The sequence below is a fragment of the Corvus moneduloides genome, chromosome 8 (genome assembly GCF_009650955.1).
Source record: "Corvus moneduloides isolate bCorMon1 chromosome 8, bCorMon1.pri, whole genome shotgun sequence".
NCBI classification, from domain to species: domain Eukaryota; kingdom Metazoa; phylum Chordata; class Aves; order Passeriformes; family Corvidae; genus Corvus; species Corvus moneduloides.
The window spans coordinates 6,755,030-6,899,208 of record NC_045483.1 but is presented as its reverse complement, the minus strand read 5'-3'; the positions used below and the strand labels follow the sequence as shown (position 1 = coordinate 6,899,208).

The following is a 144,179-nucleotide window of genomic DNA, read 5'->3' as shown; positions in this document are numbered from 1 at the left end:
TCAGACCAAACCCTCTTTGTCCCAAGGCCTGAATTTTACAATAAATTTTTATCCTTAGGTTACCTTTTCTTCTCAGGCATAAATGAAGGAGCCTGGAGGTTTCATTCAGTGCTCTCTACAAAACCTGTAAACACTCAACCACTGACAAAAATACTTATGCCTTTTCAGTGTTATTGTCACTGTACCTGCTTTTAGGCATCCCTCTGCATGGCAGACAACATACCAAAAAATGTGTTATGAAAGGAGCTCCAGAAACACAGAGCCAGGGTTTTCTTAATAGCCAATGATACTGTTCCTGCTGATTAATCTGTGCCCTTTGATGTGATCTTTTTCCTTCAGCCAAGTTGATATGCAAGCTTAACTTTGTGGAGGAAATCAATCAAGTTCTGCTTACAATTCCAGCAGTGTAAACCTGAAGCCAGTTCACTGTTGTATTCCCAATGTTGCAGAAGCACAAAGACAGCACTTTATTCCTACAGCACTGTGAAAGGTGATGCATATCTAGAATCAGACACTGGTAATGCTGAAAGATTACATTTTAGATAAGCACCAATGTCCCAATGGTGCATAAGGAAAAGAAATGCAAGGAAGCTTCAGGAAGAACCATTTGAATATCCTGTACATGCTGTAAATTCCAAATAAGAGGTGTTGAACTCTTCTACCACCTGCAAACTCTGACCAGTCAGAGTTGGTGAGCAAGGAGTTCTCTAACTACTGTAGTGAACAGCTTCCAGCTGCACATCAGTGGGAAAAATCTGACCTTTCCTTTCCCAAACTGACCCAAAAGATCTCATGTATCTAATACATAAATATGTGCATAAACATACATCATTTAAGAACTGTGTTGATTGTTCCTTGTCATCTTTTCATGTAGAAAAGATTTTCAGAAACAAAAGGACAGAGAAGACCCAAATTTTCACCTTCTTTTGGAAAACCTCTGCTGAAATATAACCATGGGAAAGTCCTTACTTATATCACGTTTGTTTTGCGTATCTTATTAACTACCCTGCACACTTAGCTTGTTGAAAATTCTTAATGTCATTTTGATCCTGTGAAACACATTAGCACCGGCATTTTCTCTGGATGGCTCCTTTAATCCTTTCCTAGTGGTCCTTCAGTTTTACTTTTTTAAAAAAAAAAAGTTTACAGCTTATTCAGAAACGTGCTGCTCTTTCAATCTCTTGCTGAACCTGCTGTTCTCTTTGTGATAACTATGTTATGTCTTGAGCTACATTAAGATGACTTGGAAACTGAGAAACAGGATTAAATCTTTGTTGTTAATCTTTATGACCGTAACAAAGCCTAATGGGAAATTGGAAGGGATTCAGAGAAGAGTGAAATTATTAAGATGCTTGGGTAGTACATATTTAATTACCTTCAGAAGTGAGCAGCTCACTAACATGGGTGTAACCAGTGTTACCCAACCTACATGAATCCGAGGAATATGGGGTCAGACTCGCAGCAATGGGAGATCATTTGTTACTGTTAAAAAAACTGTAATGGGATAAAATTATGAAAATTGTTTATACTAAATACCAGAAAGTATTTTAAAACTTTAAATATGGTATTATGAACAGATGATGTCACCTAGGAAATAGTTTGGAGATAGAAGTGGGCGGCTGCTGTCAACTGCCCACCCAGGCTGCAGCCTGTCCCTAAGGCACTCTCAAGAAAGGCACGGCCCAAGCAGCTCCCGGACTTTGTGACCTGCTCTGCTGCACAGCTGGTATCCCACTGGCTGGAAATCAGCCCTCATGTTCACTGTAAGATGCTGCACATACTGGCTGCACCTGTGCAAGTTCTTGTTAATGCCTCTGGTAGCAGGATTGCCTGTAAACCCACAGAGCTGGGATTTTTCTACAGCTCCTAAAGAAAGCTGTTCTACACAAGCCAGCAGAGTTTAAAGCTCAAACATTTTACCCACCTTTGAAAATCTCAGCCAAAATGACTGGTTTGGTTTCCCCAAAACCAGCCCCTCTCACCAATGTGTGTAACAGCCAAGATTCATCAGGCCTTAAGCTACAACAGTTCTCCATTCAGAACTGTTTAGGGGGAGGGAAGGAGCCTTAATTCTGGAGTGTGCTTTGCCTCTAATCTAGCAGAACTCAGCTATCAAACCACACTGTGGCACTCCTTCATTACACGTTGGAAGAAAGTTAAATTTCAACAAATGTGAGAGAAGGGAGGGATGGGCTCTCCCCCATTGAAACCCCTGTCACACTTTTGCATACCGTATTTTGCAATTGTTTTAAAACTATGCTGAGATAAGATATATATATAGATATATATATATATATATAAGAATATTTTAGGCCAAATAAATAAATAGGACAGAGCAATTTTGCAGTATCATTCTCCCTCCTGTCCTTTTTTTTTGCTTTGAACAGCTAAGACCATTGCAGAGAATATTTGACTTGGCAGTTAATCACCAAGGCAAAAGGTCATGTACAAAATCTTAGCTTCCAAGAAACACTCAGTTTAGCAGTTGCCACTAATTGCCACCAAGAAAAGATCAGACTCCAAGCACTCAGATACTCCATTTCTCCCTATCTGTCAGTGAGTTAATTGCTGCCTCTTTCTCCATCTCAGGAGAGGCACTGGCCACTGATGAAACCAGAGTGCCCAGCTTTTGAAGGGAGTCACACACATTGACCCAGTTTTGCAAGGGACCCTTCAAAGGCCGTTCTGTGGTGTTTCTTACAAAACACATTAAAATTGTGATCTTTCTTTCCTGTCCCTTATTATAAGGCTAATCCAATTCTCACTAAATGCTACAACAGTTTTAATATTGGCTCCAGCAGGAGTGGGAACATGGAGTTATATTTAGCATCCAAAGATGATCTGCTGTTCACAAGGTCACGGAGTCTGGAGCCGAGGAGAAGCTGCCACTTCTTCAAATTACTCTCATACTCCACGGTTTATTGGAAAGAAGCTTCTGTTGTTTTTCAAAGAGCAGATATATTTAACCAGGTCCTTGGGAAAATCCTCCTGGTGCTAAAATTAGGATTCGATGAGCCTAAAAGACAAAAGTTTCTGTAACTCTTGGTATTCAACGAGGTTGGTGTTCAGCCCAATTCAGCAGAGTCCTTGTCTTTAGCCAACAGCACGCTGCCATCGTGTGGCTCAGGCTGTCACCGGCAACTGGTGGAATACCGGGATGTTTTCACAGAGCTTGCCTAGTTTTGATTTCTACTATGCTAATAATGTACCAACTTTATATTTTCAGGGTATTTATTGAAAGGTGGGGTTTTCCTTTAAATGAATCAATTGATTTGATTCCCTCTTCAGACTAGAAGAGTTAAAAATGTTCAATGACATTATTCAAAATGAACATTATGTTGTTTACTTTATTTTAATACTGGGCTATTTCTAATGTAGGCCACTGGCATCCTTCCATTTCCTTCAATTAAATGTCTGAGTTCTTTGAATAATTATGTTATTTTTTAAGTATGTGTCTTCATGCTCATAACTTTAGTGATCTGTTCAGTTGCTTCTCTAAATTGAGAAAGAACAAATGGCTTTCCAGTTATTCCCTCAATCCTGTGTCTTATAATAACTTGCCACTCCTCTCCCAATTTATATTTGTGCCTGGTTTTACTCCATCCTAAATGAAGAACCCAGCATTTGGGCTTGTCCAGTTTCATCCAATTAATCATTGCCCAACACTCCAATTTATCAAGATCCATCTTAAAGGTGTCTTGTCCCTCAAGAGAGTCAAGAGCACCTCTGAGTTTGGTATCAGCAAATGTGCTCATGGTGCATTACATTCCTACATCCAGATTGTTGATAAATATATTGAACAGAAATGGCCCTAAAATTGAGCTCTTAGGAGCACTGATGATATTCTGGTGTGGTATTTTTTAGGAATTTGACTTTGAGAGGGTAGGCTGTCACCAGTTGTCACTCATAGCTGTTACTGCACAGTGAACAAGCAACAGCTCACTTTAAAAGGCTGTCTTTATTTTTATTCACAAGGATTGCAGCAGCACCACCATTGGACACTTGGTTGTTATTATCAAATAAACAACTTGCCTGGAGAAGACAGCATTCAAAGCTCACACCAGGTATTTGTTATCCATGGAAAAAGGGCTTCCTGACTCAATCATTGCCACAATTACATGACATCCTGGAATGTATTAACAAATATTTTTCTGATCTAAAATTAACAAAAAGTCAAATTTGCTTTCCTTCTGGCACTTCTATATTCAAACATGTAAAATTAATTTACGTTCATACAATTATGTATACATAAACATAAACATTTTCATTACTTTCATATATTCAGTTTCCTTTTGTTTATAGTGCAGCCCTTCGCTGTGGTACTGGGAGGACAGATACACTGCAACATTCCACAGGCTGTTCGATATGTTATGCCATACACTGTATTACATCATCTTCCGTTATGTTCCAGAAAACAGAGTTTATAAAGAAGTCTTTCCCAGACCCTCACCCAGCGCTGCTCTGTTCCCTGGGCGTGTGAAGGACGTGCCGCTGGACACAGCGATCCAGAGGAGGGCGTCCGGCTGCTTTGGAAAGTGACCGTGTCCCCGATGGCCAGCCCAGACCTGGCAAAGATCCAGGGTAAACAGCCCGAAATCAGCAGCGGGAGCAGCACATCCGTGTAAGGGGAGGCAGGTGAGTGCAGGAAGCCAGGACAGTGCATCCCCTCCTCCTGGCACTCCGGGTGCTCGCTGTTCCCCCGGGCTCTGGGGGGATGGCTGCCCTCCCGCATCCCTGCGCTCCCCGGCATCTGGGAGCTCTCCGACTGCCGGCACTCCCAGCCTTTCCCTGCTCTTCCTTGGACTTCTTCAAGCAAATGATCACACAACGCTTAGATTTCAAGAAGTTTTGCAGCGTGAGAGTCTGGACTGAAAGGTGAAGATTTTAAACCTGGTCAGTTGTCTGAGCTGCTAAACACCAATTGCTTCTCAGAATTTTAGGCTGAACTCACTGAAAACCCGTATTTAATATTGAACCTGAGCTAGTTCCTACCAGAAAAGAGCTCCCATATCCCTTTATGAAAAAGACTGTTCAAAATTGGACACTCAGCAGGTCAGACAGTCATTGAAAATATCTCTTTTGTAAACAGGCACCAGGAGAGACATCCCAAAGATGAGCTCAGGTGGTCAGAGCATGGTGCTGATAACACCAGGGTTGTGAGTTCAATCTCTGTAGGGACCATTCACTTAGGAGTTGGACTTGATAATCCTTGTGGGTTGTTTCCAACTCAGAATATTTTCTGTAAAATATTATGAAATTTTGGGACAGGAACCAACATAAAAAGCTTATCAGAGGATTTGGATGTCTGAATTCCAAAGGAAATACCTGCAAACTCTGTCCTCCCAAATAATTTGTGAGTCTTACTTTATCAATCCTATGCCTTGGGAAACCCTTAAGAATCATGAAGGAAGGAAATCCTGCCTCTGAATAAAAGTTCTCTTTGAAGTTTAACATCTTTTCTACAGTTAAAGAATATTTTTAAATGGGAGAAGCTAGACTTGTTTAAAAAGCTTCACTAACAGCTGTCAGGAGCCTTTTGCTTAAAACATCAAATATATTTCAAATCATTCAGTGATGAAAATAAAACGTAGAGGAATGGTATATCTAAGGAAAATTATAATGTAGATGAATGTTGCACTATTTAAAGTTTGAAGTACTTTTAACATTATCAACTTCCATATAACTATATTATGCAGAAATAAATATTATAGGCATTTTTAACTTTTAAATTCTATTACTTTTCAGTGACTTGATTTGGTAAGGATTTTTATTAAGTGAAAGCTAGAATAGCTTTCATGTTTTCTAATGCATTCTGCTGCTGTATTACTGAAGTCAATGGGAGCTTTTTCATTGACTTGAGTAAAAATTGAACTTTACAGTTCCAGTCAGAGGGAGGGATCGTAGTTCATCTTGATGAAAGGTGGGTACTTTGAATTGCTAAACATAGTTTTTGATAACTTCTTGGCAAATTATTATCTTGAGGCACTTATCAAAAGAGTAGACAATATCATACTCTGCTGCCCTGAAAATATGCTCTTTTACCTTTTCAAGGTTTTTTAAACCTGAATTTCCTGTCTCGACCTGTGCGCTCTTATGATACCTAGTTAAACAGTACAACCTTTTTATTTCTGTGATGTTTCATTCCACAGGACCTGCATTTCAACACTGCACATGCTGGTGCTGTGTCTGCAGCACAGTTTGCAAAATGCTCTGGGTTCCTTTCAAATGAAATACATCCTGAATTTAAGATGGTCAGGCTGACCACTAACACATCAGAGAGCTGGCATAGTCAGTTATATCTGACCAATGAAAAATCCTCATTCTCTCCACAATATTCAGCAGGTCCTGCAATTTTTCTCTCAACAGGAGACGAAATGTTAGGTTACAGAACCCTTAAAATTCCCTGCTGGATCTCACAGAATCTGCAAGTCCCACCCCATGGAGAATGCCACTTTGCGGCAGTCTCTGCACATTCCCTGAAAGAGTTCAAATTCTTTACACCAATTGAACGCATTTCTGTCTCCTTTGAATGGCAGAGTGAATGGAGACACTTGAGAGTTCTTGGTCGCAGACATTCTAATTGATCCCTTGGCTGCAGTATACTGTAATTTGTATGGAAATATGCATTTCTCTCTGGAGGCTGTCCTGCAGTGGACTAAGCATAGCCATGTCACCTAACAAGAGCACTTTATGAACCATAATTTTCTCTGTTCAAATTATATCTCTCAACTTAGGACATGCATGAAGAACCTTTCCATATACACACACACACAGGAGAGAACCTGTCAAAACATGTAGCTTTGATAACATTGACTCAAAACCTGAATGCTTAACAAGAGCTCTCTATGAAATAAATGGAGAAGAGGTGAAAAATCATGTTCTCTTAGGCTAAAGTGCTTTCCACACTATCTACAAGACAGCCTTAGCTGTAGTGTCCGTAGTGCAAATCTCATTAGGTAGGCTGGTAAGTTATGCACGCAGAAACAGACTTCTAAGGATTGCTCTGCAAAGAGGGGGAATTGGCAGCACACAGAGCACTTCCCTTCCCACTCCCCATGCTGTGGGATCTGGTGAATCCCCAGCTGTGCTCTAAAGCAGACCTGTCAAGTCTCATGCACTGACTCACTCTTTTGTATCACACTGTGTCACCGCCGGCAGTGCACATTTCCACACGGCGGTACCGCGGCTTCTCTCCCACTTTTGGATCCCACACATCAGATGCAGCTGGTCAGTGGGCTCAGTGATTATCTGACCAGCTGCAATCTGATGTGAGGGTCAAGGAGCAGAAGAAAGGTCACAGTCCTGGCACTGCAGCTGGGGAATGTGCTCTTTAGCAGGACCCAGTGCTGACAGGAGCCCTGCTAGAAGGCATGCTCCCCTCTCAGGGCTGTGTGCTGCAGGATTCGGCTCTTTAATGACTGGACAGATGCTTATCACCTAACCTGGCACTGAATTCTGTGCCCCAGCACATGGAAACTCATGTCTGAAGACCAGAGACTTAAGAGGTTTGTTTCATAGGTTTACCTTTCCCATGAAATTTCTGCAGGAGACACGATGAGACCTCAGAGATCTGGGTGATATTTCCACAACAGACCTTTTGTTGACCTTACCTTTACCCTTGTGCTATTACTGATCAGCTATTGGAGACATAGAAACAACAATATGAATTCTGGTTTGGTTTTGGTTTTTTTTTATTTACAGAATAAAAGGGCAGTAAACTAGTACTTATGGTGAAGGTAACAGTTGTGAACTGATTTATGCCTACTTCTGAGTCTCTCTTGGTGGCAATCAAAAATTTCGTAAATACATGTTTGTATACAGTTGCTTAAAATGAAAAAGGCAAGTTTCTCATTCCTGAGATTTTAAATGTCATCCACCCAAAAAAAGAACTGTTAACATTTTAGCTGCCCTCAGTAGAGGAGGCCAGTGACTGACATATTAAAAGCCTCAAGGCTGTAGTTATTTACAAACTTTGGTTTTCTAGATTCTTCCACATGTTTAATTCTGCTCCTTACCATGAACCTTCCCACTGTATTTCATTGACTGGCATTTTAACAATAATTTTATTTATTCCTAACATTTCTTTTTCTGGCCTGATTTTTCATCACCTTCAGTACTATGCCAAGGAAGAACAAGAACTGGGAAATACCTTTATGCAGAAAACTTCCATTTGGTCTTGTGTACCATTTATTCCACACTGATGGATGCAGCAGGTTTTCACTGATGCACATGACCCTCTGTGGTATTTCCATAAAAACAGGAGTAGCACTGCCTAAACAGAGGCATAATAAATTAGCAGAATTTAACAATTTTCCTCACAAATGTAGCCCCAAAATCCAGTAAAATATGACTGAGGAAAAAATTAGATGGGCTGTGCTTTTACATTAATTAGAATCTTATGGTTTATTAGTCAGAAGAACTCCCTTTGTCAGAACCTTCACTTACAACCACAATTTGTTTAGGGCATCATATTTGTGGGAACATAGATATCTGTTCATTAAGGCATTTAATCTTTCATTATATATGAAAACCACAGTCCTCACATGTAAGGAGAACTTCTGACCTTAAAGATTAATCATTTCTGTTACATTGCCTGAATCTCAATTAGTAATCACTTATTTTTTATGTACTGAGCCCTAAACATCTGCTAGGCTGGAAAATCTTAGTGAGTTTTTCGAATTTCATTTCATCTAGAGGTGCAAACACAAAAAAGCCCCATAAGAAAAAATATACAGGCCACCCTATCCCAAATTATCAAATCCTATTAAAATAATAATATTATTTTGTTTGTGGGAGTGGATAAATCCCAAGCAGACAATCTGTTTGAAACTTTAAATAGCAATTAATGGTAAAAACACTTTGAAATGGAATGTGTAAGTTTGCTATCCATCATATAAGGTAGTAAGCAGTGGCAAAGCAACATAGAAAAGATAAAAAAACTAAGTGTCAAATACTTCAAGAATTCAGAGTATGTTTCAAAGATAGGTGTATTAATAACCCCCTCAGTGTGTGACAAAACTGTATCTGTATTCAGAGGAGTCATTAATTATGCTTAACCTTCAATAGCAGTCTGTCCACAATACCATTCTGCAGAACATAATGGGTATCTGCTTTCTCTAAGCATTTGCCTCTCTAGTTGTAGCATTTTCAGCTACTGCTGCTGACTGCTATTTCTGATAAAAGTGAAATAAATATTAGCCCCTGAAGATATTGTTCACCCTCCTTCTTCCTATGGTCAAATGAATCCAGATATTTGGAAGAAAATTAGCTTTCAGAATTCCACACAACATCTGAATCCTCAGTTGTCAGGTTCCACCCAAGAACTGGAGCCTTCCTGTTCCCATAACTTCATTTGCCATATTTCACTCATTACATTCCACTTGCTGCCTTTCCATGTGCTACCACCAGCTACAAGTGGGTTTGCCATTGTTATTTCACTAACCCTGAAGAAACTTTTTCTTCAAAGTGATTGTACTGGTGGAGTCTGAGGCACTTCCCACAATGTGGCTTCACTAAAACAAAGCAGAAGCAGATGGGAAATTGCCTGGCATTTTTCTGTGTGTAAAGTTGTAACCTCCATGCAAGAAGAGCTTAGAAAACCTTAAGTTCTCCACAGCAAAGCACCCCTTCTAAAAAAATTCCCACCAGTTCACTTCTTCTTTCTTAATTTTGCTCACAGTTCTGATAGTTGATCTTAAACATCTACTTTGACATCAGTGGAAGAAAGAATGGGATCTACGTTTCCTGGGCATTACTCAGCTTTGAGTAATGCATCCCCATGCCTCCACTTAGAAGGGAAAATGTTATTGGAAGGGGTTGGCAGATGAGCCACCTTGTGCAAAAGTCAAAGTTTTAAATATCTGGTTGCCTTTGTGTTCCCTGCTCTGCACACATGGGAGCTAAGCCCAAAGGAACAGCCTCACTTCCCAGTCCTCAGCAACCTTCTCTCCCCTTCTTCCCTTCTCCCCCCAGTACTCCTATTGGGTTAATCAGTCCTTCCACACCTGCACAAAGGGCAGCCTCTAAAAAAATCTCATTATTACACCGTGCAGTCCATTACAATGGTGATAAAAGGGGCATCTCTATTTAGCCTTACCTGGCTTCTAGATTTTCAGTCAAAAACAGCTTAATTTTAAGGATGACTTTTGCTACCTTCTCATAATTACACAGCATTCAGATATTACATTTCTGTCTTTATTAACTGATAATCTATTTTATTCTGGATGTCCAGTACATTATTTACTTAGTTTCCCGCAGAGAGAATAAACAATTTAGTTCCTGAAAGCTTTCTGATTTTTCCCTCCCAAATTTTTTTTTTGTTTCATTCTGCTATTGACCATAAAACAGATGGACAAGAAAAAACAAGGATGGAAAGGGTGTTCTAATGGCCAGGATTAATTAATCAAAGAAAGATGAGATGAATGTCTCCTACTGGCAGGTTTGCAGCTCTGTATTTTGCTTCAGTGGATCCTTAGCAAAATCTAGAAATAAACACAGGACAGGGAAATGAAAAGGATGCAGAGGCTGGGTTGAAACTACTTCCTCCTATTAATTTTCTCCACTCCTTCAAAATAAAGAAAGAAAAGATACACACCCCACGACTTTATATTTATTTCCAGTTAAAAGAAGATTCACACTTTATTTTTCTTAAATACTGTAAAGGCCGAACACTCAACCAACCCACTGTATTTAGGTTTCCCTGAGTGCTTCACAGAGATTTGTTAAAGATATAAAATAGCATGCCAAACAATGAAAGAGCTTGTTTCCCCAACCATTTCTGTTGAAAGCTATTTTGTATTTGTTCCTATGCAACAAAAATTTAGTTTATGTGTAGGTGTTCCATGTTTTTACAAACTCTACACTCCTTAGTTGTTATAAGATTAAAACAATTTTCTCCCTCAGTAAATGCTTCCCTTGAAAACCACTGGAAGCACATAATTCATCTGTCCATTTATAGCTTCTATTTTCTTCTAGGCACTGAGAAACTACTGATTGTGATTGTTGTTTTCCCTTTTAAGAAGCTGATGTTGAACAAGTGACAGATAAGACAATTTAATGTTTCGGTGACCATACAGATCGATTTTTCATTTATTCTGAAGTTTAAAAGATAAAAAAGACAAGCAACTAAGGTATGATTGCAGAGATTTTGTTTAGCAAATTACTCTTCTATACCCAGAAAATTTAACAGGCACTCTCATTAAACCTGCAGGGAGTTTTAAGGTAGCTTTATGTCTCAGTTTTTGAGACAAAACTTCAGGAGGAAACACTCTGGAGTCCATCTTAAAGGCACAGCGTCCTTGGACATTAAGTGGATAGTTAAGGAATAAAGAGGCTTCATAACATCACCCTAGGACACTTTAGTAACAATATTTTTCAAAAAATGCATTCAAAGATTTTTTCCCTGAACCATTTTCTTCTCTATGGAATCTATCAGAGAGGTTTGGAGATACAGTACGAGTCTTTAGGTGTGAATAATAGAAAAAGAAGGAAAAAAAAGAAATTTGTTACCACGGGTTGCAGAAGGTCTCAATGAAAAGATAAGTGCAAAGGGAACGTTGTGGGGTTTCTGGAATGGACAGAGAAATGAAAAACCGTACAAATTTGGGAAAGTGTTTGTATGGAAAAGGTAAGGGTTGGTATCACACTTCACATGTCTTCAAACATGAACACTGCTGAAATCTGCTGTTCTGCATGAAGAAATCCTTCTGAGAGAGCAGGGGGCCTTGGGTATCTGACCTGGCTGTCCTCAAGAAGTTTAAGGATGAACAACTAAGTCAGAATCTCCTTCTTTCCATTTATTCTCCAGGAGACTAAATTTGGATGCCAGAACTGTTTATCTGTACCCAGGGTTTATCTGTACCCATCTGTACCCTGATGTCAGGTAAGGTGGCACTTGCAGGAATTTATGCAGTTTTCATGTTATTACACAAAAATAAAAACTGAGATGACTAATCAACAGTCAGTAGTCAATGGAGACATCTAAATTGCTTTCAGTCATATTTCACTAATATCCACTGTTTTCAGCTTACTGGATATTTGCAAGAAATTGAAAAATTATGTCAAGGATTTGACAGTGATATCCTAAGCAATCTTAGAAAAGTCCTGGAGATACAATGTTGTTTTATATTCACAAGTCTTATTACCTTTGCAGTGTTAAACACCAGGGAAGCACTAAAAAAACCCCAGAATTTTAGATTCAGAAATCACAGAAGTAATCCTAGAGATAAGCCTGGTTCCATAGATAGATAAATAGATAGATAGATAGATAGATAGATAGACAGAAAAAACATGAAGCTGCTAAAAATAGCAGAAAATTCCCATCTTTGCTCTTATGAAGCAATTTTTTTCTGCCTGCTCATTTTACTGATGGGAAGTAGAATTTTACATCCCAAGGATCACCATCTGTGAGAATAATTTAGAACATTACATAGATAGTAATTTTGCCCAAGTATTCACTAGGAGACTTTTCCATGGGCTTAACTGTTATTCACATGATTAAAAATATTACAAATCTTGAGCCATATTAATGAACATGTTTCTATGCAAGTTTTGCAGTACAATAGAATTACATCACTATCAGTGCCCTATAAATAACCATTGGCTCTGCTAAATGCTAGAAGCAGATTTTATTGCCTCATATACTACTCTTGACCACTTAATTAGCTACCACAAAAGCTAATTAATTAGATGTCACAGTCTCTAATCATTCTGGAATTTGCTCTATTATGTTCAGCTCAAATATCCTCTTTCCTCAACAGACCCCCTAAAGTTTAGATGAACACAATAAAGCACTATGGGTTTTTTATTTTCATCTTTCCAGATACGATCAGGGTGAGAATATTTAGACTGGGTTGTTTTTTTTTTTAATTTTCATATTTAACTCTGTCTTTATTACAGTGGATGTTTTTGTGAGCTTGAAAGGCTTCAGCCTGTTTTGGTGTTAGTGTTCCAACTTTTTAACCTAACATTGCCAAAAAATCATTCTTAAGAAGTCAAGAATTCCATCAGCTTAACTCAGTGACTGCCTACTGCTGCTGTACCACAACATACATGTCACATGCACAGGTATTTTATCAAGTGACTTCTCAATTAAACTCAAAAGCTGTACCTCCAAGATTCTAAATTGTTTTGTCAACAAGATGCAGCCACTCTGTAAAGTCAGCCAGTGTATTGTGGTGGAATGAAAGTACCAATGAGAAACAAGCTGATAAATTGGTTTGACTAATCATTAAAACCCATCCAGTATAATCGTTTTAGCTGATCTTGTTTAAGTCATTCCGTGGAGCTGCCAAGAGAGTTCAGGGACAGGTCGATCTTCTATTCGCATCAGGCAAGGATCAGGCAGATAAAATCCGATCAGTTACCTGACCATTCTTGCATTTATATGTAATTATTCCCTGTTGTTGTTTTAAAGCTTCCATCTGGAGGAAAGAAATCTGTTCTGCTCCTGACCTTTTCAGACCTCATGTCACTGTATTTAGCTTTAACAGATGGATTCTACTGATCTGATATGAAAATAGAAATAAAAGATTGAAAACATGAAAAGAGCGGAAAAATATAGAATCATTAAAGCCCTGATTCACTGCTAAGTGCAGGTCAGTGGGTGAATCTTCACTGGATTCATGGGTCATTGGTCAGGCCTCACAGCTTGTTCCTGCCCTAAACTGCAAAAGAATTAAAGAGAGTCTATTAAGAAGGTGACTGGCACTACCTTCCTCTGAGTGGGAGAGAGAAGGAAGGACTGCTAACACACACTGTATCCCCAAGGTCATGACTACTCTGAACACACAGCTCCAGTCTAAAGTTCCACTTCTGAACAACACTCAGATCTACCTTGTGGCAGCAAGAGCAATTGCTCTGAGCAGATTTCTGCACAAGAGCATAATTCTTCCTGTCTGTACATGTCTTTTTGTCAGTTCCTTCAATTTCTTATTCAATTTTGCTGAATGCAACAGAAGAGTATTTGTTGTCTCCAGAGTGGACTGTTTTTTGAATTGTCTCTTGGATCAGAGATAAGGGCAAAAAAAAAAAAATTAAAGAAAAAAAAAAAGGAAGTGTTTAACATCATTAATAAGATGGGATGCAACTGTTTCCTATTTTAGTCTTCCTGTTTAAAAAAACCCTACACGCCCTATCATTACATTATGGCTAAAACTATCAAGTGATATAATTTCCTTTATTGTTTCCTGCCCTTAATATTACTGAGGATTATTAACCAGTTGTCTGTTATTATCCAGCTGCTGCCTTTGACTGCAACAGTGGTTTCATTCCACAGAGGCCAAAGCAATTCCTGCACGTAGTGACTTTTATGTAAATGGGGAATGGTTAAATTAATCAGCCTAATTTTAAGAGTAACAAGTCTTAGTTGTAAGATCTGTAAACCAGACACTTTCTGGAAATTATTATTTCCTTACATTAAGGAAATACATTAAATTATTTTACCCTTCATCAGTCTAATGTTTTGTGCCATTTCTGGGTAAACCAGTTTGAAAATCTTGACTTATTTTTACAATAGTCAGCAATGTGTTTATGTTTTAAGGGCTATTTTCTCAGTTAACATAAATTAACATAACTCAACTGAAGTCAAAGTGCTATTGACTAACTAAGTGGGGATTTACATTTTAAAAAGCCAATTCTCCAATAAGTTTGTGATCCAATTTTTAAGACTCCTAAAACTGGCCAACTGTTCCAAAGCATGTGGACACACATGAAAATGGTCAGTGTGCTACTAAGAAACAGGTGAAGTCAAAGGAAAACTTTATTTATTCTACTTTCCTTGCTATTTTTAAGAAACTATTTTTTCTACAGTAGTGATGAAATAAAATTTTAAACATGTTCTAGGCTTTTAATTGTGACTGTAGAAGCATTTTATGTTTTTGAGGGTTACTCAGAGTGTTTATTCATTGATAATAAGGAACAGGTTTGCAATGAAGAAGTAGAAAGGATATTATTTATGGAAAGATCTGCTTTTATTCCTTTTCCTTTCCATATCTGGACTGCCCAGTGCCTGGCTTCTGGAACCTGTGCTGTTTCTGCACCAGTGCCTAAGGTTTATTTGGGGAGGGGAGGGAGAAGGGCTGCTAATGATCTCCCAGAGATAAATGAAATTGCTGATTTAGTCAAGCTCATTCTTGACCTTGACACAAGATGGGACAGGCAAAGGGAAGAGCTCAAAATAGAGCAAGTGAAAGAAAGGAAGATCAAACGAATGCTCAGGTCTGGCCAAGACCCCCCCTACATTCAGCTAACACCTGGCTGAGTTAGAAAACATGACCAGTCCAACCTTCCTGTAGGAGCCGATTGAAGCTGTCAGCTCCCGGCTTGTCACCCACTGCATCAGGAGGCCCCTGGGCTGCCACAAGAGCCCTAATTAGGCAGAAATGGCACTTCGGCAACTGACCCGCCAGGACCTTTGGCAAAGCATTTAACATCATTAGTTAACATTTTTATTAAAAAAAGTGTGAATGTAAATGAACAGCCAATGCATTTCAATAGGGTTTGTCGGTGGCACTGCACGCCCCCCACTCTCCCAACCACACACACACTTTTTTGCATGAATAGTTCACTTGTTTTCTCTAAAGGGGGATGGGGAGGTAGGGACTGTTTTTCGAAGGGAACGAGACATGTTCAAAGCAGAAGCAAGGTCTTAAACAATCAGACACAAACTCTTCTCTTTTGGGCAGCGTGTTGGTGAGTGAACAAACAGTAAATGCAATCCTACCTGCAACGTGCCTAAGGGGACGTCTGAAAGGGAAAGCAGGCATAACCCACCCCAGAGCACAGAGATACAAATCACATGTTCATCTGATTGTTTGAAGTGTATTCATTGTGTTCTTTTTCTTTTCTGTTACATCCAAGAATAGGTGCCTAATCCAGTAAGCCTGCAACCCTTTGCCACAGCTATCAAATACTACAGCAGTGTAAAAGAATGAACAGCTAAGAATATACTGTCTTCCTCTTTCTTTGTAATTTCTTTAGTCATTGCACATTACCTTTGACAGAAGATTACCAAAAAATACCACTCAAGCATAGTAGCAACCTACCTTAATTAAGTCCCCACTAGCAGCACTTTATCTGTGAAAAGTTATTTATTCATACAGAAAAGCAAGCAGCCTTGAGGCAGTTTATTAGTACTCCATTTTTTCTGCAGGTTATTTAACTAAAGAGTTTCCATAATTTATCAATATCTGCCCAAAAAACTGGCACAGATTTGGGAGATAAGAGATATATGAAAATTAAATTATTACAAACATACTTCCTAATAAAGAACTGGACAGAACTCGGAAAGGTGTACAGCCCTCTGCTATTTTATGTCTGTTTCCTATGAACATGCCCCAGTGCAGGCTACTTTATTTTCTTTGAGCCCATTCTCTTCTTCTTCCTCCAATGGAAGCTACGAAATTCAGCACTAGGGCTAATTCCTTAGGCTAGATAAAGACCACAGTACCCCAGATATTGGAATTTTCTCCCTCAGTCTATAGCAGCCATATGTTACCAGAAACACTTTTGTTCCACCAAAGAAGTTTTCATTTGTTAAGAAATCATTCCATTACATTCTAGCTACACAGCCTATCATTTATGCCTTCTCAATAAAGCACAAATGTAAGAAGAGATTAAAATAGATCTCCCATGATTTGGGATTCAGATACTGAAGATGTTGGTTCAAAACCCAACTCATCAGTCTTGCTCTGAAACCCACGGAAGTTTATCCTTTTTCTCAGAACCACATTTTTAAAAATGAAATAACAATGTTGTCATTTTATCACACATTGGCCTACCCAGAAATTCTGGTCCCTGACTGTTTCCAAGCCACATACACACCATATCAGGAAAAAAAACAAACTCAAAACTTAGTTATGCATCTCTCCTGGTCTGGGCTGGGATAAAGCTCATTTTCTTCCTAGTAGCTGGCACAGTGCTGTATTTTGGATTTAGCAGGAGACTAATGTTGATAACACACTGATGTTGTTAGTTGTTGCTAAGTGGTGCTTACCCTAAGTCAAGGACTTTCAGTTTCTCATGCTCTGCCAGTAAAGAGGTGATACAGAAGTTGTGAGGAACCATGGCCAGGATATGACCCCAACTTGCCAAAGGGAAATTCCACACCAAGGAACTGGGGGAAGTTGGCCAGGAGCACCGGTCACTGCTGGAAGATGGGCTGGGTATGGGTCAATGGGTGGCAAGCAATTGTATTGTGTATCACTTGTTTCTCTTTTGTAAATGCTTTGGGATCTATAGATTATGTCATGTAAATTCTTACTCTCTTTGTGTACGTATCTATGCACAAATGAGTGTTTGCATTCTCTTTTTAAACAAGTGTGCGTAGCCTTTGGAACAACATGGAATTCTAGATATAGATCTTTAAAGCACAAGTTTAAAAATGCATGTAAGAAGCCTGGCTTGATCTTTTGACTCAGCTGTGACAGCAAGTGAGCAGGTCATTTTGTCAGCATTGAAATAATTTTTACCAGTGAATTAACAAAAACAAAATGCATGTCTTTCTTTCTAGAGCAGAAATAAGAAGAGATAGATATTTTACAAATTTATTTGCTAATGATATGCATCCAGTGACTTGTCTATCCCCATGATGCAGGTTTTTAGTTTAAAAGCAGTATAGCAAAAAAAAAAAAACAGAGTTTTTCAGGAATTGCCCAGAAAGCTGAATCATACAAGGCTCAGAAAGTTGGAAACTGTAAAGTGTCTATATGTGACCCCTTTTCCCATCACATGACTGTTTTCCAGTCTAGTTCTTCAGTATGGCTTCTCCTCTCCCGCTGGGAACTTGAGGGGTGGGTGAAGGGAGAGAGAGGTGACAGCTTATTGAAAAGCCAGTGCTCCCTGCCTAGTTTTGGCACATTTTCTGCAGGTGCCTCGCACTATAGCCACAATAGCCTCTGGAAGAGAGGATTCAGACCTGTCAATAGCTACAGGAGGCAACTGCACAGCTTTGTCTTACAGGCTAACTTCATTGTCTGCTGTTCTGAGCCCTGCAGCACAGGCACCCGTTAATGAGATGAGCCCCTTTTCCCTCCATTTGTTCCTCCCTCTGTTTCTCTTGCCTTTCTGTAATGATTTAACTTGATCGCATTGGTTCCTTTCTAGTGGGGATTGCTCCAACAATCAGATAAGATAATTGCCTGTAGAATACTGCTCAGCAACAACTATTACTTCCTTTGCTGAAAATGTCAGAGCAATTTAAAGCTCTTAGTGAAGTTCAAGAACAAGGAGGCGAAAAAGAGGCAGCTCCTATATATGTACCTATCTGTGGGTATATTTAGCAAGTTTGCAGTGGCCAGATCCCCTGGTTGATCTTACTTTATAAGCAACATTTTGAGCATACTTTATATTTTCATGACTTTTAAAACAACCTAAACGATGTAAACATACACACCTCAATTCACGTAAGGAAGCATTTCTCACAATTACTTCAGCTTTGGAAGACAATATTACAGAATTGCCTGGTCATTTTCCCCAATTCCTATTCCATTTCTAGAAACCAAACTAATGCAATTCCTTTTTAACCTTAAAATTTAATCTTAAAGTATTGAGTGCATACAAAAGTTTCTGAGGTGAAGTGACAGCTGATAGAAAAGTAACATACCAAGAGAAGGTCATTTAAATATTGCACACCAAATTTAAGTACAATTAAAATGCCAGAAATAGTTTGGGCCGCTGTTTAATTCACTTCTTCACCTGAAACACACACTGTCACTGCCAAAAGCCACGTGACGTTACTCCCTGATGAACAATTCAAGAGCACACCCACAGACACATGCTTTTGATAATGCATGATAATGCTTTTTATCACTAAAGTATACAGGCTCTAGAGATTTTGTACAACATCAAGATCTGCATTTATTTGACTGACAGTGCAAATAAGCAAGAAAGAATCCACACATACAAAAATTTACTCAGAGCACAATTGAAAAAACTGCACAAAACCTCATCCTTTATCCTTTTCCATTTCCCATTTTTCCTATGCTGCATGTGCACTGTCAACAATAATACACCATCACATAGCCATAGCCATCAATTCTTTTTACTGTAAATTTCATAAAGAATAAACAGCATTGGAAAGCTTCTTAGAGTTCTGTGAAAAGAGTAGAGAGCTGAATCAGCAGCTGGATCATTACAGGCTATTCATAAGCTGAGTTGCTGAGGAACCAACATAGGGAAATTCCTTATTCTTCGGAGAGGAACTCCAACACAGGCAACTATGATGCCTTTTCTTTGGTCTTAAAATCAAGAGTCAAACACGGTTAGAAGGGAAAAAGGGATCCCACCTTGGTATCCACTTCAAGGATCCCCAGGTGCACCACGTCCAGGTCGAATGCACCAAAATGCACACCACAATGCCCACCCCAAAAGATCTGGTATAATATTAGAGGTCTTACTAATTAGCATATCTATCAAAGATTCCCCAATGAGAGGCTCGAGTGAGCCCCCCTCCCCAAGGAACCTTCCCCTGGATGGTTCTATCTTAGGTTACAGAATGTGTTCTGGAGAGGACCTTGCGGTCTGGGGCACACTAATCCCCTAACTATGAAGCTTCTAAAATGTTTAGTCTCTCAGCTTGACAAGCAAGTCCACGAATGTAGGCAAAAAGCACTAAGAATACAGAAGTTGTGAAAAGGTATAACAGGGGTATAAAAGAAAAGGCAAAAAGTCTTCATGGCATCAACTATATGACAGTTGTTTTTTGTAGCATCACTGGATTATGAGCACCCAAATCAGTGGCTGATATCTGGAGAGATGCAGGCCCCAATCTTGCAATATTATTCAACCAAATTTACACTAGTTTAACTATGTAGAGAGCCAGATGTACAACTTGTTTATACACTGGATATTTCAGAAACTGAACAGTATTTTAGAGCTAATTTCATGGTTACATGTTGCTATATAAAGCTACATGCAGTAGGACTTGCTCCATGAAAATCTGAATTAATTATAGTGTAGGTATCTAATTAAACTAAGCACTGATTTCTGACGTCCATTTTATAACTTATTCTGAATTACTTTGAAGCTTTTGCTGGATGATAAGTTTTGTAGCAGTGAAGTAAAAGGATTCATCAGACATATAAAACAGAATTTCCTCTTACTCTTTTCATGAGTATGGTTTGAAAACTTGATCATTGCAAGAGGCACAATTTTTTTAAATAGTGCCATGACTTGTTTGTAAAAATGAAAGTTGAAATTCTACCCAAAATTTTAACATGAAGAACTATGATACAGGAAACTGAGAGTAACTGATCTCTCTTTGTGTCTGAAGCTTAGGCTAGCAGTCTGACTCTGGAGCCCTTGACAAAAACTCACACTTCTAGAGAAAAGCTCGAAGTGGTAATTGCTACTGATGCTTGTCCTGAAACAACTTGGCCTTTGAATGAACTCCCATTACAGGGCAGACTAGTGCAGTAGCTTCACAAACACTTCATGACAGTCCTGAAAAAATGACCATTCAGAAGCAGGAAACAAAAAAGAAAAGCTCTGCTCTCTTCTGACAAGGAGCCAGGGAATTGAAGATGTTCCTGTGCTCTTTTTCTTGCTTCTTACTGCCAATGCTCACAGAATATGGGTAGAATTAAAACACAATAGAGAGCTATGCTGTCTATTAAGATATTTTGCTGCAAGCAGGCAGTAATCCATCTCAGATTTAAGCCTAAAAGCCTTTCAACTTGTAGATCATATGCTTGATATACACAGGAGATGAAGAGTAGATGATCCAATAGCCCTTTGTGGATTTAAGCTTGTAAGTGCCAGGATACCATTTAACTTTTAGTAAGCACTTCTCAAAATAATTTCATTGTGTCACCTACTTCTACACAGAACGTTCTAGTCTGTGTATGATGGACTGCTTCTCTCCCCATGCATGGAGCAGGTAACTGGGAATTAACAAACCAGCACAGTCAAAAAACCTAAAGGTTTTACACTCTGACGAAGACAACTGTGTACATTTCGTACTACTCTTGGCTTAATCACTAAACATCAGTAATTGACAAAAAACATACCCTCTTTCTTTGCTGAGGAACGTGATGATTTTTATGATGGATATTTGGGCACATTAGGTGTAGTGATTGTTTTCTGGTTGAAACCTGATGAGTTTTACACACTGTGCTTCTCATTGCTTTAGGTACATTTCAGAAAACATACAAATGCAAATTTACTATCTTATTCCTGATCAACAGGGTCTTCTGTCAAAAACCTCTTTTTATCACTCCTCCTCTCATGCTTTTTCATTAGCTCTTTGTAAGAAATGGAGATTAGAAAGCAGCAGATCTGTATAAAGGTACATTCCTATCAGAATGCGAGTAGGCAATATTTTCACTGGATAACCTGCATATTTTCTAATAAACAATACAACCTGACAGAAATCTGACACTGAATTCTATTCCTCAGCACAACTCCCATTACGCTCCATTGAACCATAACTTTTCCTACACTAACATAATGAAATACACCATATCAATACACCATAACCAAACAGGGTTGTGCAATTCCATCAGCGCAATTAATGCAAGAAAGACAAGGACTTACTGGAGTGAGCCCTGTGCTGGGCACAAAGATGATTAAAAGGCTGCAGTGTCCTTCCTAATGGGAGAAGCTGAGACAGCTGGAACTCTTCAGTCGGGAAAGAGAAGGCTCTGGGCGCTCCCATCAGTGTGTATAAATACTTGACGGGACGGAATGAAGAGGAGAAAGCTGGACTCCTCTCAGTAGATCCCACTGGCAAAACAAGAAGCAATGGGCACAAATTTTAAAATAGCACATTCAGTGTAAGACAAGAATATAATTTTTGCCATGAGTGCAGCGAAACACTGGAGCAGGTGGCCCAGAGAGGTTATGGAGTCTCCCTCTGGGGACATATTCCAAACCTGACTGCACAGGGTCCTGGGCAACCTGCTTGAGTGGACCTGGCCTGAGCAGGTGAGATGGAGTAGATAATCTCAGAAGGACTCTTCCAACCTAAATGCTTGTGATTCTGTAATTTACATCATAGGATAGCTTCAGAAAAGAAATATCAAGTTTTGTGAAAATTCATTTGAATTGTGCTCTAGGAGTCTGAAATACTATGTTAGTATTAAACAGCATTTTCTTCTAAAAGTCATAATGTTAATTACCCTATTTATTTCAAAGAGTGTGGTGATGTGATGTTTTTATTGTCATTTTTGTATGTTCTTTGTACCCTAATGGTTCGTCCCGACCTTCCCCACTTCTTTTCCCAGTTGGTCTGCCCCAGATCCAAGCCGCTCCCCCGGTGCTCCCAAAAATGGTTATCCCCTCCCCTTGTTCTGGCTCCTTCCCTATCAGTCATCCAAAAACCCCTCCCGGAGTTCCGGACTGTTCTGTGTCTGTCACCCAAGCCCTCCCTAATTACCCTTATGTGGACCCCGTCAATCCCCCGAGACGCTGCCCCCTCGGAGACCTCCCCTCTTGGAAATCCCCTAAATCTCGACGCCCCATTGGGGCATGTGACCCCTCTCCCTCCACCCGCCAAGACCATTGGGCCAGATGCGAGTCCTTCCACCCAGCGTCCCTCCCTCCTGATCCGCCTATTGGTCCCTAGTTGGGGTACGCCCCTTGTGCAACCCTCCTTTATAGGGCATGGTCACTCTGCGGCTGTTTTGTGTGGATATTCTCCTGTGAGCTTGGAGTGCTTGTCGTGGCAAGCCTCCCCACCACTTTTTATCCTCTCCCTCGTCGGGGCTGCTGACAGCTACAGCACCTGGACCTTCAGCTCCCCGGGGCAGAGCTGAGCTCCAGAGGAGCAGCTTTAAAGCCGAGAGTCTTCGGCTGCTCCCCGCTCCTGCCGCACACCGCAGGTGCTGGCCGGGCTGGAGCGAGCGGTCAGTGCGACAAAAGAGTTTTTAATTGTTCCTTTGAACCAAAAAATACTTTACAAAATCGAGTCGCATTCAGAAGTAGAATATTTCTACTTTTGTCCATATGTGTTTGAATCTTGAAGCAGGTTTATCAGCGTTTGAAGATAATGCAGGTTTTGCATTGGAAACACTCACTATCTTTATGTTTGTATCAGCCAGTGCTCAATTTTAGAAAACAGGTATATATGAAATCTGAACTAATCCCTTCTGTGCAAATGCACCATGCCTGGTTATTGCTCCAGGGGTCACATCTCTTCCAAAGCACTACAAACCCACCAGACTGACCTCATGGTCGCAGAACTCTTTAATTTCCAGGCTTCCTGTCAGAAATGCTATGGATTTACAAGTGTCACCGATTTTCAGTGGAAGTCAAAGGTGCACAGGCTCACTCAAAACCTTCTGCTTTGAGACAAGCCACACAAGAAGCTTCTAATAGGATTCTGTCAGTACAAAAAAAATTATAAAAACAGTATTTTGCAGATGAGTAAGCTCCAAGCACTAATGCTAATCAATGGATTCTTTTCCTACAAAGTCAGGTATATTTCATTGCATCAGCTGGATGTCATATAAACATATATCTGAATGTCTTACGTGGAGCAGTTAAGATTATGTGTTGTTCAGAAGTCACACTGAAAAGCTTTCACTTTACAGTCACAGAATGTGCTTTTTTTTTTTAAGAATTACATAAGATCACTATTTTTTTTTTTTTTTTGAAATTAACTAAATGAGTATTGAAGTGAAAAAAACAAAGATAACAGAAAAAGGGGAAAATAGGGAATTTTACCTCTATGGCTCATGCAGCATTTCCCCAGCCCCAGGGGAATTATTTAAACCTTGTTTATAGCAAAAAGAAGATCAAAAGGGCTATAAACGTCATACGATTTTCATAAAAGACCTGAAAATTTTTCTGAGTTGTGAAAAAATACCACAACAGAAGGCAAGTTTTTTGGAAAAAAACCCCTGTAATTTTGAATTAAAGAAATCTAAATTAGTGAAATGGAAGAAATGAAGTCAGTTATAAGTTCCTATGATCTTATGGGCTTATCATGAAATGATAGTCAAGCTTTTGCTCCAGATGGTGCAATAGTGCTTGTGACATCCACTTTGAACTGCAATCTAGTTATGTGTCAAGCAGGAGAGTCCATTATTCACTGCATCAGTGCTGGGGAAAGAAGGTTAAAAGTTCAAGACATGCCCCAAGTGATTAAGGTTGTAAAAATCAGGAGATATACCATGGGGAAAAATATGCCACTCTTCCTTTTCTTTCATACTCAAGTTTGTTCCCCAAAAAAATGTGTTTAAGGAAAAAAAAGAAAAACCAAACAAAACACCAAAACCCTAAACCAAAACAACAAGAAAATAAGAGGATGCAGGAATGCCCCAATTCCCTTTAGTAATGTAAAAAATATCTTTTTATTTGAATTCAAACCAAAACAACAAGAAAATAAGAGGATGCAGGAATGCCCCAATTCCCTTTAGTAATGTAAAACATATCTTTTTATTTGAATTCCTTAAACTGTTCTGCCTCTAGCTTCACTTTACCTAGAAAGAAACGTAAAGGCTTCTCTTAAAATCTGGCCACAAGTTACAGAACTTGAGAACTCAGTTAACACTTTCTCACTCGTTGTGATATTTTCTTCAATTATTACATACTTCTAAGTAACTCAGATCTCAAACTTTATTTTTGATGTACCTCACAGATCACCAGTTCACCTGCACTAGTCAGGCTTCACTCCTCAGTCATGTAAAACTTTGTTCTGCTGACCAGTAACACAACCTACAAATTGCTTCCCACCACCCCAAAAATTTCTGCTTTTGGAACTGCAAGTGCTGCTTCTCCAATACTTGAGCAAATTTAGATTTCTAATTCAATACAGAAAGAAGATGCAAAACCTGAAGGGTGAAGCTAAAAAAATTTTAATTAAAAAAATATCCTCGGCAAAACTCTTTATACTGAGAGTAATGAATGGAGAGTATTACAAAAAAAAAAGGTGCTTTAGTGCTCAGAACCTTTGAAAAAGTATGAAGTAATTATTTTCAGAACGGTCTCTTTTTTCAACTAATGGGTCGAAAAGAGTAATTCCATTGTAATAAATGTTCTGTCTGCCATTTTCTATTTCTGAGTTTGATTGCAAGTTTATATAAATTGTATTACGTATTATGTATTATAAATGTATTATGGCCACATTGTCACATGCTCTTTGAAATTAAGTCAATTCCTCATATGCAGTAACTGATGTATGAGCACACATTTTCATGTAATGGAAGATCACTGAATATGAATTTCACAGAGCCTGATAAGATTCAGACTCTTTATATATTTGTGTGTTAACATTTCAGAGTAGGATATCGACATTGCACAGACAAAAATGCCTGTAATCCATCATATCAGGGTTCTTGAGCTGCGTAGGATTTAATAATGCCCTAAAGTTCACAACAGTTACTTCAAATTGCATGCACAAAGAAATCCTGTAGCAAATTCCAAGACTAAACCTAGCTGTTATCAATAACCTGTGCACTATGTTAAAAAAACCTACACACTACAAAACCCATCACACAAATTTGAGGATAATGTTCTGTAAACTCAAAGCTCAGCTCGAAAACTTGTCTTTAAATCCTGTGTGTTCTGAATCACCTTGGGAGTTAGAATGATAAATCAAAGCCTATGAGCTCTCACCCTGCAGTTCAGCAGGCTCCTTTGGACCCTCTCACAGCGGGAGCTGAACAGACCCACAGGAAGGATCCTCAAACTTTAGAAAGAAATTAGTACTAAAACCCACTCAACTTGAAGTAACCACTGGAGCGGAGAATCATTACTCAAGGCAAATGAACTCTTATATGAGTACTGGGGAAATTAAAATAATAGTGCTGGGGGAGTGGGGGGAAGGCTTAAATAATTACTAGAAATTTCCAAATACGCAGTATATATATTACTTAAGTTCTTGCAAGTTTTTATCTAGACTAAAACTGTAATCTAAATGTTGTGTTCAGCCATGTCCAAGAACTGAATCTTTTGTTTAATCTTATACATAAAGTTATATTTAGCTTTGTTGCTGGAGTTTATTCTTTAGAGAATACAGAATATTAAGAATGAAGAAGAAACACTACAGAAGCATTTTAGGTGTAAAAAGAAAAATCATTAAAAAAAATTAAAATGCCTCAAAAGCAATAATATATCTGTAGAAGAGAATTTGTATCACCAAGCTAAAAAGATAGTCCTGATTTTATTGGAAATGTCATGCAGTTTTTATGTACTAAGAGCTGACTCAAAAGAAGCCCTTATCAGCGGAATGAGCACGTATTACTCTTCTGTGAAATCCTACAAGAACACAGATGGCAGTGAGACCATGATCTTAATTGATTTAAGGGTCAAGTTTATATCTTTAAGGCAGCATTTTAGAACAGCAAAAAGCAAATCCTTCATGCGACCCTTAAGCACGCGGTATTACACTTGGGTTTAGAGCATGCCTGATTAGCACCACGTATTTATACTCGAAGGAGATGCATGTGAAAAAGGGAACACACACAACATGGTATCATAAATGAGGAAAAGCTGATCATAATTTGTTTCCCAGCACAAGAATTATAATAAAGGCACAAGGTGAAAAAAATTCCGAACAGTTGCTCTCAAAAGAAACACGACCCCTTTCTGCCCTCAAAATAAGAGGCAGTCCAAAAGATTCAGGGGGAAAAAAATCTGTTGAGAAGACATCAAAATATGATGTCGCCCCTAGGAATGTCTTGACTGCAATTGTACAGATGGGGTTTTAATGTACATGTTGATCTAAGTGTCTTGACTGTTTAAAAACAAAAAAAAAAGAACTACTACAGGGTGTCATTTGTACCCAGTTATTTTTCAAAGGCCAGAGTTACACCAATCACAGGCTTTTCCTCACTGGGTTTGTTCCTTGGCTCTTGCTACATATAGTTTGATTAGAGAGTTTTTAATTACACTTTAGCCTGTTAGCACCATGGGGCCAATAAAACTAAGAGAAATAGAACTAAATCCTTTTCATTCAACACAACTGGTAACTAAACACCAATTAATTACACCCACACAAGCCTAATGAAGATAATGGGGTTGCAGAGAGTTCACGGATGGTATGAAGTGGCTTGTGGTATCCTAACCTTAATCAGTTAACTACTTCATAATGGGGAGGATCACAGGATAAGCCACCCTATTTTCTACATGCTTACAATTACTATTACTGTTAATGGAAATTACATGGCCATATAGGTAATTCATGTAACATTCACTGATCAGAAAACACAACTGATAAATACTTTATCCCTGCTAGTATCTCCAACACTTTATTAAAAACAAGAGTGCAGGGTTATTAAATGAGTATCACTCTGCTTCATCTCATTGTTTCATTTCAGGCAAACCTGACAAATATATCTCTTCCAGAGAGGGGCCATCCACAGAGCTTCTAGGAAACCTATGCCAATGCCTCACCAGCCTCACAAAAGAATTTCTTCCTGATATTTAATCCATATCTGTTTCAGTTAAAGGCCATTGCCCGCCCTTCTATCCCTGCATATCCCTGTGAAAAGTCTCTCTCCATCATTCTTGTAGGGGGCCCTTTTAGGTACTGGCAAGGGCTCTAAGGTTTCCCTGGGGTCTTCTCTTCTCTAGGCTAAACAACGCTAACGCTCCCAGCCTGTCTTCAAAGCAGAGGTTCTCCAACCCTGTTAGGAACCCTCAGTCGCTCTCCTCTGAACTCATTCTAACAGGCCCGCATCCCTTATCCAGGGGCCCCCAGACAAAGATGTAGTGGTCCAGTTGAGATCTCAAAAAATGGATTAGAGGGCCACAATTACCTCCCTTGACCTGCAACTCTTTGCTCCTTTCCATGCAGCTCAGCCCATGGGTCCCTTTTTGGGCTGGCTCACGCTGAGCTTCTCCTCTATCAGCATCCCCAAGTCCTTCTCCTCAGCCCCTGCCCCACTCAGCTTCCTGTCCCCTGCAAACCCCGTGCTGAGGGGGAGCTCCGTCCACTCTCTGTGTCACTGGCGAAGCCATTCAAGAGCCCTAGGGCCAAGGCCAGAGCCCTGATGGACACCCCTCGTCCCCAGCCTCCACCTGGACATGGAGCCACTGCACGTGGCAGGAGAGGCAGCCCGTGAGCTGCCCAGCGCCTCTCCTGCCCCGCCGAGTCCCACAGAGGATGAGCTGGCAGCCGCTGCTGCTCCAGCTGGAGCTGCTGAGGAGGAGCAGCCCCCCGAGCCTCTGCCTGCCGAGGTGGAAAAGGCACCAGGTTCTCCTGGCCTCAGGGAGGAGGTGCCATCGGCAGCAACAGAGAGCCCAGTCCCTGCTCCACACAGCCCCCCAGGCTACAGCCAGGCTCTGCTGGACTTGGCGTGGCACATCAGCCATGAGGTGGTGCGAGAGGCTGTGCTTGAGGTCCAGGCAGCAGGCCAGCAGCCACAGCAACAGAGGGACCTGGAGCGAAGCACGGCTGCAGAACTAGAAGCAGCAGCTCCAGAACAAAAGCAAGAGAGCCCCATCTCTGCCCTGCACAGCCCCTGCTGCACCCCCAGCCCCTCGCCCAGCCCACTGAGAGCCCAAGCCCTCAGTGAGCAGCAGGAGGAGGCAGCCAGCAGCTGGGTCCCCGCAAGAAACGCCCCTCCTGCCTCGGGCGGGCGCTGCGGATGCTGCGCAGCCTGTTCCGCTGCCCCTGCCTGGCGCCACAGCCCGAGGATTAGGGCTGGACGGCAGCTGGCCGGCAGCCTGCCCTACGTCCTGGGGGAGCCACACGGGCTGCCTTTGCCTGGACATATCCCTGCAGCCTCAGCAATCCCCGGCTGCTTGGGAGCATCCCCAAGCCACTCTCCCCAAGAGCAAATATTACCCGTGTGGCCAGCCTCCAACCAGTACCCATGCGGGACACTTGGTGCCAGGTGGCTCAGCGGTGAACGCCAGAGAAACCAGTAGCCGCCAGGAAGGGTCCCAAGGGGAAGCCTGCATTGAGCAGGAACTGTCACTGGAAGAAGCCAGAAACGACCAGGAAGAGCTCCAAGGGGAAGCTTGCATTGAGCAGGAGCTCTCCCCAGAAGAAGCCGGTAGCTACCACGAGCTCTCCGATTGGGATGAATCCATTGCGGACGAGCTGTTCCTAGGAGAAGCCAGCAGCTACATAGAAGTTTCTGACTGGGAAGAAGGCATGGAGCAAGGCCTTTCTCAGGGACAAGTTGGTAGATCCCAGAATCTGACTGGGAGGAATACAGCGAGCATGAGCTGTCCCACGGAGATGTCTGTAGCTACCAAGTGTAGGTACAAAAATGCTGTTAGTGAGGATCTTCTTGTTATTTTCTAAGTCCGTGAGAGACTTCTCTCTCACAGAAGAGGTAGCAGGGAAAGTAAACAACCAAGCCACCTGCAACCTTGGAAAGTCTTGTTTATGGTATAGTAGAAAATATTTTGATAATGGATGTTTTAGGATTTTGGCCAATCACCCCCAAGGGGTGGCTGGTCCTTTGTCCAATTAGACTATGAAGAAAAAAGTCTATAAAAGAGTTTGAAAAATAATTAAATAAATCAATCTTGCTGCACAATTCCTGCCTGCTGGATCTTCTCCTCCTCCTCCCTATGGCTGCGGGACACGGTGATATACCCTAGGGCCCAGGCCGGCGGTAATAACCAAGAAGTGTCTGATTGGGAAGAGTCCGTTGGCCAGGAGCTTTCTGAAGAGGAAGTCTCCGTTGGCCAGGAGGTTTCCAAAGGGAATGGCAAGAGACCTTCAGCTCAGTCTAGCTGGGAAAATGACAGTGACCGAGACCTGATGCAGGACAGCTGGGAACAGAACATGGGGGACAAGCCCTTGCCGCGGGAGGAGGACGAGTGGGATGGAGTGAGCCTCCTCGAGCTCCGTGAAGAAGACAGAGAGCTGGGAGGTTTGGCAGGAGGCAGGCTCCCAGTGCCTGCCCCTCGCGAGGCTTGGGTTGAGCACGGGCCATCTGAGCCGTGCCCCCAAGTGCCGCTCTGTGCCGCGCCTCCCCACCTGGGAGCGCAGGCCCTCAGCCAGCAGCTGGGTCCCCGCAAGAAACGCCCCTCCCGCCTCGGGCGGGCGCTGCGGATGCTGCGCAGCCTGTTCCGCTGCCCCTGCCTGGCGCCACAGCCCGAGGATTAGGGCTGCGGCCGGCGCCAGCCCGGGCCTCCTGGACGGCAGCTGGCCGGCAGCCTGCCCCACGTCCTGGGGGAGCCACACGGGCTGCCTTTGCCTGGACATGTCCCTGCAGCCTCAGCAGTCCCCGGCTGCTTGGGAGCATCTCAAGCCACTCTCCCCAAGAGCAAATATTACCCATGTGGCCAGTCTCCAACCAGTATCCATGCGGGACACTTGGTGCCAGGTGGCTCAGCGGTGAACGCCAGAGACTCTGCAGGGTGGGAAGAGACCTTGAAAGTCATCCAATCCAGTCCCACCCTCACCCTGGCACCACCATCATCACCCTGAAATCATGTCCCCAAGTGCCACATCCAGACAAATACTTGAACACTTCCAGAGACAGTGACTCTACCACCTCCCTGAGCAACTTCTCGCAATCAATTCCTGACCACTCTGTCAGGGAAAAGTTGTTTGGAATATTTAATCTGAACCTTCCCTGCTGGAATCCAAGGCCATTTCCTCTCATCCTGAAAGAACTACGTGCTGATCCTTTGGGATTTTATCCATGAGGAATGGGCACAGACAGGAGGCATTGCTCCCAGGACTCCACTGCACGACTTTGCCAAACAATTCTTCCAAAACAGAGAGCAGTTGGCTTTAAGAAATAGTAGCAGTAGTGAAAAAAAAGACCACACACAAAAAACACAAAATCCACAAAAAGAATAGGAATAGGACTAATAATAATACAAAGATGAAGAAAATTAAGAAATTGTAGTAAATAAGAAGAGTAAGAATGAGAATTAGGATTAAGAATAAGAACAAGAAAAAAAAGTAATAAGAATTGAGAGTAAGAATAAAGACAGGGATAAGAAAAGAAAGAAAACAAAGAAAAAAGAATATAAGTTGATGTAGCAGAAGAAAGAGGAGTAAAAGTAAACACTAGGAAGAAGGAGAAGAATAATGCGGATCAGAAGAAGAATAAGAAGAAGCTAAAGAAGAAGATTAAATAGTGTTAGTAACTGTGAGAAATGAGACAACTCTTAAAAAGATTAATTTATTGAAAAATGTGAGGAACGAGACAACTCTTAGAAAAACTAAAATATTAAGAACAGAAAAATTGAAAAATTACAAAAATTGGAAAAATATAAAAATTTGGGATCCTAGTGGCTCAAGAGGTATGCCCCAGGAGCACAGGGATGAGAGATCTTTAGGCTTAAACAGCACTGGACCTCTAGTGGAAAACTTGCAGTGCTGGGCTGACTTTTAGCTAATCCAAAAGTCAAAGGAAAATTATTAAAGGTTCCTAAATAGGAGTAAGGCTTAAGTGCCCAGCACTGCCACCCACGAGAGCTGAAATCTGCAGTGTTCTGTGCCTGCTCGGAGGCTGACTCACTATTTTATAGTACCTTTGCTCCGCCCCAGTCCGCCCACAGACCGCCCATGGCACACCCCTTTGGTCCTAAGTGATTGGAGCTTCCCTTTTGACAGATCATCTCTGTCTACCAATAGCTCGTCGTTGCCAGGGGGGTAGTAGCACCTGGAGTAAGAGTGGTAACATGCCCTCATTAAGATTCAGGTTGCCACGGAGCTTACTTACAGACCAACGGCTAAAGGTCTAAAATTAGCTGTTGGCTGTTAGCTGGTTTGGAGCTGGTTCTGAGACTAAGGAGCAAAGTAGAAACCCCTAAAAAAAAAATTAAAATACATCTAGTACATCTTAACACATTTGTAAAAGTATACAGAGAACATGAGAAAAACAACTCTTACAGTGTACAAGTGGTTTAAAGTTGAAAAGGGATTTTTAACTGGGACACTTTTAACTGGGGGATTTTAACTGGAGCTGGTGCAGATAAACTGCTTTGAACAAGTGAAAACACTAATAGCAGAACTTGGTATTTGTACCTGGACTGATGGGTGAACATTAACACTCAGTTAAAAATTGTTTAACCCAAAATTAACTAATTAAAACACTTAACATGCAAAGACCAAGCTAATTAGGGATTTCATGTATGACAAAAAATTACAGAAATCAGAAAAATATAAAAATTTGGGATCCTATGGCTCAGTAGATGGTATGACCCAGGAGCACAGGGATATGAGATCTTCTGGCTGAGACAGCACTAGACCTCAGGTAGAGAAAAAGAACTTGCAGTGCTGGGCTGACTTTAAAAAAAATTACTAAAAGCCCCTTAAAAGGGGTAAGGCTTGGAATGCCCCAGCACCGATGTCTCCCACAGCTAGTCTGGAGAGAGCAAGAGGGGAAAAGAGAAGAGGGCCCGCCGCTCTGCTTCGTCCTTTTTATAGTTTTTGCTCCGCCCCCAGTCTGCCCACAGCCCGCCCACAGCCCGCCCCTTCGGTCCAAAGCGATTGGTGCTTTCCCTTTGATGGATCATCTCTGTCCACCAATGGCTCATCATTGTCACGGAGGGGTGGTATTGGTCGAGATAAGGGAATACAATACCTTCATTAAAATTCAGGTATTCAGGTTGCCGCGGAACTTGCCTGAAGAGTAATGGCCGTGGCTAAAAATAGCTGCTGGCTATTAAGACTGGGTGGGGTTTTGGCCTTGGAATCAAAATGCAAGTGAAACACCTACAAAAAGTATTAAAATACATCCAACACACCTCAAAACACTTGTAAAAGTATACAGTAAACACAGGAAAGGTAACTCTTACGGTGTACCAGTGGTTTGAAGTTTGAAAAGGGCAAGTTTGTGATTTTTTACTGGGAAAATTTTAACTGGGTGCAACTCTATTAATAAACTACTTTAAACAAATGAAAAGACTAATAATGGAACTTGATTTTTGTACCTGGGCTGATGGGTTAATTGTAAAATTCAATTTAAAAATAATTAACTCAAAATTAATTAATTAAAGCACTTAATATGCAAAGACCAAGCACAAATAGGGATTTCATGTATGACAGTAACGAAGTATTATTATTATAACAATAATATCAAGTTAAAATACACATCCACACATCCTCTAGCATCTCATGAAGGTTTCATTTGGGAAGGACCTCAAAGATCGATCATCTAGTTCCAACAGATTCTCTTCTGCTCTCTTTCTCTGAGACCTAGTTCGTATTTCTTTCTATCTCTCTCCTTCACATTTCTCGTTAAATAAAATCCATATTAAATAAAATCTGTATGTTGCCATCATATGGTCTCATTTGCGCCTGAATTCAGGCAGAGGCATCTCTCCCTAATCCAGTCATAACACATTCTCTGCCCAGCCTGTGTTTGTGCTTGGGATTGCCCTGGCCCAGTTGCAGGACCTTGCACTTGCCTTTTGGAACTTCATGAGGGTTATACGGGTCCACTTCTCAAGCGTGTCCAGGTCCCTCTGGAGGACATCCCTTCCCTCCAGCATGTTGACTGCACCAGTCAGCTCAGGATGATTGGCAAACTTGCTGGGGGTGCCTCAGTTCCACTGTCACTGTCGCCAACAAAGATGTGTAATAGCACCAACCCCAGCACTGACCCCTGAGGATGCCTCGTGCCACTGCTCTCCCCTTGGACATTGAGCCATTGACACAAAACTTTCCATGTGACCATTCAGCCAATTCCTTATCTGTAGATACAAAAATGCTGTTAGTGAGGATCTTCTTGTTATTTTTTAAGTCCGTGAGAGACTTCTCTCTCACAGAAGAGGTAGCAGGGAAAGTAAACAATCAAGCCACCTGCAACCTTGGAAAGTCTTGTTTATGGTATAGTAGAAAATATTTTGATAATGGATGTTTTAGGATTTTGGCCAATCACCCCCAAGGGGTGGCTGATCCCTTGTCCAATTAGACTATGAAGAAAAAAGTCTATAAAAGAGTTTGTAAAATAATTAAATAAATCAATCTTGCTGCACAATTCCTGCCTGCTGGATCTTCTCTCCTCCTCCTCCCTATGGCTGCGGGACACGGTGATATACCCTAGGGCCCAGGCCTGCGGTAATACCTATCTACGAAGTGGTCCATCCATCAAATCCATCTCTCCAATTTAGAGAAAAGGATGTTGTGCTGGCAGTTGCAAATGCTTTGCATAAGTCCAGGCAGATGACATCAGTTACTCTTCTCTCACCCACCAAGACTCTTATCCCTTTGTCCTCTCAGTCCTTCACTTTTTCTTTTGTGACTTGGGTGGTGTAGCTAGAGCAGTTCAAGTGAACAGAAGCACAAGAGTCATTCAGTATATCAGCCTTCTTCATATCCTAGGTAATCAGTTCTCCCATTTCCTTCCAGAGAAGTCTTATATTTTCCCTAGTCTCCCTGTTATCTCCAACATGTTCCTTCATGATGCATTTTGTTTAGAGGCTGTTAAAGGCCAGAAGGTGGGAAGCTGATACAGAGGCACTTAAATAGATCAGAAGGCACAGCTCTCACATTGGGTGGGATCACCCAGCATACGATCGTGCTCAGAGACCACCACACCAGTACCATTACCTCCAGAAGCCTGTTCTTCCAGGAATATTTAGCTGAACTGGAGCTTTCTGGGGCAAGCCTGTGCATGTGACAAAGATCTGGCACTACCTAACTACTGCCACCCAGCCCTCTGACTGCACAAGCCCCTCATGAAGCAGTTATGTGCCCAAAGGAGCAGCCACCCACCACATCAACTCCTCCTGAAGTAAAAAAATTTAATGAGGCACTCGCTACCCACTCTCCTCAGGGAACACGTAGTGTCAGTTTAGAAACTTTTTCAGAGGAAACAGCTTTTTAAAAAGAGGATTTAACTCTCTGGAGAGTTAGCATAGTATTTCTAAAGGATGTGAAAGGAAAAGAAAATGATTTCTTAAGGGTTTTTCTTCATTATCACCCCACCTGGAGAAGTGAGCACACAATGAGCAAAGGTCCACACATACTGATTTTAGAGCTGGGGAAGTGTGCACCTAACAGCTTTTAAGTATCTCCATTTTCAGTTACTTCAACAAAATTACCCGTGAACAGTGTAACAAAGTGAAAGTTTTTGTAGGAAATTGCACACTAAAAATGATCATTTCGGTTGAGAAATGTTTCTCTTCATTGAAAGCGGAGGGCTTTAAAATGCAGGAGTTACTGTGGGCGTTTTACAGCGTCGTCTCCACCAGACATTTCCCAAACCACATCCTGTCCCTCTTTCAGGACCATAATCTTGCACAGTTTTGTTGCTCGGAGACTTTTAAAACCGAGGAGCGCTTGCTCGGGCCGTCCTGACTTGGAAGGCCATGACCAGCCTCCGAGAGAAGCGCCAGCACCCCGCGGCATTGAGGAGAAAACCGGGCCAAACCGAACCACTCCGGCTCCCAGCCCGGGGTGTTCCTGAGGGAGCAGAGCCCCGGGAACGTGGGGCCCAGGCAAAGGGCCCCGAAGCGCCGCTGTCCCGCCGCGGGGCTGGCAGGGAGCGGGGGAAGGGGCGGGCCCTCCCTGGCTCCGTTGCCCGGCAGCGGCCGCGGCTCCGCCATGCAGGCGGGCGAGCGGCGGGGGCGGCTGCGGCGGGAGGCGGCTGAGTATTACCGAGGGCACCGGGTGCCGGAGCGGATGGAGGAGGCGCTGAACACCCTGTTCCCGCTGCGCCCCGGGGATCTCTACGGGGAGCTGGTAGCGCGGGGCGGGGAAGCAGCCGGACGGGGCTGGAGACGCCTGTTCTGGCCTCGCGTCCCGGCGGGTGGCGGCGCGAGGGGCCGTGTGAGTGACCCGCCGTGCTCGCTGCCAGCCCTTGCCCTCAGGCCAGGGGGTGCAGCGAGGAGCTCGGCGTCTCAGTGGTGACAATTCAGTGGTTTCCCCCCTGGCCCGCGCAAGGATTGCGGTGATTCTGTGTTTGTGGCCAGTGGCACTTGGACGCTGTGCCAAGTACATGTCCGCAGCTGCCGGGCTTCGTGTCCCTGCTGGTTGCTTGTCTCGACACAAAAAACAAAGTAGTCCACAGATGGACTGCTGTTTGTCCTTAACAAAACCGCTGCTCAGCAGTGATGGCTCTCGGGCCAGCAAGAGACCGGGTGCTGTTCACACTGCAACTGCTCATGAAAGGCTAGTGGGCCGCACTGGAAGGGTCAAGAGTCAGACCAATTTTACCTATTCCCACTTGGCAAAATATTGTTTACAGTAGTCCTAATGCAACCTCAATTAGTGGCAGTACTGGAATTGCCAGCAACTCTTAGAAAAAAATGATTTCTAGTATGATCTTTGATGGGAGAGTGGCTGTGGAATTGAAATATTTCATTCCGTCTTATACTGTTTCCCATCTCCAAGTGTTTTGCCATCATCAGTGGAAGGGACTGGAGCTGGTAACAGCTTTTCTTGCTTTGCTTGGTAGTTGGCATGTTCCTCTTCTTTGTAGCTCTAAGTGTTTCGCAGTTTTCCCATTTGGCAAGCTGTGGTTTGATGACTCTCTGATACCAGATTAAATAATGAAACTAGTAGGGAAGTACGTAGAAAGCTCAGGTAAAAATGTAATCCTTTTTTTAAACCAACCATTGGTGTTTATTAACTACAAACAGAGACCCAAATATATTGAATTATGATAGTTCATCAGGCCCATTAAAGACCATGTTGGAAGAAGAAAGAGAACTCCACTTACCAGAAGTCTTGGTTTCCACCTTTCTCACAGGGCTCAAAGGTTGCTGGAACATATAAAACGTAGAATGATAGAATATGCTGAGTTGGAAGGGACCCATAATGGATTTGTTCAGTGGTGGATTTGATTGAAAGATATTTCGTGGAATAAAAGCCTCTTTGCCTGGAAATTGACTTTTAATGGACTTCTTTCTCCTTCATTTAAGGCTAACTACTTTTCTAAATTTTCAAAAGCACCAGTAATATGCAAATTGGTTGGAAGAAAAGTTCTTGATGGAGTTGGTCAGCCAACATTAGAAGTGGAAATATACTGCACAGTTAAAAACTATGAGAAGGTATGAGCTGCTTCTTCTCTTTTTATTTATTTCACTAGGACAATATCTGGGAGAGGTACTGTTCTTCTCACATCTCAAGGAATGTTTTATTTTCCATTTCTATGATAAGATATAAATCGTTGTGACTCAACAGTTGAGTGTTGTAACTTGGGAAAAAAAAAGGTGCTGTGAAAAGTTAGTGGCAGCAACTATGGCAACTTTATTTTCTGTGAATTAGACAATATTTTATGAGTGGGATCTGATAGTCTATCTTTGTATATTAATTCTTTTTTCTGTCTTAGTGATCATATAGGTTTTCCTTTCACCCCATACTAACCTTATACATTCACTTTCATTTCACCTTTTTCTTTAATTTTCAGACCCTTATATTTCTCTTTGTGTGACACTTTCAGAAAAATACAGTACAGGTGAAAAACAGTATAGGTGAAGGCATTTCTTTTACACTGAGCTAATAGGTTGATGTGGGTGATAGTAAAGTCAAACATAGCCATTTAGCACCTGCAGTGCAGAATTGATGGCTCATCTCTTCCCCAGCCTGAAATATTCAAGTTACATCTTTGCAGCTCTAGCTATTGTGGAGTAATTATTTCTACTTTCCCTCGGTTAAACTCTGGTTCACTTAATTCTTGAATTACGTGTAACCTCATAGATATTCACAGGATGTAAAGTTAATGCTGTTAGTGCAGGCAGCTGTGGGAAATTTGTAAATGATGTCTTCCTTAAGTGAATTTACTTAATACCATTTATTCCTCATCAGTACAGAAAGATAGGTTCAAATTATCTAAGTAAGACAGAAGTAACTGATCATGAGGGATGGCATTAAGCATGAATGCTGATGAATCATGGTGCAACAGGCTACCAACAGCTGCAATAAAAGGTGTCCTAATGACTGTATGGTCCTTAAAATAACTCCATTCTATTGTGGTAGCATAATATATGTATAAGGAAGATCTGCCAGAGGGTTTTTGCCTCTTTATGTAGTTATAATTTTGGTCAAAAAACTTGAATAATGTCTACAATTACCAAAGTATAAGAGTCTCAGAAGAAGGTGCTGGATGAGAAAAGACAAGTGGAGCAAATAGATTTGGAGATAGGTACTTGTAGAGTTGGTAAGGACATACTTCTCAGTCTTTCAAATGACATTTCCAAGTTAGAAACTGAATAGTGTTTTAAACCTTTTTACATTGTTTTGTTGCTTGGGGGTTTTTATTTTTTTTCAGAGGATTTGTTCCACTATAATGGCTTCTCATTCTCAAATACCTGAAAATGCTTTACCTGAAACAATTGAAGCTGATGAGAAAGAAAGAAAGGACTCTGTTCATACTGCTGTGGAATGGGTCAATGAATCACTGAACACAATGTTGAGAGACTTGGAGTCTACTGACCAGTGTCAAGCTGATAAGATGCTTGGGTAGGTCCTGCATATTATAAAAATTACTGCATTCAAAATATTTACCATTAATTTACATTGTTAATGAAAGACATATAGAATATTCAGTGTTTTCTACTATTTTAAAAAAATATTCTTCGGATGTCATGTCTGTCTCAGATCCATTGCACTACATTATTGACTGCTTTTCTTAATTATGATATAAAAATCATGCTGGTTTGGGCTGCCACACTGAACACAGACTGTAGCAAACACACCTAATTGCCTTCCACATAGGCTAGATTTGAGAAAACCTTGGTAAAGGGAATAAGGACTTGGTTGGAAAGTGAGTCTAAATAAGATTTCAATGCGTTGTTTACACTACTTTATGCATCTTACATACTCAGTTTGCCTGAATTGGCTTTCTGTGACCCATGGGTGAAGATTTCACTTCATGCATATAATTGAAATTCAGCCAGCCCTGAGTTTGCAGCCACACAATAACCAGTGTACAGCTCACCTCTGCTGGCTTAGCAACCTGGGCTAGACTGGTGGATGGCATGAAGTTACAACAGGATCTGTTACTACCCATGCAAAGGAAATAAACCCTTCATGCTCAGATTGTCTTCTCAGAACTGACTTTAAAACCAGAGTGATTTACAAAGCATGTGGTAAGGTCTGGGATACTTGCTTTTGGTTCTTTTTCTTTAATCAGTGCTGCAGATGACTACCAAAAAATAATTATATGATAAATTTATGGATTTTCCAGCTTCACACAGTGAATCTGTGGTAGAAGCTCAAATACATGCACTTTATCTACCTCCTAGCATGTTCTTTAGCCTGTATCACATGTCTACTTATCACATCTAACAGTATTTTGACCCAGTAATTTTTATGCCTCTTCCTTCAGTGAATACTTTGCAAAAAAGGTGGAAGAGAAAAAGGAAATTCAAAAGCGAGAGGAAGAAGAAGCAGCAGAAGTTACTCCTGCCCCTGCTTCATGCCCTCCAACCCCAATACCTAAGCAAAAAAAAGGAGGAAAACCAGGTTTACTTAATTTAATTTTGATATTTTCTGCAATACAGATACTGATTAAAGTCCTAAAACACATCCTGTCTCATGTTCAGAGGGTTTGGTTACTCTCTCCTGACCTTTTTGATCACAGCAGTTTCAGCAGCAGAATGAGGGAGGGGAAAATACAGTTTCCTCATCATTCACATGTATTGGTTGAACAGAGTTTCTGCCTTTGTTTTACAGTTGGTTTAGACAGGAGGTTATTATTCTTCAGAGTGAGGAATAAGAATGGAGGAGGATGTAAATGAAGAATAAAAATGAGAATGATAAGGAAAGAAAAGGAAATCACAGAACTGAGCAGGAAAATGGAAATTGAATTGAGATAGAAGTTGAAAACAGTTGAAAGAAGGAGGAAGGAAAGTTTCCTTCTAACACTGAGAAAAGGAGGAAATACAGAGAAAAGCAAAAGAGAAAGAAAGAAGGGGATGAGATGGGAATGAAGGGTACTATAGAGTAAAAGGAAGTAAGCAAACATTCTACTAGAGGAAAAAGGAAAAAGTAGTGTGAGACTAGAAAAACAAGGTAAGAAAACATGGCCAAAACCAAACAACCCAAAGGGAAAAAAAGCCCATATGTTATCTCCATCTATACACTAAACTGAGAGAAAAAAGGGTTGTTGTCATTTGTTGGACGGGCAGAAAATTTTGGCAAATTATTATTATCAGTTTAGTTGCAATTATCATACGCTGTCAGTAAAAAACCTCCCACTTCATATGCTGAATGTGTGCACAGTAAATTCACCTTTGACCTGAAATTTAACTTCTGCAGTTGTCAGGTCCATCCAGATATCACTGTGGTGTATATGATACTTCAGTCAAGCTTCTGCTGATACATCTATTACATGTTTTCACTAATTGTGACATCAACTGTGATATTACTGTTAGACTCAGTGCCTGACTGTTTGGAGCCAATATAAAACAGTCCCCAGTGCAGTGATTTTTGGGAATCAGACCACTTATTGCAGCTTCAGTAGGTGCTCCCTGTAAGTGCTATTGGGAACTGCTTGGTTTACAGCATTTTGGAAAAAGTTATTTTATCTGAAAGGGAAATAAATTCTTATGAAAATTTAATGTGTAATATTTAAAAGACCTGTTTTCTCTTTGGGAATTCCAGTTGTAATGGACCTGAACTTTTTTCACAGTAATTATTAGAAGAATTCAAGTGTTTGTACTCCCAATCAGGTTATAATGTAATCTTCCATTTTTTAATGCAAAATCCTAGCATTTAAGGAGCACAATAAAGGAAACTGAAAACATGCTTTTGAAAGGAACCTGAAAATGATACAATGTTATTTGATTCAAACACAGATAAATAAAAATACATATTTCAGCGGCTGAAAGATCTCCAAAAGAAACAAACTTGAAATGCATTTGAAACAAAGTGAGGACAGATACTGTGCTTACTTGTAAGGTCATTCCATATAAAATGGCTGACAAAATGAAGTTTTTAAAAAATTAATTATTGGTTTTTAATACATTGAGTACACACTGAAATGACAGTATCATATTTACTCACATGACTGTGATCCACAAGCATATGTTTAGAACCAAGGAAATATTTAACTACTACTCTCTCTTGTAGTAAAGAAGGTGTTAGTGAAAGAGAATCCCATCCCACCTGCAGAACCTGCTGAACCCGTGCTGTGTGGCAGCTTGGCCATTGGGGGAACATCACTTGCCATAGCAAAGGCTGGGGCCACCATTAGCCGTGTCCCATTGTACTTATATATTGCACTGCTGAAACATGATCAGGTACATGTGGCTTTGTAATTTTGTTTATTTTATCCCAGTTATCATAATTATCGTAGCCAGTTGTGACAGTGTTATTAAATTTGCCTCATAGAATACACCCTTAACACCATTGCCTGTAGCAGTTTTGAACCCTGTACCATAACTAAAATATATTAGAAATTATTCTGAGTTTTACGTTTTTATTTTCACCTGGCACTCCCAATTACAGGAGTCACCTAAAGAAATGATTCTACCACTCCCAATGGTTACTCTGTTGAACTGTGAAAAAAATTTACCTACGAAACTGAAATTAGTGAAAGAAGTTATGCTTATACCACCAGTTGAGTTATCACTCAAACAGGTACTGTTTCCTTTTTTTTTGTAAATGTATTCTGTAGACATCATACTAACTACATATGTACATAAGTATACAGGTCTTTTCAATATAGTCCTTACAAACTATATTTTTCATCTTTTTGTTAGCTTGCAAGGCCAAAGTTTTAACAGATGTTAGTCAGTGCAGAACTCTAACACTAATAACATTAAATTAAGTGAAAAGATGATTTAAAAGGAGAACCATGAAGATTTAATTTGAAAATGTATGTTTATATAGAGGAAAAAAATCAGTGCATTGAAGATGTCAAGGGATTGTGTTATACAATAATAGGTTTTGCATTAGTAGATTATAAATATTAGCAGTTGTTTGATACAGCATACAAAACAACAAAAGCTGTAACAAATTCACAGGAAGGCATAAAATATTTGGGAATAAGTTGCTCTAAAATGATATTGTGACACTAGAAGGGAATACAAAGAACAAGAAGGATGTGTGAGACAGATGGGATCAGCCCTCTCTCTTTTTGTTTAGCCATGTGTTGCATTAAAGAATGTATCTGCACAAGATGCCTTCATTAGGGCTGTGATTTCTACTTTGTGTGCTGGTGACCTGAAAAAATAGCTGAGCTCGATTCTCTTTCTTTTTGCTTTTCCTTTAACTTTTCTGGATTGTCCCCCAGAGCTGTTAATAAGGTCACTTATTCTGCCCCATTCAAAGGATGCCTCCCAGTGCCCATGGGAGAGGAGGAAGGTGTTTGCTGCAGTGCAGAACACGAAGCTGTTTGTCCTGTAGTGTTGCCAGCTGTGACTGACTTCTGCCCCCTTCAGTATTCCTTTACTGGCACAGTTTGAGAAAATCTGAAATGTCCTTTACAAAGTTAGCACTCAACATTTACCAGCTCAGCTGAAAAGAAAAAAGAGTCTTGCATTAAAAGCAATGAATTAATTTAATTGGAGTGTTCCCCAATGTTTAAAATCAAGACAGTGATTTTTTTTTTTCCTGCTTCCTGGAAGTATTCTGAAGGTAAATGCACTCAGTCTTGTCAGATCTTAGGAAGTCTTAGGCAGAGTCACAACTGGGAACAGGGATTATCACCTTTGCACTTCTCAGATATAAATGCAGACCCATATATTTTTCACTTGTTAGATTTGTGAAGAGATACTTTTGGGGAAGAGACTGCTTTCCTTGACATCCCACAGTCAAATATTCCTTCTCATTCCACTGCTACTAACTGTTTGTTGTTGGACACTTGTCTGCATTTTGTGGGTGGAGAGATTGAGTTAAAGGTTTGGGCTTTTTTTAAGACCTTATATTAAAATTTGCCTTTAGAATAAATGTTATATCTCTTCTTATTTAAGTTGCTAATATGAATTAATAGAACTTCCTTTTGAAGATTACTGTTGTTTAATTTCAGGGCATAGAAAGAATTCAGGATATTCAGAAAGAATTGACAAGACTGTTGGAGCCTTCAGGCAAAATGGTACAATAAAAATGTGTTCTAACAGTGAGATGTACTTAATTTAATCTTTTTACTACCATTGTCCTTTTAAACATACACATGGAACACTTAGCCTGTTACAGGCTCATGACACAGAACAGAAGATGTTGTTTTCTGACAGATGAATAAAACATTGGCCATTTGGTGATAATAAATTAGAACATTTAGAACAAAATATTGTCCTAAGCATAAGGCTTTCTGTTTACCTGAAGGAATATACTGGGAGTGAATAGTATGAGGGGGAATATACAATATATATTCTGATCTTGGTACACCTCTCACAGGCAACAAGTTTTATTCAAGGTATTACTATTACTGTAGTAGTAAATAAGTCTTGGTGTGTCATGGGCTTTTTGGAAGGCAAGGTAGTTGGGTTTCTCCAAGTACAGAGTCTAGATTCTCATTTCTAAGATCCCCTGTATTTTTGATGGGCTGGGTGAGAATGTCTTGAAAACCAAATGATGGTTGGACAGATGTCCACATAGAAATAAACATTTTAAATGAGTAACCACCACAACATAAAACTATTAAACTATTAAGTAAAGCTATTTCCTAACTTACATATTTACAATCTCTTTTGACCAAAATTCTGTCAATCTTTTTATCTTATCTTTTCTTTCTGAGATGTCTCTGTCATCTTTTTATTTTTCCATGGAATTGATTTCTTTCTTCTTTCACTCCAACAGCCTGGTCCACAAGCAGACAGTAAGAAAGGAAAAGCACAAAGTTTGGGGAAGAAAGCTCCGGTAAGAAAAGAGATTTTAACTCTAAGCCTTCAACAAGGTATTAACAGCAGCAGGGAACCAAAATGTTCTTAAGAAAGGAAGCATTAATCTACATCACCATTTTGGAAAGGTCAAGGCAAGACTTAAATATTCCAAAGGCTCATATTTTACATAATAATTTAGATTCTTCTGACTATACCATCCCTTCCTGGGGGACACTAGAGGAAATAGGGGAAAATTTCTGGGATCTGGTAATTTTTCTCATATAGAAATTCTGGTAGTTTATCCAAATGAACATTTTGCAGCACCAGCAGAGAACATGCCCTTTTGATCATGTAGGCCATAAAACTATTACTTGTAAGACTTGCAGACTGTGCTGTTTCCTAACCCTGGGAGCATAACTCCCCTCTTTATCCTGCTGCATTCAGTTCCCAGGTCCAGTCTGAGGTTATAGATAATGGCAGATACAAACCAGCAGCTAAAGGGCAGCACTCACAGTATTGCACAGGACTGTATTTTATATGACTCAAATGATCTTTTTTATCCTTTCGAAACTGGTAGTTTGTTGATGAGTTTTCCAAATAGTGGGATGGAAATGCCATGCAGGTTTTTCTCCTCATTCTGAGATGATTTAAATATTATCAGGTGAGAATCATTACTGTTGTGAAGTATAAAAAAGAAAGGATGAAGAAGAGCTTTCCTATTTTATTGTTGCTAAAAAATTCACCATCATTAAGATGCTAGCCAGTGTTTTCCTGGTGGGTAGTTTCCATATTAGTACCACAATATGTACTGCAATCATAAAGTAGAATATTTCTGTAAGATACACACAAGGAAACAGTGCATTAGATTCTCTGAAAAAAATTCCTTTTATTTCAGTGGAAGAAAACTAAAGGAGAGAGTAGTGAAACTGAATTTAAAACTGATAAAAGCACTGTGTGAGTTTGAACTTTTTTGTAAGGGCAAAAAAAAAGAAATTACAAAGTAGGCAGTGAAGAAGAAGATTATTTAGGTTATGGAAGTAAAAACTAGACAGAGAAATTTTTTATACAGATAAAAAGTGCTTTTAATAGAATGTAACAAGGCACAGCATATGGACATCTTGAAAACCACATGAAACTGCAGATTTAACCTCCATCTGAAGTGCACGAAGACTTCAGCTTTTTTTGCTGTCTGTTGCTGCATCTTTATAACCCAAAATTCCCAGACCCTACAGTTAAAAATCAGTACTTGAAAAACCTATAAAAAAACTGACAACAGAAGGACATGTGAAATACTTGCTCAGTGTAACTCTGCTTGAGGCTCATGTCCAGGAATACTGTCCCTGAAGCAGACAACTGCATGCAGCTGGGCTGGAGGTATTTCCCCTCTATGAAATTTGTTCTTCCAGAAGTCTTGGAACACTCCATAGAGTCAATATCAATGTTGTAGTTGAGGATAAATGAGTAAAAGCTGTTTAAAAAAGCAGAATATGTTTTTGTGTCAAAAGATTGGTCCACAGCACAAGAGTATTCATGACACCTCAGTGGTTGTTGAGTGCCTTTAAAATAATTTTGTAAACCAGTACTGACCACACAAGACTGAGATCTACATGGCCAGACTATTTCCAAGGACTACTGGCTCTCTACTCATTAGCACTTCATAATCCCTCTTTGCTAGAAAATTGTCCTTAAAGCTGCCAAGGAGATTTCTGAGAACAAATTTATAATTTGATGACTAAATGCAGACTGAAATGACAATGAAAAAGGAATATAAATATTTATAATTAATATATATGTGTGTAAATAAAGTGATTATTTTTGTTTTGCTTTCAGCCAGCACCCTTAAAAAGAATATCACACTTAGGCTGCCTGACAACAGGATATGATAATCTAGAACAACTGCTACTCCTAATGCAAGCAGCTTGCAAAAATATAGGTCTGGAGCTAGGAACAGACATGTACTTAGCAATAAATTGTGCTGCTCATCAATTAATGGATTATGTAAGTTATTTTTCAATATCTATTTTCTTGGGTTTTAAAATAAACGTAGCTCTTGTTAACATTATTTATTATTATGTTGCAAACTCACCTACTAGCTCCTAACTCCATTTTTTTTAAAGTACTAACCAAGCAAACAGAAAGAATTATCTCTGCATTTATAAATTCTGGTTGAATCTGCTTTTTTCCCATTACATTAAGCTACATCTCTTGTTTTGTTCTGACTATCCTAACATTTCCGTGTACTTTTACTATGGTATGTTTATATATACATTAGTGCCCATCTCACTGTGCATCAACATTAATTTTTTAATTTTAATTTTTTAATGTTTTTATTTGACAAAATCTATTTATGTCCCAATGAAATCTTACAGTTCTTGCCCCTTATTCCAAGATCAATCAGGTTTTTCTCTAAGCAGGAAAAGAAACTTCCATTTCCATTTAGTACCTCATGAGCTTTTACATGTTTGGGTGTTCTATAGTGCCAAAGATTCCATTACCAATATCTTTTGTGAAAGCAGTTGTTCTCCTGTGATATCTGTATCCTTATACCAGAATGTGCAAAATCTTAACCACTGAATTATCAGTAATTCTGTAACTTTCTGTTATTGAACTGTTAAAGTCACTAAGGCAGTGGATATCCTGCGCAGTTTCACAATGTGTTCTTAAAATTCCTCCCAGGCTGTAGTTTGTGATTCCCAGAATGGTGATAGTGATTTTAAACTAGTCTTTTTTTTCTTTTTTTTTTTTTTTTTTTTTGAAAGGGGAAAGAGGCAGGGAAAGGCAGTATCTTGGTTTTGAGCACTGAGGGTGGTGCACTCCTTTCCCCAGTGATATTTTCTTTGTGAAAATGAGGAAAAGAAATCCCCTTGTTTTTGAAGAGAAAAATGAGATTTTTTTTCACATGATATTCAATAAAAATGTCAAATACTGCTAACCTTATGCTATAATAATGCCAGTGTCAAACTGGCAGTGATGCCTAGAAAGTGCTGAAATAGATCTCTCTTCCTTTGGCAGTGGCATTGTTCAGAGACTTTGGCATGAGCCCACTGGAACCCACAGTGTCATTTTAGGCAGAGTTTTCTGTAACAATGTGCTGACAACTCAGACACAGAGTAAAGCAGATGAGTGAATGCCTTCTCTTTGAAGCACACACAGCCCACTGCCTTAACAGAGATGTGTACACCCTGCTTTTCAAAAGGGTCTTACTTTCCTATCTTTTACGCTTTTTACCTTCTAGGATAAAGGAAAATATGAAATACTCACTGGAACGTTCAAAAGTCCTGATGAAATGGTTGCCATGTATGTGGAAATGATTAATAATTTTCCTTTTATTATTGCATTAATAGATCCCTTAAGAAAAGAGGTAAGACACAGAGCAGTCCTTTAAAAACTGATGATACTGTTCAGTGGCATATCACTGAGCTTTTCTCATTTTTACAAAACATGTAAAATACAAAGCTTCTGTTTTTCAAGTCTTTAAGCACCAAAAAATATCACTAGAAAATGCATCTAACAATTTATTTGAATATATTTTATTGTCAATATCCAAATTTTTCTGTATTTTTGACATAATTTCTGATAGGAAATAATCCTGGCATGAACAGAATACAGTCAGTATGCATACTTTAAAGAATTAAAAGAAATTGCTCTTTTATTTGATTTTACTTGCTAAACCACTGTTATTTTTATTACATTTCCCTCCTTATGTGCACAATTCAAATTGTAAGGTAAAACTGTAAAATTCAAGTGTATTACAAGAAGTCATGTGTAATGCAATATTGTATTCTAATATTGTATTATATATATTATATTATATTATATTACATTATATTATGCTGGAGAAGAAAATATTTGAACATTGTTGTATGTTCAGCCAAAAAAATCACCAAAAAACACTATTGCTGCAATTCTTTGTGATGGGCATTTATAACTAAAGTCCTGTCACTTGGCAACATTGCTTGGCAGAATGTTTGAAGTGGGAGTAAGACACCCTGTATTTACCTCTGTTATCAAAGTTAGAGAAGTTAATTAGTGTGGCAAATCAACTACAGCAATAAAGCACAATACTATTAAACATGTTATTAAACTACAGATGGGTAAAAGAGATTGCATAACATTAAATATATACATTTATACATAAGGTTAAATTTCCATGTATTAAAAAAAAAGAATAAAAACTTAATTGCTGCAGAACCTACAATTGTAGGCCAAGATTCTGCAGTTGCACAACTTAATAAAAATTTGCTCTCAGTGTCAAATTGCACTTTATCTTCTTAAAAATACATAGAGGGAGTTCATTTTCATGAACAAAACACAAAAACTGTGATTGAAGGAAGAAGCAAAGTGATATTGGCTTTGTGAATCTGCCCAGTGCCTGAATCAATAATTCTAAAACTGATGAACTTCAAAATCCATCTCATTTTGTCCTTAGCTGGAACTTTAAAAGTTCATTTTCGGAATAACTGTGTTTAGTATTACCTCAGCCTTGTTAGCCTTGCCTCCCTGTACTGTTTCAGTCTGACTCTCTGAAAAACCATGTTCCAAAACACCAGGTTATTCCCCACTCCTGCCAGGGCTGCAAACTTCTTTAGGAATTCTTATGAAGGAAAATATTTGCAAGATGAGAATCAGCAGGAAAATTACAGCAGATAGTGAAGTGCAGTTGGGAACAGAGTTAAGAAAAATGTCTCTCCTCCTCTTCCTCCTCCCAGATCTCCAGGGCTTACCCATGCCACTTCTTTGCCCCAGATAATTAGATCTTTGAGGATTAGTACTGGTACCAATTCAATAATTCATTGCCAGACACCAGACCACGTTGGTGCTTAAATTTAAACATTTGTTCAGGTGTCAAAAACTTCATTTTCTTTAACACGCCGGCTTGAAATCTGTACAGGAATGGCCCCGATGCTGATTTCAAGTCGACAGGTACAAAAATCTGTCTGATCCACAGACCGAGAATAACCACTGGCAGAATTATGAAGCAGAAATGTTTTTAATGTGAGAACTTTGCCTTCTGTGGACACGAAGCAAGCAAATTAATTCATACTTTTCTTCCTTTGAATTCTTTACATATCCTTGTCCTTTATTTAGCCTGAATCATCTACCATGTGGACAATGCATTAAAATAAAGAAACAAAGACCCTGAAAAACGGAGCTTTGCTAGAAAAGAGAGCGTTGTATTCTGCTGTTCCCTATGGGTCCTGCCATTGAGTCTATGTCTCCTGTTCATTATTTTATGTTCAAACAACCATGACACTTAAAATGTGAACACAAAAATGAGTCCTTTGAATAAAACAATAAAAAATTTTTTTATATTCTATCAAAATGAAGTAAATTTCAGGAAGGAAATCAAAATAGAAAATCCCTACACTTAATTTAATTTGAGATATTTTTAACTATATTTTGTGCAAATAGTGTTGGTTAATTTCAGATTGAAATTTATGTTTTCTAGCAAAATCTTAAAATCCAAGGAAAATCCAAGCGGTATGTTTTTCTTAGGCAGAAAAATTTAAAATACAGTATAAAATGTAACATTTATATGAAGGGCATATTTATAATTAAACCCAAATTATTATTTAATTTTTTATTTTACCTCCTCTGCTGGGATTTTCATTCAGTTTAGTTTTTTAAACTCCAGTTGTTTACTCTATTCATTTATGCAGGACAGAGAACAGTGGAGTAGCATCTGTTGGTCCCTTGGTTCCAAATGCTACCTGATTGCTGAAGATGCTGCCACACATATTTCCAAACTCAAAACTGACCAAAACATAAATATAGCAATGTGCAGTGGTGTTGTGCTGAAATACATTAACCAAACCAAGGTGTCAGACCTCATAGAACTTACTGGAATTCTCGATGGTGAGTAGAGGGGGGAAAGGCCGAAACCAAACCCTACAAGCCACACCCATAAATATTACATCTTTTTATTTAATTATTGACACTTCTAATTTAGAAAGCACTTGTCAGGAGAAACTGTAATTCAAGTTTTCATTCACAGATCCCTGTCAAGGAGCTTAAAACAGCATTCAAAGCTTCAACTGTAGTCAATTAATACACTGAATGTTTTGAATGTGGATGCCCTTTGACACTGCAGCTAAGTGTCATGCTGCATACCAAGTTAGATATCAGAATTAAAATAAAAGAGATGTGATCAATTCATCTGAATTTTGATTAATTTTAGCATTAATAATTTAAAAATTAAAGCAAGTACAAACTATTTAAAATTGCATTTACATAGATTATTGACTACATACTATTGAGCCTTTGTAGTAACAGTACTAAGAACCTGGGCAACTTTGTATGTAAGATTTCTCTTTGTATCACATTTTGTTTATTCATTTTTATACCCAAGGAATAGATGGACAAATTTAATATAGCTTAGTGTTTTTCTTGTTCCTTAAAAACACCCAGAATCGCTGTATCAAAGCGAGTAAATAGCAACTAAGAGATTTCATTCAGTCAGGATGGTAAATTGTTTTTCAAAGAGAAGAAAAATCATTACTATAGTGAGGAGCACATTTAAAATAAATAGCACAGCCTGACCATACAGATCAGTGAGAGACGGAGACTAGGACAGGATGTTAGATGTTCCCTTATCCATCTGAAAATAAAACAGAATCTTAACATAACAAATATAGTTTACATTTTTGTAAGGTGGGTTTTACTCCTGTTTGTATTTAAGCTTGGATAGCCCAAGGGTGAAAAAAAGAATGAGAGGTCCAAACAATTTCTGTGTCAAATACATAAAATACACTCTAATGAAGGTTTTCCCTCCCGTTATACATAGGTCAAAGACATATTACCATATTAGGAAGTCCAGATGGAGAATCTTTAGATGAGAGCCTCGTGGATCTGGTAAGTACTGAAAGCTGTTCAACTGCAGAATTGCAAAATACTGCTTTTAACATGTACTATTTTTCACGGAGAAAGCCTTTTTGTGCTTGAGAAAGAAACAACATTTTACAAAATGGGCTTTTTCTAGAGGGTTGTTTTTTTTTTCCCCACAGAGAGTGGTTATTCTTTTGAATTTAAAGAGAACACACAGGAAATTTGCCAAAGCAGGGAGTATATTCAAAAGTGTTATGATCCATTTGCTTGCATTAGTTTATAAAAAAATGCGAGTTACTTAAAACATTCCTGTGTAGTAACAATATTTTAAGCAAAAATTCTTAACACTACTATATTTAATCTTTTGCAAATAAAATTTCATTTCATATACCAGCAAAAATTACTGTTTGTATCTGGCAAATCTCTCCCTGAGAGGTTTTATTTCCCCCGTTTCTCTCTGTGGAGAGATGAGGGTGTTAAATTAGACATAGGATACCGTGTTGAATTACTGGGAATGACTTCACTTCCCCGAGTGTGGAGTTTTACCACGGGCCCTCTCTCGTTGCAGGCTGTTGGTCTGGGTGCCAGGTTTCTCAAGTTGGGAGGTCTCTCCCGCGGAGAAAGGGTGGCCAAATACAACCGGCTGCTGGCTATAGAGGAGGAACTGGCCGCCAATGGAACGCTGCGTACGAGCTTCTTTCTTACTTTGTTTTCAGCCTGCCATGAATACGGGCACAAAGATTGGAGGGAGAATGATTGAAACTGCACCCCAGGAGGGAAGGGAAATCAAAAGGCTGTAAATAAGGGCTGACAAAAAAAACCTAGGATAGCACTTGCCACAATGTATATTGTTGTCCTAATGGATTATCTGTTTACTGAATGTTAAAATAGAGCCCCCTTCTTGAGGAGTAGCCTACATTAAGCTTTTTCTCCAGAATTAATTGGTTAGAATCTTGAAGCCCACGGTGCAAAGGGAACGAAACAAAAAACCATGCATATAACATGTCGAAAAGCTGCCAAAATGGAATTTTAGGCCAAATACCCCACCTCCCTCGAGGCCCTAAACATATATTGCTAACAAAACTTCATTTCACAACCCTCTTTTGTACGTTACATTTCCAGCAAAATGTGTTTGGAAAGCTACAATTGCATGGGTAAGCCTTAAATAAAACCCAAGAAAACCCCAAGCTGACGATGCACATTCAGCCTTAGCCACTTGTATGCATCTGCCTGCCTGTTTCAGGATCTGCATCTTCTTTTTACACTGTACCAAGGCACTGTTAAATGCTTAACAGTTCATTAGAGCCACTTCTCACTTGCTCAGGTATCAATCAAGCCAGAATAAAGACAAGCAATCTGAAGGGGAGGCAGAGAGACAAGGAGAGGAAGAAAGGAAGGAAAAGGCTTGCATGAATTGTATTATGCCTAAGAAAAGAAAACACGAAGCAGAATTAAGTCATTTTACCCTCGTTTGTAATAATTTTCAGTGTTCTACACATAGGGTAGCAGCACTTGACATGCACACTATAGAACAAAGTTTTTAATTGAAATTTGTTTTTACTGAAAATATTTTGAGCTTTTTGAAATCTCCTCCTTGCTCATAAATAATCATTGCAAAAAATTGAAACACAGACACAAATTCTTTTTTGCTGAGAAAGTAGTTTCACAGAATGCACTTTTCAAAAATAAGACAGATAATTATAGAACTATGAATTTTAACTGCCTCAGCAGTATTAATATATTCCCTCCTCAAATAGTATAGTCTAAACAAAGGCTCTCGAGTCTGACAAATATTTAGACCTATATCTGATGAAATGAAACAGCAACAATCCCCGACACCGTTAATCATTTGGCAGAAATAAGATCCAGTACCTAAATCAACAGCAGGGAAATAGTGAGAGCAGGTCTGAGCTGCATACCAAGCTCTTCATTTGGCTGGGCTGGAGCTGGGAATACACAGGAGAGCCCGTGCCGAGGGCACTCTAAGTGGCTCATGGCTGGGAGGTGACACTGGCCCATCAGGAGTGTGTGAGGGGCTCAGGAGCATCGCATCCAGGCTCTCCCATTGCCTGCCGCTCTCCTTCGAGTAGTTGAGAGCAGCCCCGGTGGCGATGATGGGCCAGCAGCTCACCTGCACGGGTGTGTGACCTGCTCCAGCCGGGCCTCCCCTTCACCTGGCGGTGACACAGGGCTGAGAGGCGCTCAGGGTGGCGTGGGCATCGTGTGTGGGGCAAAACGGGGAGCTGGTGGTGAGGGCAGGGATGGAGAAAGAGTCACAGAGCTGGGAAAACCAGGGAGAACTGTTAGTGGCAGTAACTGTGATCTGTTACGGGAGCAACACCGGGACAGGGGCTTTCATCTAGTTGCTCAAGGCTGGGGTAGGGACAAGGCAGAGTCAGCTAATGGAAACTCTGCAAGAGCACCAGTGCAGAGGGGAAAAAAAATACGGCAGTAAGGTGAGATGATCAGTGAAGAAAGGAATGCAATACATAACTCAGGCTGATGTGCACCATGTCCTGATCCTGTAATCAAAGTGCTCCTTTCTAAGGACCAGACTTCTAAAGGTGTTTCAACTCTTGTAAGAATCATGTGACATTCTCAAACATCTGTGTGCACCAGAGAACATTACAACAAACTCGATTACAGCAAACATGAGCTGCTTTTTTCTCTTCTGTTTCAGGTGAAGCAAAACTTGAATTTATTGATTTTGCTGCAGAATCACAGCCAGAACAACTTCCTGATGTGCTTCCTGCTCCAGAGCAGGATTAGTTGCCTCCACAGCTCTCAGCCAGCCCTGCAGGTTCACAGCTCAGCTCCCAGAGAACAGCAGCTGACTTACAGCAGCTCACATTAACTTTGGGATAAATCTCTAAGAAAAAACATTTTACTAGGAAACTCATATATTAACTACTCCTAAATCAATTTATTTTCATTCTAGTATGAAACTTATATATTAAATTTTCCTTAATCCATTTCTTTTCAAGCATTTCAGGCAAATATCTCTTAAGAGATTTCAAATACTGGCTTCTCTTTTCCCAGGGATCATTGCCTTCGGCTGAAGCGAAATTAACTGAGCAGCGACTATAGTCTGAAAATTCTGTGCTGCATTTACAAATTGACAAAACAAATACTGCTGTGTTAAGTCCAAAACTAAATGTTTGTTTTGAGAAAATCAGATTCTCCCTTGATACAAAGAGCAAGCTGTTGACAAACAGTAAAAAAAAAAAAAAAAAAAAAACACCACATTTTACAAAAAAACAAAGGCCTTGACTGTTACGCTGCTCCATCCCCCCATCCCTCAATGCTGCTCTGAGATCCAGCCTGCAAAGGAGATTTTGCTCCCGTTGTAGCCCTCAAGACAAGTGCATCAGTGCAAACCCCAAATGTTGGGCACAGAGTTGTGACTGGCATCAGTAGGAAGCCTGCTCCAGTTGGAAGCAGAGAGTAACAAGTCAATTCCACAAGATCTGGGAAACTTGTCAGGAGTCTTTTTAATAAGCAACAATGAAAAGTTAAAGAAATAATTTATGTTCTAGGTAACAAAACAGTTTAAGTGAAAGAAATGCTTCTTGAAAAACTTCTCGGTTTTGTATAATTTGAAAATTTGAACATATAATACAGCAGCAATAATTTGAGGAAAAAATACATATATGAAATTTTGCATTTTAAATTCAGTGTAACAGACAAATAAGTGAAAAATTAACAACCAGAACCAGCTGCCCCCAAGAAATGAAAATATCAATGAGAGACAAATTTCCGCAAGTTTATGAACTGTATGTAATTCAGTAATTAGATCAAGCCCAAGATTTTCGTAGCAAACATGCAAAAACCACCAAAAGAGATGTGAAACCACCACACTCATTACTATCATTTTATTTTTAGGAAAAGCACCAGACAGTTGCATGCAGAGCCAAACCAACAAACTCAGAACATTCATCCTTCAATACTATCACTGTTTCAAATAATTAAATAAAAAAGAATCCAAGTGCATTCAAGTACGTGCCCACCCAATTTCAGTTACACCAATCTTTAGGCAAATCCCTGATTCCATTTGTTCATTATAAAAGAATGAGATACTGTGTTGAATTTAAAGAGACTACAATGGAATGTGAATTGGCAGTAGAGCAAATCAATGATGTTCCTATCTCACCGTCGTCATAGGCAATAAGGGCTGAGGGAAACTGGGATTTGTGTTATCAAACACAGACACCTGAAGTGTCACCTCATAAAGAAATTAATGCCACCAGTGTGTGCCAGGTTCAAAGCAAGGGCTCATTTGTTAGCACTGGGAGTTCTCAGAACGCTGATTCCCAATAACTTGCAGTCCTAGAATCAATCCCAAACGCAGCCCATGCCCACTGGAGCCTAAGGCAAGTTATTTTTGCGCAGCAGTAAAAACAGACTCCAGCTGCAGCAGTTCCAAAAGCTGCTGTGTAACATTGAAACAAAACTCAGGAGCAAGTCCTCCTTTGGAAAGCTTTTAACCCAAATGAGAGCACCAGTCCCAGCCCACAAACCCCTGACTCTGGCTATCGCTGCCAAAAATCTTGGTACCACAATGAGATGCTGCACTGCCTCTGCTTTTCAGTCTCTGTCCCCTGGGAATCTGAGACAGAAGGGTTGTGCTTGTGCTTTTCATTTCCTCCCTGTGTGGGAACAGCAGTCAGGGGACCAACAAGATCTTGGTTTAAGTGGATATTAAAATATTTTTAGAGCAATGTGTCTAAGCACATTTTTATTAATAATTAGTATCACCCCTCCCATACTGAAGTTGATGAGGGTGTAATCACTTACAGGGTCTAACCCAAACCTGTCCAGCTCAAGAGGGATGCAAGGGGCTTCTGGCAAGCTTTGGAACAGACCTTTAACAAGGCATCTTCTCAATAAAAGAAGAGTTAAAAAACCCTTTTCAAATCCATTTTTAAAGGTAACTGACACTATCTAAGAAATTAATAACCATACCTGCAAATTAAATGGGAAAGGGATTTTGAGTGACACACAGTAATTTAACACTTCAGTGCATGTAACAAAAACTGCATACAAAAGACCATTTCAATCTGTATTATTTCTGTCTGGAGTACAGACTGTAGCCCCTAGTAACACACCTAAGCAATTCACATGTCCAGATAATGATTCCCAAAAGTTACAGCCTTTCAGAGTAACAATTAACAGTTAGAACTATCTGTTTCTTTTATTTTCCCAACATTAGTTTCATTATGCGGTGGCTTGGTTTTCTCTTCTTTCACTTTGTTCTGGTTCAGGGTGTTTTCAGACATTTGATCTCCACTGGTGGACACAGGATCTAAAACTACCACAGATTCGGTCTCTTGTTCACTGCTCGAAGCTTTTCTTGTAAATTCTGTGTGACTGGTTGATCTAGAGGAGAAAGAATAAATATATAAATACACATGAAAGTTCACATATTCAGAAGAGCATAAAAACACAGAAAAGCATTTCTATTAGTAGCACATATGACCAAGACAGGTCTGCTAAGCTAACAAATACATTTAAGGATTTAACAGCTGTTATGTACAGACAGCAGTGCACAAAATGCAGCAGTCACATTCCCCCTCCTGGACCATTCGTTAAGCCAGGCATGGAAGATGAAAAATGAACTCAAACAAGGCACTGAGAAATGGCTTCTCCACACCTCTATCCCAGAGCCACCCACTTGGGGCTGCACTGCACAACTCTGAGGCACAGAGTAACCAGGTAGAAGTGTTCCCTTGGCTGCTGCTGGTCTCACTGGGAGCAAGTGCTAATGATTTCTGGAAATTCACCCACTGGCTTTGCTGAACTCTCGAGGGTGTTCAACCCACACTCTGTGCTGCAGAAATGGGGCTACACCACCATTGTTTGCAGTGCAGGGATTTGTGTGGATAAAAAGCCTCTGAGCGGGGAGGAAGGAAAGGTCAGAGACACCTGGGTTATTTGTCAAAGCTGGCATCAGCCTATGAACACTAAAAGCACTTGTCTGTATTCAAAAGCTTTGTACTGGTGTTGAAAACATGCAGGCAAATCCTTAGATTAGCCAGAATGCACCAGCAGAGAACATGGCAAACACTGGGAATGCTCAACCTGAATAAGTGGCAGATTGGGGTGTTCCACCTTAACCGTGCTGGGAGGGCTGACAGAGAGCCTGGGAGCACAGGCTTGTGCCTCCTGCACCGTGCATTCCAGAGCCTGAGCCTCCCAGAGCCTGTCAGCCCAGTGCCTGTGGGCTCAGAGCCAGGCAGGCTCAGGGATGGCAGCCACATTGCATTGGCCCATCCTTAGTAGGGCCTTACACACCACTATGGATGCACTCTCCACACCCACAGAGCCCAAACTGGGCAGGTGCTGAAATCCCTGGTGCTGGAAGGTCCTACGCACACTGCACTGGCTTGTCCAGAGTCTTTTCTTCCTCCCTTCTACTTTTTTTCTTTTAAATTTTCATGCTCATTTATTACAAACAGTCTTCCATACTGGCAAGGCAGCACCCTTGATAGGAAAAAGTAGAATCAACTGGAGGCCATAGAAAGAAATTCAGCTACAGGATCCATCTGCCATGAACTGCCCTTTATTGTGACAGTCTTTGTCCTAAAGAAAATGACAAAGAAGAAAGAGGTCAGCCCACTCAACAATTAGAACATGGGGTGGGGACTGCACCAGCTCCCACCTGATGGGGAGAGAGTAAATGAACAGCTTAAAACCAAGAAAATAATCACAGAAACAACAGTTGCTGCACTTTCCATTTCAGAAAGAATTTACTCAGCTTGCAGCGCTGGATACGGCAAATGAAATTCCATGTTCAAGCTTTAATTATAAGAATTGTCTCTAACATTAGAACTTTGGTATAAGTTAATTAATGCAGAAATTGGCACTAATAGATACAGTTTCAGACTCATTTGATTATCATCAGAAGCTAGTGATTTCAAAAGGAAAATAATGCTTATTTTATGCAGAAGTTGCCAATCATTCCAGAAAAATACAGGGCGGGGTATTTTGAATGTTACAGCAAATTAAACTTTTTAAAGCAGTGTAACCAGAAGAGGGTTATTTTAAAAAGTGCTACTTTTGAAAAGCTGATTGCCCAACACTACAAAAATGGTCAAAGCTATAAATGCCAAGTTCATTTTTATTTCACTTTGGAGGTAACTATCTTTCAAATCCCAACAGCTGGACTATTTAATACAATCTGGTGAATCAAAGTATAATTCTCCACTGGGCTCACAGTGGGGAGTCTGCATTAGTGTATGGCAGCATTCCAACAACTGATGCACAGCCAAACGCTCTGAAGTCTGTTTCATTTATAACAAAAATGGATAAAATGGCAATCATATTTACCACCTTCAAAGGACAGAAAAATGAAAGATGTCGATATAAAGTAGTTTAATGGAGAAAACCGGTGATTAAATCAGTGTTTGCAGCATAAAAATAAGAATTACTATCTGACTTTGTTGTACTAGTATTGCCTTCTTCAAATCCTTTACACTGGTGCAGCACCAGCCTGACAATGCTGCTGTTACAGCTGAGGCATTGTTAAAAATTATTAACCCTATTTATCAGGTATTCACAGCTTACTTTCAACAGTTTGTCAAGAGCAGAATGTTTCAGTGTGAAGAATGAACATAATTTTGGTGCTCCTTTTCAAAAAACAGCATCTACTCCTACAAATAAAGCTGGGAAAAGGAGTGAGTAAAGACAGAGTTTGCCACAGTTCTGAACAACTCAACTTTGTCCAGCCAAGGTATCTGCATTTAGTTCTATGCAAAGCTCTTCCCTCATTAAGATTGTTAATGCTGTTATCAATATTCTTGTTATTTGTGCCACTATATATTAAACCAGACATTGAGACCCTAGTTCTATTGTACTCATTCACACACAGTTGTTCTCAAGTCTGCATATATTTTTATGACTAAACACAAAAAAATCTGCACTGTGAAATTTAGATTTAGATGACAAATGCATTTGAGATCAATTCTATGGGATATGCAGTGTTGCATGCTTTGTTATGTAAGAGTATCAGAAGCAATCTGTTCTGTGTATATAGTTACAGAACCTACAGAAGGTGTAAATACTAAAGGATTACTAAAGTCTGCGAACTAGCACTGCTGTGACCTTTGCATAAAATTTACAGTAGGAGTAAAAAGGACAAACTAAGGATCAGCTTGTCAACTGAGATTTGGATTTTCTTTGTTTCCTCTGGTAATACTAGAATCTTGGCATTATTTAACCTGGGTTGGTGCTCTATTCATGAAATCATTGTAAAATCATTGTAATATGCATCCATTAGAAAACAGAATTTTATGTCAATATTCACTGAGAACAAAAGCAAAAATGGCAGATGTGTCTATTATTTCAGAATTCTTGACAAGGCAGGAGAATAAGCCAGAGAAGACCACAGGCTAATACTGAGCAACAGTAAAAAATACACCAATTCCAAGTTTTGAAAGTCTCAAGTGAACAAAAAATTCCATCACACTACTACCAATATTTGTCCAACAGAGATTACAGGGAATATAAACAGTGACACTGGTGAATTAGCCCTTTGTTCCCTTCTTTGATAGTACCAGTGCTACCTGCAACACCAGACATCTGTGAAGGACGTGCAAGAAACCTTCTCCATTTCAGAATGCCCCTGCTAAATCCAGCTGAGTACAAAGGTGGTCAATGTAGCAGCCAGCAGAACAGAACTGCAGACAATCTTTAGCATGGAAATTGTTCCCATTTTCAGGTACTTTTTTTGAAAAAGCCCAAAAAATCAGAAAATTTACTTAAATGAAGAATCTGGGAGAGCATCTGCCTGCACTGAGAAGGCACACAAAGAGTACAAGCTAAGAAAAATCTATCGGTAGCTTTTACAACAGTTAAAACTGAGGAGACCTCCAACTTCCAGAACATCCCATTGTTTTCTTCATCTGTTGTTCAAACCAAATTGCCCATGTTCAAGCTGCACTGGAAAACCTTTGCAGTTCAGCCCAGCTGAGGCTGAGCTGCTCCCTGCAGAGCTGGTGGATGATTTGGGGTACTAAGATTACAGCCGGGAGAGGGAGGACAAATCCTTTAATTGTATAAAATCATCAGATTAACACTAACCCTCTCTGTAGTGCACTCTGTCAGCAGAGAACTCTGCAGCCCAGAAACACAATGTTTACAAAGTGCTGAAAAAAACCCCACCAAACAACCAAAAACCCAGGGGCAGAGCCAGACACACCTTTCCCTTCTGTGCCTAAACACTGCAGGGGGTTACGGGAACTCTCTTTGCTCCCAAGGAATATAAATTGTCACCTCTTCTAAGCAGAATTACACTCATGCTGGGTTAAACACTGGGGAAGAGATCTGCAGAGGAAGTTACCTGCACACTGAGGTAAGGCCTCAGTTTGCCTACAGGACACACATTACTGATGTCTCCCCCCTAAGCACCACCTCAGCAAAATTTCACACATTCCGAACCACCTCCTTAATGGCTTCAGACACACAAGAACCTCTTGCACTGAAATGACACCTCACCTAGAGGTTCTAAACTCAGGTTTTCTATAGCAAGCTGTACATTAAAATCTAGGTGAAGAAAAGAGAATAAACCCTTCCCTGCAAGAGACACTTGGCAATTATGAGACATGCAGTCCTCCCCTGTGATGGGAAATGTTTGCTACCTGCTGCAAACAGATGAAGAAGTCACACCTTGCTCAGATTTCAAGGAATGGCAAATGATGAGGGAGCTGCATCCTTTAACCTCAGGTATGAAGAATGAGAAGAGGATTTCTCATGTAGGATATGCAGTCCAGGCAGGGCACTGTTTGTTCAGTTAGCACGGGCTACTTGGAATGGAGTGGTGGAATAGGAGCAGAGTATGAAGGGAAGCAGCCCCTGCTGCAGAGCAGATTTCAGGGTAATTCACTGAACCAGCTCTTGTGTGCCCCCCCAGGACACCCAAAAAGGTTGGACCACATCCCGTGGTTTAGCTTCACTCATCCAATGAATCCAGGGATACAGGATGCACTAAGAACACTCCAGAATACAAATCAAAGCATAGCAAACGCAGAGGACAGTGAGATTTGCTTCAGAAGTGCTCTGCTGATCCAAACTAAGCTGCTTCCAGGGAAGCTCAGAGAAAACTGCCCTAACTACAGAGCCCACTTGTCAGACTTGCTGGCCAAATGAACTTCCCTCTGCTACCTGCTTCCAACAAGCCCTATTTCCAACAGTGCTTTCACACCTTGGAGTCTGGAGGCTGCTTCTGCCAACCTCTGCTGCAAACAGCACCCAGGAGAGAAAAGGAAAGCAATTGCACCGCAACGTGGTATGGAGCCTGCAGGTTGTCCCTGCTCCTCCTGCCAGCCTGGCCAAACCAGAGCAGGAGAGCCCCAGCACCTTCCCTCTTGCTGGAAAACCATCCCTAAGGGATGAGTGTTGCCCATTGAGCAGATTTACACCAGTGGCTCAGTGCAAGGAAGCCCTGCAGCACGAAGGACTCTGGCCCACTACATTTGTTTTAATGCTTTAAACGGATAAATTGAAGTGAAATGTGTCTTTCGGGATGTCACTGAATAGGCAAGCTGAGAAATAAATTGAGCTTCACATATGCTTTTATAACACATAACAACTGTGACTGTCAACACAAGATCCTTTTCACTGTCAATTCACCACGCATTCTGTAAGACCTTGGTGCCTGCAATTATTTCATTTCCTTTCTTGTAAATGCAATTTCCACTTAGTTCAGTGGAACAAAGGTACACAAAAGGTGGCAGGAGTTGCTTGTATTTTCTGGTTTGTTCAAAATAGTAGAAATCCACGAACTACAAACACATTTTTCAGGAACAACCTCACCCTTCTGTCAGGGTAGGAGTTCAAGAAAATGCAAAGGCATTATTCAATAAAATTAACTGTTGAACATATCTTCATCTTTCTGATTAAATTAAAATGAAGATCATCTTTCCTCTAAGGATACTTACATGAAATAAAAGGGGAAAATACGTATGAATGAAAAAGGCATTCTGCTTTTAAGTCTTAGTAGGAATTAAATACAACTGTAGAGCACAAAAGGAAATTGGGCTCTTCATCCACTCAAAAATAAAGGATGGAAGTACCTGCGTAAGAGTGAAGTATTAGTTCATAAAAATAGATGCAAACTGAATATTCAGCTCATTTGTCATGACTTGCTCCTCTGAAAAAAGCAATGGAGACTTGCTAGAATTGGTACTGGTGGTATTTTCTAACGGACAGAGTGGGAAATCAGAGGTTTAATCAGCCATAATTACAATCTTCTGCCAATCTTACTTGTCTCATCTATTTCCTTTTCTTGAAGTGACAAACTGAAAAGCAATCTGGCAAGGGAACCGAACCAAGTGCACAGCCTAATTCCAAAAGGAGCCTGGTATGGTTGGAGAACAAACCTATACTCCAGGGAATCTGAAATAAATATTGCTGAAGTAAGTTTAACTCTGATGCTGGGTTCAGGTCTTCAATCTGCTGTGATGAAAAATTCTGCTGCCCATCTGTGCAATGCAGCACTAATTTTTTTTTTTTAATCATGACATTTCAAGGTAATTCAAATTTTTTGCCAACCAATTTTTAAGAGTAATACTCAGGACTTGTTTTGGTTCAACAGAAACTGCCCTGCACACCAGCATATAGACCAAGATGACTCACATGATTGTATTTTTGAAAATATTTGCCAGAACTACTTTTAATCAAGACTTAACAATATAACTATCATCCCTCTTCTCTTCAGGATATGGAATAAACCCTCAACCTTGTTATTTTTCAAAATCTCTTGAGGTTTTTTTTTGGACTGAGAAGAGGAACTTTTTTTTGAAGAACGTCCACAGGTTTTAGGGGGAAAGAACTTCATTACAGAGAATTTAACTTCTCCTTTCACATGAGACTGGAAATTATTTGAGGAGTCAGTGGTAAACAGCTGCAGACTGCACATTTATTGTGTTAACCAAAATTGGTATTAAATCATTTTCAAAACACACCAGCTAAACACATCTTGTTCTACAATATATCTATAAATCCATATTCTACTTACTGTAAAGTAGGCTTGGAGCCTGTAGCACCCTTAGGCTGGTTGGGGACAGGACCTGAGTTGGGTATTTTGGAAGTGAATTCTGTCTCCGCATCCTTCTTGTCCAACGCTGCCTGTGGGGCACTGGCTCCCGAACCCAGCACAGGCAGAGACTTTGATTCTGATGTGGCCAAGATTCCAGTGGGACCTAGAATCCAAAGAAAGTTTAATGCTTCCATTATCCAGATTGGTCTAGAAACAACACAAGAGCAGAGCAGAACTCTAGCTAAGTGCAGAAATCAAAATGGAATTTTAATCAACAGCATCCAGTGCAAGAGAGTATCAAAATACCACATTTGCAGCTTCTGCTCTCCCCACCAAGATTTGCCTTTTTTACCACAGGCAGCACTTGCTGGGTTGATTCTCCTGCCTTCTGGGGTGGGAATTCCTGCTGCCCACACAGCCCTACCCAGGCACAACTTTGGTGCTCTCCCAACCTGATGGCTGAAAAGCCTGTTCTCAGTAGTAATGAGGAGTCAGTGAACTGTCTGCAAAGTCCAAGATAAAACTCTGCAGTGACATTCAAACCAGCCACATCTGCATGTACTATGGCATGGACTTAGACCTGCACAGGCTGTGTTTGTAACCAAGCAGAACGTCAACAGTTTTTTACAGAAGATTACAGTAAAGCACAGCATAAAAACTGCAGACCCCTGGTCTGCAGAGAAGGTTAATTCAAATCACCAGTCCCAAATCTCATCTCTCTGGCTAGCATTACTTTCAAGAGTATTTTCACAGTAGATTCGAGCAAAAACTCCAGCAGTAACATCTGAGCTCCAGGCTGGAAAGAGGAACCTGAGTGTATGTGTCTGTGTGTGCAGAAAATCCTGACAGAAGCATCTCTTGGAGAAAATGGGATCAAAAGCAACAGGTGAGACAGGGAAGGGAGTCACTGTAGAAGAAGGTGGAGTTCTCAATGGCTGCAATGGCAATGGTCTGGAACAGAATGTAAAGCTTCAAGAGTCACTTAATGCAGGGAGAGGAAGAGGACTCCAAAGGAGCCCAGCACTTACTGCCACTGTCCTGGTCAGTGGTCACTTTCCGGCGTCGCAGGACTCGTTCCAGCTCTGTTTCACCACTGTCTGTTTCAAGGGACTTCAAGCTTCGGGAACTGGTGGATTTATTCAGTGTTTCCTAGAGCAAGAAACAGGCATGAGAAGCTCTCTGAGGACAGATCATGCCTTGCTAAGCAGCTCATGTGCACAACTTCAGAATCTTTCACACTGCAGATCTAGAGCAGCGGGCCAAGCTCTTCCATCGGTACAACAGGAGCTTCTGGGATCAGCTCGCCACCCCACCCTTACTTGGGTTTAATGTGGGGATAAACCACACTTACTACACATTAGTGGGGTGATATCAGGCATAAGAGGGATGCTCTGGATCACTAATGAACAAATTCTGATGTTCGCAAGGAGCTGCCAACTCCGTCCATCTTAACATTTAAAGAATCTTAAAAAACTGCCAGAGAGTTATCATGCACATAGTTAACCTCTCTTAGCAAAAAGCCAAAGATCCATCTGTTATTGCTCCAGTGGGTTTTCTATTTTAGCATGGTCCTGTGTTGCTGCATCCTGGTGTGTACATATGTCTGCAAAAGTCAGTATTTATCAGCCACAACTGCAGCATATTATATCCTATAGTGTAGCTGGTCTGCCATAAACCTGACCCTATGTCTACACACTTCAAGGTTTCTCTTTTGCACAGAGTTAGATCTCAAGTTGAAACGGTTTTTTGTACATACAGAACAGAAATAAATGCTACTACTGCCTTATGCCAAGGCTAGCATGTAGAATCAGGGAAGCTGCAGGTCCAGGAGCATTTTTCTTAAAGTGGGAGGAAGAGAGGCTTTAAGCAAAGCCAACTTGCCTACAGGAATTTACACATGCATTTAGTGCATACTGCATGCATTTCCCAACCCACAACAGTCAGTTACTGAATCAGAACCCACTTGATTGTAAAACTCACCCAAAATGTTTACAATGCAACTGAAAATTTGGTACCCATATACTATTTCATTCTCTTTTTGAGTCTTCCCAGAAATCTTGTTTATTCAGTCTTCCAAAACATGTCAGACTCAAATAGCATTTTTCCAGACCACAGATAACGTTCTATTGACATCTTTTGTTGATAAGCACATAACTTCTGAGCAGAAATAGCCAACGACAAAAGGAAATAGCACTTTCAGTTGCACAAGCTGTGCTACTTTCAAGAGCCCTGCAAAGTAACTTAATTCTTCACTCTTGCCTAAAAGTTAAAATATTTTCTTTCAAAACCATTGGAAATTTACTGAGCAGGTTATTCATTAGTAGTATGCTCCAGATCTGTACAAATGTACACGTACAAAAGCAACTTAAAAAAGGGAGCCACTCAAGCTCTGGAATTTGCACAACATAAATGTGTTTTGTTTGTAACAATTATATGGAGGTCTACACAAAATGCATAATTAGCATAGGAACAACAAATGTTTACTCCATCACATTCCACCCCCATGTTTGTTGTCTGACTGTGCATAATCACTGCTCTCAAGAATAGACTGGAGCTGCATTTTATACAGTTTGTCTTGCACTGCAAATACCCTGAAAGGCTCAGAAGCAATGAGCCCAACACAGAAGTGCAGTGCCTGCAGGTTCCTCTCTGCTCCCTCTGAAGTGCATAATCAAGTCTCCCCTGGTGCCAGTGACACAGTGCTGAAGAAATAAAACAGCTATTAGAGAACGAAAGGACCTTGGGCAGGATGGCTCTGTCCAACCCTCACTGGTCCAAGCAGCACACCACATCCCGCTATTCCTGTAATTATGGAATTCTGATTAAAGCACAGCCTCAGAGTTCCATTTCATTCCTTTCCTATTTAGCGCCGCATTTAATTATGTGTCCCTCTAATTAGAGCTCAGCATTAAGGTCTGGTGACTCTCTAGATCATTTCTTCCCTTGCTTTCACATGATTGGAGAACAGCAACTTTAACACATCACTGATGCCCCACTGGTGATTTTAAATCACAGCAAAGGCTATGGCTACACTCTGCTGTACTGCCGTGCATCCCCCAAACCACTACTGAACTGGATTTTACAAGGGCTGTTTACCCACAGGATGATGAGAATGATTAGCTTCACCTTCTGCAGAGTGGAACTGAAGTATTTTGCTTCAATACTGGCAGAATTTCACCCGATGTGCCAAAATGGCACTTGAGAAGCTTCGGGGTTACAGAAGTCAGGGAGCGAGAACTGCAGCTCCTTCTGACTGATACAATTTTAGCTCTGGTGCAAAAGAAGCAACCGGTTAAAAACAAACAGTGCAACACTTGAGTAAAGGACACAACAGGAGCAAACTTAGCACATTGCTCTCAGCTGAACCAAACATGCCTCATGTTTTTATTTTGTGAGAAGTGGTTATGTGGATAGCTATTCAGAATCAATTTTTTCTACATATAAATAAATGCAGACAGACCACAGCTATTGCTTTATTTGGACTTCACCTATGCTAACAAGAAATTTGGTGCCACAGGAAAGAGGGCAGCAGTTGATGAGGAGAACTCTATATTCACTATATGTCCAGTCCAGGGGCTTTGCTTTGGACTAGATACAGATACTCAGCTGCCTCTCCCTTCCTAAGCATCCCCACTGTGAGTATTTGGAAAGTTTCCCAAGGATCTAGGGCAGACACACACCATAAAATCCCTTCTAGTGGCAGGAGCACATAAACCCAGAGCAGAGTGCAAAAACAAATTCTCCTAGCAAGACCAAAACCATCCTTAAGTCAAATCAAAGGTGGAACTGGGGGATTTGCCCTAAAACTGCTCTAAGGCTTCAAACCAAAATGCAGAAGTTCCACATTTTGCACAGAAGGCCCTGTCAGCTCAATGAGAAGAAAATGGAATACAATATGCAAGTTTTCTTACCAGAATCCCTTTTAGTTCTTTCATTGCACTTTCAGAGGGCTTTGGTGTTTCCGGCTGTAAACAAACACAACACATGGATGTCAAAAGCCACAAGAAACGGCCCAGGACAGACTCTGCACCTCTGCCCCCTCCTCCCGTGGGCACAGGGCTAACATTCCATCTACTTCCTTACTCAGATGAAGAGAAGAGCCTCAGCTCTTGGCACTGTGAATCACAGACTATACATAAAGATTATGCTTTTGTGAAGGAGGTAAGCAATGTTCTACAGCACCATTCAGGTACTAGGTGTAAGTGCTGCATAAAAGAAAAAAAAAAGTGCTAACACAGCCTACTTGTTGATCATCCCCTTTAACCACTTCAGGTATTCTCTCTGTGCTTTTTGCTTCTTAGCAGCTGTTTGTTTACAGGCTTCTTTTCTGTGTCCAAGAAACTGGCCTTTATTTACTTAACTGCTGCCTTCATTTTTTTTCTGTTCTTCAGGTATATGCTCCTCTAATTCATTTTATCCAAAATCAAGCCAAGTAAATGAGGGGAGGAAAATGTATTCACCTGAATATTTAACAGAAAAGTTTATTTTCAGTGTAAATTACTGTACTTAGCTAAAATTATTGGTCTGCTACTTATTCCAAACCTTTGTTTTAGGCCTGCTTGACTGGTTGACTGGTCTCAGGTGAACTCCCTTTTTAATCCTGTCCATCATTTCTTCCACAGCTTGCCTCTTCAGATCTGTAACTTCTTCACCTGCTAGGAAAGTCAAAGAGCAGATCACATTTCAGATAGGAACTGCAGAAAAATGGTACAAAGTAAAAAACCATGTTCTCATTCTGGATACAGCGACCTTTGCTATCAGCTCAGCTGTCCTGAGCTCCTAAAGATTAAAATGCCAACCTACACTGAGATCCTGACTCTGCAAACGCCAAACTGCAGAAGTTTGGACAGAAGCAGACCCACATCCTGAAAAACATAAAGCTCCTGGAACTGTCTGGGAATTGCAAAAGCTCAGTGCTCTAGGATGAAGCACCAGGGACTGAAAGAACAGAGTTTTGCTTCCTGTGTGGCTCAGCAGGAATTCACAGCTTCACTGACACAGGACAAGCTGCAAATGCCCCATGACAGTGATTCCCAATTATGTCTCCCATTTCAAGTGGGTTTGAGAACCTGGGCGGAACAACACACCAACACCTCAGACTGAGCTAAACCCACCCCTTGAAAAAACACTGCATCAAGTTAAAGGGAAAAACTGAAATACCATGAAATGAAAATGGCTGCTTTTTCAAGAGATTTGGTATGAGGACTGCAAAATATTCAGATGACATGACTCTGTGATGAACCTAAACAATACCTGTTAACTTATCAGCATTCTGGATAACAAAACAAAAGACCCTTAACATACTAAAAAGGGGAGGGGGGAAGAGCACTTAAAGCAAATACACAGAGAAATAGGGTTGATGCTATTCAAAGCTGCAACCTTGTACCTTATATAACAGGAATTTTAAAAAGACTTCTGCTCTCTCACTTGTCAGGGTACTATTGATGATTCATAGAAATGTGGTTTCTGTATTCTAAGCCGATTCAATGTCAGGCTTTAATTTCACAAACAGGCTGTTTCAAATATAAAAGCATAATTGGTGGTATGGGATAGAAATTCTAAGTCCTTAACAGGGGTCAAAATAAGCCTCAAGTTTGATATAATAACTAGATCAAGACAGAACTTTCTCCTTTTTTATTTTTATTTTAAGAACAGCTCAACTATTAAGAGAAAAAGCAGTTTATATGTGATTGAAGAAAGGTCAGAACTGTTAGTTTGCTAATAAACAATGAAAGAATGGGGAGTAGAGAACTTGGAGTGAATTTCATAGTATTTCCTGCAATCACTGTTTGCGACAGTCTCAACAAAAAGGTGTAATCAAAACATCTAGGATGCTTCAAGGTAAGGAACCCTGATAAATCAAGGCACCATAATTGGACTTCTACCAAAAGGTAAGATTGACTCTTCATCAGAGGTCTCAGTACAAGGTCACTTCTCTAACTATTTTATCCACACCCAGAACCTTATTTCTCTCAGACTGGTAACCAGTTCCCAGAAATTCCCCCAGGGACCTGCCCAAGTCACTCCATTTCTCAGTTCCTCACCTGAAAAATGGGAGGAGTAATACTTTCCTTCCCCCACTTCCTGCCTGTTGGTTCCATGCAACAATCCAGCCTGACTTACATACCATTAGTCTGCTAACAGCAGGGGGGTTTTTTTAACAGTTATATCCTATAATTTCAGCCAGGTTCCCTTCTTTGTTTAAGTGGCAGCAAATGAGTTAAGCAATTCACTACAAACAAACTCCTGCTGTTTCAGAAGGAAGAGAGAAACAGCAAGAAAATCCCTGGTTATTTAACTGGCAATGCCTGTCTAACTAGCTCTGACTCTTCAGGCACTCACAGTCATTTGTAAGTCTGTACTTAACTCCTGTTCTCAACGTACTAAGTTTCCAGCTTCCATTAACAACAATAAAATGCAATTTCAGCTGTTACTTTGCATGCAGAGCCACCTTAGTGTAAGACTGTTTTGTTTTAGGTTTTCAGTGTTATTAAAGGATTAAAACTACAGTAAACTCTGAGTGGTAATTTCACAAGATATGAATTGAGGGATGAAAACTGAAACATTTAACAAACAAGCTCTGTGGAGAGACTCTGGACAGAAGAAATTGCCATGTGGAAATTTGGAAATTTCCCTGTATTATGCTGAATTTAACCTGCTCTCTGTTTAACGCTCGTAGGTTTGGTCTTCTGCATCTTCCAGGTAACCTGTGGAAGCACAAAGCCCTGCACATGCTGCAGCTCGAGCAGGTAGATTAGAACTTTCCTCCAGTTACAGCAAGTGCTAGGTCTTCCCTTGAGGTTTTTGACCTGCAGCCTCAAAGACTGTTCATACTCAAATCCTTTTGGAAAAAGTAAATTGGATGCTGATGATCAGTTCAGTTGTGGAGGCAGAGATGGCCATGAGGGCCACACAAATCTACTTGGGATCTCAAGGAAATCTGCAGTAGAATACAACAGAATGTTTCAGCTGGAAGGGCCCTGCAGTGACCATCTGGTCTGACAGCCTGACCACTTTGGGGCTACCCAAAAGTAAGAGCATGTTCTTAAAGGCTTTAAACACCCACAGACTTGGGGCACCAACCACCTCTCTGGGAAGCCCATTCCAGTATTTGACCATTCTCACCATAAATAAATGCTTCCTTATGTCCAGTCTAAGCATTCCTTGAGGCAGTTTTGAACCACTCCCCTGTGTCCTGTCACTGGATCCCAGGGAGAAGAGCTCAGCACCTCCCTCTCCCTGTCCCACCCTCAGGAGCTGTAGGGAGCAATAAAGTCCCTCCTCAGCCTCCTTTTCTCCAAAGCAGACAAGCCCAGAGTCCTCAGCCACCCCTCACAGGAATACCAAATCTACAGTACTGAAGATACCACTTCCCATCTTGGTGCACATATTCCTGGGCTGCAATCCCATTTCTGGACTGCAAGGCAGAGCAATGTGCTGGGACACGGACAGCTGTAGTTAATGCTGACACTTAAAAGCATCTGAATCACCACCTTTATCCACAGTTCCTTTCCACCAGCTTTTCCTGCAGTACCAGTGGACAACCCACATGGCTTGAGAAGGGATGAGCCATACCTGACTCCTGCTGAGGAGGTTTCTCCTTCTTGCTCACGTTGGTGTTGGAGTGAGATCTCTTGCGAATCATTGACATGAGAGACCTTGGGGGGAAAAGGAAACAGAGATTGTCATTCTGTCCTGGATCAGCCTGAACACAACACACCACCAGCTTGCTTATACCTGATTATACAGCCACTTACAAAAGACTCATTTAATGGTTCTTGAATGCAGATGCACTGAATTACCCCCCACAATGCCTCCCATCAAAATGCACCAGAGAAATTTATTTCTTTTTAACAGACATTAGGCACAAATCAAAACACTCCAGATTTGAATATTAAAAGCCAGGGTCTCATTGTGACACATGACAAATGGAAGCTGCTCCGGCATAATAAACAGAAAGGAGAGCTGTAGATGTTGAAGTATTGTTCTCCAGAGGACACTTAAATATGGTGATCAGTATCTCCTCACCATCTCCAGGTTTGTAATCTTCTTACAGTGTCAAATAATTATCCCCTCGCTATAGTCACAACGTAAACCTCCACACCAGTAAATGATTCATCTCCAAGAACAAGTACAAGCTCCTGTGCACATCTGATGTGTCAGTAAGGCCAGTCACTCCCTACTGAACATCATTCCTTACACAGCAGAGTGACATCCCTGCCATCAAGGGTCAAATCTCTGTCCCAGAAAAAACCAGCACCCAGTGCTTATGCCCTGAAACAACTTCTATACACATACATGTCATACTGCATGAGGAAGATGTCTGACTTTCCTACTACAGGGCTTAAAATTAATACTTTCACCTATTCCAAACAGTAAAGGGCATAAATTTAAACAAAAAATCCCACAACACCCCTACGCAGTTAATTCATGCTATCCCATCAGTGAGAAAGAAGCAAGCAGGCCAAATGAGTTAATGGACATAAAAGAAGCAAAAGGCCAAACACAATCTTCCTGAACATGCTGAGTTTCTAAAAACAATGCAAGATGAACAAAGGGATGAATTCTCCCCGCTAATCTATCTATTCATACATTTAACACAGTAGTTTACAAGACTCCTGGATGTCACTTCTAATACAGAAGGTTGCAAACTGTCATCAAAGTCCATTTATTCTTAAAACTAAGCAGACAACATGAAGAGATTAGCTGGGTTTCTAAAATTAACTAAGGACCCTTTAGTATTTAGTTAATTCATTTGGGTCTAATGTCTGATACATCATAGACTGGTCATGCTCTTTCATACTCCTTTGCAGAAATCAGGCCAAATTTTGGTAATTTTGCCCAAAACTGCTTGATGACTGGGTGGTAATTTTCTTTTTGTTTTTTTTCCCCTCTCCTTTTTAACTTATGAAAGTAATTGTGGGAACTCAACGGAGTCTGCATTTTCATCATCAGTATCTGACATGAAGGGACACACAATAATCTAACATATCCTTTGGTTCAAAGGAGTTTTCTTGGCAATAGAAAGCATTTCACAAGTCTGTAATTACAGCTATCAGGTGAATAGAAAAAAAAATAGTCTCCTAAATTTAGAGGAGACAGGTATCCCTCCTCCTCCAAAGTCACAGTCTAGACAATTTACTGGGCTTGGCAAGGCAGACACTGTTCAAAATTGGTCAGGGTGTTAAGTCTGGGGGCAGGTGGGGCCCTGAGCGTGTGCTGCTGCTCAGGAGCCCCAGACAGGTGGAGAAAGCCTTTTTTCCTTTAAAAACACTCTTCCTGCTTGGATGCCAGCTGATGTAAGGAATTCTGCTTCTGCAGAGCAGCACTGGGTGTGAGCACTCACCGAATGGGGTTGGGGGGAGGAGGAGGAGGGAGAGGCGGGGGCGGTGGTGGCGGCGGGGGCGGAGCAGGATTTTCAGACTGCTGGACTCGCTTCTGAAGTTCATCAACTGCACAAGAGCAATGAAAGAAACCACAGTGAGTTCTTGGGCTCTCTCATGTCCTCTAAAAACCAGCTTTGACAGTTTAAGAAAAAAACCCTACTAATTAACTAAAGAACAAACAAGACTAAACCACACAACTGCTGGAAGTCCATTTTTTGGCATTTTCTACCAAGAACAATGCAGGATTCCCATGAAACCAATTACCTCCAACCTGAGTTACTACTGAAACTGAAACTTTGCCTCATACAGGATTCTTCATATAAAATGATAGAGCAGAGAAAACTTTATCCATTTCTGCAATGCTCTATTTGAGGTTGTATTTGAGAATGAACTAACAAGAGATGACAGAAATTGGCAATTTCAGCCTCCAGACCTATCTCTGTCTTACTGATGGTGTGGGCTTTCCCCATAAAAATGGTCAAAATTGGGTGGTGACAGAATGGATTTTTTCCTCTACTGTTTTCATGTCGGACCTAAAATGTGGAAATTACTTTTCTGCACTTGAAATGCTGTCAAATGTAATTAACTGGGGAAGGGCAGAAACAGAGGAAAAAAAGTCTTGAATTTCTTTTAGTTACAAAAATCCTTAGCAATTGTTCTGTGTACAGTAGGTTATGGCAGAAGTAAGAATATGATTTCCAAAGTGGACATGGTTCTTTGTTCTTGCAATGACGGATTTGAATTAAAATTACAGTGTTTTACACTTACTTTTAAATATGTAAACAAATTAAAAATCAACTGAGTGGCTTTAAATTCCAGGTACCATCTTTCATGTCTTTCACACAGAGAGCCATCTCCATATGTTTATCCATCTGTAAGATTCAGGGCAACCTAACACCAGGATTTTTGTTCCTTACAGAAATTTTACAAGGTTCTTTCTTCACACACATTTTGGACACAGCTGTTCTGCAGTTAAGGCAGTTGCTGTACTTTGACTAGTGAAGCACAGGTCTGGATCACAGCTACACAAAAGCTTCTGGGGTCTCAAATATAACACATATAATTCCATTAGATGTGTACCAACCACCCTCCCCACACACACTTTACCCCTAAAATGGAAGTTATTACACAATTTTACCTGAGTGCTTTAGGTCTCTAGCTTTTTCTTCTGCATGCTGACACTTCAGCTCCAGTTCTTTTTTATCTTCTTCCAAAAGTTCTAGTTGCTGTTTAAGGCGACTAATCTCCTTATGCAGTGATTGATTCTCTAGCTGCTCTTCTAATTCTTTGATCTGCAGTTGGCAAACAAGAGCATTCATCACAATAAAAGGATTTTTCTGTCCCTCCTGTTGGCAAATAACCCACTAGGCACAGTTAGGCCTGAAAACATCATGTTATAGTATAGGAGTGAAGCACAAGTCCCAGAAAAAGGAAAATTTTTTAATGAGAGCTGGAAGGATTCTTCTGAGAGATGTCAGAATTTTTTGTTATGACCCCAACTTGCTTTATCTCTTCTTTAAAATATGTCTTTAGCTCCAAACTGGTTAAGCTCTACATTGTTCCCTTTCTTTTTATAGAGTTTTTATCACATAATTAGAATTTAATTTCAGAACATTTCCTCATTTGAAGCACGAGAACATTGACATTTTTGTTCTCTTACTGCTTCCACTGACAGGCTCATTATTTAAACTCCCTTGTCTCGAATCATGCAGATGCCAGTGGAACATTATGGAATGGAATATTATGGATTCAGAGGCAGCATTCAGATGCAGAGTAGCAGTAACTTCACAGCTCCCTAAATATATACATTTTGCTCTAGACTTCAAAGTAGCCAAAGATGCAGAGGGTTTCTGTGAACTGGCAATTATTCTTCCAAAAGACTCATTTGGAATCATTTGAGATTACACAGTCTCAGTATTGCTGCATGGATGAAATGACAGGAATTGTTTACCTATCCCTAGCATTGCTCTATTACCAGAGTTTTAGGAACAGGCCTCAGGGCTAAAGGAAAGCTCATTTTCAGGCTTTCCTGGGAAGCAATGGTGATTTCTCCCAGTTAAGAGCTTGATCTAGTCCAGTTTCAGAGAATACATTTGTTTATATCCTCTCACCCCACTTTGCAGATTCACCTTACCCTTCCTTGCTCCAGTATGTCTGGCTTTCCCCCATCCATTTGTTCAGCAAGACCCAGACCACTTGTGCACTGCTTCTCACCTCATGTTCCTTCTTGCTTATCCCTCCAAGACACCCTTTGTATTACTCAATGTCCAAAACATTCTCCTGTCATCTCTTCACTTAGTGGAACCTGACTTACTGCTTGTAATTGCACTTTACTGGCACCCAGAATAAAATACTTACCTAAACCAGTGCCTTCGGGCACAAGAGTTCTGTACTCATGTCTGAACAGTGACCCAGAAGAAGGGAGTCACAACTCTCTCTGAAATTTAGTTCTTAAACTCCAAGCTCTTACAGGGGATATGATCTCAAGTAATTCTGAATGTTATAAAGACATATCACTCCTTAAATTCAGGAGGTTTTCAAAGACTTCTGCATGAGATTAAAAGAAATTCTGTTTTACCTTTTGCTGGTGTTGAAGCCTCTCTTCTTCTAATGTGTGGGTTAGCTTAGCATTGTCATCCAAAGCCTTCAACAGCTGTTGATCAGGAGCAGAATTTTGCAGAAGCAACTGACTCTGCCTTTTCATCTTGTTTTGTTCAATAAACATCTGCCAACACAAGCCCACCCCCGACAAAAACAACAGTCAGGCACAGTCTAATGCTAAAATGGCAATTGGAAAGAAAATGAGATATTAACATTGTGTTAATGTGGTAGGAATAGTGAGGAAGAAGCTGAGAAGGAAGGGGAAAGGAAGTTTGAGAATAAAATTCACAAGAGCTAAGCTCACACTGAAAGGAACCAGGTGTTTGCCGAGAACCACCCACTGCTACACCTCAATTACCCACATGTTGGCAGCATTCAGAATTTAAACACACCTGTGAATTCTGTTTCCTGGAAATGGGAACAATCTGAGCCCCATTCTGGGAGCTCTGCAAAGATTAAAAGAACTCTAGGTGGAAGATAAAGTATCTATGAATTCACAGGCTATCTCCTCAAACACCTCTGCAAGCCTTGGCATACAGCCCACTTATTTGAGGGTTAGCTGGGTATGTGAATGATGGAAATTCATTTCTTCAGGAAATGAATTTCAGTCCATGTCTGTGTAATCAGTGTATGTACTTGCCCTGGGAAAATGCTTTTCAGGGCAATTTCAGCCTTTTAGTTCTGATCCTTGGGTTCCTTCCTCTCCCCAAGTTATATTTTTGATGTGGCAAATGAATACATTGGGGGGGGTGGGCAAAAATCAAAAGGTCTAGAGACCTGACATTGACCAAAAAAAAATCACACACTTCTCTAGGCTTCACTTAAGAGGTGCAGAAGCTGTCAGCATATGCAGTTTCCCTATGAGATCTGTTCCTCCCAGACTGTTTAGGAACTAGGAAAAAAAAAGCTTGCTTCCTGACAAAAAAATTCCTGGTGTATTTATTCTGCACCTTGACATCTCTTTCAGATAGAGGTTTGCCCCCAGGCAACACGGGCTTCCACTCGACAAACTCAGCTGTGCCTGTTCTCAGAGCAGAAACAGGGACTGGGTCATGCTGAGGTTTCACATGAGTGTGCACAGGTCAGCAGAGCCACTTATGGCAGGAGAGCAGAGAACAGCCTGAGAATGCAGGCACTCCCTCAGACTGCAAAAACACTGCTGTGTTTTGCTGTTGAGCTCAGCAAAAGCAAGGAGGTATTTTAAAAATAAAGTATTAGAAATATACAAAAGTTCCATGATGTCTTTTCAGATTCCCATCCTGTTTATTCACAAACCAAAACTACGGATACAACAAACACATGGTTTCTTCCCGTCTGGTGCTACTGCACTGCCCTGTGATTTATTTCTTTTAATACACTTGGATATTAAACAAATATGAGCTGATGCAGGTTTGTGGCAAGCATTCTCTGCACAGACACTTCAGCTGAGCCTTCCCAGCAAGCAGCTCCCAGTGTAGCTGTGCAGACAGAGCGACAAGGCCACTGACCGCGCTGAACTTTTAACTCCCCTCACAGCCTGCCTGACCCTGCGTGCCAGGAGGAGTCAATTGATGCAGCCCTAATGCCAATAAAACCTGCAATGAACACTCCACTGGGCAAAGCTGTGCCATGGGGGCAGGCAGCAAAGGACTGGAAGCATTTGATGGAGAGGAAATGATGAGCGTAGGCGCTGGTGCTACACTTTGTTATAAAACAAACAGGAACAAACTGCTGACAATGCAAAGTCAAATGTGCACTGGACATCAGCTCTCTGTCCCCAAATTCTGCCAGTCAAACCAATTTATGCTTATGTTATCGTATACTAGTAGGGCTGTGGCAAAACCAGTTCAAAGGCAAGAGAATTTCAGAATCAAAGCTACCCACAACAATCCATAAAGGTTTGCCTTTGTATTGCAACTAATTCATTTAACACTTTATATTCTTAAAAGAAACAGCATCTTTGAACATCATATTGAGAAAGGCCTCTAAGTCACTGCAAAACAACTCAATACTGTCTCAAAGTCTTCTGTGTTCCTGTTAAGTCACTCACAGAAGTTATTTAACCCTGACAGAAACAACCTCTCTCCAGAAGCCAACTTCAGCAAACATCACAATTTACCCACTGCGAACTTTCAAAGCAAAGCAAAAACCTGGATTTTTTTTTTTTTGGAACCTGAAAAATAGTTTAACGTGACCAATTCCAGATTTTTATTCACCAAGTTTCTGCCACTAAACCCAACCAGAGTTGTTCCAGCCTGAGGGAGCAAAAAGCTGACAAAACAAGAAGAAATCAAGTACAGCAACTTGATTTCTTCAACTTGAGCAGATACTTCACCAAGTGCAGAAAATTCATATTCACTTTGTTTCATGTTCTTCTGCAACAAAATGATAAAAATCCTTTTGAAGATCTGGATGAAAACTTTTTCCCTCAGAAGCTTTCACATCAAGTCCTGCACTTTCAATTAGCTTTATAAATTGCTTTTGTGATATTGCAAATATGTTCCTGCTCACAAATATGAAAGTGTCTTCAACACCACCAAAAAAAGTTTTGATTATAAGGTAATGCTGCAATCAACACATGGGAACCAAATTCTCATGGGGAGTCCCATCCATCCCAGAAGTTACTTACACAATTTCTCTAAGTGCCAACATATTCTAAGTGGAAGGGACAAAGCCAGACAGGACAGTCTTGTCAAGCAAGATGGTGGTACTGACTCAAAGTTTTTGAGAGGCTGCTCTGTGTGTTTGACACAGGACAAAAAAGACCCTTAAAAATTAATTCTAATTTAAAATTTTAAAAAAATCAATTCCTGGTTCAGCAGGGCAGAAACCTGACTGTCTGCACAACCCTGAATATTAATTAAAGTGACTGCTGAAAGGGCAAAACAGCTACTAACAAGATTATTTGGACTAGGTGGAATTTAACCAATTGATGGATTAGTTCCGACTTTGCCACCTGCTAGACAATTATCTGCAGAGCATCCCAATCAATGCTGGAAACACAAGTCAATAGTGCAGGAATCTACTGAAAACCACACCTGCAGCTAAAGGCACATCACAAAGAAAAACTATTTGCTTACACATATCAGTCTGATTTTTTAAATCTCCCAGCGTTGTGCAAACCAGTTATGTATTTTTCTCTCCCTGAGTTTACAAAGAGAAGCTTCAAAATACAGGGAATCTGGGAGCTGGCCACTTTGCATCAGCAGAGTTTTCACAAGAACTGGGGAGGTGGAAAAAAGGGGGGTGAAAATGATAGAAGTTTTTCCCTTGACCTCAGTGAGGCCATACCTCATTCTCAGCCCCTTGCTCCAGCCCCTACCCAACAGAGCGTTCACTGCAGCTGTTTTTTGTTTACAGCAGGACTGAAAAAGGAATTCTTCCTCATTAAAAAAGTTAGAAAGCAACTCCATTAGTGTCAAGTCCCTGGGAACACCGATCCTCGTTCAAACAAGGCTCAGGATAAAACTGGATGCTTTCCAACCAACCCTTCTCCCAGGAGCAAAACAATGATAAAGGAAATTCTTTAATATCCATGTGTGGCTACGCTTCCATCTATACATCCTTTGGGCATTTGCTGTGAGCAGTAACTTTTTTGTCTTAGTTACAGTTTGAAGGGATAAAAATGTCCCAGTACAGCAAGTGTTGTTCTAGTAGGGTAATCAATGGTTGCATAAAGTAAAATAAAAATCAGTGGCATGCTGTCCTCTATAAATAGAATAACAAAAGGTAAGTAGCAAGGCAGAGTCGAACTTGGGAAGTGTCAAACAGAAAAGAGAAGATCACTCAACTGAGCAGCTGGTCCTTATTTCAATCCTCAGCAGCATCGCCCCATCCCCTCCACAACCTACAGAGGAATTAGTGAGTCATCCTCACAGAGGGGTAACCATTTACATTGGTCACAGTTTGCAGGAGCTGATGCCTTTTGCATCATGTGTACCTGAATCTTGTGTTCAGACCTCAAATAAGTCCCAAGGGAGGTAGGATCAAGGTACTTGTATCTCCCCAAAAGAACAGGCTGTTTGAAGGATTTTATGTGATGGGGATGACACAGTGATCATGTCTGATTATGGCCTGACAGGGCACCAAGTGGCTCTAAATTCAGGATTACAATACAACTCCAGGTATAGTTTTTAGTTCAATGGCCATTCAGGAAAAAAAAAAAATATATATATATATACACTCCTTTAGAGGAGTCAAAGTCTAATTGAGTTGGATTTTCATACGGCCACAGGAAAGTGAGCAGTGTGACCATGAAAAAGGACATATGCATACTATGGACAGCCAACAGTCACTCATGTAGATGATTCGTAATATTTCAGACCAATAAAGATACAACACAGTTGGTTTTAGTTACCTGGCTAATTGCCAGACAGCTTCTGAAGCGACTGTTTTTAAAGAGCTACAAGCTGCAGCACTAGGAAGTTTTGTGGCTCAGAAGAAGAGGTCTAATTCACTCAGAATGGGAGAACTGGAATAGATGAGTTAAGCCTCTTTTTTGTCCATCATTTGCTTCTCACCACAGAGGTGCTTGGAGCATGTACTTTTGAGTGTGAGCAAACTGAATTCCCATCAACAATGTGACTTCCTTAAAAATGAAACATTATTTACTTTACCAGCCTGTTGTGTAAAAGGGTTTCTCAAACTACAGCACTCATTCTTTACTTACGAGGCATAATTGCCCAAAATACAGGGGAAAAAATAATCTCTATTGTTATTTATTTCTTTCTTCATTTCCTGCAGCTTTCTTTCTGTCTTGGTAGAAGCATAGTAATACATTCTATAATGCTCACAGCCTTACAGCATTTAGACACCATCTAATAGATTCAGAAGTAGATCATACACCCCATGAAAAAAAAGGAAACATCTTCACTTTTTTTTCCCCCCCCCCATAGATTAATTGCCTGAACAAAAAGAGATGGGGGGGAAAGAGAAAGAGACCAAAGAGTTTCCTAGAGCATACATCTCTTACCATTCCCCAAGCCTCTTCCTGGGAAAAAGCTTGATGAAACATATTAGCATTAAATCGTGCTTCAAAAGTGGTAACATCCAAGCTCAGGAGAATTCAAGTACTAACTACTTATCATGTCTCTTTAATTATTAAATCCAGTTCAGTCAGCTGGACTGAAAATTAAGTACTTTCAGATACCAGTTGCTGTTGAACTACCCTTGGCAAAGCACAGAGTGTGGCACTTGTAAGCAAGGAGCTGCTTCTCAGTGCTGGTTTTGCAGCATCCACTCACAAATGTAACTTGTTAATGCAGAAGTCCTCACAAATTAACCCAGAAGGTCACAAATGCATCTAAGGAAGAGTTCTTTGGGAGCTCATGTCATCAAGATAACTGAACTCATTGCATGCAACCTCATGAGTAGTGCAGACATTTGCTAAGAGTGACAATGATTTTCTTTAAGTTCACAGCCACCTTTTATCTTTCAATATGGGAAGACTGAGCTGCAGAGTCAGTAAAGTCAGCTGTGCACTGGCCCAGGTATGGGATGCAGGTATTTTGAGAAAAAACAAGTTAAATGCAAACATTTTGTTGTGCAACAGTTACTTAGAAGCACAAACAGCTGTAGGATGGGACAGAAAGTCAATGGAAAGATGAACGATGGCACATTAGAGATTCACTGAATTGTTTTAATCCATCTGGATCATAGTTCCTTTGAATGCAGCCTTTCAACTTCTCAACTGCAAACTGTTTTACAGGTTACCACAAACACTTGAGAACCACTTTCTTTTCCCAGTTGTGCATTTTGAGCAAAAGCCTGCACTAACCTCAGAAGTGAAAGGAACCCCAACAAACTGCTCAGCAGTTTGACACTTCATTTCTATTTGTCCACGATACAGAGGACAGGAAAAAAACCATCTCAATGTCAACTTTGAGAGCACACTGCTTCTTCTCCATGAGGTTTCCAGAGAACTTCTGGTGCAAGGATTATCTCCACACCAGCATACACTAATAATAAACTGTTCACTTGTGCTGGTTTTGGCTGGAAGAGTCGATTTTTTTCATGGTAGCTGGTTTGGGGCTGTGTTTTGGATTTGTGCTGAAAACACCATTGATAATAGAAATATATTTTCATTATTGCTGAGCAGTGCCTACATAAAGTCAAGGCCTTTTCTGCTCCTCACCCCAGCCCACCAGTGAGTGATCCAGGGGTGCATAAGGAGCTGGGAGGGGACACAGCCAGGACAGCTGACCCCAACTGCCCACAGGGATAGTCCAGGCCACATGGCATCATGCTCTGCATGTAAAGCTGTGGGAAGAAGGAGGAAGAGGGGGACATTCAGAGTGATGGTGTTTGTTTTCTCAAGTGGCTGTTGTACCCAGTGGAGCCCAGCTTTCCTGGAGAAGGCTGAGCCCATGGGAAGCAGTGAATTAATTTCTTGTTTTGCCTTGCTTTTGTGTGCAGCTTTAGCTTTACTTAGGAAACTGTCTTTATCCCAGCCCATGAGTTTTCACATTTTAACTTCCAATTCTCTCCCCCATCCTATCAGGGGAAGGTGAGCAAGTCACTGTGTGGGGCTGAGTTGCCAAGCTAGGCTTAAACCACAACATCGCTTTACAAAATACTGCTGCAAGGCAGGATGTATGTTTAATAAACCACTTATGCAAGATTATTTTGTTAAACTCATGAGATTTTTACATCACTAAGAGTTTCAATTTGCTTCTCACAACGTGTTCTCCTGCTCTTGGCTTGCTTTGGCTGCATGTATTGTATTTTGCTCATCTTTGTGGGAGAGTGCTTTTCAGGGCTACCTCTACATTATTGCAATGGCCTTCAAGATACTCTCTGCCTTCCTTTGTTTTCTTATAAACTGCTCCACAAACAGCTGAGAGATCTAAAGTGTCTCTTAAAACCTGACACTAGAATTCTGGTTAAGCTTGCCAAGATTCCTGTGTTAACAACGCTGTTTTATTCAGGTAGGTACAGATTTTTCCATGCCTCCGCCCCTTACACACTCTATTTATTTAGTTCTTTTATGCAGATTCCTGTACCTTTCACAATGGATTGTGACTCACTTCAAACCCTCTCTCCTCTTCCTTCCCCCTCTCCACACCACGGCTGACAATATTTACTCAGTTTCTTTAGAACCTCTAAAGAGCATGAATTCTAATGTTTGAAGTTGGATCACTTTTGATTAATTAAATATATATTATGGTGGTGCCAGCAGCATGACTATAATTAAAGCTGTACTGGGTTGGGGTTTTTTTTATTTTAATCAAAAGCTCTGATTTTCAAGTGTTCCCTCACTCCTATATGTGCCTGCTCCCTCCCTCTCTTGCTCCATGTCTCTCCTCTCCCCCATCTGTGCTCGCTTCTGCACACAGGCTCACCTGCCCATTATCTCTCAACACCTGCACTCCCAAGTGCTCCTTAGCTGTGGAAAATCCTCCTCACCTGTCAGAAGGGCAGGAGGCCAAGGGCATCCCTCCAAAAATCAGCCCCCAGCAGCCACTTCCCTAGTCCCTCCCATGGCAGCCATAATGCAAAGACAGAAAATGAAGCCATGCTATGGAGAAAGGGAAAGGGGTGAGTCTGAATGCATGGGCTAACCACACCATGAAGGCAAAATTAAGGTGGTTCAGCCCCTTGGACAGACAATGTGTCCACCACCAAACAGGCAGCTCCACAGTTCTGTATTTTACTGAGCTAAAACACATATTTAGGCTGTTTGAGACATCTCAAACACTAATACAGGACACTAAGAGGTGCCACTCTTCAGCTGCAGTGACAACCACGTTACTCGGAGCCTATTTCCTATTTCCGTTCTCCAAGCGCTCCAAACGAATCAAGAACAAAGCACTGAACATGCAGTGTTGCCCTTTACTCTAAGCTCTTCCTTCTCCCAACACTGCACAGCTTATCACAACCAAGCACTGGGGCTTTTGCAAAATCCAAGGGAAAATCCAGCAGAAATTTTGGTTTTATAGAGACAGAAAACAGGCGGCTAATGAAAGCAAGCAGAAAAGCCCTGAACACCCTTAGCATAATCCAAACACAACTACTGTAAGCACATCCTAGAAAACTTAGCTCTCAAAACACAGCTGTGACCTTGCAACACAATCCATGTGAGAGGAAGCTCACACAGCCTCACTCGAGCAGAAAGCTGCGCTGCTGTGGATGCAGCGGTGGCCCAGAGCCTGTCCCTAATGCCTCAGGTCACTCAAGGGCCATCATCAGTGTGAAACCAGGCCAATGATAAGAGGTTTTTTAAGTAATTTGAAATGCTGGTTCCCCAAACACTAATCAGCAATGCCTTTCTTGTCATGTGGTCATGTATTTTAGAAAGCTTTCTAAAAATCTTTCTGAGCAGCAAGATACCAAAGGAAGACAAGCAGGTACACAAATGGAAGAATAATGCAGGCCTGAAGTTCACTATTATAATGATTTCATTTTGGATAAGAGGAATTTATGGAATGAAAACCTTCAAGTGAACAGTTACTCTGACAGTCTGCACCAACAGGGGCCCATATTCTGTAAGAGGCAACAACTAAATTATGACAAAATCCAAGATATATTTGTTTGTAAATAATCAGCATCTCTTTGGCATTGTACTTAAGTTCTTGCCTGTCAGTTTGCTTTTCAATTACAAAAAGTACTTTCAATACAATCTTTCAAAATGAATATGTGTCCCTCAACTAATACTGTATTATTGCAACACCTTTTTTATGAGTCCACATATTTTTCAGGAAAAACACAGTCTTCAAAACATATCACTAGAAAGGCAGCTAATCCCTCCCAGATCCAACAACTACATATTCCACATTGAAATACTGTGGCTAACTAAGCCCATTATAAATTTAAAGCCTTGCCTTGAAAAGGGACATAGGGTAAGACTGCATGAATAATTCCAAAGTGCTTTATAAATGCTTGTTGAAACAGTAAACCCGTTTTTATGGATGAAATACGGATGTTGGCTAAGTCATATGTAGGGCTGGATGAGAGCTGGGAATTGAAATCAAGTCATCCAAGCTGATAAGGTTTTGCCCAGTTACCATGTCTTCATTTTACCAGATCCTTTTTCCTTGACAACTCACCTCTTGTGCAAATGACTCTGCTTTCTTACGCAGGTTCTTTTCCAGCTCAAAGTTTACATGAAGCTCTTCATATTCCTCTACTGCCAGCACAGACACTGTTTATAAGAATGAAAGAAGATCAGAAATAAAAGTGGAACAGATCAAAAGAAGAACTACTGTTTGATTTACCCAGATAAGCTGCTATTCCCTAGTACCATGAATCCCGGACTGACAGCATGACCTAGTTTCACATTTCCATATACAGTCTTCTTTGCAATATTTTCTTAAACCTCACCACACATATGCACAATTACTGATCTTCTTAATAGAGTAATACTCCCCCTCCTTTTCAGACTCAAAATCTCCAGTAACAGGCATTAAGTACCACAGACCATATTTTGCCTCTCTTTGCCTCAAAAGAGCTTTGCTGAATCTATCAAGGATTATGTTATTCTTGAGGAATCTGTATTTGTTTACCTGGTTTGGAGATGAGCATAGCAGTTTTTAAAGGCAGGTACAGTCAGTGGTAATTTAGACAGTAGGATACACATCCCAGCTCACCTGACTCACAAAATGATGCTAACTTAAAAAAGCAAATAAGCAAAAACCAACCACACACACAAAAAATAGCCAACAAACAATCCACACACTTAGAAAGACTTAAGATAAATTCATCAACTCTGACTGAAATGCTCTGAGTACACAGCTCCAACACAGTGCCACATAAACACAGGATACAGGAGGTATTGAATACTTTGCTAGCTCATTTCATGCATACAAACAAATCTTGCTTTAATTTAACTCTTCCTTCCAGGAAAACAGGCACATGTGAAAACAGAGGTTGTTCTTTTGATAATGCTTAGAAAAAAGAAAAAATTTCAGAAAATTTTCATCTGCCACACTACCCCATCAAAAGCTTCAAGCTAAACTGTTTAATCAACTGTTCTGAAGTTTGGTGTTGTAAGAGCCTTCAAGTACTGCCTGTCATAGGCTTAAGCAATGCAGACACATGGAAGGGGTAAGAGATGGACACTTGGAGAAAGCTTACAGGATTTGCCCTACTATATCTCAGCCAGACCCATTGTCTTCCACTTCAGAAAAAAGTCAAATACCCAGTGAGGCTTTTTACCAAACAATTTTTAATTTCTTAAGGCTTAGTAAGCAACAAGAGGAAAGGCGAGAGTAATCCAAGGCACTAAAACCTTTTCCCTCTCCTCTAAACTTCTTTGGGGTCAACTATTACTCATGTAGGAGCACTGACCTTCACCATGCAAAAGCTTTCCTTTTCTGAGCCGTATCTCTTTTTAGACTTTCCCTGCCCTGGCTTTACCTGTCTTCTCCTTCCAGTAAAGGAAAATTTCTGATTTTCTTTCATCATTTGAAAATCATACCTCTTATATTCTAGCACTCCTGCCTTTTTCTCATCATCCTCTGAAAATAAAACAAGTTGCTCCCAAGTCTTTAGACCTTCAAAATTATAAGCTGCGTCCCAACTTAAAGGAAGACTGATGTAATTATTTAGGAAAACAGGAGATAAAGGTTCAAACTCCATCTCTGCGAGGGACTGTGCCCCTGCCCTCATTTGCTATTTGTGTCACACAGGAAAAGTTTTCCTATTCTCACATAACACCTGCTATTTACATTGTCACATTTGTCTGGAGTACAGAGAGTCTGGCACAGCCCACGTGTTGATGCAGTGCCTGCAGCAATAAGGTCGAGTGTCAGATCTGGACCACAGTCACTGTTCTGTAATCTACTCTTTGTACTGCAACAGAAAAGCTCTGAAGCTTCTGCAAAGGATGTAGCAAACTCTTAGAGAACCTGCTGTGACCACACACCTCTGTTACATTTCTCCAACAGCTTTTGTTGCTTATTAACTTCGGTTGTCAAAACAGCCTTTTCTTCTTTCAACTTATTTACCTAGAAAAGTATAAAGAACACATCAAAAACAAGAGCATTTTAGTTAACAGCATAAAGCATACAGCAAATACATAAGGCAAGCAGTATTTTGCTGTCAGTAGTTCTGTTTCCTAGGTTTGGCTTGATGCTGGGGTTTCCAGTGGGATGGAAAGCATTTTTACTCCACCTTACAGATGTTATAACAGATGTCATAAAAGGGTTATGAACTAATCCTCCCATGGCACGTTCCAGTCACAGCTGCAAATATAACATCTCTGGAACCTTTCAGGATCAGGTGCCATAGCACCTGGTTGAAAAATTACTTGACTGTTTGCATTTTAATATAGTCAGACTCCTGGGGGGGGGGGGTTGGGGTTTTTTTGGTTTTTTGTTTTTCTTTTTTTTCCTGGGCTCTATTTATTGTCGAAGTGCTCTCAGCTGTGTCTTTCTGAATGCAAGTGTTGCACAGACAGGAAGAGCCACTAAGTCCTGATTTGCATCAGTACATGGCTTATCCAGTTTTCAAGCAGGAATGAAACTCTGCTGGCTTGAAAAGCCAATTTGCTGGTCTAATTACCATGACACAGCACTGCCAATGGCTAAACTTAAGGATATACTCAATGAAGTAGCACCAGTGATTAAACTACAGTCCCACAAAAGTATTTCTTACACATCTACGGGTTTAAGGAAATCCAAAGAAGCTGCAGGCTGTGAAGGGTGAGGGGCTGTCAGGAAGGGGAGGTGACAGTTGTAATATGGGCATTAGAACAGATCAAGCAGACAAGGAGAAGTCATGTGCCAGCTACAGTGGCAGACTGGACTGTGACGTAGAGGGTCCCTTCCAGGGACATGCCCTAAGTGATCCATCACAGGCAGGACTTGAAATTAGACAGTATTCAATTAACTTCACAACTGAGCATTTTTAGCAGAATAAGATACAGAAAGTACCGACTCCACGCTAACATGATCTCGCCTTCCATGGTACAATACATACTTCTTCAATTACTTCCGCAAGTTTGCACCTCAGGTTTTCCAGTTCAATGGCCAAGGTCTTCTTTTCCTCATGAACAGATACGATTTGATCTCGCAGCTCTGCAGTTTGAGGAAGGAAATGAAGAATATATTTTATTCGAAAAACAACAACAAAGGAAATGTCATGGCAGTGCAAGTACAGCTGAGTATGAAACACCTGAACTATGTATCCAACATCAGTTGTAATCAAGGAACATCCTCAATAATTTATGAGCTTTGCATAAGTGTCAAGTAACAGATCTATAACTGGGCCACAGTCTCAGCTTTACTCTGTTGAGGTAAGCTCCTTGTTCAGTCCTGCTGTCTTTATTTGCATTCTGAATGATTCATTTCCTGCTATAACAGGGCCAATCCTGCCACCGCAGAGTGTCCTCAGTCCTGCTCAGGAGACTGTCACATCACAGAGACTCTGGTATGGGGGCAGCAGAAAGTAATTTTTAAGAGGCATCCTTTAAAACAAATTAATGCACTTCAATTCTTTTTGGATTGTGAGTTCTTGTCACAAGGGAAATAAACAAAACAACAGGCAGTTAATACTTGGGAGGTTTTCACTGAAGAAATTGTCCTGAACAGCTGCCAATTTATAGTCTTTGCAACATTATGTGAACAGAGTCAGAATATAACCTTTACTGATGGAAGAGCTAATGCTTGTAATTTTCCCCTCAGAATTTTTGTTCCTTAATTATTAAAATATGAAATAAATTAAATTCACAATGGAATAAAACATTTGATTATAATAACTTCTTAACAGGAGATCAGTTTGCATACATAATGTATCAAGGTTTAGGTTAACATAAAATCACCACAAAAATCAAAATTTATTGATATATATTAGCTTTCAGTAAGTGCTCTCATTCCCCACCTGCTTCCAGTATTTCACAGCACTGCTGTTCACTGAACACCAGCCATGGGTTGAGAAAATTATGGCTAATCAATTGCAGATGATTATGACATGCTGGATGTCATTCTGTTTGGTCTCACATCTTGGAAACGTCCATTCTACACCAGCATCCCCCCTCCCAGTTCTGGAGCCTCAGATTTATTGTCCTCTAAATCAAAGGCATACACTTTCTAAAGCAAATAAAAAGACCCGTTTTCCCAGAAGATTCTTGATACACATTGTTCGTTTTCAGGATTTGTGCTCTCCAGAGAAATTAATGGGGAAAAAAGTCTCACTGAAATTCATGGTACCTGGATTAATTCTGGTTTTACAACACATCTATCAACCTCACCATCCAGAGACGAAGGCACATCCACATACCACAGAGAGCCTCAGGTTTTACTGCCTTATTCATGTATCCTTACAGAATAAAGTCGTTGGAGGGAAGAAAGCATTCCAAGAAACATTCAGTACATTCTTGAATGGTGAGAAGGCTAAAGGACTTAGAAGAGCCCGAAATACCACTTTTCATGCTTTAATGAATTGTTCATCAAGACAGAAAGCAGATACATCAGAGCCTTTCTACAGTATTTCTCTAGTTTGACCCTGCTACCCTCCTAAAAATGCTCCCATCAGATCTGCTACCTTTGTTTGCTCTTTAAATGCACTCTTGACACCTTTCTCCAAAAAAGGCAGGAGGTATTCCAGAGTCTTATTTCTCATTCACATGGGTTGCATGGTGTGCATCACACCATTTTGCTGCCTCTTTTCCTACATCTATAGGGTATAAATCTGCTGATTATAGAAGGGTACTGTGACACCTTATTTCTTGGGTGGGATTCTTTCACAAGCATTTTTACAGTACATGTTTTTCCTCAGTGATACTTTGTACCACTTCATTGTGGCTGCTGCACTCAAAAAGACAAGGTCATACTGAAAGTTCAGAAAATCTGTACTTAAACATCATTTGCTACTCTAAGTTACAGTCTGAAAAACAGTGAAAGCTTTTTTTTAAGAAGTTAAACACCTAATCTCTGTTGTCACCCAATCCAGAATGTGGGTGTTCCCCTTTTTTGGATACTATGACACAACAATACCTAAAATCATGATGATTTCATCACAGAGATGAGAAATAAGGCTGATTTTGGATGATGGAAATATAAACTGGCTTTCAAAAAAGAACCAGAAATTTCTGAAAAAAAAGCACAGATCTGTCTTATCAATATACTTCCATGTTCTCAAGCTTTGCTGTTTTACCCAGTACAACAGTCCCTTTTTAAGCTGCTTGTTTGGTAATAGCTCTGGAACACGAATGAAGTTTGTGCATACGAAGGTACATAATGGAAACAGAAATGGAGAGTCCTGTCTGACAAGCTCTGAAATAATGACATTGCAGTTAAAAGTGACCTTGTCCTTCTACTTAACTTTTACCTTGTTAAGGGTCTTAGGAAATATTTCTTTTACTGACTCAGTAGCACTGAACTCACTTAGCTGGGTAGATCTCATTTTCCTACTGCATTTAAGTTCCTCTGCAGGCTGTATATCCCCCACCATTTATGTTACACACTACCAGCCCACCATGTTCTTAGTCATTCCTGGAAATCCTTTGATTCTGACCACTCCCAGAAGCATGACTTGGAACCAGACCAACCTCTGGTCCAAACCAACACTGCTGTTCTTAAGACAACTTCTGCCTTGAGTGGTGGTGTAGGATCAGCAACAATGCTCACCTTTTATTTGCTGCTGACAGTGCACAGAATTGCATGATCCAGAGGTAGCTTCTGTATCCGTGGATGATTCGTCTTCATCAATGTTAATCTCTTCGGTGATAATTTCTGGGCCCAGTTTGGCCATATAAAGCATACTAATTCTTTTCAAGGTCTTATTTTCTTTGTTCAGCTGAAAGGTGAGAAGGACAAACAGCAAGAAGCAAGTTAGTCTGTCTTTAAGATGCTGGGCAAGGAAAAAAGTCAACTTTTTTTTTGCTTTATCATTAAAAGATCTATCAAAGAAGACAAAGTAACCTTAGATTACATGTTCCATCCAACATTAGAGTGATTTGAAGATGGGATGCTTGTCCACTTTCTCCTCTGAGAGGTTTGAATTCAACATGATGCTTTATCCATGCCCTTTTTTCCTCTCTAGTACTTCTGTTTAATTACTACTGTGTAGGTTCAAATCAATCAAACCAGTTATTAAGCTGACTTAATGCTACACATGCTTTGTGATAGCTGCTTCAGCTCCTCACCTTTAAACATGTACCAGGAGTCCCAACTGAATGACCTGAAGAAGAGTTTGTGTCCCTGAAAGCTCACCTGGTTTTCCCAGCTGTATCAATTGGTTAAATAAAAACTCTTACCTTCTCCTATGCCCTATTTTGCTTATAAACTACAAATACTACCACTACTATATTCGTAGTCACAGCGGTATTATCTCAGAATTCTTTTGAGTTATTACTGTAGAGTCAACATACATGAGATGAAAGCCATCTCATAAACCAATTCTTTATGGGTCAGACCACAAGTCAAAAACCACTTTAGGTTGGATCTTTAAACACATGACTGGTTGGTGGATGGTACAGAAGAGATTCTGCAAGGCATCTCTGTCTGATCAGGAAAAATTGAACTGGAGCCACTGCAAATGTTTAATTCCCTCCTTCACTGTCCTGCATCCAGACACCCCACAGCAGCAGCTCTCTGTAAGCTCAGCACAGCCTCAGGGGTGTTCAGGTAAATGTCAGGGTGACTGCCCACCCAACCAGCCAAGCATTCCCTGTGCCCAGGTTTAAAAATGAGACTCAATTTCCTGGACACTATATGTCAAAGTCAACACTGACTTCAGAAGTCCAATACGCAGCTTCGAAGAAAACATACATTGTACAGTTCATGTGACCCTGAATTTTTACCTAAGCCATCATCTTTGATCCCCTTATCCTCAGCCCTTCAACTAGGTGAGATTTACTAAGGATCTTTTTCATCTCACTCCCCAAGAATGAAAGTGAGCAAGTGGGGAGAGTGGTGTGAAGAACCCTACATGGTTTAGTCAGCTCACAGTGACAAACAGCCCCACAGAGTAAAGAGAGTCTTTGAACTGCCCTTGTACGTGCATTACAGGGAAAGTGCAGAGAAGAAGACAAGTTGCATAAATGTGTTCATTTTCTTACTTATATGCTGATTGTCTATCTTATGAATTCTAATATAGTGTCATTATGCAAACAATTAAGTAAATACCTCCAGAAAGTACATTGCTAATGCATCTAAATTAAAGTGGTTTCTTGCTGGTGTGATTTTTACCATATCTAAGGATGTACTTTGGGCAGGGAATGGGATGGGGGGGAAGGGGGAAAAGGAAAAAAAAAAAGGCAGTCAGCATTGCTAATGAAATTTGGTTCAAAATTGCTGTAATCCATTTTCTGATGAAGTGGCTCAGATGCATTTTACACAACCAAAAATATATAAGAGAGATAAAAACATTCTTTAATAATAATGCACTTCTGATGAGATGGAATATAGAAAATTACACACTTGCTAAATTCATCAGACTAGACGCAATCAACAGAGCAGTGGAGGTCACCTTTCCCCTGCCCTCACTTTGCTTTCATAAACAATCACCTGAAATGTAATGCAGTGGTTGACTTTTTCCATTTGATTTAGACACTGAAATGCTCATTATTGTTTTCACACAGAGGAGTTCTAAAACTTATTTTCCATTTAACCTAAATGCATATGAAAACTAGAGATCAGGATGCTGGTCCATGAAAACAGAAACTACATTAAAATGGGTATTCTTTTTCTTTAAAGGCAGGAATGGTATTTTGCATCTCGCATCTGGCTTTTCGTTTTTTGCCACTTCCAAACTATTTCACAGCTCCACAAGATTATACAGAAACACATTAAGGGTCATGCATACAATCTCAAGTTTTAAATAAATAAAGAGATAAATAGGTGAATAAATAGATTAGATAAAACAGCATCACCATGATTCTTCTCACCTTAGAAGCCAAAGCCTCAGCACTTTCACGGCACGTCTTCTCAATTTCAAGATGGTTCTGAATACAGTTTACTTCCTCAATAACCATGTGAGAAACTAAGGGAAGAGTTCAAAAATTAGTCAGTATTTTCCAGAGTTTGACACATGCCTCCCATGATCAGAAACAGCACATCTCCTTTTGCTAACTTTCAATGTAAGCATTTCAAATACAAGTGCCTTAGATAATCTGCATGGACAGGAACTGTTTTGAGCATTGAATACTTGGTTTGTTTCTTTAAGCAATTCTCTCAAGCCATGTTTGCAGCATTAGAGCAACTGCAGAACTGAGCATAAACTTATGGAAGCAGAAGACCAGCAGGACCCTTCCTGACCATCCTCATTCCTCATCTGTATTTCACTAACACTTGAGGAATCAGAATGAGATCTTTAGGATTATCCCTTAAGACTGCCATCAAGACATTTTCAGAAGAGTGGATCCTTGGTGTTTTTAATCAGCAACATTAACACAGGTGTATTACAAAGTTTCTTTTCACTTTCTGGTCCGTTTCTTATTTGATCTCTGTGCTTGAGCAGGCCCTAAAATAAGCACCACGGTCTCACCTACCTTCACTGTCCACAACATAAGATTCCAACACACTCACAAAATCTGGACCAAATCTTGTTTTGTAACACAGGAAACCAATGCAAGTCAGAAAAAATTTAAAAGTATAGGTACATTTTGGCTTGCATTCCACTTAACTTCCAGCAGTACATATGTACTTTAGTAGTGTTCAAAGTTTTTTTCTAAGGGACACGTTTAAGGCTGCACAGGGGAGCAAAGCAGAAAACCCAAGAATAATTTTTCATTTCTCAGGCTCATGGATGCAATTCCCCCTTGGCTCCTGGCACTCTCATCCATCCTAAGCAGCAGCCTGGACCATAATTCTGCAAGTCATTGCATGGCACAGATTCCTTCTCAGCCCAGTGTCAGGATTTCAATGCACGGAAAGGAGCTATTTGCAGCTGAACAACACTTTGAAGCAGGAACAAGGCTGGAAAATATAGCGTAAATACAGAGGATTTTTTCTAATAGGATTTCCTTTCCTTTTCATCAAGATAAGCTTTAAAACCTAGTGATTTTATACCACTGGGTGGAAAAGCCCCCTTGCCCTCTTCCAAGAGTTCTGACTAAAAACTGAAGAGAGATATTTCAGCCCTCTTTGATACACAGAGGTCATCTTAATGACCATAAAACAGGACTTCAGGATAGGAAAAAGAAGGCCATCAACAAATGTTATTTATGCAGCTTTATACTTAGTATCAACTGAAGGTTTCATTGTTAAAGTTTTATTGTTATCAGAGGAAACCAGCAACACATTGGTTTGCTGAGTAGCTGCATGAAAGACACAAAATCTACAAAAAAAGAAAAGGCAGGGGAGCCTATTGGTAAATCTTGGTCTAAAAACTATATTCACATGAAGCCTTCTAACAGCAGAGAAACCAGACCTCTTTCTTTGGTTGTCTTTTTTATTTCCATTTCTCCTGACTATGGAGAAATTACCTGCTCCAAGTGTGCCACACCAGCTGCTACGTTTAATTTGAGAGAGGAAAAGTTTTAGGTGGTACATGAACCTATCTCTTCTGTTTTTATTTTGCTGAGCCCTGGGAGCTCTCAGCAATGAGATGCTTTGGGCTGGACGAGGGAGCAGTGGAGATACAGAGCTGCTCCCATTTTACAGACAGGAATCTAATGGCCTCAAGCAAGGCTAAAGTTAGGAAACAAGGATCAGGCTCTCATGGCAGAACTAGGGATTACTCTTGGTTCATTTAAATTTAATTAACCTGCAATTATGATTAACTCAGGGGAAAAAAGTCTTTCCAAATTAAATACAAAAAATATATTATTTCCTAAGTCTGTCCAAAGTTCTTATTATGTCAATATTAATATTCATAAAGAAGCACTAAGTGGCCTGAAACATCTCTAACCTTGACAGTTTTTTTCAGGGGTAATAATAATCCGCAGCAAATGCAGGCCAACCAAAAACCACTTAACTAATTAGTAGTTGCAGTCACCGAGAAAACATGAATCAACACTGTTATTACAAGTGGCACATTTGAGTGGCATCTAATTATGACTTGATGAGCACGATACTTGCATTATCAACATTACTACTGCATCCCATCAGGGACTAAAAGCCGCTGATGGCATTGACTGCGAGAAACTCCCCCTCAATGGTACTGCAGCACCCAACAATCTCCTTGGCAGGGGCACCCTCACTAAATGACATGTTAAGCGTAATTACTGGTAGACATTGTAAATAAACAGGATTGGAAGTGAAAATTGTACCAAGTGCATAAGACACAATCTGACACATTGGAAGTGGCAGCCTTAATTGAGAGTTTCTTTGACTGCTCAAGATCATTTCAACTGCATTTCTCGGAGGACAGTGATTATAACTGTGGAGACAGACGGCATAATGGTATCAGCACTGCTGACAGAGCAGTGAATTAAATTGTATCTGCTGTTGTGTGAAAGCCTTGATGAGAGGTACAGATCCTTAGTGGTCTTATCATTATAACACAATGGTCATGTTGTCATCAACCTTGCTGGCTCCAATTGAAAAGAAATGATTGTGTGTTGAAGCTTTCCCCCCCACCACCACCTTCTATCTCTTGTGCTCAATAGAACCAATTTTCAGAGAGCTATGAAATCACGCAATAGGGCCTAAAATGCAGCTGCTTGGCATACAAACGGGGCCCCATTAAACTGGAATCACACACAATATGTGTTTATGCCAGGAGAACAAATAGAAGCTGAGTACAGGCCAAGTTTATTCACAGACACAAAGCCAATGTAGCTCTTCATCAATATAATTGCCTTTTATATTGTCGTTTAAATAATGGGCTCCATTATTGCTTTAAAATCCTAATATTCCTGGCATTTTATCACTATGTTTACAAGGTATGTCCTTTAAAAATGTGAAAGGAAGATAAAAGAAACCTATAAAATCTTACAACATCAAATATTACCTCAAATTTTAAGTCTTAACTACTTGACATTTTCTGCCACACTCCAGTATTCCTTATATCATAACAAAAACAAAACAGGCAGCCGTTTTTCCAGAGGAATTATACTTCCTTCTTAGGGAACATTCTTGCTTCACAGAACAGTTACCTAGATAATTTAAGGCAGTAGACAATTCCTGTTGATTTTAGATTATTTTCCATAATTGTATCACACCAACTATTATAAAACAGAAGTGAGCAAATTCCTCTATTAACACAGTCACACAAAAGTACAGACCATGTGATTTCCTTCTCCTGCATTAACTTCATGCACATTTCTGATGCTTCACCGTGCAGTTCACTGTACTGGCACAAACCAGACATAACAGACCACAATCCCATTGTAATTGTCTCTTCTAAGGAGCTATTCCACTAGGATACTTCCACTCCCATTAGATGTGCTTTGTTGCTTCCAGACACCATACGGTTTCAATAGAACCATTACCATGAAAGTGTAAAACTGAATATTGACATTCTCACAGTCCAGACAAGATAGAACTTGCACTAAAAATTACCACGAGAGCAGTTTGTCCTAAAACCTTTTCCTGGTGTGTCTATGCTTAACGTACTATTACTCCTTCATGAAAAAAATTGCCATTATTATTATTAGGAATCTCAGCAACAGCATCAAATCCCACTCACTTCAAGCATGCATCATTCCAAAAGTCACTTGCAGAATCCAGGTGAGATAGAGCCACATTTGCACCACTGTATTTTCACCACTTTGCACCTTGAGAATGACTACCTGTGCCAGAGAGTACAAATGCTGTAACAGCATTTAGTCCGAATATGGGCAAAGTCTCACAGGACTAGCTCCTTAAACACAGCTTTGAAGGAAAACAGCAAATGGACCTGAATCTCAGCATTCTTAACGCTGCTGTAGAGCATGCAGAACTATGTTCATAATTGTCTACATCAAGAAAATCACACTGATATTATCAGCTTACTTTTCTGAAACTCCTCCAGCTTTTTGACAGCCTCATCTCGTTCTTGCTTGATTTTGTCACACTGTAGAAGAGAAAATTGAAATGAAACACTGATCCCAGTTACTTAATTAGCAGTCACAACATGCAAAATCAACCAAGATCAATTGCCAGCTCAACAATGTACAGAAGCCTATCAAAGCATTTCTTTTTCCCTACAGCCATGTAAGATCGATGGAAACTATGCATTAAAAATTCACTACTCAGAGTATTTCCTAACCAAACCGGCATGCTCTACTTGATTTAGGTTCCAATTCAGAGCTATTCTGAAAATATTTTAAAGAGACACATTATCCAAAACTGATATAAACAGTTATCCATGTTACACCAACAGTAGAAGCAATACTTTGCATGCCAAAAATAGGCTGTAAGTGTAGTTTCTTTAACAAATAGACTCAGGAAAGAGGCTTACATTTCTATACCTACCATGTGCAAGGAAAACCTCAAAGCCAATTATCAGGGACATGCTGTTTTTAGTTTCATAACATCATGAGGAAAGCTTCAGCTTTGTAGAGAGAATGACACTCATTTTCATGGTTTAAGGAGTTCCCATCACCCCAGTTTTATTAATTTTGTGGTCATTGCTAACACTACACAGGTCTGCGATCACTGATCTTACGATGGAACGGTTTCTTCAAACAGAAAGAATAAAACAGATGTTAAATAAAGTTCTCTAAGAAAACCCATTCTGTAAGTAAATGAAAGAACTCAAAGAAATGAGTAAAATTCACAAGAGACACAGTCAGTGATTAATCACAGTGTGAAAAACACATGACCCAGGGGGAAGTATGACTGGCACACAAGGTGCCTTACACACACATCCTTCCTCACATGCAGCTGGGCATGTTCACAGCAAAAAATCAACCTAAGGCCATGAGTTAACTTCTGGAAGAGATCTGTGTGACTGAGCTCCTTACAGTCCAACTCCAATTACAAGGATGCTGGCCACTGGAACAGAACTGGGGGAAAAAAAAACTACAACCCTGAAATGATTTTGCTCGATTTTCAGTTTTTCCACATGAGGAGCCACTTTGAGTTGGCTGGGAAAGGAGCCTGCTGTTAAGCAACAAGAAGGGGGAGAGTCCGATTCAAAGGCAGCCAAATTCAAGAGAACTCTTCTATCAGCTATAGAGGACCTTGGATGAGACTCAAAGAAGGATCTGCACTTGGGCAAGGCGAGGATACCACTGGTGTTGCCTCAGAGGCAGCTGATGGATATCTGGGGAGCAAAAGGAGCTGCACTCAACAAGCAATCTCTCTTCTGATGGCAGTGGGGTGATGAGGCTTCACGGGACAGGGGCTGAGTAGGGGGACAGGTCAGTCACCAGCTGCTCTAAGGACTGTGAAACAAGCAGCACAAGGAGCAAAGACGTGCTGAGCAAGCGGCGCCAGACGAGGACTCACCGTTTCCTGGGGCCCTGTTAACAAAGAACCGGTTAAGAGAATCTTGCACAGGAGAGCTGGGGAAGGGAAATCTGTGCATGTATCTTGCTGCTCACTGCCCTCCCTCTGTTTTCTCAGCAAAAATTTTTGTTACCTTCGCGGCAGAAGTGCAGTCAAAGAGCAGAAGGCAGTGAAAGATGCAGAAAGCGTTTCTGGCTATTCCTGCAGAGCACAGTTCACAGTTCTGCCGTAAGAGGGGAACTGGTGTGAGCTGCTGCTGCCTCGTATTTCCCAAGAAAGACACTGCAGCCACACTGACATACTTCACCCACGGATTTTCCTGCACACTGCAAGCTTTCAGCCCACTGCACATTAAGTGAGCAAATGCCTTTAGTGGTCAGTTTAAAACCCAGAAACATTAGCATTTTAAGGATCTCATCTGTTGCCTGAGGAAGCCAATGACACTTTCCTACTGATGGAAACCTTGATGTAGAGGACATAACACACTCCCTATCCCAACAACACGAAAAACTCCTTTCAAAATCCTGCAGGCAGCACACTGTAAGGCGTAGCAGCTTTCCCTGTGCAGGGAAAGGGGAAGTTAAATGACCTATTCCACTTCACCTCGAGTGCTATTTGCAGAGAGAGCTCCATTTGGACCACGGCAAGCTGACTATTCTCCTCATAACTGCGACATTTCTCTGCACAATCAGGGTCTCCAGGCTTGGGTCTCTGCAGAGCAATTCCTGCTCCCAGTTGAAGCTTTCTCAATACTTTCTTTTTGCTGCTACTGTGCTTCAGAATGAAAGAGGAAGAAGAAAAGGAGAGCGGGAGATTGCTGCCCTTGCTGAAATGATCAATGGAAAGCACTTTGCCTTCTGTCTTGCAATCAGAGCCATGCAAGCAGAGCTGTTATAGGTCCTTCCAAAAAAATACCCTAGTTTATCTTCTAAGAATTAGGAGAATATGAGATTCTCTTTAACTACTTAAACTGTTCCAAATTTGAAATTTCCACAAAAATAAAAAGCCTATAAACTATGTTTCATAGTAAAAAATACTGTCATCTTTTAAAATAAATTGCCCTTAACCTTTAAAACTCAAAAGTTTAAAACTCAAAATTTAGAAGTATGAGCTGCTCATAAAATGCTCCACAGAAGCCTTAGAAGTTCATGATCACCTCACTTTTCAAAAAAGCAATTTGAAGCACACACAGTAGAATCATTAATGGACAAAATTATCACTATTCCTAAATATAGAAGGCAAATAGTGTAACATTACTCTAAAATCTGCTGTTCACTTTCCACATTCAAGCACATACAACTGTTGAGGAGAAACAGTTTCCATGTATTTACTAAGCTTGCCCTTGTCAGTGTTAAGGGATAGCTCCATATTAAAGAGCACCCTTGAATAAAAATAAAGAAGTTTGTAACTCCTGGATTGCCAGTCAATTTTCTGTCTTTAACTTAATTAAGAGTTCCAGCTTCTCTGCAAAGTAAAATAAGCATTTATTCTACTTTACTGAATATATCTAGTATTAGTAATCTAATATTTAAACCACCACTATCTCACTTAAAAAAAACCCAACAATGTAAACAGACAATATTGCAGTCCTGAACTGGCTATAGGAGTCAATATAATCTCTTAGCAGTTAAAAATACATTGCATTTGTATTTTTAGAAATTAACAGTCCAGTTGCCAAAATTAATTTTGTGAATAACTCCATATATTCTTCATCTTTGCAGGTGCAAGTTCAGAAGATTTGTCAATCCCACTCCTTTCAGATTTTTGCCTTCTAGGTACCTACCCAATATACAAGGCAATACTTTAATTTCTAGTTTCTTGTGTATTCTCTACTAGCAGGCTTCTTTTTTGCCAACTGTTTTGCACACAAGCTCCCACAGAATTCAGTAAAAGGCCTTCAAAGGGCAAAAACAACAGGGAGATTGTTCAGTCCAGATATTAAGATGCAAGAAGCTCACGTAGTAGTCATATAGTCAATTAAACCATTGCTAAGCAACACAAGACACAATTCTTTCCCATTTACACAGATTGTGAAATGTATGCAGATTTAATGCTTGTTCTAAAACTGTGAGTTTGGTGCAGTGCTCTGAAGTATCCAATGACATTTGCAATACTCTACTTACAGAAACAATGAGCATGTCATCAAGGCAGAATCCCTTCCCCATTCCCACTTGGTGACAAAACACGAAATCCACTGCATATGTGTGTTTTAACAGAGCAAACACCATGAATGACGTAACACAGATACTGTATTACACCTACTGTTTTGGATAGCTGTCTTGCTTTTTTTTTCCCCCTACTGGCAGCATGACAAAACACTGTCAAAACCAGCGTTCAGAGTCATTTCTATCTGATTAGCAAGTAGTCAAATATTTATTCATGATCTGACTCTGAATATGTCAGAACTGCATATTAAGTCACCCACATTTGTGTGCAGCTGAACGTTAGTTATGCATTTTTGGGGGGCTGGTATGAATGTTTTGTTGGTTACATCAATAAGAAAAGGTGACCTAAGAGACATAATCTACCAATATCATTTTGGCTCCATTGTTTCTGAAAGTATTTAAAAACACTAACACAAAATACCTGGGGAAATGCTGTCAGAGACTCCACCAGTGGTCTCCAAATTGGCAGTTTTGCAAGGCAATGAGGAAGAGACACTGTGGATCAAAGACCTCGTATTTTGCTCTTGAATTTTTGTGGTTATTAGCACCCATTTAAAGCAGCAGTGCTTTGAACAAAGTAACCCACGTAAAAGTCAATTTACTTCCTAATTTTAAGAAAAAATACAGAACAAAGAGCATGCATTTTCAAAAATTAAAATTATATCTTAAGTTAGCTGCCAATTATCCACCAAGTTCCCTGTGTCTAATGGAAACTAGGATAATTTCTGCATGCACAGCTCATCTTTCAGAGCCATACAAGTATAAGAGTGACTTAGAAAATATTCCACCAAGTGTATCAAAAGCACACACACACAGACTGCTATTTAATTCCTCTGTGACACTTTCCACAAACAGTCTGCAAGTCACCTGCTAAAAAAATTAACTTCTCCTTCTCCTGTCGATGCAATTATGTGACCACAATTGATACAGAGGAAGCCATTTGCTTACATTCACAGTGACAGACAGTGGCAGAAACTGAACAGAAGTCACCCACAACTTCCCAGACCCACAGGCAGAGAAAGTCTGTGCTACATTTTTCCAGTAGCAGGTTTGATTCTGCAGAGCTCAAACTAAGATACAAAGCAGGAGATGCTAAGGACCTTTTGGGATTAGGGCCATAACACAAGGACTAGCTTCTTCCAGTAATGGCACTGGAAGCAAATATAACCATGAACTCTCTACCAGTAGATTCTTTTTTTTTTGTGGAGGAAATGCACTGAGGGCCTCACACTTAACCACTTGAGCCCAAGCACTTAAACAATGAACCATGACTGCTCACACAAGCACACCAACTTGCAGGATGGAGTTTTTGGATGGAGAATACTTGCGTAACAACTGAAAATCCAGCCCTGAGCACGTGTTTAACTGATTTGCTCAGCTGGGAATGTAATCCTCATGTGCTCAAGCTTGGAGGATTTTCAGGTGTTATGCAAGTATTCTGAAAAACTTCAGAGCAGCCTTCAGCTGAAACACACAGGAGCAGGTAGAGATATGCATCTGTAGGAAAGAAGTCTTGTGAGAGAGAGGAGCAAGGAAGCAAGAAGAGCAGAATGGAAGAAACCTCAGAACATCTCATTCCATCTCAATTTCAGAAACAAATTTTTCATTGAAATTCCGTCTGAAGAAAAAAACCTTAAAATAAAAATGTAGCTCAGGAAAGTCTCCCCAGTCCTTCCTTCCCAAGCTAAACAAAGCTTTGCAGAAGAAACACCAAAGCTGATATGACTTGGGTTCAGGGCAAAGCTGGAGAGCCTGTTTTTCATGTGGTATACACATGTCCTGGCATGACACTCCCCACATATGAGAGAAGCCAACAGCCAGCATGGGACAAACTAAAGGAAGAGAGCAGCAGAGGGCAGGATGCTGAAATCACTTCCAGGTGAGGAAGCTCCAAGGCTGCAAATGGTTTGGAGAACTGCAAGAGAAACCTGCCCAGGTGTTAAACATACTCCTACAGGCCTCCCTTTCCGCTGTCAGAAACAGGATTCTGGGCTGGATGGAATCTTGGTCTAACTCAGTTTTATTCTCATTTTCTTCTGAGCATTTCTTCCAAACAGCAAAGACAGAGGACAGATATCCTGGGATATCCGAGACTTTGGTGAAGGACAGCAGAACAGGAATGCAGCAACAAGCAAAGTGAAAAAAACAAGGAGGTCAGTGGATAGGAGGGAATGAAGAACAGTATGCTGACCTCAGTAGAAATACATAAAATGTTTGCTCAATCATAAGTGAACATAAGTTTCAAATTTTCTTTAATAATAAAAAAAGAGTTAAGGACAAGGTCTTCTCAATACAGCCTTGAATTGCAACATTTGGAACTAAAAATGACTCTTCCAAAATGACTTCAGAAGAAACTGAATTAAACATACATGCCTTGGCAGCTAACAGGGATATGAAAACTAACAGGTTTCTTACATCTTCAGCTCACTCATACTGGAGAAAGAAGAATTTTGTTTACAATACAGTGTAGCACTGACTCCCCTGCATTCCTCCCTACCTTCGGAAATCATATTCCTACATTCTGAATGTTCAGAAGGGCTGGCTGAGGGAAGTTGTTCTCTTTTTTTCTTTTCAGTAATTAAGTCCCCTGTGCAAATGAAGTCATAATAAAACAAGACTTAGATCAAAGAGAAATAATTTTATCTAAACACATGACTTGGTCTGTTCTCACACTGTAATCACAAACTTGGTAAAGCAGCAATCACTTAAAGTATATTTACAGGAAGTTTTCTGGAGTGGGACAGCCGGAATAGTTGTGAGAGTTGCATTCACTGCTCCTTAAAACATAGGTACAAGTAATATTATTAGTAAGTAACAGTGAACTCAAAAAAGCAGTCAACAATTTGCCACAGTCAACACAGTATTCTGGTATTTAGCATTTTAGTATTAAATGAATAATTGACATATACAAACCTCTTCTTTTGTTTTCTTATTTTCTGCTCTAAGCTCTTCATATTCGCCAATAGCTACACATGGAAAAAAAAAAGAAAAAAGTTAATATAGCAGTACCTCTTCCCAAATTTGCTCTCCATTTGATTAAATTGAAAACTCTTCTGTTTGTCTACACAGACTTCTTAAATAACATGGGTCATAAACTTCATTAATAGCCTATTAATATCTTAAGAACTGGACATCCTTCTAGAATTGAAGCAATTAGGAAATGTCTGAAAAAGATGGTAGCTCCCAAAACAATCAATTTTGATCAATGTAGAATTAAACAATCTTATTGATTGAGTTCAAAAATTACAAGGTGAATATACTGGTTTGCAGTGACAATTTCAAACCCACACTGGCTCAGGTTACAGATCAATCCTAGAAAGAATGGTTCATGCAATATATAGGTACCTGCACAGTAGCTGATCCCTGCACCAGGAAAACCAGGGTCTCCCATCCATCCCTTTACTTTGTCCCCACTTCTCCTTATGTACCCAAGACTCCTACCCACCTCCCATGCTCAAGAAGCAGGAAAAAAAAAACCAAAACGAAAACCAACAGGTAGATGAACAAAAAAGAAACCACGCGTGTGAAACAATGTATTTCCTACACAGAACACAAAGGCTGTGCCTCTTGATCACTGCTCCACTGCCAAGCTATTCCCTGTTCCCTTCAGGAAAACAAGGGAAGAGACTTCTACCATCCAGATGCAAGAAAATGAATGAAAATTGTATCAACAGATACAGTTCAAGCTCCCTCATACTTAAAAACTGCTCATGTTCACTCGCCTTTAAGGCAAAGTCATTCTTGCCATTCGATACTCTGCAAATGACTGCAAAATGTAAATACAGATTTGCCCCACCCTCGACAGCTCTCTTCTGTTCTCCACGAACAGAGAACTCTGAATCATTAGCCCTGAAGGAGAAAATAACAGAATATTCTGGGCTATACCTCTTAATCCACCCAAAACATATTCCCAGCCAGCCCTGCTCTTTCTTACAGTAAAAGAGTAAAACCCCAAAATAGCCAGCGTGAGTGAACACAGCATGTTCCTTCACAACAATGACCACACTTATGCACCAGCTACACACTCCACAGCTCAGCTGGCCAGAAGAGACTGACCTGTAAGCACACATCAATGCCCTTTATCAGTATTAAATAAAGTAGGTAACTTTGTATGCAGAAGCTCCTTTAATTTTAACTTAGTCTTTTGATTTTTAGTTGTGAACCTGTGTCTCCTGAACCTGAATTTGCTAACAAAATGTAAGTATTATCTAAATTAGATGTTTTATATATTAGGTACTTACTGTGGCTAAAAAGCACTTATTACTAAAACAAGGCCATAAGGGTAAAAGTATATAATGACTATAATTCACAGTGAACCACAGAAAAGACACCTTCATCTACCCAGAGTGAGGTGGTGACTCTTCCTACTCTTTTTATTAAAAAATTAATCTACCCCTTTCCTAAAGCTGCATATTAAAAAACACAAATTAAAAAAAAAACCCAAACTTTAAAAATGCTACATGCATATATACTTCAGTATTTATATTGCAAACCAGGGTGGCCTTCAAGTAGATTGAGAGCCCTTCCATGCCAAATCAATAAGTAATGCCACTTCTGCACTTCAAACCTACTTATTTAATCAAAAAATAAGTAGAGCTGTCAAAGGAAGCAAGTATCATTCCACTGTTTATGCTTCCATATCATGGACCAGGCATGACTTTACTGGTACAGGCAAGAGAAAGAGCTGACAGTGCAAGAAGTCCTCTGCTCAAGATGAAACAAGCTATCCAGATCAAGTCATATTTTGTTGGTAGAAGTAAACTAACACCTGCCTTTTTGGATATATCATTAGAGACAGAAATACCCCTGTCAGCACCAGAGGCTTTAATGGAGCTGCTGCCACCACATTCCTCCTCCCAGTGTACATGGAATAGGAAGAATCAGGCCAAGAACGTTGTGCAAACTCTCAAACAACAACGGCCTCCTACATGTACAGAGTGCATGTGAAGTGCTGTCAGAGGATAAACAAAAGCCAAAAGGGATCAATTTTTCCCTTGTTCCCCACCTTAGGCTCAAAGATCCCTTCTGCCAAATCCAGGTGATCAGTACTTCAACAGGATGCAATATGGCACTAGCAGCACCAGCCAAATGCAAACTATTTCCAAATGTGCCTGGGCAGCATTTTTAACACCTCCTCCTGTAAAGGTGAATGTATGGGATGGCATTACACTCATCACTTTACAATGACTCCAAATCTTGACCAAGAATACATAAAACTATTATCAGGCCTAAAGCTTACATGGGCAAAACAAGCTTTTGGTCACATATCAGTTGCATCTGCTGAAACTTACAAGGCTCAATTACCAAACAGTTGTTAATAAAATAAACAAATAAAAATCACCTAAGTACATGAAGGTAATTGTTAGGTACAAATAGTGTAAGTCAGCTCCTGCATCTGCGTTCCCGTACGCCTTGATTTTACTCAAATCTGTGGAAGTGTGTACAAGTAATTTTAATTAAACCCCAAATTTGCATCTTGCAGTCTTACAGCTTCCTGGAAAAAACAGGGCAGGGAAACTAAACACGCCACTGCCTGATAAAGACCAACCACTAAGTTCACACCAAAAGATTTGCCTTCACAAGTTTCTGAAAATAAGATAGGGTTCAATACAAGAAACTGAAGTGGGAAAAACATTAAAACTCTAATACATTCAAGCAGGATGTGTTCTGCTGGGGAAGGATGGCTGCTGTGTTTGAAGATATACACACAGGTACATGGGAAAAAATAAGTTGTAGAGCAGATGACTACAGAGGGGAGTAAGGCAGTCAACAAGGTGTCCTAAGAAACTTCTCTGGCCATAAAAATTACCCACCTGCCACAAAGAAGAATAAATTTTTCAGACATTAGGAGCTTGTCAATAGCAACATTTAAAAGGTACTGCTCTGAGATACTGCTGCCAGATTGGCAGTCTAGTCCGTTCCTTAGAAGATACATGATGTTCCCTTATTCAAATGCTGACATTACAAGAAAAAGTTTTAAGAGATCAAATAGATCATAATTTTTAAAAAAGCATGCAGAGCCATAGTGTTTGGGACTAGAAATTGGAAATCATCACACTTCATCAAACCCAGCCAACAAACACAGAGCAAGGGTAGACCTTTTGAAAATGAAGAAAATCCAGGCAACATAAACACCTTTGTATATGTGTGGTTAACAGCAGTTGTTAACCACTGTAATTTAGCAAAGCGACCAGAAATGTGGCTATGACAGTGTCAGTGTTGAAGTGTAATTTTACCTAGTTTATAACTTCAGACACTTTGACCACTGACTCCTGTTTTCAACTGAACAAAAAAGGGACTATTGCAGAAGATGACTCTGTCTTTAAGGGCAAGGTACCAGCAGTGCCAATAAAACCAGAGACAAACAAGGCAATCTTCCAGGCAGGTAATCAACTACTGTTAGTCAAGTTTGCTACCATTCCTCAGGCTCTTCAACCAACCACTAATGACACAAGGTTTTGTTTGCCAAATTGTTTTTTGTTTAATTCTTACCCATAGGAATATAAGGCCAGTTGAATAGAAGTGTGCACCATTGGAAACATCACTAAAAGTACAGTTAGGCAACAGTATTATTTATGGCAGATCTGCTTTATTAAACCAAGCCATTTCAGAAAACCGTTTGAGGAATAAAACTCAAACAACACTTTAAAGTCCAAAATATCATCAATACAGAGATCTTGTTTCTTCATGATGCTCACCTTAAGCTTGGTAATGGAGCAAGCTGAAGAATGATCAGTATCAGGTATCTGAGTCTAACTCACAGGACTTGGAAAATTCAGCATGGGTGAAAGATAAGCATATCTTGCCCACAGATGGCTTCAGTGTCCTTGTTGCTGCTCAGAGCTCTGCCAAACAGCCAAGCAAATTTGCCCAAGCCCCAGAGAGCCTCACAGCTGCCACTGAGCATTGAGTGGGCAGCTACAAAACACCTGCCTCAGGTTCAATCTCCTGACCTTGGCTAGGAGAAGTATAAGCAGCAGCTGAAATGCGACAGCAGTCAGCCAGATGCTGCTATCTGCCTTCCCTTCTACCTGTGACACTATTTCTCAGACAGTTCATTTACCTGGTGCCAGGCAAGTTTCTCAAGACTAGAAAATCACATCCTGAAAAAGAAACCAAGGAAATGGCTACTGAAGGAATGTTTTCTGAAACCTCTCCAAACCAATCTGTGTTTCTCAGAAATCTGACTACACATCGGGAATCTGAAGCCATACACCATTCTGAACAAAATAAAGATAAGACAATACCCATCATCCCAAATATTCAGATCAAGCAGATCCTTCCAGCAACTGCATTTTTTTCCAAAATAATACTGTTGCCTACATTTGGAAGCAATAAACAGGAAAATTAAGAGACTCTGTTTAACAGACCATCCTAAAATTACTTGAGGGAAGTTGGTGGTATCTAAAATAGTCTTGTTTTGTTATCAATAAGAATGGAGGGGACACTATTCAAATTTACAGTATATAAAGAGTAAGCAATTTTACTTATCTACAGTATCAATACATTTTATTTTACTATTAGAATAATTTCATTTCTCTCATTACCTTCTCATTCCTTGAGCTTTTTACTCTAGGCACCAGACTCATCAAGTTAACACAATTTAACTACTGATTTAACTATGTGTGCTACCGTATTTTTTGCTTAGTTTTAGATGTAAAACAGAAGAGGTTTTTTTTTCCATGGGCTAACTTTTTGCCTACCTGAAACAACTTTCTCACCAGCGACAGAATCACAAAAGTGTATGTTAGCATCACAAGAACACACTAGAACTCCTGTGTTTAGGGATGAACATCCACCAAGAGCAGAGCCTTACAGGACCGTGTCTGCTAAGTACAGCTTCTATTTCAACAGCTCAGGTGGATCTGGGACAGCCAGTCCTCAAATTACAGTAACTTTCCCTTGAACTAATTCCTCTAGTCCTGTAAAATTTCCTTAGACATTAAAGGATACCCAGCCCACTGGTGGAGAAGAGTTTCAGAGAGCAGAACTGAAGCCCTGCTCTAAACAACAGGCTCAGTTTTCTCTAAATAATAACCCAAACTTGTCTTTTTTGCAACTGATTGTTGTCATTTTAACAAATGCCCTCTGGAGGCAACAGTACTGGAGGGAAGCAGTCAGTTAGCAAGAGAACCAGATTTTGAGCCTTACTTTTTGGTCTCAGATTGTCAAAACGCACAGCTGTAAGATTATTGTTTTACACCCACTGAATCTTTCCAAGGCAGAATCTAACTTGTTGCTGGTAATCGTGAATTTCCAAAGCTAAGTGTACAGGAAAACCTAAAAAGTGCCAAAGCAGGTCATAAATAGTCCATTAATATCCAGATGAAACTTGGTTAAGAACAGCTTCTGCTATACAGCAAAGGTGATGGAGTGCATTTATGGTCAGAATGAATGACAGAAAATTGGGCACTTATCACACCCCTGTAATTTCACTCTTTTACACAATTTTGTCCAATAGGTCCTTTCCAAATAGCTCATCCCAGGCTCACAGGAGACCACGAGAGCTCAGTTGTGGGAATTTCCAGCTGTGAATTCCAGAGTGGTTCCTTCACACCTCCTGCACATGAAGCTGTGGCACAGGAGGGAATACTGACCACTTGGTGCACAAGCAGATGTTCACAATTCAAACAAATCTTCAAACATTTGAATGTGCCTACCTGACTAACTAAGGCTGCACCTCTGCTGGATCAACCTGGCTCAGGGACAGACTGACCACAGGGGAGTTAAAAAATGGCTTATGAGCACCCAAGCTCTTTTCCACGCGCCTTCTTCCAGAAGATTAAATGTTACAGTGTTTTAGTTTCAGAGTCAAACTGTGCACTCATGAAACTGACCAAGCTGAAATTCTGGACTGTTCTACTAAAGCACCGAAAGTGACTCACACCCAGCACCAAACCAGCCCAGGATGGAACTACCAAAGCTCTACAGAAACTGATGGTGCACCAGGGCGAGCCCTGAGCTATCAGCGGGAAGCTTGCTCGCTTATGAGGACTGGCATTGCAGCTGTTTGATGGGTCGGGTGAGGATCGGATCCTGCAGCACGGAGCGGGAGATGAGACACGCTGCCAGGTTAGGCACAGCCCGGCACTCCACGCGAGGCGAGGCTCCGCGCAGGGACAGCGAGGCGGACAGACTGTCAGCCTGCAGCTGTCCGGTCCTGCGGGCTCTGCGGTAGCCCGGCCGGGGCTCGGACCCAGCTCCCCGCCAGGGCAGCGCCGAGCGGGCAGGGCCGGGCCGAGGCACCCACGGCCCATGTGCCACGGCACCGCCGCCTCCCGCCCTCGCCATCGGCCTCTGCGACGGCCGGGCTCGCAGAGCCACTCAATCAACTGGGCTGGGAAAAGCCCTCCGAGATCATCCAATCCAACCCATCTTCAGACAGAGCGGGCACCTGCGGGGCGGGCGCCCACATGGGGAAGAGCCAACACGTTCCAATCTCCTGCTTTATTTCATTAAGGCTTTTATTATTTCCCTTCTGCACGGGCAGAGCAAGGGGCCTGGGAGCGGGGCCGGGGGACGCCCAGGCCGCGCCCACCCCGCCGCGCCACGTCCCCCCCGCCGGGCGCGGAGCCCTCGCCCCGCGGCGGCCACGCTCCCGCCGGCCGAGCCCGGGGCCGCGGCGGAGCGGGGGGAGCCGCTTTCTCCAGCGCCGGAGGCGGCGCCGCCCGCCCCTACCTTGGTCCTTCAGGCTGGCGAGGAGCTCCAGCTGCTTCTCCTCGTCGGAGCTGTTCATCCTGCCCCGCCGCCACCGCCGCCGCCACGGACCGGCGGCTGCCCCGCTGCGCTCCGCCCCACCGAGCGCGGCTTCACCTGGCAGCGGGCGGGCGGCGGCGGCCGCAGCCCCGGGGCGCGGCGGGCGCGGCGAGCGGCCCGGCCCGCTCCGCTCTGCACATGCCCAGACTCCCGCGGCGCCCCAGTGAGCATGTGCGGGTGCGGGCACGGCGGCCCCGGCCCGCGGGCAGCTCCGCCGGGCGGGACACACCCCGAGCCCGGCCGGCCCGGCGGCGAACGGAATCGCTGATCGTTTCGGCTGGAATGGACTTCTGAGATCGTCGACTCCAACCTATGACCGGACAGATCCACGTCAACCACACCATGGCACCAAGTGTCACGTCCAGTCTTTCCTTGAACACATCCAGGGATGGTGATTCCACCACATCCCTGGGCAGCCCATTCTGATGTGTAATCACCCTCTGTGTGTAGAAATATCTCCTAATGTCCAATCTAAACCTCCCCTGCCTTAAGACTGTGTTCCCTTGTCCTGTCACTGGTTGCCAGGGAGCAGAGCCCGACCCTCACCTGGCTCCAGCCTCCCTTCAGGGAATTGTAGAGAGTGAGAAGGTCTCCCCTGAGCATCCTCCAGGCTGAACTCCCTCAGCTTCTCCTCCAGCTTTGTTGCCCTTCCCTGGACTTGCTCCAGCACTTCAGTGTCCTTCCTGAATTGAGGGGTCCAGAACTGGACATAGCACTTAACGTGTGGCCTCACCAATACTGAGTAGGGGAAGAATCCCTTCCCTGGTCCTGCTGCCACACTATTCCTGATATAGACCAGGATGCCATTGGCCTTCTTGGCTGTTGACCAGCACCCCCAGGTCCATTTCCACTGGGCCACTTTCCAGCCCTTCTTCCCCCAGCACGCCAGGGGGTTGTTGTGGCCAAAGTGCAGGACTCTGCACTTGGCCTTGTTGAACCTCATACTGTTGGTCTCGGCCCATGGATCCAGCCTGTCCAGGTCCCACTGCAGACCCCAGGCAGGGTCTCCCACAGCATCAGTCCCCCATGAGCTGGGATTAAGCCCTCCAGCTCTGGTCCCCACACAGCTGTCAGTGTGGTGCTGCATTTTTAATTCACCCTTTAGCACAGTGTGCATAGGGTAGCTTTCCAATGAGGATCCGTGCGTGGCCCAGAGGAGTGGTAGGGACATAAAGCTGCTGTTTGAGTGCCTTGGTACAAAGAAAGCTAAAAGGTTAAAAAAAGAAACTGGAAGGTTGCATTACTGTTTGTGAGGATCCAAGGGAAACAACGGCATGCAAGTGTTCAGCACTTTAAGGAAACTTTGGAACAACATTAGGGCAGAGGTCTTTGACCTGCCATGTTCACCTCAGAAGAACACACTTCTCTTTGCTATTGTCTGATGATCCCTTTCTGAAAAAGGAGGGGATCCAGTGATAATCTCTGTATTAAAATGGTTACCTTACCCAGCCTATCCTAAGGCTGACACTAAGTGCAACACAGAGTTTGTTTCTGTTTATGCTTTTTGCTGAGCTCCAGCAGTGCTCAGCTGAGCAGCAGCTATCTCCAGATTGGCATGGGCAAAGGTACATTTCTTACTCCTCCCTCCCTCCCTCCTTCTTTGGCAAACACCCATCGATCCCTGTGGCAGGCAGGTCAGAACACACAGACGTGGCAACATTAGTTAGAAGTATCTGAGAGTGAAAGGAAAAAGACCCTACTACAAACCGTGGCTCAGTCCTCCAGCCTCCTTCCTCCCACACAGTGTCCTCTAGTTTTCCCATTTTGACCTAGCAAAACTTTAAAACATGAAGAGATTCTATATTGGTGCTTTACAGCATTTTCTGTCCTAGAGGTAGTTAATGACATGTGTAGCATCCTGGAAAGAAGCCAGGAGAACCATGTGAGCTGTGCTGATGTCTCAGAAGCCTAGTATGCCCCATGTAAGGCAAAGGAGGCAAGTTCATAAGCTAGTCACCTTATTTTGAACTAGTCAGCACAAAACACCGTTAACTGTACCAAATACAAAGTTACGAATTCATGCTCCTAGTCATATGCAAAGAATGGGAAACGACCTTGGAGAATGAAGGCTCTGTAGAGGAAGTGGGAGGCAAAGTGCAAGTAATTATGTAAGTGCTGTCAGCAAAGTACTGTAGCAAAAGAATTGGGATATGCTGACAGCAGGGTAAAAACTTTCTTCTGTAACACTGACAAGAGCAAAATAAACTTTCTGTATCCAGTTCTTAAATAAAATGGTACAGAAAAATTTACAGAGAAAGCACGAGAGAAGAAAAATGACCTAAAGTTTGAGGAGAGTGCTTTGCAATGAGAGACCTCAAACCCTTGATCTTTTTAACTGAGCAAAAAGGAAACAAATTATTTGGTTATGGTAATTTCAATGCTTGAGGGCTTTTCAGCCTAGTGAAAAAGAGTCAACCAGAATCTGTGCCTGTAACCAGAAGCTGAACGTAAAAGCTACAAATAAAGTCACACATCAAAATGCCTCCATTTGAAGGAACACAGAGGTCCTATTTAGGTCCTTGGAGTTCTGGGATGACCTTGGTTTTGAATAGCGCCCACTTTAAGTCTGAGCAGTTTTGCCAGTGTTTTACTTTTTAGCGTCCTTTCTTGGGCTGCCTTGTTGGCTTCCCTTCAGCCACAGGTCTCATTCCAAGTGCCTCTTCCCACTGCTGATATCATTCCCTTTCGTTTCCAAACGATTTCCTTTGTGCAGTGTAATAGCAGGATTTGCAAGAGAGTCATTGTAGGGTTGCTTATCCCTGCACGGTGCCAAGACACCAGACATTTTCATTCTCCAACAATGTTCTGTCTGTTGTATGCAGCTAGAACAGGGCATAAAATCCCTTTGATATCCGCAAAGACAGAAAGTCATTTCTTCCACTGTTTTATTTATTTACAAAGTAATATGTCCACATCAAAAGAATTCACTTCCATAATTTCTATATTGGGGCTTCATAATTTTTCTTTTTGTTTTCATTCACTTAGATCTACATCCAGTTACAGTACCTTGAAAAGCCAGCATTTAAAACAAGGATCTTGTTTCAAATACTCTCCTTGTTTGTGTTGATTGCAAGAGTAGGATGGGTGTTACTACAATAGTATTATTTATTATTAATATTACAGTAGTAGTTGTAGTAGTAGTAGAAGTCGTAGTAATAATAATAATAATAATAAATATTTAATCAATTGTTGCTAATATTTTTCTAAGTTAGGAGATAGCTGAAAAGTTAACTCTATTACTAATAATCCATGTCCTTTGGGAGACCATAATTCAGATGGAATCATCATACCTCTAGATTCCACCAAGTCACAGCTACAATGGATGAGAATCCGTCTGGTAGTCTCAATTTCACAGTAGCCATCAATCATATAAAGTAGGATAATTACACCAAAAAAATGAGAGAGGAAAAGAAATACTGGAATTTTAATCTTTGTGTTACTTTGGATAGATCTTAGTGAGATATTGGACACCTCCTGTTATTCTAACTGATGCTTGAAGCTGATGCAAAGGAGCAATTCCCAGCGTATGTGTAACTCAGGCTGTTGTACCTGCATGCATATAATTTTTGCAACTTTTTTTCATGGTTCTCCTCTTGGATGGGACTTTGATGAGTACTGAAATGATGGACTTGGCAAGTTGAAAATATCACAGAATGACAAGGCGAAGCAGGTTGTAGTGATTAGTCACGTAACTCCTAAATTCATAGAATCCAGAGTGAAGAGCTAGGAATTCACAGCATAATGTAAGTTTTGAATTTTGAAATTGAAATTTTGAATAATAAAATTTGAAACAATTATCACATGTATGAACGATTGTGTCCTGGGACCATCTAGAGACGGTAAAGTGTGAACTGTATCTATAAATCCGTAGAAACTTTTTTTTCTCATAAATTAGCTATTTAACATAGCAACACTCATAACTGTGCATACAGAAGTAAATATTTTGGTACCTTATCAAATAGGTACTACAGTCAGGAGTTTGATGTGGTTGTTATCTATCTAAAATACGCATATTCCCGTTCCTCATTTTGGGATAAAATTTACTCAGACCTTTTAAACGATACAAAGGCAGCCTTACCTCTCCTACATAAATAAACCCCCAACATGTCCAACAACAAAGAGCAAGGAAGGGAGCAGTGGACCCCTCTGGTTGGGAGAGAAAGGAGTTATCTTCAGAAGCAGTGCAATCCATCAGTCCCTGCAAAGCCTGAATTGACTCCTGAGGATTCATCACCCTCCTGTTGAGGAGAGCTACCTGGTGGAAACAGCTGTGACTGCAGGCTGAACGTACCTTCAGGGCATGACTGCAGCCATATGTTTACTACTCTCAGAACAGACATATTTTATGGGAAGTGGGGGGACAAGATAAAATAAACTACATAATCACCGCACAGATAAACAACTATCAATAAATTGGAAAAAAAAAAAAGACATGGCAATAGCTATTTGAGCATCTAATTAACACAATGAATAAGACTAAGCAGCTTCTCTCGCTGAGGTAATGTATATTTTTCTACCAAACCAATCAGTGCTGAATAATGACCGGCATAATATATCAGGGTAAATATAAGCTCTTCTTGTCTCCCTAGGATGACAACTAACTAATCAGCACACATTCAAACTGGAGTATAAGTATGATTAAAGGTAAAAAAACCTCAAATAATACAGATTCATTTGAAAAACTTAACCATTTGATTAGAGACACTAGCGTGATCTTTGCTAGTCATCTCCATCCAGGATGGCAAACATGTCTGTCTCTGCCCAGAAAAAAGGCACAAATTGATTGGGGGATAAATCAGAGGAAGATGAATTATTTATCCTGGCATTTTTAAATGCCCTAATTGTACCATAATTGACAATCCTGGGTATTAAATTTGCAACTGCAAAATATAACTAGGCACATTAAATCTACTCACCCTTCCTAGCAGTTCATTGTACTTTATGGATGCTCACCTCATATAATTTGGTTGAAATGGGTGCTTCCTCTATCTTCAAGCATAGACAGGTGGTGGATTTTACCCACTGAGGTGTGAACACCTGCCAGCACCTGCAAGAACACATATTTAGAGATAACAAATAGCTCACTAGTGAGATCTCTTGTACTTCCAACCTGTCAGAAACAAATGCCACGTTTTTGGAGAGTTAGAGTCACTTTCCAGACCTCTTTCCTGAAGTGGGAGACCCTGATTCACCAGTATCACTGGGGAGGCTGTTGTTCCAGTGGCTTTTATGTGCTCCTCTGGGATTATTTGCTTTATTCTGCAGCAATTTGGCTAACTGGGCTGCCAGAGCAAAGAGGAAGAGAGGTTGTATAGGAATCTTTGAACAACTAGGTGTTATGTGATGGTAAATGACAATAGCAAAAAAGTATTTTTTCCCCCGTGGAGGAAGGGATGATCTATTAAAAAAAGAAAAAAAACCCCAAGTCCTTAGCCATATAGGATCAAATATCTCTGTGATCATAATTTCATGGTGAAATGTGGACATAATCTGATTTTGGTGTGGACAGATGTTTATGATGGGAAAAATCTGGGAAACAGCACGCTGAAAGCTGATGAAGGGTCACTGAATGCAAAAACTTATTTCTTGGTAAGTTATTCCTGGAGCTTGCAGTGCTATTTCATACCTTGTTCTTTGATAAACAACTAACATCATGTCAAACTAAATAGCAAAATCAGTTAGTTAGGAACTTATATACGTTACTATACAACAGTCAAGGACTTTTGGTACCGATCATAAGCATCTTCATAGACCATTCATTATGCATAGCTTTTGAATTCAATGCCACTGTTATTTTGCCTACATCTTTATTATGCTGCTCGGCAAAGTTGCCATCATAATTAATTTCTACAGAAAGGGCAAGTCATTTCACTTTTATTAAGCAATTTTGCAGCTTATGAAAAATTACCCATTGCCCTGCTTCCTCAACACACTTTCCATCTAGTATTTATGTCCAACTGGAGCCACTTTGTCTGCCTCTCTCTCCCTCTCAGTTGAACTTTGCATACAGCTCAACAGCAGTTGATGCTTTTGTTCCTGATGCCGACTTGTCCCTTTTCTGGTGCTTGCACTACCTCCATTTTTCTACATAATTAGGGTCAGATGCTAGTTCCCTGAATTAAAAGGCATTTGGGCTCTCCTTCCAACAAGCCTTTCTACTCCCTTCTTGCAAAACAAAGCTGTCACATGCATTCTTTAGCTGGTGTTGGATTACATTACACCACTTGACCACACTCACTACACTAAGATAATTATGCCAGGTATTTTGCTGATAAAAATCACCATGGCATTATTGTGTGCTGTGGAACTCTATCAATTCATGTGAGCAGAAAATTGGGTTCTTTGTAAGAATTTGGGGACAGAGACAAACCTCGAAATTGCCATAAGGATTCTCACCAGCTTAACCAGCATTTCTGGAAGTCCTTCAGCAAGGCAGAATTAAAGGGACCAAGGAGTAAGCAAATTTATTTCCTTAAAAATATCAGACAAACTTTCTGCCACTTGCCCAGCTGTACATCATCAGGTAGCAGAGAAATACATCCTTTGCAACACTTGATTTTGCTGATTTGCAGTACCACACGCCAGCTCCTACAGTTCACACAAGCACTGTTCTTGACCATGTGATAAACAGGGATAAAGAAATTGTGTAATTAATCTGGAACTAGAAAGTATGAGAAGTTCACAAAGGGCTGCTCAAGAGAGATAAAAAACTGCTCTCAGTGGAGTTTTGCTGGTACTAAACTTGGCCCAAAATGTTAAAATTTAAGAGGAGTCCCTGCTCTTGGAGCCTGCAGAGGACAACTCATTTGTGTGAGGCCTCAGCCACTGGTCAGCTGGAGCTGGGGTTTGCCTGTGGCTTCTCAGCATTAAATGGCTTTTCTAAAAGCTGAAAGTTCCCACTAGAGTTTGAAACCAAGAATCACAGACAGTGTAAATGGAGTACAGTGTACCCACAAGGGATTGCCCCCAGGGAGCCTTTTGGCCAGCAGGACACTCCAGTGTGTCTTCTCTATCAAAACAGGTCATACAATACCTCCTAAGACTGACATTGAGGGTAAAAATCCTGCTTGCCACACTGGTTCCCAGTAACCATCTTGAGTTTAAAATCATTCTCAATTCACCCCATTTTAACAAAATGAAGTTTACTCTATTCTTTTGATGAGAGTGTATGCTATTTCTATCACCAGAAGTAGTATACATGATATTCTCACTCTGCCAGTGAGTGAGATTTTGCCAGTGCTTTTGATTCATATTATTTTTCTACATTAAGGTTTGTTAATTAAAATAGATGGCAAATCAGGCATTAGCCACATCTCTGGGTCTGATCAGTCAATTATTTGTTAGCTTAATTGCATTATTTTTAACTAACTTCCTTCACATTCCAAATACCAAGCCTATCATCACTCATATATAATAAAATACCATAAAACTATGTGAAAATGCTGCTTTTATGCAAAAAAAATGGAGGGAGTCTCAGAGAAAAAAAAATATTTCCTACACTGTACAAAACTAGTGCAATAAAACAATCTAATAAATCAGAGTGTTCTCACAAGGTGAGTTGTTTTGTCAGTTGAGTGCTTGAAATGCTATCTAATGTCTCAGTGGAAATGGCTGAAAGAAACAACAGATGTCTCAGATTTTTGCCTTTCATGTCTTATTAAAATCAAGAGGAGATGGAAAGGCAAACAAAGGGTTACTCATCATTTTTCTCTCCCTGGAAGAAGTTCCTATGAACACCGCCTACAAGAAGAGGCAGTGATAACTGAAAGACAAAAAGCAATTTAGATAATGAGGAACATTTAAAAAAGAAAAGGTTCATTGAGAACACTATTCCCAAGGATAAAAGGTGGAAAGGAGACAAGAAATTCTGCAAGCAGCTCATGTGAATAACGTGGCAGTGCCACTGCAGCCTTCAGCAGAGCCATCTTGTGTTGTTCCCTGCCACTCGCATTCAGCGAGGAGCCCTGAATGAGAGGTTTGTCATCTGATTTGTGCTGGGTATTTTTGACTTCACTCCCTCATTCAGACTTGCAGCTCTGGCCTCTGAGCCACATCCCTGCTCTGTAGGGACTGAGAAGCTCTTGCTGAAGTAAGGCTCAAGTGATTTGGAGCACCTCTCTGGACGTTTACAGCAGACTTCTCCTCGCCTAAGATATCTTCAACTCCTACTTTAATCAGCTCCCCACGTTGCCTTACATGTGAAACAGCAATGTTTGCCATTGTTGATTATCTGCTAACTACAAGAAATATTAAAATCTGCTTCATTTTGCTATGGTAGCCACTTACACTTTGCTCTAGAAGCCAAAGTAAACAGCCAATCCCTTATTCTGTTATTTTCTCCTTCTGTTGCTGCAGGAAGATGAGTATGCAATTTGCATTGGCTATACCAAGCATCTCCTGATAAGATGAAAATCTTATCAGGCCATCTTAGAGAAAATGCATATACAAAATGTGACCCGAGCAGTATTTCTGAGCCTGTGTTTCAGCACACCCTGGGGAGCACACGTCCAACCACCACCCTGATGTGTGTCACTGTGTGCTGGGTGTTACTCAGCCCACCAGGATGGCTGGAGGTCCTGACATTCCCTGAGGATGTCTCTCCTACCACTCCCACACCTCCATAGGCAAAGTTCTGAATCAATCCAGGCTGTGAATGGCAGCACTTGATGAAGCTTTAGAGAAAAGGTGACACAGAAGAGATCAGGCTATTCTGCAGTACATCCACTTAAACGGGATGCACAGAAATCCAGCCGAGATGCTTTAAAAAAATAAAATAATAATCCTGCTTTTGCATTCCTGAGCTGAAATACTGTAGAGGCGTTCACATAGAATAGGTTGGCTTTGATCTTAAAAATTTTACTCTTCAAATAAGGAAACTGAAGAGACAGTGTTTCTTTCCTTAGTTACTTTCATTTAAGGCCTGAATCCCAAGGTGTTGCTACCAATGGGATGTGCTGATGCGAAGTGCCGCTGAGAACTGTCGAAAACCAGTTTTTAAACCATTCAGTGAATGATCTCATACGTAATGCCAAAGGCTTCAGGCACTGAAAAAAATTGGTGTGTGTGAACTTGTTTTTAGAGAAGGCTGTCCTCAATTAGAGAGCCATAGAACAATTAAAAAAAACCCCAAACCTATAACTGACTAATTTTTGAACACTCCCTACAAAGATTCAGACCTATTCTTTATATATGGATGCATGGGAATCAAAGCACTTCTGTACCTGCTGTAAAAGTTTTTAGACAACTGCAAAGCTGTGTCACATACATGTTTTTGTAAGATTTACTTTTTTGTATAGGATTGCCAAAAATATAATGATGTGGACTAAAGCATTCAGTGGCAAGTTTCTGAGTAAAACCAAATTTTGGGTTTGTTTCAGTGGTTACACTGCCACTGATTTTTGGTACCTTAAGGAAAAAAAATCAAAACAAATTATTGCTGCTTGGTTGGGAAGCTGCAGCACCTCACCACCTTGTGGCAGCTCTAAAAACCCAGCCAGGGATCCCTGTGGTGGCCAGGAGACTTCTTGGCCACGCGCTTTGGTTTTGCCAAGGCAGAACACTGGAAGAGATGGGGCAGGGTCATCCTGGAGAGTGCGGCCTCTGCAGTGCCTGAGCCAGAACAACCCAGAGACAGGCTCTGGAAAATTCATCCTAAATGATCACTCATGTTGGGGGGAAGCTGAAGACTATCCATACCTGCCTCTTGTCCCTCCCCTCCCTAGGTTTTAGTAGGCTATAAATTAGGAAATACCTCTAGGTGGTGTTGTAAGTCAAACCCTAAACAACTACCCTTTTGAAGATGACCTGTCAGGTGCTCCACTTTCCAAAGAAAAGATTTGGGTATGAGTGCCCTAAACAAAGGTTCTAATCTTGACAATTCTTTGCTGGAGCAGGAATTTGCAGCTGCAGGTGCAGGATGAAGGAAGGGAAAAGGGAATGCCGTGAAGGGGGCACTAACCCCTCTATTAGGTCAGGCTGCTGTAACACGCATTCCTGTCTCAGGACAGGATTACAACTACAAGTCCAAGCAGCAGCATCCCCTCCAGAGAGGGGAAGATATGGAGCCATTTCACTCTCTGCTGTTATTGAAATCAAGTCTCCCATGGCACTGCTCACATGAGACAGGAGATTCATCCCTACAGATTATGCAACACCACCAGCTCCAAGATTTTTTCTTCCTGTTGAAATAGGTACGGAATGGCTTTGTAGCAAAAATGTTACACCAACACTTCCACCCTGGCTCTGAGTCCACCCACTAAATGAACTGACCTACAGCCACATCAGTATTTGAAGAAACCACTCTTCCTTCCACCAAACACATCCACAGCCTCCGAGCCACTCCAGAGGCATTAGAAGAGCCAAAACCAGGCAGTCTGTATTGAACAGCAGATTTCTTTGGAACAAATGCTTGGCAAAAAAATGCTTTTACATTTTTGCTTCCTATGGTGCCTCAGAATGGTGTCTGTTTAGCTAGCATGTGCTTATTAATCTGGTAGGGAAGGCATTCTGGTGTGGTTAGTGAAAAACACAGGCAATTGTGTTTTGCGTGGGATACGGTCCAGCTTGCCAAGCTTGTCTAAACAGCCTGTTCTGCCCTATCATTTATGAATAACTTTTACTTCTGTAAAGGAACCAGCTCTATTTTATGGAAGTAAGGGCAATCCTCTGACCAAATCCATTGGTAGAAAGAGTCTGAAAATTAAGGCAGCTTGCAGAAGTGAGGATTGCTGCCCATCTGAGGAGAGCTGGCACTGCAGGTCTATGAGATCTCCAGTCCTGGCTCTGATGCAAGTGTCAGAGTCAATAATGACTCTCAGACCCATCCAGATCTGATAAAGTCCTTGGCAAGCACCAATGGCGATTTAGTCTCCATTCTTTCTGCTGAAGAACAACAGACTGCAGTCAAAAAACACTCTAAATTGTTCCATCCACAAGTCATTCATACAATTTACCAGTGCTGACAGATGCTGATACCTTTCTCTCTCTTTCTAGAAGCTAGATTTATTTTATCAACAAATAAATCTTGACCCAGTCTGAGCCGGCAACCTAAAGATGAACAGTTTGAGTTTCAATTTCCTCTCTTATGCAGCTTCACCAGAACACATTCCTGTGTATCCAGAGATACTGAAAGCCAACCGCACTTTCAGCAAGTATAAATTTTCTAGCTCTGCTCTTTCTAATGTTCTGCTGTCCTTTTATCTGGTCACTTAGTATCTCAGTAATACTTTTAAAATACGTCTTAGCCTTGAGTTCCAGGTTAAGAACCAACTGGATTTTGTCAAACAATAGAAAATCATCCTCCCATCAGGAGCTCAGGAGGAAATATCTTCAAAATACCAATTGCTTTCCAGTTCTCTGATGTGTGGGAGGAAGCCAACTGCCTCAGTGGAACTGCAGCAAGTTCAAGGTGTGTGAAAATGGTCAAGTAATGCAAGTTGGGCAGAAATGTATGAAAAAGGGAAAAGCAGAGGAAATATCAAACAAACAAAAGACAAGGTCAACTCCCATCAGGAATGAGATTTCATTGGGGTGGGCAGCATTTAGCATAGGAAATCAGCCTTCTGGTGTGTACTTTGTCTCCCCCTGCCTTTCTGCCCTCTTCATTTCTTTCAGCAGCTCAGCCAATGGACAACATTGCACTGATCAGGTATTTGCCAGGTCCCTTCAGGATCCAGTTTCCCTCTGCTCATAATGCCCACCACCCACTCTTTGGAGCTATGGGATTACATACCTGGAATTGCTCAGGGGTGTGTTCAGTTTGTTTGTACTGCAGTGGCACCTGACCAGCTCTAGCCGAACCCTGTGCTCGTCACCCTGACTGCTATAAAAACTCCTGCAGACACTACACCAGCTAAGCCTCTCCACTCTATTCCCCCCACCAAAAAATAGTCAGCTTCAGTAGATAATGCAGGGACTGCTCTAAAGGAAGCAATACCAGTACCGTCATTAGACTGCCTCTGTTGCTGTTTTTTTCATTTCCTTTTGCCTGTTAGCAGACCTTGAGCTCATGACTCTGGCCCTTTTGTCCTTGCTTTGGCACATTAAATGTGTGGGATTCATCACCCTCATAAGGGTAGCGTCTGCTTTTAACTATGCAGGAATTCTATAAAGCATTGTTATCATTGGTCCAAGAGAGGAGAGCTACCAGCACAAATATCACAGATGAACTGAAAGAAGATTTTCAGGATATACAGGTCTGAAATATTTCTGTCAGGTCAGCTAAAAGATGCATTAAGGCAGAATATAACACTCATCAAGCCCAAGAAGTGTTTTTATTTCCTTGACTTCTACCCATTGGAGCAAATCCTGAGCCTCTATGTTGACGTACTCGGGCAGAAATTACTGAAAAACACTTGTAAAAATACATTGCAAGAGCTCTGTAATAAACCTCTGTATCTCAACTTTACTGATATTTACAGCAGTCATTCCTCATAGGTTTGCTCAGTGTCCTGGGCCACCAGGAACCACGCTCATTTTAGATTATTCTTACTTGAGGTACAAGTGCATCTCTATTGACATAAACTTGGACAGCTATATCCAAGGAGCAAAAGTCAGCTCTACCCCCCATGAAATTAAATCAAGAGAGATGAGTGCAGTAGAGGACAGAGAGCCTGCTGTTGAAATACTGGTGTTTTAACCAGCTCGATTGCCTTCCCACTTTGTTTTGAAGTAGGTCGGGAGAGAATCTAACACTGTTTTCAAGTGGTTAGTGGACACCTTGGAGGAGCCACCAAAAGTCAAACATGGCCAGCAGTAGTGGAGGAGTTGTTCACAGCTCCTGGCCATTGTGTGGATCAGGGAGGTTTGGGCTCTCAGCCCCTGAGCTGCAGGGCTGCCTAAAGAGGCTGGAGCAAAGCAGCCCCAGGAGAGGCTTTTGGGCTGGTGGAGTCTTGCTGGACTGGAGTCAGGTTTGTGGTCTGATTGACTGAATAAAGGGCATCTTTAGATCTGTAGACCAGCGGGGATGTCTGAGTGGGAGATCTTCCTACCTGGGGATGGGGAATGACCCAAAAATGCCTTAACTAAGACAACTGTGTCTTAGCAGCTGCTCAGAGCAGGGGTCAGCTCTTAGCACATGTCTCTAGGCAGGCAGGGACACTGCAGGGCTCCATCCTCCCTTTGCTCATAGATAGACCCCAGTGAAGCTCTCAGTATTTCAGCTGCCCTAAATAACCATTTATCCCATGCAGCCAAGTTTATGGAATTATGGAATTACGGAATCCCCTGGGCACTCACAAATAGAAAGACTGCATTGACTAATGCCTCAGCCAATATTACATGTATATAGTTTAAAGTTAACTGTGTTACTGATTCATACTGAAGGATGGCCTAACCCATCCCAGGGATAAATGTAAGTTCTGCATAAACTCACTTAGCTGCCAAATACAAACTGGATTATGGCTTTATTCTTATATGAATAAAACACCAACTATGGGCCATAATGGTAAACAGGAACAATATTTAAAGGACCCAAAGTACACGATGAGCAGTCTAAACCACTTTATAAAAGCAAATGTAATAATAGAAGAAGAGAGGGGTCTTATAAAAATATTATAATGAAAATGGCATTCAGAAATCCATTAGCAAGTGGTTGTGTTCATCACAGCACCAGGAAAGTATTTTAAATGTAAGCAAAGATCTTTGCTTTTAAAATCCTTAATGAACATGTAAAGTACTAAAAGCCACTGGGAAGTCTTAAAAAATGAAAACAAGACCATGCAGCAAAGCTCACACCTTGGTTCATAATGGATTACAAGTCGATTCTGTTGTTCTTGCATACATCACTGCAGACTACCATTATCTGACTGAATGAATGAAACTGCAAAACTCACCTACTTTTTTTTCCTTGGCCTCCTTATTTCTACTGAGATTTACTTCGTGTATTGATGTCCCTGATGGGTACCATAGCAATGGATGAAACAGGGCCATTTATTGGAACTTCCTTTTATTAAGTTAAACAAAATGCATTCAGGTAAAAACTGAATGGAAAGATAAAATAGGCACTGAAAACAGGTAAGGGGAGCACTTGTGGAGGATTGGGTTTTGAAACATAGCTTAAAGTTTGTACTTTTGGTAGAAAATTCAGTGTAATTGCAAAAATCCCAATGGTTTTTAAGGAGAGCAATAGGATTCATCAGGTGCAGAAGCTCCTAGCTGCTGTATCCTGCAGCAACATCTAGAGATCAGAGCCTCCCAATGCAGGTGGTGAAGACACTGCTAAAGACTTCTTCAAAGTGTCCTGCAGTAAAAGAAACTTTTTTTCTGTAGATGTACACTTCAGACAAAACCTGTGATTTTTTTTTTTAAGACCACATTATTTTTTCCAAGTGTGCTCACCACCTGTCATTTTGTTGTCAGGTATGGCTATAACAGGGTGTGTTGTGCAGCCACTGAATCTCTTTGAGGAATGCAAGGGCAGTTTATAAGGGCATAATTTCACTTCAAACAAGTCATTCAGTAGTACATTGCTTACTCTGACACGTCAAGGAAGAGAAAATGCCGTGGAAGTTGCAAAGCCCTGTAGTTTATCCTTTGCCAGTAAATGAATTGAGGAGAGCCAAACTGATACCTCATACTTGTTAATGCAAACCACAATTAAAGGAATCCTGGCTTCTGAGGTAGGTGGTATCTGAGAAAAGGATAATTGGAATGTCTTCTAGAGCAAGAACAAATGATGTGCCTGGGCTAGTAATGCTGGGCAGCTCTCCTGAATCAGCTGTTGCCTACTGCTGTGCTTTAACCAATGCATTTGTGCTGCAGGCCCTGCTTAACCCATGTTTCCTGTGCAGCACTGGGAGCACTGGGGATGTCCCATGGCTGGACAGCAAGGCACATCCCTCCCCTGGGCCAGTACTTCTGGTGTATGACAAGTTCCAGCTCTCATCACTGGCCTATACATCAAACTTGCCAATTTAATGGGAGTCTTGTATTCACTTACAGATGCAGGGCACGGTCTCAGCTTCTCTGGACACTCTTGTGTTTGCTTTCAGGCATGCTCACCCTGCAGTACATTACACTGTTGGGTATGTAGAGAAAAACATCAGCCAATAACTGAAAATTTACTGCTTGGCTAGGACTGAACTCCAGCACCTTTAGAATGGGTAAACCCCCCCAAATTCCTGAATGTAATCAGTTGTAAAACAGTCTGCAAGGTCTCACCTTTGGCTGTCATTCCAGCAGAAGTCAAACACACCCTGGGCTCGCTGGTCACTTTCTGCTACAGGCAGAATCTGTTCCTGGTTTGCACTTTCTAAGTAGCTCTGTGAGTAGCACAGCCTCCTTGCATCTGCTTTGCAGTGCAGGAAAGGTTAATGTTCAACCCTAGATTGAAGGAACCCATCTTTGAGCTCTCAATTATCTTAAATACAACCAAGTACACTTTTTTTAAGAAAGAACCTGTAAGAGCACACAGCTGCATAAAGGATGAATGATTCACTTCCTTATGCCTGATGGAAAAGAGAAGTCAATGTCTTAAGTGTGATAAAGTTGATGAATTATGGGTTTTAAGAGGCAGATCTTGCATTGGAATAAAGACAATGCAGCGGGCAATCAGGGTTGTGAAACTACTGTTTATGTCCTTCACAACTTAACAAATAGCATCACAATACATAGAGATTGATTTTATAAGATAACATAATGATTTCGTGCACAGTAGCTATTGTAAAGTGATGTATTGTTTATTTGTTCTGTCGATGCCCTGCAGTAACTGGTTATTTGTCTCCCTGTGCAGGAAGGGAGTTGGCAGAATCTTACCATGAAGTCAGTGCTGGTTTCTAATGGTTGACCATTCAGAAGGTGTTACGAAGGCTGTATCTATGCTGATAAAGAGATGAAGTCCAGGAAGAAATCACTGTCCCCAGGGTCAACAGGTTCAGCCTGGCTTATAACCTTGATGCTCAGGGCTAGGTCGCCTTGCTGGGCCATATTTGCACTACACTGGAGGTGGCCCTTGGTATTTCTTAGGCACTGTGGCTTGAGACAGAAATAATTGCATTTTTAGGGCTTCTTTTTAACTTTCAAAATACATGAAATAACACAAGGGCTGTGTACTAGCTCACTAGTTTGGTGCTTTGGGGTTTTATTTGGTTTGGTTCAATCTGTTTATTTTAATTAGCATAAACCAGCCGATGTGTTGGGCATTGGGACTGAGACATGGGTGTCACCCAGCTATCACCCAGCCCCCTGCTCTCTCCTGCACTGAGATTTTAGGCACTCAGTATTATTTTGCTGACATAGGTTTTTCAAGTGGCTGTGCCTGATGATTTGGGGCCAGAAGTGAGAAAGAAGCTTCTCCCTGCAAAACCAAGGTGGGCACTGAGGGATGGCAGATTGGGAAAGCAAAGCAAAGCTCATTCTGAGCATGAGAGTCTGGACATGCATCTTTTGAATCCTGGCTTCATGGGGACTTACCACACTGCCATGTGGTCAGGCCTGGTGAGATAGCTGCTTATTTCTCATAGGTCACTGCTGTCAGACCCAGTTCTCTCCTGAGCTGGGTTATGTAAAGTCCCAGTACTTAGTGAAAATTGTGCAGCTCTGAGGACAGTGACTGTGTGGTGGGACAAAGACAAGGGAGAGATGTTAAGTAAACAAACACTCAAAGAGTAAAACGGCTTGTGCAGACTGATACAGTGGGCGTGTGTGTGCAGGTGTGTGCAGCATCTCTGTGGGCACATGCACCAGCTGGGTTCTCTCTGATGCATTTGGTGGTTTGAGTTATACCTGTCAAACCCCAGGCCTGATCCTCTTTCCTTCTTTGGACAACCTATTTCCTTTTTCTTTTAGTTTTGCCATGACTCCCTGCTAGTCCTGGGCAGTGGCAGAGAGGACTCACTGTTCCAAAGCATCTTTATTTGTGTGATTTCCTCTGTATCACATCAAGCTGCCTACTCTTGTGGGCACTGATAGAATCAGAGCTGTGTCTGTGCTCCTGCTGTAGTACCATGGAATCAGGATTTCTTTGTAATATCTCAGTGCCAAAAGTCTTTTAGCCATGCTGGTACCAGTGAAGATATTCTGTCTTGTAGCTGCTGAATATTTGGTCTGGTATTACTGGGTCAGCAAGGAGTTTGATGTTGCATCCTCAATAGACCCTTTTTACTCTCATTATTTTTTCTGCGAGAAAATAAAGCTTTGAAACTGCTCAAATGTTGTTGGCCTTGTCTTATTGCATGTAATTTTGAAGCATTTGTTCCAGGCACACTACAATTTTTGCCATTTAGTGATTACCTTTAAATTCCACGAAGCCTTTTCTCATGTGCCCTTGTGCAGTGCTTTGGGAGATTGTCTGATGTGAAAGGCACTATTACACATTGAACTGATTATTGTTGTTTGTTGCTGTTAACACAGACAAGAAACCCTCCTGGCAGGGAAACAACTTCTTTGCTAATAAGTATTCATAATTTGTATCTCAGCAAAAGATGTAAACATATATTATCATTAAATAGGCTGTAATTTTAATTGCCTATAAATGTTATTAATTCTGATTGTGATTATTCAATAGGTAATAAAGATAAAGGCTGTCAAAATTAATTAAGTACATATTCATTAAATTCAAGGTAGCTTCAGTTTCTTTATTGCACAAATACAATTAACACTTAATCTGAATCTCAGTAAGTTACATAATCATGTGACTCAAAATAAAGGGAGGATACAACCTTGGCCTTTTACTTTTTACATGGGAAAACATTAATGATGCTGACATTGGAGACAATTAGACAGTGTCGGCCAATTGTTTTTAGTCAGCTTTCTCTCACATCTGTGGTGTCTACAAGCAAGAAGGGCCATTGTTTCTGCAGGCCTCCGTCGCGCTTTGGCTCTTTGTGCTAACCGTCAATCTCTTGCTGAATATCAAAGCTGTGAGGAAATTAGAACAGACCAGCTCTACTGCACCACACTAAAGCTTAGCAGGGTGCATCCACTATGCTACTAATTAGGCAGTGGCCAACAAAATAACCTGTCAATGTGTGCTTGCCATTTCCCACACACCTGCATTTCATACACTAATAAGCGTACAGCCATGGAGAGAAAGGAATAACTGCTGAAGTGTGAAAAATGAACAAAATATAACAATGTTTCTCTCCCCACCTATACTACTGCCAATTACCATTTAACATTAGGTAGAATCAACATGTCGGGAGAAATACAATACAGTATCTGAAACTAAAGAGAGGGTAGGAAGGAGCAAAGCCACACATAGCGAGTGTATTAATGTTTGCTGCAGAACGTCGTGCTAAGTGGAATCTCTCTTTATTTGTATAAACCAGGAGGTTGAAAATGATCGTGATTAGGGTTTTTCTATTCACGTCAGCCCAGAGAGAAATCCATATTTTTGTTGCTTACCAAAAATATGTGAATAAAACAGTGCCAAATGACTACTCCAGTGCTGCTCTAGCAGACTGCATCCTTCACGTGCACCAGTGAGGCCAAGCCAGCACAGGCTGACTGAAGTTCTGATCTCTGTCTGATTTACTTTCAGCCAGTCAGTTGCAAACCTCTCTGAAACTTCTGTGCACCATCCTTCCACCTTGTAATTCCTTGATTTGAAATCATATCAGTCAGGACATCAGTACCCGCTTGCCCGGTGAACTTATTACATTTGTGCTGTTATTTCCTGTCATGAATCTGTCCCCTACCAAACACACAGTCAGGAAACTCCTAGAAATTACTTTTCTATCCAAGTGATAAAAGTACACAAAAGTGTCCTGTTATTACTGTTGTGAAAGGGGGAGGAGGAATGCTTATGCAGTGATTAGAAATATTGTGTTTGAAAGCAGCTCATCCTCAAAACACAGAAATCAGTTTCATTGCAGGTGTTACGGCATTGCTGTGAGTTCACACAACTCCCCCTTACAAGGCCTTGTAAATTGCTAGGTTTCGTACTGTAGTAATTCTCACACCATATATTTCTTTCCCTTTGCCTTTCCTTAATGCCTGATCAGATTGCAGGAGTGATGATTTAGAAGTGATATGCAATGAAAACAAAGCAGAGCAGAAGTAAAGATATTAAGTCAGGTGCAAAGCACCCAGGGCCAAGCTGCTAAGGCCATTACCTTTGCCAGGGGTCTGACTCAGCTGAATTCAGCACTTCAGACTCGGAGCTCTTTATTTTTTTCCCTCTTTGCACAAACCCAAGGGTTATAAATGCAAATTTACTCATATGAAACACTGTGATTCCCTGTAGGACGCCCTCCCCCTCCATCCTGATGCATATACTTCAATTCTCTCTCTTTTTTTTTTTTTTTCCATGGACTTGAGCTTTGATGGATCAGGTAGATGAAGGGCAGAAAACAGATTTATGGAAATATATCGTTCCTGAGTAGCCATCCTACCAGGCGTCTTCAATGTAGAGCTGAATTTAAAACATGAAATGAGAACCAGAAGGACCAATGCAGTGTGTGGATGAAGCTGTTTTCCTCTACAAGAAAAATCACTTCATCTCAATATGTAGGAGAAATGCCTATATTGTTATGCTATCCTTGATGGAAATCATACAATAAAGGCCAATATTCAAATGGTATTTGTTAGATACTTTTGAACACCACTCTGCCTTTCATTAGACTTTATCCAGGAGCAGCATTTTCAATTATAAATAAAAACTTTCTCCGCCTCTTCCCACTTGAGCTCAAGTACAGAAGGCCCCTATTTAAAATGCAGCTCCCGAGCAGGCCACCAGGCCGCCTGTTCAGCTGCCAGTGGCTTTTGTGTACAAAGATGTTAATTGGTCCTAATCCCCTCCTAGAAGCTGTTTTGGTAGCCTGACCTGGCACCCCAAAGGACACCTTGGTGTGAAAAACTAAAGGGCCCATTGAAAAGAGAGTGAAAAGCAGCACTGAGCATTCCAACACATTTTAATTTCAGGAATTAAAAAAAAAAAAAGCGAGGGGAGGGTGTAGCCAGAGGGGCTACGGCAGAGGGGGGGGATGGCACACATCATCTTGCTGATTCTGAATTGGTCATACAAAGCTTTGGTAACCATGAAGTAAGCTCTACAAACACCCTTTACACACACACATACACACACATCCAAAAAGAAAAAAAAAAAAGCTAAGATCTTCTTATATTTCAGCTTCAGGTTTGGATCCTTCTTCCATTTTGTTATTTCCAATGCACAAACTCTGTTTCGGAGAGCTGAAGGAACCCAAATGCAACCCAAGGGTCTGACATCCCTTCTTCTGTCCTCCTCAGGAGGAGGTGGGTAAATCCAGACCAAAGTTAGTTTCCCTACGGATTCTGCTGGCCCATTATGTGGCACAAATAAGCATCCAGGACCTGAAGGAGAGAGGACATTTTTTATTAGGTACTTACAGAGCAACTAGGGTGGGGGCAGGGGAAGGGGGAAGGACGGGAAAAGGGAAAAAAGGCAGCTATTATGGCAAACTTATAATCAAATGTACACAAGAAATGTTAGATATAAACACTGCCCCTGAGGAAGTTGTAAAATGCTATCTGTTCAGCATGCCATTGTGCAAAGTGTACATTAACAGCTTGGGTGGTAAATTATGCTAATAGAATGCACAAACCTCAACCGTGAGGTTTTGAATTTTTTGACACAGTTCACAGATCAACTTCATAGGTCAAAGGAGTTTGCCTCCCACAGCCTGATAAAGTAGAGAGATATACAGTCTGTGTGTATTATTATGATCTTGCAGAATGCAAGTTTTTAAGTAGGATATATTTGGTATATTTTCATCTCTGAATTTGCTCATAATGATTACTTTTCATTAGACACTGCTCTGGGAAAGGGCAAAACACTTAGGAGACTCTTCATGGAAATGTTTCAAGGTGTTGAATGCAAAAACCCAGTAATAAAAGCTTCCATAGCACACCAATGTACACAGAAAGGAAGCTACAGTAGCAATTCTTTCACCAAAGAACAACTGCTCAGATGTACTTTGTCATGAGCTTTTGCAGTGCAAGGGGGGAAAAAAAGGGCATATAAAATGTTAGATTCCTTAATCAGCAGAGATTTTCTGCTCAAAGAACAGGGGCCCATGGTTAGAGTTGGAAGGTAAGACAAAGACATGATTCTTGCACAATTACTGTAAAACAAACAAACCAACCCCCCGAACACAAAGCGCCTAAGAAATGTGGAGTATCCATTTGGAGAGAACAGCAAAAAGTGCTGCCTTCTCCTGCTGATCTCCTTCCTATAGCACTTCTGGGCATCTAAAGTTTGCAAATCACATTGTTAGCATTTTCCAGACTCATATAAAAACATAAGTATATTTTAGTGCCAAGTTAAGAAAGGGTAGCTATCAGAATTTAATCTTGCTCAGTTATCTCAAGGTGCCTTTTGGATTTGAATGGCTGATTCACTGCTCTCATCGTGATAACATTACTCTGTCTCTGGCATGGCATTTTCTGGATCAGGTGCTTGAAAATGGTATGGTAAGGTATATCTCAGAAATAAGGTGGGACCACAAAAACACCTTGAAAAATGGGCGAAAAAGAAGATGATCAAGCTAGAAAATCTTCCCTTGGAAATGGAAAAATTAAATGAAGGGAAATGTTAACATTTCAATGCATTGTAAAAAGGCTGATAACCTTCCTTTTCCCACAATATATTTTTTTTTTAAATATACAGATATATTTTAATCATTTTGGTTATTTCATAGGTTTATTTCTGTTTCAAATAACTTCTTGGCAATGAAAGCAAAGGCAGGAAAGAACTCAAAGGGACTCAGGGAGACAGGGTTGGGGTGAGTGTTTCCATGCGCACCCCCTAAGATGTGCTGGAGGAGCTGCTCAGCAAGCACAGAGCATTGCTGGTTGAAAAGGTGGCCTGTTTGAGGAGCTTTAATAAAAATAATCAGAATCAACTCTGTAGACCTAGACTTCAGTCTCTGAGTCATCTGCAGGTGAATCATGCTCTGTCCCCTGAACTGAACTGATTATTCACATGAGTAAAGTGAGCAGGGCTTGTTCCAGGGTCATCCATACAAATCCTCAATACAGAACAGCCCAGAAGTTGCCTGAATTGAGGCAGCAGAAGAGACTGGACAAACTAACCCAAAAAATCCTGCTGCAAACCCCTCTGTGTCTCCCCCAGCTCCACAAGCTTCTCTGGCACTGCACAGGGTCAGAGTGGAAGACAAACCTTACCTCAAAGAAAGGGCTGTGCCTGAAAACCACAGCAGATCATTAGAAACCTTTAAAAAATAGTATTTATTTTCAAGGGGAGGGAAAAGTAACTGCTCCAGAGCACCAAATGGTTCTTGTTTCTCACTGGGCTGCTCAGAGAGAGCTTTCACATGAAGCCTTGCTGATGAGCTGCTGCTGGTGGTGTGTGAATCTGTACTTTCCACTCAGTATTGCTGCACTGTAAAAAAAACTAACAGGGAAAGAAGCAGCCTCTGAAAACCTCTCCATCCTCTTTTGGGAGGTGAGTGTATAGTGAATATGTCAAACTTTTTTTTTCTCCCCATTCCAATCATTTCCCTCCACTCCCCCTCAGATTTACAGCTCTAGTGGTATTTCAATCCAGTTAATGTATGTGTGTTGTAAATGTCACAGGGGTTAATCTCCACCAAGCTTTTAAGAAAATAAATCAGCATTTTGACTGATTTGATACTTTAAAAAAGTTTCCACCCACTCCTCCTTTCTTCTCCTGATGTGGCAGGAGGGGTATTAAACTCTGGGTGAGCCTGTAAGAAACTGTTGGATATTTTCTGTTATCCCTGCCAGGTGGCAGAGAACCACAAGAATATACAACTCCTTTTGCAGGAGATTAGTAAAATAGAAGGATTCCTAAATGAGGGCCAGATCCTGATGGGCACCCGTCTGTCCCCCTTGAATTCTGCAGCAACTGTGAAAATAAAGATGAAGCAAAGAATTTAAACAAAGGGGAAAAAATGAAAAAGGAGTGAGAGCATGCAGTGGCATTGCGTGCCCCTGTTGGTGCACCCACCAAACTTTGAGCTGTCTGCTGCGTAGCTTCCAGGAATTTCTAAAGTTGGAGCTTTTGCTTTTGAATTTGCATCTGAGGCTTTTGATTGACATTGGTGGAAATCACAACCACACTCACACCTGTTTACACCGGCTCTCAAAGGATGCTACTCACTCTAAACGTGTCTCTGGCAACAAGGCTGGCTGGAGGCACCAGCAGAATAGAGCTGGGGAGGGCAGCACATTTCCAGGGTGCAAAAAATGTCCTTGTTCCTCTTTTTGTGAATGTCAGCAACCGGCAAACCCGGGCAGCTGGGAAGGAGGGGCCGTGCTGTGCGTGATGCCAGCTGCTGTGGTGGGGGAAGAAAGGCACACCAGGACCAGCAACCAGGGAATCAGCGAGCACAGAGCCTCAAGGGTCCTCCCCCAGCCCGAGCCAGGTACGCAGGGACCCCCACTGCACCCCATCCCTTGTGAGGGGCCTTGGGCCATCTTTGGAGAGCAATGGCAGGGATCAAAATGGGGGCAGCAGCACTGCAAAACTAACCTGATCTCTCCAGAAGGATGCAGAATATTGCTGCCATGATTTTATTGTCAGAAATGCCTAGAAAGATCAAGCACGTAAATATTACAGGTGTTCTCTGCACACTCTGGGTATATCAATGAGATAAACTTCTGCTCTCCTTCTCTAAATGGAAAGCACTGGTATCTGTGTTTTAGAAATGAGGAGGTTTAATACAAAAGCTGGCACATGGCTTTCAGAGATAATCTGTCACATAATCAGGTACAGAACATAAACATAATATTTAAAATCTAGGCGGGGTGTTGGGGGGCTTGAGCCTACATACAGTGCTCCCTCTGAAACCTGCTGGCCTTGAACCCAGGGCTAAGAAACCTCCTAAAGGGGGTCTTACAAAACTCCAGAATGTTAAACCTCTCACATGGGATACACCATCCCCCAGCTCAGATTCAGATAATAACAGTGTTTTTTTGTGAATCAATAGTTCCTTCTCCAAAATCTCTATTCACTTTACCTTTTTCTGCAAAAGTCTGGCAGCATCAAAACGTGTCGTTTTTTCTAAAACTGCTTAACAATGAAGTACCAAAAAACCCACCCTTGTTCTCTCTAAATAACCTACATGCCCAGAAAACAGTGAATACCCAGTGAATACACAATTTAAGGAAAATCAATCTACATCTGTCCCCAAAAGCACAGCAAAGGTAGTGGATGTGGATTGGCTTCCTGTATTTGCATTTCCTTCACACAATGAGTGGATCTAGTTACATTTGTTTCACCTTTCAGCTATTTCTCCAATTTTCCTTTCTGAATGGAGGAATTTATCCCTTTTTTTTCTCCCAGAGTCAATGCTGGGGAGGGAAGCAAGGAAGTTATCAAAGGGGGGGAGGGTGGGGAGAACAGCCTAGCCAGAGCTAAGGCTGTAATTACTTTAGAAACATAAAGGTCTATTCTCTCATTGCTGAAAAAGGGGAATTACACACATAACTTCCATTAACATTAATGGGACTCACCTACATAAATCCCTGGCACATCAATGGGAGAATAGATCCTGTGTAACTATAGGTACTGTTTACTCAAAGGAAGTGTGTACCAAAGCATACTGCCTAAATCAGGATAGAGGGGGTGAAAGCTCTACCTTACTCATTTCATTGTCATTTGCTCTTGAAGGGTGATTATCAAGAAATTATTAGGTAGTGGCATCTTAATATCATGCTCTCCTGCATTTTACTTCTTCCCTGACAAAGGCAAAAGCTGACAGAATTTAAAATATTTTCATAATGGATTTTTTCCTAGTTGTTTTTCTGGAACTCCCCCTTTTCTACAAACAGAGACATACATCACTTGTGTTTATCCCCCTCTGCTCTGTCTCTGTGTGTGATGATGAAGGCTGGGCCAGTTTATAGCAAGTAACATAAAATAAAAGGACTTTATCTCTCTTTCTTTTCATGGATATAGGAAAGAAAGAATTTGCCTTTTTTTTTTCAAGTTGATCTGCTGTTCAGAATGGCTGTTACATGAATGTCACTCCAGATACTGCATGTAGCAAGGGATTTAGTGTTCACCATTACTGTTAAACACAGTGCAACAACATCTCATTGAGGCAGTGCAATCACGAGGAAGAAAACTGGGAGCTCCAGCTACCCGCAATGCTTTGAATTGCTCCAGATTTTGGAGTGGTAGGACAAGAATAAAGAATATTTAGAGCAATTCTGGAACCACAAATCACCATCTGACACTTTATGGCTATAAAAGTTAAGCTCTAGTAATTGTGTAGGCTTACCTTGGCAGGCTGTCTCGAGGTACTGCCAGCACTAGCACGGTGACAGGGGGTTAAATGCTGAGTCCAGGCTGTCTTGTTACTGAACAATGTCCCATTTGCTATATTCCTAAAATATAGGCCTCAAAGTACCAAATGGTTAGTTCTTATTTAAATCTCACATAATTTACTGTTGGTTTTTGGGAGGGTTTTTTTTTTTTATTGTTTTGGGGGTTTTTGGGTTTTTTTTTAATTCAGGAAGTGTAAGCTCATTTATCTTTGGATGAGGCAGGTATCACCCTCACTGAGGAACTGAGTGAAAGGGAGATATCACCCAGGCCATGCAGAGCAGGACCCCAGACCTGCTCCACCAGTGAGCTGCCTGGTCTGATCCACTCCTCTCTTTCCTTGTTTGCTCTTCCCTGGTTTATAGGAGGCTCACTGACTGCTCAGAGGCTGTATGGGTTTGGGAGGGAATGCCTTTACCTACTGTTCCAAAGGGAAATTCTCTCTGTAAGGGGCTCTTTAGCCAGCTTGTGGTGCTTTGCATCCCCTGAATTGCCAACAAAAAATCTAGAATGAAAGCAAAATATTATGTGGGAGAACATAACTGAGAAAAATGTAGATGATGTTTCATCAGAGCCCCCAGCTTAAAGTGTGAAAGCACTGTCTCAAAGGCATCCTTTGTTCTGGGAGTTATCAGTTTCTATTACTAAGTGCAAGGATAAAAGGAGGAACAGAAAATAAAATCCACACCTGTTCAGGTCTGATATATATACCAGGGACATAAAGGGAAAGATTGGATTTATGAAGAAACACAGCTAATGTGAGTGGCATGAGTCAGCTCAATATATCATATTCAGGGAGGGAAATCATTTGTGATGGTCTTGCAGCTCTTGTAGGCATCTGCAGAGATCATATCAAATCATTTTAAAATGTGAAATTTCTGGTTCTGTACGTCAAAGTCAATTGTGTCCCTGACTTTGACGAAGGCAGAGTTTCACTCTCTCTAAAGACAGAGGGATGGAAGTTCTCATTGTTGGCTTCTTTGGAGGAGCTCCTTCAGTGATTCCCCTTTCAATGAGACATATTACTCTGGCTGTGAGGGAAGGCCAGGTTCTGCAGACCTTATTTCTATGAAGTGTGGTTGAGTCAGTATGAGTTTTGCTTGAGTAGGGGCTGCAGAGGTGACCGTGTGTTTTGGTAAGCCAACCCCCAAGAGAATTGCTTTATAAGCAGCAAAGATAGGCAGGGCAGGACCAGCCAGCCAGGACCAGGGTAACTTTGGAAAACTTGTGAAAACAGGGGAGAGATTTTAAAACCAAAAAGCTATTATAGTTATAAACAGGTGTCCTGTAAAACTCTTAAAATCTACCTGCTCAGCACAGTGTGCAACTAGCTGAGGTATAATGTATTGACTTTTCTTGGAAAAATTAACTTTGTTTTTGTACTTAGATGCCTATTTTTATGCTGAACTTTTGCTCTTCCTCAGAGTTCCTCATATAAGCACTTGTAACCAGATTTTACCTACCTAGGTAATGATCATGCAGGAAGAATACACTAGGATGCTGTTTTCATCTTCTCATGTCTTAAGCATGGAAGACTTCTGTATCAGTCAAGCCTGATAATAGGCCCTGGATACAAAATAAACTGAAGTAACTAACTCAGCATCATATAAATGCACTTCCTCATAAAAAACCAGTAGTGCCTTGGACCGCTTGGCCTTCCTGACCTGCTGCCATCTATCAAGTCCAATTGATAGAAACAAACCTTGAACAGAGCTGCTAATACATCTCTTCTCTGAGAATAGCTCCTGCCACCATATTGATCACTGGTGCCAGCTTGGGGTTTTTGATTCCTCCTCAAAATGTGTGTTTGCACCCTGTGCATGCTACTCACTTCTTAATCTTTCTTCCAAGAGAGCACAACCAACCTGGATTTGGGGGTTTAACTTGTACAGGCAAAGAAAAGCTGCCACACTGCAGCAATATTTCCCACTCAACAAAGGCTGGGATGCCAGTTGCTGATCTCAGCCATAATTGTTGAACAATTTTTTTCCTTTGGAAACACACAATTATCGAATTCATTGTAGACATACAGTATGTACTAACTTAATTTTAGCTGTATAATCTTATAATGGACATCAATGAATAGAGGATTAGTCAAAACCTATTAATAAAGAGATATAACAGGCCCTCAGATATTTTCTTTCAAAAGGCACAGTAAGCTTCAAGTTCTGCTTCTAGAGCCAAGCCTAAGTACCCAGCCCGCACAGTGAGCAGCACAGTAGGGGCAAGAGGGAGAAATAACTCCCTTTAAGTTGTGGATTAGAAACGGTCTGACTTTAGTTTTTATTTTGCAGTAAATGCCTTGTCTCAGCATCTCTCTACTTTGAGGTCCGTGAGAATCTCTCAAGGAGTGGTGTCTGCACAGTGTCCCAAGCCCACGAGTGTTTCTGTTTGCTTTTGCGTAAAAATCTAGTCTCTAAGGTTGCAAGGACTGTGAAGGTGTGGGGCTGAGCTGGGGCTAGCAAAGAACATCACCAGCAATGGAGCAGGAAGGCAACATCCATCCACACCTCAGCTCTGTGCTTGCATTGCTAATTGCAGCAGAGCAAGGATACCCCAGTGTGCAAAATACCCAAATGGGATCTGTCCCTAGGTGGATCAGACAGAGCAAAGCATGCTTTTTTCTGCATATGTGAACACACACTTGTGTGTTTCAGCCTTAGGAGAAATAACAGTTTCAAGTAGTTCACATGGTGGTAACTTCTTGCAGCTGGCCTGATTCCATGCATCTGAAGTTGGTAGAAACTTTCTGCTGCCAGCAGTGCAGGCTGGAGTGAAGTTTGGGCGAGCTGTATTTAAAAATTTATTTCAACACACATTGGAAAATTGTTTGGAAAATGTGGACTAGGAACAGAGTAATAGCTAGAAGGAGAGGTTAGCTGAACATCATCTCTGTGCCACTGGGAGTATTTTAGCTGCCTGGCTTTTAGAAATTTGGTAAAGAGAGAGTGACACACCCTGAAAACTATCCAGTTCAATGGATCACTGTCATTTCTTTAACTGCCTGGAGAGCAGACTGTCCCAAAGCTGTAATTTCCTTCTCAGAACCCAGAGAGGTAATGGACAATGTCACCAAAAAGAAAAAAAATATTGCCATTCTCCCCAGAAAACCCCAAAACAATGAGATGTCTGGGACATAATACTACCATGGTAGTCCTATGCCATGTATCATCTGTGGCTTTCTCAGCTGAAAAACTTCAAGGACATTTCTCAGGACACCCAAATCCACTTTTTAGCATCATTTTCCATTTCAAAGCTCTGTCAAAGAACCACTCTCCTGAAAAAGGTGCAAGCACACCAAGATTGTACTGTTACTATTGTTGTTGTTGCTTTCATGTCACAAGAGCTCATAGTGAGACTGGAGATAGGCATCTTAAAAATACCTTACACGGTGTTAGAGCAGATGGACTGTGCTGTTCCCTGGAGCCCAGTGGCAGTGTAGCACCAAGAAGTGCTGGCTGGACCTTAAGAACTGTTGGCAGAGCTGAGGGGCGATAGCTGTCACTTTATTCTGCACACTTAACTCCTATTAGTATTAATGGAGCAGCACATAAACAGTTGAGAGCAGATCACGGCCTGCAGCTATTTATATATTTCTGCCTCATGTATCACATTTTATGGCATTGTTCAGTGGTGTCACCCATAAGCTTGCAGTCATTGTGTTTCTATTTTGACATATATAGGAGTGTGCATGTGAAATTTATAATGGCTAAAAGGAGGCATGCATTTTGAATTGAAGTGTATCCTTCAGCAAGGGAAGTGAACTTCCTTACATAAACGCTCCTGCTACACAGCCCCCCACTCCAAGTCTTCGTGTGGCCCCCAAGAGCTGCTTTTTGTAGGCTGCTGGTGCCCTCACCATCTTGTGCAGAACTTGTTTATTTGTATTTCAGTGGCACTTAGAGCTTCCCGAGGAGTGAGGTCCATTGTGTTATGTGCTGGGCACACAGCTGAATTGGAGCGAGCACGGCTTTCTCTGTGAGTGCTCTAGAGAGAGAATAGATCATTAAGGTCACTTGTTTTCCTTACAGAGGCCAAGGCAGGATTGATTCCTACATCATATTCTATCCGTGTATGTATTTTTCCTTCCCAGTTTCAAACAGCCAAGGTGCCATGATATTACTCACTTCCCTTAGGAGAGTCTTCTGCAACCCAGACATCTTGTTCAGACAAAGTTATGCCCGAATTTTTTAAGCCCACGTTTTTTTGAAAATTTCATTCTATTATTTCCAGATGGGGAATGTTCATGCAGAGAAGGACACTTGTCACAGAGGGAAAGGGGAAGGAAACCGTGGCCCCTGCCAGGGCAAAGAAAGGATTGGAGGAGGCAGCCTGAGTCAGTCATAAGAAGAGTCCCACTAGCTCTTTCTACCTCCACCCACTTCCAGACACTCCTGGCCATGTTTGAGACAGCACTATTGAATCCATTCAGTGCTACAGCATTGTATCTATTCAGAGAAATGCACTTCAACAGGCCAGCCACCCTTAAAACCAGCCCCATTGTTTCTCCTAAAAGCCTCATTGAAATCTGCATATATAACTGGCTGCTGTTTTGTGAGTTAGCCATACTTGTGCATTACTGATTTGAAAATGAATGCTTCTTGGAGGGCTATTTTCCTTGAAATACCTCTTCTCGAAAAAATGTTCCTCCTTCCTTCAACAATATCATTGTGGAAATTCCACCCTTCAGAAAGATGATCAATATTGCTTTGTGAACCGGGATCTGGTAGGAATTGGTGTTGGCAAGAGCATCAGAGCAGTGGTTTAACAAATCTGTGTCTCTGTTTACCGAGGAGCAGTGTTACCTGCCTTGCCCACCAGAGAGAGACACAACCACTCACACACACCTCAAAGTGTTCCTCTTGTATGTTGTCAATGAAGCAGTAAAAGCAGCTGGACTAGGAGGAGCTTCTTCTCAGGGACAAGGAGGAATTATTATACAGACTGCATTTTTTGCAGTAGCGGATTTGTTTGAAGTCTTAACAACACAAGCACAGACTGGGAGCACTGGCAGATCCAGCAAGCAGACCCAGTGACACCTGTTCCTCCAGGTGATGGTGCAAAGCAGGGCAGGGTGAGAAGCATGATAGATCTGTGAAGCATCATTCATGTCTGGGTTCATGAATTCTAGTTTGTTTCATTAATCACACCTAGAAACCCCCCAAAACTATAAAAATGCATTGTCAGATGTTCTAAACGAAACCCACCAAATACATCTGATGTCTAAATATCCAAAGTGGTGTTCCAGCCTTCGTCCCTTTTGTGAGCCCCATATTGGTTGTCAGCAGCTTAGCAGCTTGCTCAGAGCTTTGTTGAGGTAGGTGCCTCTTTCAAGATACAGCTGTAGTTGCCTGCCCACCGATGCACCCACCACCCAGCAATCATAGAATCACAGACTGGTTTGGGTTGGAAGGGCTCTTGAATGGCCATCGAGTCCAACCCCACTGCAATAAGCAGGAACACTTTCCATTAGACCAGGTTGCTCAAAGCCTCATTGAACCTGGCCTTGAATGTTTCCAGGGACAGAGCATCCACCATCTCCATGGGGAACCCGTGCCACTCTTTGACAACCTTCATCGTAAAAAATTTATTCAGTATACTTAAAATAATTACCCCTTCTGTATCTCTACCAGCACCATGAAAAATTCTGTCCCCACCTCTCTTTTAACCCCCTTTGAGATCAGGTGCACCTGCAACCCCACTTTGTTTGGCTCCTGGCTGGATGAGGTTTTTTCTGCAGTTGCTTGTGTGCAGCACTGAGGTGCATGCTAAGACTGGCTTCCAAGTGCATTAAGAAAGACACATTTAGCCCTGGGTGAGGGGGAAAAAAGTCTCCATCTCCACTTTGAAATGAGGGGTTAAACAAACCTGTGGCAAATCTGACTGCCTCACAGAGTGTGGTAATGGAGTTGGTGCCATGTGGATGGCAGAAAGTGTACATGATATTGGCCAGTTGTTTGATACTGCCACTCTAAAGGCCCCAAGAATTAGACCAATTTCACACTAGAAGAGGTGCTTGTTTCTCACATTTTCTTTCACAGTTGGAGTCCTGGTCATTTGTTGATCTTCTGTCCTCATAAAATCTTTCCAGTTCATTTAAAAGTTGGCTCTCTTGTGCATTTCTTAAATTCTTTCTGAAGCTAAAGGTTTGAAATGCTTCCTTACTTCTGAGACTCTAAGGGCAAAACTGTAAAGTGAGCACCCTGACCCCAAAGTCCCTATGCTGCCAAATACAGTCAGCAAGAATTTGTGGTAAATGGGGCTGTGGGATCACACTCCAGTATTAAGTACTGGCTAAATGGTGTCTTGTACTCGAAGGCTCCAAAATCCTTTTGCTTTCTCTCCAGCCTTCTTCAATGCATCTCAGTGATACAGCATAGAAATTCTCCACTGAGAGATTTTCAAACTTCTCTTTTTAAAGTTTTACTCTCCCCATAAAAAACAGCTGGTCATATAAGGCTGGTAAGTTATTTCCATCCAGTTAAGGACATCTCTTCTTTCCCTATAATTTTAGAAAACACTACTGTTGACTCTTTTCAACAAGCTTATTTGCAAAATAACCCATGAAAACGTGGTGCTGCCTGTGCTATTCCCTCTTTCCCTCTCTCAAAGGACGTTACGTACATGAAGCTGAATATTTCTTACGCAGCAACATAGACCAAATAGCATTATATTAATTATAATAATGAAATCATACACAGTTGTAGCTATGGAAAGAGCTGAATTCAAGTCCTGCACTGTTTTGTGGTGCAAAACTCACCAGTTCTAGGAATTTACTGCAGGAGTTCACCAGGAGATTAACTCTTGAGTTAATCAAGACTGAAAATGTTGCCTACTAGCATTGTTGCAAGATGTATTTTTGGTTGGTCTCCCATCCCAGGCTACCAAGAGTTAATAGACTCAACCCCTACACACTTGGGTAATCCCCACAATACTACCAACCACCAAAGCACACCTTGAAAGCACAGAAGTCCCTTGTCCTGTTATTCTGATGCAGACATGTTTATTTTACATAAGTTGAATTGGTTTTTCTTCTTTTTCTGGTACTTGTGATCTCTTGATTTTTACACATCAAGAACTTGCAATGAAATACATAATAGTTCTTTATGAAAACGTAAAAAAATCCCTGATCTGGATGTTTACATTAGTCTCTTCTTTTAAATCTTATGTGATAAAGTTCAGAGTAACAAGACAAAAATATTCAGATTTAAACTGAAATTTGGTTCCTGGATTTGCTCTGCTGTTGGGATACTCACTGCTTTAGCCAGCACAGATATTGCAAAACCTTCTTTGCCACTGAATTTTTTTCTGTGTTATCTGCATATCCACACCAATTAGCTATGGAGTGCAGGCAGTTTCGAGGATTGTTTTAGCAGAAGCATACATGTTTTTACATACAGCCAGGTATTAAACTTCTTGGAATCTCTCAAACAGGTGAACTCTGGAATTTTTTTTCATTAAATAGTCCCACAGATATTAGTAGGAGTATTTTACAGTGCTAATGTACCCACATGCATCTAGAAAGGGGTGTATCTGCCCTCTAAACTGTGAAAACAAATTATCAGGTAGAAAATTATCATTTATCTTGAGTTTAATATAAACTAGCATTACAGTTCTTTAAAGGGTTTAAACAGGTGGCTTTAGACCTTTCACTGTTTACTATATTTTTAAGGATTGAAAAGGTATTTATTATTGTTATTCATATAAAAGAAGTTCTTATTGACTGGTCTAATTATGCAAATGCGTAGCAGGGGAGAATTTCTACCTGCAAATCTTACAGCATAAACTAAATGAGAGTGGGAGCAGAGCAGAAAGGGAAAGCAAATGAACAAAGTGGTAGAAATGGAACTCTCTGATGACCAACCAAAGTCTGCACATTCTGGCCCCACTGAATTTGTTGTAAAGTTGTACTTTCTCATAGAAGTTTCCCAGACATGAAACCATAGTTCTGGAAAAAGCATTTAATGCTTTTAAATAAGGACCCTGATCACCTACAGATCTTAGAAATATCTTTTAAGTGATGTCAAGGAAATGATCTTGCTCCAGTTAACTGTGACAAGGCAAAATTGTGTTTAATGTACATTTGGATTATAGAGGCTAGGAAACATGGTGTGCTGGTTTTGACTATGGTAGACTAAATTTTCTTCATAGTAGTTGCTTTGGGACTGTGTTTTGGATGTGTGATGAAAACAGTGTTTGTAATTCAGGGATGTTTTTGTTACTGCTGAGTGGTGCTTGCACAGAGTCAAGGACTTTTCTGCTCCTCACCCCACCCCACCAGTGAGTTGGCAGGGGGACAGCTGGGAAGGCTGACCCCAGCTGTCCACAGGGATATTTCCTACCCTGTGGCATCATGCTCAGCATACAAAGCTGCAGGAAGAAGATCACTCTGTGGTTAGAGTTGTAGGGCTGAAGCGAGCAGGCAAACCTGCCGGATGAAGATGTGTGCTGTGGTACCAAAAGGGAGTTGCAGCAACCAAGTCTTTCAGTTGGAACAATTTTGCCTTTCCTGAATTCTCTTTCCTGATTAAAGGAATTCGTGACATGACACCTCATCCCTGACCTCTCATTTTGGTTTTATCAGGATCTGCCTTGCAATCCCAGATGCATTCTGTGAGACGTTCAGATCTTTTCAATCAAACTCCTTCCTATGCCAGTGTCGGGGCCGGAAAGACTCCAGAACTGCTCTGCAAGGGCGGGGAGCGGCTCCCTGCGGGTGCAGCAGCCCGTTCCCGGAGCCCCGCGGCGGGTTCTCCATCCCCAGCCCGCGGAGCCCCGCGGTGCGGCCGCCGCTGTCCGCGGTGCTGAGCGGCCCCGGGACCCGCCGCCCGCGGGGGAAGCCCCAGCTCGCAGCCCTGCCTGAAGAGAAGGCTCTGCCTTCATCAGGCACCTTGTGGAGACAAGGTGAGGTCCCGCATCACCCTACCTGGCACGACTGGGCGTGCATCGGGAGCAGGTTGCTCTCTGAACGTGAGCAGTTACACGTAAAGGTATCCCTAGGAATCATATTGATGTTGCTATTAATCCATTTTTGTAGCATCACTGGCACTTAGGGCACTCTTGCAGAAAGAGACCATTTGACTGAAATTGTTATGCCTTGAGACCTTTTTAGCTGAGCTGGTGCTCTGGAGTGTTGCATTGTATTTTTCCACTTTGATTCATGGTCTGATGGTCCAACAAGTACGTGCAGAAGTTTACCTAGAGCATTAGAAAAATTGTCTTAGCTGTGGATAAAAAGACAGAGATAAAGCTCAAGCCTTGTGTTTCATACTGATTGTATCCAGATGCATGCAAGTTTGGCTCATGAAGAAGTTTTGAGACAGTAACACCATCCCATCACAGAAACAGTTCTCACTGGCCCACAGAGCCCACAGAAGGTAAATACATGCTCAAACCTCCTATTTGCAGGGAGAGATTTCTATAGACATATTCTGAGCAGCTGGATTTAAAGATCCTACATCAGAGTGAAAATATTTCTTTTTTACTTGGTTTCTTTTTTATCATTCTGTTTCATAGTAAATACCATATTCATTGATTTTTCATCTTTCACCCATTTATCCAATCTGCTCAAATAACTTTCACATATTTGTTCTCAGCATTGAACATACTTCTAAGGAACTTGAGATGTGCCATAGAAAAGTTTCTACTACCTGATTAGATGACCATTTCTTCTTTTATACATAAAATTTAGCCCTTGCTTGTGTGCATACAGTACAAGGCATTTCCCTGAGGAGCTTTGCCACTAAGTCAGATTGCCACAGTTCTACTTAGAAACGTCAGGAGCTCAAATTTGTAATGAAATACAGACTAACAGATGAACTGGAAATGCAACTTACAAGTCAGGTGCTTTCCCTTTGCAACAGACCAATTCCATGTTTAAAGGTTTAAATCAGTTCCTCTGGATTTTTCCCCCACTTAGCTCCTCTGATAAAAAAGAAAATTTATTCTGAGCACAAATGGCCTATACTAAGACTGAAGGCAGTCACTCTATGGTGTTCGTCTTCTCACAAAACACCGTTTAAACTCTACACGACAAAGGATCTAATTTCATCAGCTAAAGGCAGTAGGACACTTGGCAAGTGGGTGAGAAGCAAACTCACTAAGTTTCTTACGATCCCAGTCTTAACAAAGGGCAACTGATTCATGCATCTCATGTTTTTTTTCCCTATGACCACATTCAAATTACACCAATGGAAGGAAGTATTAAATATGCATGCAAACATGGTTAAGTATGTGTATGTATCAATTAACTTGGTAAATAATAATAATGACAGTAAAAATATCTAACAAAACACAATGCACTAAGAAATAATAAGCATAATCCCTTTCATTAAAAATGTTTCACTCCATGGGGCCAGTAATCCAAGACTG

At 41.0% G+C, this 144,179-nt stretch overlaps 2 protein-coding genes across 5 annotated transcripts; one reads left to right on the top strand and one right to left on the bottom strand.

Moving 5' to 3' along the window:
- Nucleotides 1-35,048: 35,048 nt before the first annotated feature.
- ENO4 (enolase 4) lies at nt 35,049-53,650 on the top strand. 3 transcript variants are annotated; one of them, XM_032116343.1, is made up of 14 exons: nt 35,051-35,548; nt 36,730-36,858; nt 38,079-38,269; nt 39,138-39,274; nt 40,883-41,052; nt 41,261-41,392; nt 42,783-42,848; nt 43,553-43,612; nt 45,406-45,573; nt 46,811-46,936; nt 49,236-49,431; nt 50,360-50,427; nt 50,969-51,086; nt 53,081-53,650. In XM_032116343.1, exons 1-14 carry the CDS (start codon nt 35,411-35,413, stop codon nt 53,167-53,169), a joined length of 1,788 nt encoding a protein of 595 aa, XP_031972234.1. In that variant the 5' UTR covers nt 35,051-35,410; the 3' UTR covers nt 53,170-53,650. The 3 variants fall into 3 exon arrangements, with proteins under 3 accessions (XP_031972235.1, XP_031972236.1, XP_031972234.1); XM_032116344.1 differs by lacking the exon at nt 50,969-51,086 and having other exon boundaries at nt 35,049-35,548; XM_032116345.1 differs by lacking the exon at nt 46,811-46,936 and having other exon boundaries at nt 35,050-35,548.
- Nucleotides 53,651-54,239: 589 nt separating this feature from the next.
- On the bottom strand, nt 54,240-108,632 carry SHTN1 (shootin 1). Of its 2 annotated transcripts, none has more exons than XM_032116341.1 (17): nt 108,500-108,632; nt 101,735-101,787; nt 95,217-95,277; nt 91,226-91,320; nt 88,965-89,133; nt 86,317-86,414; nt 85,262-85,343; nt 83,445-83,539; nt 74,399-74,545; nt 72,959-73,112; nt 71,781-71,886; nt 70,010-70,092; nt 66,977-67,089; nt 66,346-66,399; nt 63,463-63,583; nt 62,414-62,597; nt 54,240-55,776 (listed from the first exon to the last, which is right to left on the bottom strand). In XM_032116341.1, the coding sequence occupies exons 1-17, from the start codon at nt 108,555-108,557 to the stop codon at nt 55,566-55,568; spliced, it is 1,884 nt and encodes a 627-aa protein (XP_031972232.1). In that variant the 5' UTR covers nt 108,558-108,632; the 3' UTR covers nt 54,240-55,565. The 2 variants fall into 2 exon arrangements, with proteins under 2 accessions (XP_031972232.1, XP_031972233.1); XM_032116342.1 differs by having other exon boundaries at nt 66,977-67,086.
- Between the last annotated feature and the right edge of the window lie 35,547 nt (nt 108,633-144,179).

What these genes read in the sequence shown, in the direction of transcription:
- ENO4 (XM_032116343.1), top strand. Translation starts at nt 35,411, where the DNA reads ATGCAGGCGGGCGAGCGGCGGGGGCGGCTGCGGCGGGAGGCGGCTGAG. An exon ending in AAAAAAAGGAGGAAAACCAG is followed by an intron (nt 39,275 to 40,882) that starts GTTTACTTAATT and finishes TCTCTCTTGTAG; the next exon opens with TAAAGAAGGTGTTAGTGAAA. An exon ending in CTCATCAATTAATGGATTAT is followed by an intron (nt 45,574 to 46,810) that starts GTAAGTTATTTT and finishes TTTACCTTCTAG; the next exon opens with GATAAAGGAAAATATGAAAT.
- SHTN1 (XM_032116341.1), bottom strand. Translation starts at nt 108,557, where the DNA reads ATGAACAGCTCCGACGAGGAGAAGCAGCTGGAGCTCCTCGCCAGCCTG. An exon ending in TAGAGACCTAAAGCACTCAG is followed by an intron (nt 71,887 to 72,958) that starts GTAAAATTGTGT and finishes GCTCTTGTGCAG; the next exon opens with TTGATGAACTTCAGAAGCGA. An exon ending in AAGAACTAAAAGGGATTCTG is followed by an intron (nt 63,584 to 66,345) that starts GTAAGAAAACTT and finishes TTCTTGCTCTAG; the next exon opens with GAAACACTGAATAAATCCAC.